The 144,179-nt window shown below is 37.4% G+C and overlaps 1 protein-coding gene across 5 annotated transcripts; it reads right to left on the reverse strand.

Annotated features, from left to right (window-relative positions):
- Positions 1-302: 302 nt before the first annotated feature.
- LOC117410651 (PR domain zinc finger protein 1-like) lies at positions 303-66,177 on the reverse strand. Of its 5 annotated transcripts, none has more exons than XM_059025648.1 (8): positions 66,050-66,177; positions 43,324-43,388; positions 14,401-14,646; positions 10,693-10,812; positions 7,505-7,757; positions 2,849-3,936; positions 2,490-2,618; positions 303-2,292 (listed from the first exon to the last, which is right to left on the reverse strand). In XM_059025648.1, exons 3-8 carry the CDS (start codon positions 14,581-14,583, stop codon positions 1,726-1,728), a joined length of 2,340 nt encoding a protein of 779 aa, XP_058881631.1. In that variant the 5' UTR covers positions 14,584-14,646; positions 43,324-43,388; positions 66,050-66,177; the 3' UTR covers positions 303-1,725. The 5 variants fall into 5 exon arrangements, with proteins under 5 accessions (XP_058881631.1, XP_058881630.1, XP_058881633.1 ...); XM_059025647.1 differs by lacking the exon at positions 66,050-66,177 and adding an exon at positions 65,792-66,042; XM_059025650.1 differs by lacking the exon at positions 43,324-43,388.
- Between the last annotated feature and the right edge of the window lie 78,002 nt (positions 66,178-144,179).

Genomic DNA, 144,179 nt, shown 5'->3' on the forward strand with positions numbered 1-144,179 from the left:
TTAAAACATTTTTTTTTTCTCTTACTCTACTTTTGTGTTTCTGCGTTCTACAATGTAATACAAAAAATGAATGTTTGGATTGTGCAGCAGTGTACTGCTATATACAGTAATTCTAGCTATTTTTAATTGACTAAGGGTTATAATATTTATATTATAATAATTAATAAAAGGGGGGAAAAAATGTGGGACCTTTTCATTTTAGGTTTTATAACAAACACAAAATATGTGTCACATGCACACACACCCATACTTGATAGAAGTGAAGAATGCATCTCACTGAAAAAAACACCAAGACAAAAGCATTGATAGGGCAATCAATATTTATATCATAATTTACATTTTTTGACAAGTTGCACATAAATAACAATGTAAACCGGTATGTAAACAAAATAAACAGTCTGTTTTTCCTCAATTGATTAAGCACAAGCCAGGGAACCTTTGGTCATAGATTAAGAAAAGTTTTTAACTGCTGCACTGCTGCATTCAGTGGTGCTCATAAATGTAGTCTACGGGGAGCGACAGTTTGCCTTAAAGTTATTGCATTAAAGTCTTTGTGAATTAATATCAAATTTTAAAAACACTACAGACATGTAGTGTGTCCTGTAATAGAGTAGTGATGTTTTGGTCTGCACTATACATGAAAGCAACAGGGAATTTAAATTAAAAACAAAAAGATGGCAATGCTACATTAGAGGTTACAACCAAGAACCTCACTCACACTTCATACATAGAATAGTATTGCCACCTTCTTTTTTGGTTTGTGAAAGAAAACTTTAGTTAGCTTTGAATCCTAATAAAACCCAAGTTCAAACATTTCTCATTTTGATACTGCTTTAGTTTCAAGGAATCAAAGAGCACATTGATTCTAAATGATAAATAATAGTTTCCAAGCTTTGCAGCCGACTTGCTACATCTAAAAGGATTGCTCCCATTCTTTCGGCCAAGCTGAAAGTGGGAATTCTGACTATTTGGTTTTCTTCAAGCAGCAAAGCAATACATATTACAGCCCCTCCACATCACCTCTGGACACACGCAATGAGGTAACTGTTGTTGAAACTTTACAAAATGCCCTTTTGCTTTCAATTAAATTAACCACAATTCTACACAAATACTGAGGAAAAGGAAAGTTTCACAAGGAAAATGTAAAACAGAACACTACACAATAATGTTTACATAAATTATCCCATGGTTCAACATTTCAAATGTCCACCTTTGGCAATACAAAATCTTTATTTTTCTTTCTTATTTTTTTTTGTTTTGCAAAACCCTGAATAAATGTTCTGTCTGTCACTTCTATATTTAATAGTCTTAGATTCTTCATAACGTGACAAAGAGCAAAAATCTACAAAGAATGGCCACTAAGAAAATAAAAAATAAAACATATAATATATTTGTTACAATGAATCATCCAATCATTGTAAACATTATTTCCAATTATTGCTTTAACTATAATAAATTGCATAATAAATTAAGGAAGCTATATATTTATATATAAATCGGACAAAAAAATTAAATAAATCATGGGTACAGGATTGTCTTTAACATAAGTGAAAAAGAGACTGTAAAACAGTTTGTGCCAAAGTCCTGAGAATAGAAGTCCCCTGACAGAGTAAGCCAAGTCTGCTATGCAGCAATGGAGAACATTATATACAACTGCTACAGACACCTTAGCTCTCAGAAAAGTCATAAATATCTTTCATATTTTCATTTTGTCTTCAGTCAGTCTCAATGGTCCATGGGTTCTATCGTTTCTTGTTTGACCTTTACAGGTGAAAGAGGCTGTGGGCTACTGTGAGGCAACTTTATGACTGACATCTCGTTGTTGGGTTCATAAAGGCCACTGCTGGAAGAGAGTCCATTCCCGATGCTCTTGTGGAAGGAGGCCTTGAGGTCCATCTCCCTCCAGAGCAAGTTAAGGATCTGCTTCTCGACCACACTCTCCATGTCCATGCTGTCCACTTCCTCCAGCTGGTCTGCGTTGTCACTGAGGTCGAACTTGTCGATCTCCTCGTTGACACGATTCAGCTCCTCCAGGGATCGCACGCCAGAGCCGGGAGCGGCCAGACAGTTGCCCTTCAGGTGGGCCTTGAGGCTGCATAGGTGGATGTAGGTCTTGTGGCAGTGCAGGCACTTGTGGGGGTGCTCACGGGTGTGCAGGCGCTTGTGCAGCTTCAGATGGACGAACTGGGTGAACTTTGCCGGACACAGCTTGCACTGGTAAGGCTTCTCCCCAGAGTGGAGCCGCAGGTGTGTCTTTAAGTTGCTGGTGCTGCTGAAACGCTTGTGACAAACCTGCCAAAAAAAGAAAATAAACAATATATCAAATTCACCACTCTGGTACATCAACAAGGAAACACTGCTGTGATGGCACTTGCAGGGATGGTACCTATATAAGAATACAAGCAAAACTTGTCCATTGTGTTTGCAAATAAATCTAAATGTTTGCATAACTGCTACTGCGGGTAAATGTCTTTTTTCAGTTTTCTTACCTGACATTCATGTGGTTTCTCTCCGGTGTGGACCAGGTAGTGCTTCTGTAGATGTGCTAACTGTGTGAATCCTTTGTTGCAGGTCTGGCACTTAAAGGGCCTTTCTCCACTGTGTACTCGAAGGTGGACCTGAGGAAGAGAAACAACAAGGTAAAATCGGAGGATAACAACAGGGTCTGAAGCATCAGAATCAATACATGCAGACAATCCTTAGTTTTACTACAGGGATAGCAAGCAATTGATTCCATTTTTATGTTAAGATTTAAGACACCGACATATTAATCCATGTCTTACTACTTTAATTTTATTAAAAGATCATTTGAAAAATGAAGCCAAGTAAACAGTTGATAAAGACTTACTTTTAGGTTTGACAGCTGCCCAAAGGATTTGCTGCAAACATTGCACTCATACTTGATCTTGCCATTCTGTTTCTTTAAGGGGTAGGACAGGGTCTTGTAGCCGGTCATGTTGCGCTTCGTCTTGCTCAGGTTCATGGCTTCTTCGCTCCTGCTTATGCCCAGCACGGCCGAGGTAGATTTGGTGGGCATGCAGTGTTCCAAGGAGGTGGCAGCCTTGCCTGCATTGGGCGAGCTGCTGCTGCTGCTTGGGCTGGATGGCTTCTCCTTGAGGCCAGTGGCGGAAAAGGCACTATTGGGCGCCGGGATGAGGAGATCCCTGTGAGGCTCAGAGGAGAGCAGGAGCCGGCGGCTGCCCTCGGGAGGGATCATACCAGGCAGGGCCGAGTGGTTCAACATGTGCTGTGAGAGATGGCCACCTGTCAGCAGGTTGTTATAGGTGTACATTCTTGGAAATAGGCTGAAACTGTTCAATCCGTTCACACCAGCGCCAGTGCCACCAACTGGATCGGCACCCAGTCCATTTAGGCTGTTGCAGCTGACCGGGTAGTGAGGTATCAGGAATCTGGAATAATGATGGGGGTTGTAGGAAGGCAAGAAAGCTGGGGATAGGTGGCTGGGAGGCGTGTAGCCATGGTAGCTGTCTCTGCTGTAGAGTCTGTTCATGTAAGGGAAGCCCTCTTCGTATTCCTGAGATGAAGGGTTGGGAGGGGAATGAATTCTTCCTGGACTGCTGCGAGGGCTGTTGTCTGAGCTGCTGCGGGCCGAGGGGCTGGGGGTGGCTGAAGACTGGATGGGGGAGTGGGTCATGTAGTTGGGGTGGTCCAAGCCATAAACAGCATTGGTGTTCAAGTACTCTTCGTTGATGTGGGGACGGAATGGGTACACCACCCGGGGAAAGAAGAGTCGCTCCGAACTGGGCTTCTTGGGGGAGTCTTCCAAACTCTTTGTGGGAATCATTTGGGGTTCACTGGCCTCCTTGCTGGTCATTCGGAGGATCTCCCTCACACTGTGCTCTTTCTTTCCTGTGCCTTTCTGACTGAATCCGTCTGTCTCTGTCACATGCTGCTTTGCGTCCATAAGGCTTTGCTCTACGTTACAGAAAAACAACAATCAATTAGTTAAATTCTTCTTTTAAAAACATTGTATCAGATACATCCCCAAAGCTCCCAATTGCTGTCAAACAGTCTTGAATGTAATAAACACAATTTTGTTTGCAAGGTTGTACCTTTCTTCAACCTCTATAATCCTTTTGGGTGCTTTTTAGGTCTCTTATCTTCATATATATTTTCTTTATTATTTTTTTTGCAAAAACAGAGAATTGTAGTTTTATCCTATTTTGAGACACTTTGGTAGTTACCTTTACATTATGAAATTAACCAGTTTCTGTTCATTACTTAAAAACCAAAGCTTACTTTCAGTTTTAAGACTCCCCTTGACTAAAAAATAAAAAAATATACATTCAAAATAGCCATGATATAGCAGTATTTCATCATTAACAGGAAGCAACCACAAACTAACAATAAATAAATAAAAATGCTTTTATTTTTATCCTTAACACTACTGCACTTGCAATGCTGAGTCCTCAAGTATACACTACAGTGGTTTCACTGGAAGAGATAGGCGTGGTGAGCCAGCCTGTGGCAAACCACAATGGTAGGTTCACTATCCAGTTCAACCACTTAGCAATGAAAACAAGAGACTGTGGAGAGCGAGAGAGCTGATCAGGAAGTCAGCTGGCATGGAGCACAGCCTGAGTGTACACTGCTTGGTTTCTACACAATAGACTTGGCAACGCTTTTATCTTTGTTTACATTAAAACGCTGCATAAGATGTTCCACCCCCCCTCCAATAATATTTGGTGACGCTGAGAATTGCATTCCATCAGCCTTGTAACCATCATTACCACTCTTCTACTAAAGCAAAGGTATTGATCTGCAGGGCATACTTGGCTGAAGTGGACTTAAAACCTGATTCCTCTGCCTCCCATACCTTGACACTGGCAAGGAACAGTGCATATTAGAATATTTAAAACTGAGTAAAAGACAGCAGGTTAAATTAGCATTTCTTCTTCACTTCAGTAATAGACCAAGCAATTACCTGGCTTAATTAGTGTGCCACTTTCACATATCATTTAAAAAACTATAATAAATAACAAATGGCTTTGCCAAAGGACAAAAAGGAAATGCAGCATTAGGTAGCAGTATGCTTGCATTTTATTTAGGGCTAAGGGTTTGCTGGCAGATAACATCAAGTCAAAGGCATGTACAGAAATTTCAATTTGAATGACCTTTTCTATCAAGTCTGACCAGGTTACCTTTCATACTTCACTCCTTTTTGTTTTGATAAACTCCTAGGCCAAGTGGCAACGCAGTGGCTTATCCTGGGGCATCTTTGTCTGGAGTTTATGGGCCATACCCTTAGTGTCATCAATAATTGATCCTGTCACCATTTTTTTTTTAATGGGTAGGTGGACTGAAGGATCACTCGAGAGCTGTCAGGTCAAAGTGCTTCAGGAAGAAGACCTCTGTACAAGAGCTTCAAGTTGCCAGATTTGTGGAGCACTTAATGAGAAGGCAGGCTTTATGGTGACATAAAAGAGCCCCGTCAGGCACTTAGCACAAGGCGGGGGGGAATTTAAAAAAAAAAAAAAACACAAGCCTCAATGCAGAACCTTTGCACTTTGAGATTTCAATTGTATTTAAAAAAGAGGGTAAACATGTAGGGATTTTCTTTAACCAAGGTGCCACACTTTAAACCAAGTTATAGACCTAAGAGATTATCTTATTAGTGTGAAAAATGATTAGAATCCTTTCCATTTCCATTAAATACCCATTCAAATTTAAAAAAAACAACAAGTAACACTCCCTCTTTCTTATTCCCCCCACCCCCTTTTTTAAAACTACCAAAGCTACATACGGTACGAACAGGACATTTAGTATTCTCATAACAAAAGCATGCTTTTTATCGGCATCGTCATAGATCTTCAGAGCCTCTTATTATTTTAACACTTCAAAATACTTTGCTAGTTCATGTATGGGCGAGTCCCACTCCGAGTCCTTAGCCAGCATGTTCTCCTGCTACACCCCCTCCGCCTCGCTATCAATGCCTCTCACTGAGCCAGCAGTAGTGAACAAACACAGTAAGTGCCACTATCAGGAAGGTACTGATCGGGGCAGTGATAGTGGGCTTGCAGCTCCTAAGAGAACTAGACAAAAAACAAACAGGGGCTTATCAGGGAGATCTCCATCTGTCAGTAGGGCTGGTCAGGCAGGAAGTTCAAGCAGTCATCAATGAACCTTTTTCTTCCTTTTAAAATACCAAATAAGAAAAGATAGCTGTGCCAAATAACTGTCACCACCTCCGCCACACATTTACACAGTTGTCTGAGTCAACGGCGAGAACTGAATGAGCTTTAAAAGAAAAAAAAAATAAAAGAGCTTGTGTGCTTATGGCAGTGCAATGCAACTTTAGCATCACTAGAGAGCTCCTAGTTTTTTTTCAGAGCAGTCTTGCAGTGCTATCAGATCTAACTGTTCTGCTGCTATCTAGCTTTCACAGTTTAAAAAAGATCTTACTTTACAGAAGGTTATTGAGCATATGTTATTTTATTGTATCATTCTCTACATATAGAATCGCTTTGTGGTGTAGAGTTAAAAAAAAAAATGTAGCACAATCCTCCCTCATGACAATTTCTATACAAATATGTTTTTTTTTTTTAACTCTTCTCTTACTAAGCACATTGTGGCCTGATTAGCATATTTGGGGTTTGGTTTTTAATCTTGAAAGATGTAGGTGTCAACAGTCATCTTGACCCTGTACTGGAGACACTTCTGTGAGTGTGCTTTTTTCTTTGCTGATTCACTTTGAGTATAAAATAAACTCCAGTACGAGTCTGCATTGAATCAAACATGTCTGAAAGCTGAACCAAAACACAATGCTGTGGGCGTCTCTCCTAGAGAATTTTCTACAAAATTTAATGTACAGCTCAAACAAAATGTAAAAAAACCTCCTTTCCAAGTGATATCCAGATTGAGATTTGACACCCTGATAAAAAGGCAAATGTAGAACATTTATATAGATTTATACGGTACAGTAAAATTCCATAACCCAATTTGGAAATGTAGTCATCACAAAGCATACAATAATTAGAGCTATTGTGGCAGATACTATGATGTTGACAAGGAGTTTGAGAGCCACACCACACCTAAATGATCTGACTTTACTGGTTACTGGTTAGGTAACAAGAGAAAGAATGTTTGGTAATCTATTTAGGACAAAACATTTTAACTGCCGACGACTATGGGATTACACACAATCGTGCTGTGTGTTTAAATACTACATCCACCCTAAATGGCTATTATAATTACATTCTTTTCAAGACTAAGAGGTTTGCTATAATTTATAAGGGCAAAAGCAGGAAAAAATGTAAACTGAAGTCAGCAGTTTTCCTAATTTCCTAGTAATCAGGCTAATAAAAACAAGTCTTTTAAACATTCTTGTGTGCTGCCAAGTAAGAAATTCCCTTTCAAAATACTACAGCAACATGATGAAAATGACCCCCCCAGACATCTGGTTATCTCAAATCAAGGCAGAGTTACTGAATTAGTTGTTCTTCTTCCACAAGTTCTTGATCATTAAAAGATAGAAAGTGCTTACTGAGTTTCATCATCATGAGTTCCCCAGACGGAGGGTAGTGTAGCCGTTCAGCGAATTCTGGGCAGTACCACACCAGCAGCTCCTGATTGGCTGGGATGGGCTTGACTGTGTAGAAGTAAATGTTCATTCCGTTCTGACAGGCAGCAAGGTTCTGCTCTTGCTGTGAGTGCGCAGGGTTCACGTAACGCATCCAGTTACTCTTCTCCTCGTTGAAGCCGTCAATGAAGTGGTGGAACTCCCCATTGGAATAGATCTGCAATTGAACAGAATTATTATTATTATTATTATTATTATTATTATTATAATACACACACACACACTGTATAATACAGTTGGTGATAAAACTGCTATATTCAATTTTAAAAACAAATTATATCACCAGTACATAAACACAACAAAAAACACTGTCAATACCAAAACAACAAGGGCTGCAGATTTAAAAGTTGTATCCACAGAACACAGGATGAAATTTGTGGTAGAGTAGAATAATGCTTATACTCTAAATTTAGTAAGAAATTACCTCTGCCACATGCCCTCTGATGGAAGTTAATCAGTGTATACTTATGATAGTGAAGTTTAAAAAATACACTTGTTTTACAATTTTTTTTTTAAAGTTCTGTTTTTCCAGTGTTATTCTCAACACCTTTTCCATTTTTAATAAACACTACTAGTTCTACAATTTCTGTCTGTTGTTTCCATGTTTTATAACAAATATACACCAAAACTGTACATAAGGCTGTAATTCTCTCAGGTTTCTGGATGACATTGATACATTTAGGTCACCAGAAACCCTTGGTAGAATTACAGCCTTATTATGCAGTGTGGTGTGTATTATTCCTTATAATATTATTATGCTACAGTATGATGAAAATATTTACATGTATACAGATCTCATCCCCTTTTATCCTTCCCTCTTTAAAAAAAATATTTATTTTAGATTTCTTTCTGTAGAAGGTTAAAACCAAAAAGTTAAAAATAACCCTGCTTTTAATTTAAAACAAAAACAAAACATTAACTATCATTGTCATTCTTGCAATACATAAATTATAAATATATAAATGCTTTTCCATTATTGTGGAAAAGCATTTATACATTTAAACTGATCAATTACCTTCTCCATCATTATAACTCAGTGTTGCATTGCGACGAGAAGCCCACGCTACGTACATACAGGGCGGGGATGTGCTGTTTTCAACGCTCCCTCTGCATCTCATTGCGTCCACACCGATTGACAAACTGGGTGTTACTACTACTTTAGTTCTGATTATACTTACAAAGATGTGAGTCAGCAGCGTAAAGCCAGCTTGACGTCATAAGACTCATAGCGAACCTACAGCTAGGCTCGTTTTCTGTTTCGGCAGCCTACTGACTAGCAGTTTCCTGTTGCACCCGCTAAGCAAAATAACTGTGCAGAGGAAGCACTGACTTGTTTTTTTTATCTAAATACTGGGAATGCTGAGCTCATGCGGTAAACTATCTGGCAAATAGAAGCTCACCTGCAAGAACTGCATGAATGATAAGGTGGCCCCATGTCTAAAATGATTTGTCATCCACAGAGCTTACCTAACTCTTGTTTCTGTAGCAATGAGCATGATTGTGCACTTCTCACAAGAAACCCATACAGAAAATAACTAAATAAAAAACTTTCCTTCCCTTTTTCATTTTATTGAGATAAAATGGTAATTAACTCTGTATGTACTTATTATTATTATTATAATAATAATAATAATAATAATAATAATAATAATAATAATAATAATAATAATAGCAGCTTTGGGAAAAAAATCCCATTGTATCAAGGTTATGTGGTGCCAATAAACTTCTGAATTACTTTCTTTTTTAAAAAAAAATTTTTTAGTTAACTTCCTGTAAACTGAGAAGGGGGGAAATATATGTGGCCGCTTCAAAGAGATCTGTTTGAGATTTTCTTCTGCAGTGTATGTTTTTGTTATGAGAAAATGGAACAGTAAGAAGTTAGTGTGATTGGGTTTTTAAGTGGGGAAGTGGGGGCTTGTTAAGATTTTATTATTTTTGTTTACTATGAGTCTTGTATTTCCAAGAACAGCAGTTCCATTACAGTACAGATTTTACCTAAGAGGAATATGCTTTCTAAAGTTACTTAGAAAGCCTCTGTTACCTTTCCACTGTACCATTTACTGTACTCTGAGTTATGTGCCACTATTACTGGACACGGCAGCATAGTGTGGGAAGGAAGATATGACGTCACACACACTTGCATTTCAATTACTTAAGATTAAAAGCAACCCATAAAAACCAGAGTTCATCTTACATAGGGTTTACATGCAAACTAAATTCTTCATACCAGAACTAGAGAGAGAGAGAGAGAGTTCTTAGTTTAAAAAGAACAGGTTTAAAAGAGAAGTGGAATCCCTTTTATTAATTGGAAAGATTATATACCGAGAAATTAGAAAAATCTGTTTAGTGGTCAATTCTAGCTGTGTCTTCAATAAGGGTTACACTCTCTCTACTGCACACAATGTCGATCATTATTAATATACTGTTATTATTCACAGTTTCTTCCACCACCTGGGCAGCATCTAGCCAGCCCCCACAGTACTCATTTTACATTGACTTCCATGCTGAGTCAACCTGAACTGGAGATATAACCTACAACCCCGCCACCGTAAAGCACCTATTGCCACTACTACGTCATTAGGATGCTGTAAAGGAAAATGGAGTCTACTGTTTTTCACCAGAATGCGGATATTTTTTAAGTCATGAAATGAAACAACTATATATTTTTTTGGCTAGGAGGAATAAGACTAAAAACACCTGCAAAAAGTCCTCAATGATTTCTAAGATTACATCTGCGTACAGCAAACAGCACACTTGCAATGAATTATCACTGCAATTCCTTTCCAGAAAAGCAAACCTACCTGCGAGAAAGACAGTAGGCAGTTTCCCTTTTGGTGGCTTCAAGACTTGTTTGCAAGAATCATGTGCCAGTTCCTAAAAGGGCTAGATGTTTACTCAGCTAATTTATCATGTTAACTCATAACCCTGAACTAGTGGTGTCTTTGAACTTATATCAATCTTTATGTGGTGTGTCACACAGGAAGCCCCCCATATTAGCTGATCTCAAAAAAAGGAAGTGGCCATTTTTTTTCTAAGCATCAACTCATCTGGAGAACCGGTCCCTGCATCAACAGGGAGCTTTTATTACTTACCCGCCAGAAGTACTTTCTGTTTGCATTCTTGGGAACTGTGTCAACTGTGTATGCCTCTCCTACCAGCGATCCGAAGCGAGTTCCCTTTGGGATGTATTCCCTACTTAAGATGCCAATAACCTAAAAGAAAAGAAATATCCCATTTAATACAATTCATTTTATTGTATAAAACAGTGCAAAATGCAACCACTGAGAGCACTGACTGCAAAATGACTATTATCATCAGTTTCAACTCATTTTAACACTACACTGTAAAACTAAAATAACTTCTCTCGGTCTCATTTGTTTACCTATTTTTTTTTTTTTTTTTAATTAATTTTTATGTAACACTTTCCAATTTCCTCCTACCTGACAGCAGGAATCTTAGCAAGAACCACAAAACAGGAAACAATTAATTATTATTGACAAGAACAGCCAACATGCCAAGTGTCTCAAACAGTCTGTGATAGAGAGGGACTTTTTATTATTCAACATAAAAACGGACAAGTGAAGAGGAAATGGTACCTCAGGCGCTTCGCTTAACAAGTTCAGGCCTAAGCAAATAAGATTTGATATATTACATTTTTGCTTAAACAAGCCAAACTTCCCAACATTTCACTATGTTTAATATACCTTTGTCAAGGGAAAGCGTTTTTGATGCAATGATAACTAAACTCACTTATTTCTATTTAAATCTATTAAATGTGCTTGTGATTTCACTTAGTACATAGTTAATGATGTAACAAGCTACTATTCCTTTCTATTTAAACTTTCAGGCATCATGGTAACAAGTATTAATCTATTTTCATTTATTCTTCTGTATTTTACATTCTCTAATTTTATGTCTTCTAAAAAGTATGTAATGTTAATTTTGTTTGTGTTGGTTCATTTACTTTACATCTAATGTTTGATTCTGTATACTTTTATAGAATGCTGTACCTGTCTGCTACATATTTTATTTTATAACATCTTTGCCAAAATGTACCACAAACAAGGTGGCTAATTTTCCACGACGGGTTTCTTAACCCTAAAAATGTATTCTCTCTATTTGCGATTTCCCCGTCATCTTTAGAAATATATTTGCATCTTGCTCTTACAGGTTTGAATGTGATCGGTTTATGTTTATATTAATATTATATATAAAATGTAACAAAACAACTAAACCTTGTAAAAAGGGTGACAAGTAATATGCAAGTGATAAGGTTTTCTAGAAATTGTTCTGAATTTAAACTAAACTATTCTGAAAATGCTCAGTTTTATTTTGGGCACTAAAACGGTCTATTTACGTCACAAACCTGAAAAAGACAGATGCATTTCAAATTTTCCCCCTCAGTCCCCATTTACATCTAATTATGCCCCAATAGGATTTCACATCAGTACAAAATACAGCTCTTGATACTAAATTTAGGTGCAGATATTGTAACTGGGTGCAACACCGTATTATATAAGTGCATTTTTAAACAGATTATTTGTGTGCATTAGTTGAAGTATCTAATTAATGATTTAAAGGTTATTTCCCCTTTACAGGGTGTGTTTCAGACAATGCTAAATCAACTTTGGATCTCAGGTATCTGGACGGGTCATTTACTTTGCCTAGTGGGTATCCAGGTTTCCAAACACCAAATGGAATTGGGTCTAAATAAAGACAAAAAGAACAGAACTCTGGGAGGCTTCTATCACAAATGCTTCGATATATAAAGAGCACTCTAAATGCAAATCTGAACGGCTAGTATTTGGGTCTGTTAAATGTAGCATATTTAAAACTACTTAAAATCTTACAACCTTTTGTATATAGAAAAGTGCAGCCACTGGGTCTGGTGTATTTACAAGTGGATTTTTCCCTGCCTCATGGTTTAAAGTGAGCTGACGTGCAACATTGAGCATGAGAGTCAAGAGAGAGCAGCGCTCACTGGCCAGGTAGCTAACGAATCACTGCTGACAGAATTTCTGTTCAGCTCTCTAGTGGAAACAAGTCTCTGTGCACAGGCAGAAGGCCGGTTCTCTCGGGTATCAGGCCCCTTTTACAGATTCTGGGAAGCCCTGACCTTTCAAAATCACCAAGGGGCATCTGTCTCTGTCAGTGGTCAAGACCCACACCCCCTCTCAAACCAAGTCCCGATCCACTTTGCCCTGTGCGTCTCTGTCTTTAGTCAAACTAAAGTATGTGTTACACAACCTGGCAATTTTAAGTAGGAATTCCAGTGTGTTTCCTGTTAATTCACATGCTAAACAAACCAAGTATGACAGAAGTGCCAGGAACAGGTTTTAAGCTTTAATACTGTAATTCAAATAAGGACACTTATTTCTCTTTTATTTTAATGTTTAATGAAGATTGTCTCAAAAAAAAAAACAAAAAAAAAAAAACACCCCAATCAACAAATAAAACCCATATGCTTGTGATTTAAAATGTATAAAAAGCGGGGATTACTGTCTGTCATTTGCTTAATCTCTTCAAAGTACACACCTCTCAATGGAACATCATCAAGACCTGAGCCAATCATTTCTTTGCTGTTTTGAACTTCTGAAAGTCCTTTTTTATTAGTAGTTCAACCCACGCTTAAAAGGGGAAGGGGGGGTGGGGTGGAGAATTTCCACTAACAATTAATATAACATATCAGTTAAAAGATAATTTTTATTAATTATTACTAACGTAAAGTCCTTTGGAAGAAAAACACACACACACACACACACACACACACACACACACACACACACACACACACACCACCAACGCAGGTCCATCAAGGCATTCTTTGATAATTTAGAATAATCATATTCCATAAAACTAATAGTATTCTTACCTTGACAAGACAAAAGAAATGATGACTCTGCTCCTGTATTATAAAATAACTAATAAAATAACCTACACTACTAACAGTGCTGTAACCCTAACAAACACCTTTCTAGTTTTTTTTGTTTGTTTGTTTCACCAAAGACATTATTCCCGCCACTAAATAGCATTAGAATTACAAAAAAAAACTAAAATAAAAAAAAAATCTATTTTTATTAATCTCAATGCTACCAGTATTGTTTCACTATTTCTGTATTTAATGAAAGTTTTTTTTTTTTTTTTTTTTGCAAAGGAGCAAAGCTCTGAATTTAGTACAATGGTTTGTAATTTTATCTCAAGCTTGGTAAAAACACTGTCAACAGCAGTGATAAAGAAGATTAATTGCAGATTTGTCATGTGGTGACATACACTCTCCGAAAACAATAGGTTCTTAGTATAAACTTGCCCCGTTATGCCAACAAGGAAAATGTAAAATAGGTGTCAAATTATATTCTTGTCACAAAACCCTACTGTTTTTAATGAAATGTTACCTTTTTCTTTTTTTTAAATCAGCTTTTGTATTAATGTGTTGTGCCTGGCAAAGATTGACGACACTATGCACTTACTGACCACACAGAGAGCAAAACTGTTTAGTTAAACTTTGAGAAATTTACTGCTCATCTTTTATCATAAATAACACAAGAAATGTGACTTTAAAAACAGCCCTTGTATGGTAACTTTAAATGCAGTACTGAATAAATAACAATTGTAAAATGTTATACAATTCTTATCTTCAAAAGAATAAAGCCATGATCACTGTCATTTTAAAAAAAGAAAAAATCTACACATTCATAATTTCATCGGTTTTAAAATATTAATCAGTAATAGTTGCTTCAACTTTTTGGATTTTTTTTTTTTTTTCACAAAAACAAATATAATGGAGTATGCAACATTCCTACCTCTTTGGAGTTTGGTGCGTGCTTGAACATCAAGTTTCTTGGAAGTGAGGCTTTAGCTTTAACACAGTTTCCACCATCTGTGCTGGGGTCCCAGGTATAGTCATTGACAATATATGTGCACTTCTCTTCAAATTCTGCCTCAGTCCACTTTGTCATGTCGGTACCCTCCATGTCCATTTTCATGGTGCTTTCTGTTTCCAGTGATCCGTCAATGCTTAAAATATCCAAGCTATGCTGTGAGGCAGCCTGAAAAAAAAAAAAAAAAGAGAATTCTTTAATCTGCATTGTCCCTCAGCCTGTGGTTTTCCTTCGAGACATGGTGACTAAGATTCCATTCTGTTGCACTTTGGGGTGCACAGAGAACAGACGGAGAAAGGGGGTAGTCCAAGCTTCCCTCATTTTGTCTGGAGAAATACCACAACTACATAGCCCCACTGAATGACCTCAGAAAAATAAATAATTATAAATTAAAAAAAAAAAAAAAAAATTGTATTGGTCCCTTACTTTACTTGCCGAATGAGATACCAGTACATGGACTTTAAAAACAACTGCTGGTATATTACATGAGACTAGGTGTTTTACTATCAGATTTAGCCTTCATCAGTACAATTCCAGATTGCCACAGTAAACCTTGGCTGTTTTTTTTTTAATTTTATTTTATTGTACTGTATACAATTAATTTGCAGTATTACTGCATTATCCAACTGCCTGAAACCCAGTCCCAGGAACTATTGGCACCTTTCAAAACTCTGTGTTTCCTCCTGTCTTGTTTCAAAAACACAATACAGGAAAATGCTTTTTATGTTGTTTTTTTTTTTTTTTTACTCATCCAATGGCACTGCAGGTCATGGTCACCGAGGGTCTCTTTAGACTGTGGAAAAGTTGCCTCAGAAAAAAAAAATAAAGTATCACAAACATGCGAAGGAAGAGGAAGGAAATGCAGTCTACGTCTGAATGGAGCTAAAATTGGAAGCAGCGTGCTGCAGAAGCGGAACCGGCGAGCCTTTCCAAAGAGAGAAGGGGGGGGGGGTACAGAAGCCTAAACTTTCCCACCAGCTGTAGAGGCACAAACAAGGCACAAAAACAACCTGCACCCTGACGTCCTCTCCAGAGTGGATGAGGCCGAGGACAGCAGCAGCAACAGTTCCTGCCTGCGTCACCAACTTTCAGAAGGAAATCTGTTATCCCAAAGTCTGTAAATCACAAAAACTTCCTTTGCACGGCTCTGGGCAATTTGTAATCATCGTTAAAAGAAATCTAAATACATACATGCCCAAATGTAAGACATGCTTTTCAAAGCCAAAATAAATGCATACTTTAGAATTTCATGGAACTTCATCCGATTTGAGAGGCATACAACTAAAATGAATTAATAAAAATAAAAAAAACTCCAAGGACCATTAAAAAGTACACTCAGCAATTATGAGAAAATACAAAGAATAAATTCAACCACCAAAACAGTAGTAAAAAAACCCTTAGAATTAAAAAAAAGCTTATATAGTAAGTACACTGCACAAATTAAATTTGTAATGATTTTTTTTTAACTTGATATATTTATTTTTGTACGTTTGATTAAAAAACAAAAATCACACACACACACACACACACACCAAATAGAGGATGTTTTGCAAAAGAATCACTACAATCTTGTTCTTTCTGCAGCCTGACTGGCACACTGGGTCTAGTAAGCAGTAGTACTGAAACTCAAACCAATATGAAGCACAGAAATCGTCAAACTGGCAACTTTAAGCTTAAGTATTTAATACCCAAAAATGAAAAAAAAAGAATTAGTTTTAATTAAATACACATTTCAGTCAAAAAATAATAAGTAAATAAAAATTAAAAGTACACTAAAGTCCTCAAAAAAACAAAAACAAACAAAAAAACACCCTTAAATGGTCTAAACCCGAATTTAAAACTTAAAAAATAAGCTTCTTTAGCAGTAGATACTTACTGGGAAACTCTGAGCTGAGCCACACATAGAGCTGAATAGTTTGTGTTCACTCCTGTGTTCTCTAGACAGGTGCTGTGCTCATGCCTCTCTCTTAACACTGGAGGGCTGCTGCTGTGTTGTGTGTCTTATTCCTTCCCTTGTTCTGACTGACTTCTGAACCTGAGCCTGTGTCTGAGCTAGTGCCTGCCTAGTAGGGGAGGAGCTACATACTGTATTCCCACTCCCTCAGGAAAATTATACTGTTGCTTTCACAGTAACTGAAGAGATACATTGTGAAACCTTTTCACATCTGATTTTGTCACACACACACGCCAAATAGAGGCATAACTTATTTTCTTAAATCACTCTGCTTTTTGTTTATTTTTTTTATTAAAACAATTCCATGACTTGTTTTCTATTCCATCCCTATAACTTGAACATTATAATAACTCAAATCTATTTAATAATAAATAATAAAATGACACTACATTAAAACCAAAAACAAACAAAAAAAAGCCACTTAAAGGGTAAAGGGTATAGTCCAAGGTTTGCTTACTGGGCTTGCTTCAATAAGCACTCCCCAAAACACCCTGTTTTCAGAGCGACTCATCTAGCTCCCCGTCCCATGTGATCCTTCGCTGACCAAGGAAGCACATCCTGTGATGAAGGGGACACAATACTCCCACTTGTTTACTGTTGGGAGCATGGATCTCCATTCCCTCTTATTACAAAACAAACCAAATGCCTCACTTCCTCTGCTGTCCTTACCTCTTCAGCACAGTGCCTGATCAAACCATAGAGGAACGTGGATTCACACCCCTTCACTACCCTTTGAGAAGACAGATACTGTGCATGCCAATCAGGAGTTTTTAACTAAAGCATGTGGGTGGGTGTTTGTCTTTGAAAAACCAAAAATAAACCAAGCTTAATCTTAAAGCAGTAAATCCCCAAAGTGAACTGGGTCAGGTGATCTGAACTTTTCACTCTACAGTAAAAACAAATTTTAAAGTTAAATCAAAAACTGCAAAAAGTCAGTGTTGTTTACAGTAACATCCTGCTTGCAAGCATTACAAAGCCAGCCTGAAAGAATAGGCTACATGTCCACACCAAAAGAACCAGCAACCTATCAATGAAACAACCTGTCCTGACTAATGCCTGCATCTGGAAAAAAGATGAAACGCATCACAATAGACACAGATAGAACTCAAAACCATTTGACATTGACAAGAGTTTGCATCCCACCTTCTATATAGGGGGTTGCCTCTTTCTGTGGTAAACATGGAGTTGAAAGGCAATATATTTAGAACTTTAGTCATTTTCCCCCTGTTTTTATTCTGAAAAAACCTCAATTACCTCATTAACATCAGCAGATTTTTTTTTCAGGCACATTCATTCACTCTGTTTCAGATGCACTATAAAGCACTTTATGAATGGCCTTGCCACTTTTTTATTTTTTCAGAAATCCCCACTGGCTTCCTCTGATGCTATCAGCTCTGCTCAAGCAACTGACAGATGCCACACAGATTCAGCTGTTGCAAGAGCTGTCCACAGAGCGTTGTGGGTAGTGAATAATAATAATAATAATAATAATAATAATAATAATAATAATAATAATAATAATAATAATAATTACTACTACTACAAGCACTGGAAGGAGGTAGATCCCTCTTCATACCACCCCCTCTCCTTCCCCTTGTTAGCGACAGATCTGTGACCACATCACTCATAAGCTCTCCAGCAGTCACTTCCTGGAAGCGGACAACTCGTCTTGTTAAAAACTGAAATACCGGCAGCATTTGGGCTCCAGTTGCAGTTTATTACACAATGACTGGGGTTAAAACAAAAGCTAAAAATTCTCTTTGAAACCAACATGTGGTTCATCTCAAAACCTCAGAAGTTTGTTGTGCCTCTCTTGATGCCTTATGGATTTATAACCCACCCTTTTTTTTTTTTTTTTGTAACCCACTTCAGCTGATCTTACCCCCTCGAGGGTTCACTTCAGAAGCTCACTCAATAAAAGAGTGGGGAGCAGGGGGTTAGCATTGAAGTGAAATTCAAATTGCCTTTTTGTTTATACAATAGTTTAATGTGGCTTTCCAGCCTAGAGGGAAACTCCTTAAAATAAAAGTGAATAAGCTATCCAGCCTTTTTTTTTTTTAAAGGATTTGATATCATTTGAAGGCTGCGCTTCTGTTCGAGAAAAGATTCCATAACACATGAACAGGTCAATATAAATCAGACACAAGGTAAACAAGATGATTGGGACTCAAACCAGAACATTTAATATAAAAGCACATTGTAATCAACTGCATCAGTATTAACCCTTAAATCTAGAAGCAGAACCGCAAACTTTACATTTGAATTTATTATTATTTTTTAAACAAATTATGCTTGAGGATCATATGTTGTCTTAGTGGTAAATACAATAGCCAGTATGCTTCTGGTCAAGCTTTTAAATAAAAATTTTCAAACTGCACAATTTGCATGTTTAATTGGATGTTGCACCTTTTTAGGGATTCCACACCCGCCCCACCCCCCCCCCTCCTCGCAGGAGTTTCATCATTCCGCCTCGTAAAAGTATTAAAATAGACAGCCACTATATTATGCAGCACCAAGCCTTTCTATTTGTTAATGTTACAACTTGCTATCCAAACTCAAATGCCTAAGAATGCTCTTTAAACAGCAGATTACATTTCTTTGGACTTTAGTCCTTCCTTATCTGCTTTTCGCCAAGTCCACTATAGTCCTTAAATGGTTTTCATTCAGGTGAGGTGAGAGTGAATGGTTACAACGTTCTATGCAGCAAAAGGAAAGCTATTTAAAAAGAAAGCAGGGCTTTTAAAAGGTTACACCAAAAGCTAAACAATGATATTAGCTGTAGCTATTTTCTACTGGGCAAGGCAAGTTGGGAAGAGAATGAAAACAGTTCCGAGTAGGGTAAACTCACAATGGGAAGGTCCATTAAAAGGTATTAAAGAGGTTAGCAGCAGCAATGACCCACAGCCTTAACAATAGACAATTACAAATCGATATAGCCTCATAACTTGTTGACGCTCTAATTGTGTGTAATTGTATGCACGCGGCATGCTGTTGCCTCCTGCCACACAATCAGAGCCAAGCTTTTCTAATCTTGTAAATCTGTCCTACTTCCTACAACAATCTTGGTGACCGAGTTTTCCTTTGCCATCTGGATTGCCTGCCAGGCAGCCAGTGAGAGGTGAAGTACACAGGGAGATCAATACCACACCCTAGACAGGGCCCTAATCTGCAGTAAGAGCTAAATCATGCTCAATTTAGCACACCAGTGATTAAATTGTACTTTTCATTAGGGCCAGCAAGTGAGGCAGACACACGCCACCAAAATCAATGGCCCCTGTCAACTGCCGATGGATACATATAGAATTAAAAGCAGCCCAAAGAAGCCGCTTGCACAGACTCGGGCTACAGCAAAGTTTTGCTGACCTTGCATAATTTTCATTTTACCAAACACTGTCAGAATCTTCAGCAGGTTATCATACTCTATATATCGAGCCAGAAATCAGGTTCTGTACAATCTGAAAGCTTTGGTGTTTAAAGAGAAAAGTCTTATTTGGTTGTTTCAATAAATATATAAATAATAATAAAAAAAAATCATCACAAAACAAAACCATATATAGTTTCCTATTGCCTATGAAAAAAAAGCACTCAAAACTGTTGCATTGATATTTTTCTACCATAGGTAGCAATTATGCTTTCAAGGTGACTGGATGCATGTCCCATTTCTATTTAAAGCCATTGTTCTTGTAAATAGCCTCCATTCAGCCGTGTGTTAGTCACTGCATGGTGGCTTCACTATTTAAATCATAAGCTTGTGTAAGTGTGGGGTGAAGTCACACCTCCGTTAATCACTTTGCACAAGAACCAAACAAAACCTCGTCATGAGTTTCCAACATGACCACGTACTGTATACTGTTCTGCGTTACTAAATCACACTGTGACATCATTTACTGTTGGAACACATGGTCATGTCTCACATTCATACATGAAAAACATGAAAACAAAGTTTCCAGTTATTCTGTAAATTGTTAATGTATTTAAGGTTCACAAAATAGATGAGAAAATCTCTACAACTGTTAGGTGAAATAATGTTTTTCTAGACAGTGAAGTTACTGCATATGTTGCACTACACACAAAAAAACTGCAAATAATGTTCTTGGACCGCAGAAGGTTAACCAGGCCAAAGCACAACAACTAGCTAAAGAGAACCCAGCAGGGGCCTAGCTGATAAAATGGTGTCAAACCGAAAGCTTTTGTCAAAGACAGAACAGGCTGGAAGATGGAACGAAAGTAGATTCATATCACACAGCATTAACTTAAATTGAGAGTGAGAAAAAGGCAAGGTCATCTTTCAGGCTACACTTGGAACCGTCCCCTTACCTAAATTGTATGGTATATGGTACTAATGACACATGATACAATACATATATTTCCCTGCTATGTTTCACAAGCCATGCAAAATATAATAATAATAATAATAATAATAATAATAATAATAATAATAACAACAGAAGATTTGACAGAACAATGATAATCCAACATTGCTGAGGAGTTAAAATAATTAATTAAATCCAACCCAATAAATAAATAAATCCTAAACACAATGTTTAAACCCACATATTTTAGAAAGACGTCTTTCTATTTAAAACATATTTATCAAGTTATATAATTTTGTTTAAAATACTACAAATGTTATGAAAAAGTTTTTTTTAAAAATCCCCCAAAATAGGTTTAAATATCAATGTATGAAAATGATGAAATCAGTCATTTGTACATGTCTTTTAAAACGGCACTCAGTGAAGTAAAGAGCAGGTCAGATTTACCTGTTGGTGTTTCCATGAAGAAATTCTCTACGACAGTAGTGCACTTGTTAATGTATCCCAAATGTTTAATTCCCGAGTAAGTGACTGCATTCGAGCTTGAATACAGGTGACTTGGTGATAGGATTTGAAAGTTGCCATATGCAAAGAGATCTCCCCCTCCCTGCATATGAACTCCACCCCGTTCAGTACTTACTATTAACATGATGAGTAATTAACAAAACAAACTTCTCTCAGAACTGGCAATTCTGATTGACTAGTAAATCGCTTAAAAGATGCGCAAGCTCCTCTGCTGCTTGGGTAACTATTTAAATGCAGTAAAAGTTACCCAAGTACCAGAGGAGTACATTAAAACATAAAAGAAGAATAAACACAATTTCTGACAGTTGTAACATTTCTGTAATTTAAAAACACCTCCTGTCCGTTTTTTTTGGTACCGTAAACTATTACATCTGTTCACAACAGTAGAATGTTAAAAATTATTATTTATTTTTATTATTTTTTTTATTATTATTATCATTAATATATTTACTGGTATTTATTTATTGTATATACATGTAAAGACTGGGAGTCGTTTGCATTGCTTATCACAATATAACATCTCGTGGGATAATCTTACATTGAATAACTAAACTAATAGCCTACACATTTTTCCGTCTACTATTTGTTTAATGTTAATAATGGGGTAGTCATGGCGCTCTCTCTATATATATATACACTTTTCAGTAATCAGAGGAGTCCCTTTCGAAATTAAGCCTATATTTAACACATCTGTTAAGCAAATTAGCAAATTCATTGCATAAGGAATGCTATATGCAGTGGCACCTACTGAGATGAGTATTGATTAGATATCAACGAAACGGTGCATTTGTTAACATGGTGCTACTAATGGAAAGATTGGCATTTCAACAGCAAACTAATGAAAACATTATACATGCAAATCAGTACTTAACTTGCCTTCTGTAACATTTTCCGTTTGCATTTGTACCGCACCTACAGCTATGACCAAAAGTTTTGCATCACCCTATATAATTAGCCTAACTAATTTTGCTTCATAAAGTCGAATGAAACCTGATGAATAATGTTAACATGTTGAATTACATGAAATACTGTACAATTATTATAGCTTCTGGTGTAACGTCAACTTTTAATACTTCATCAAAATTTGCTTGCCGGTGTTGTGTTATTTTACAGTTCGTGTTAAAACGTGTACTACTGCACCTGCCTGGGCATGAGCAAATGATTTTACCTCTAAAAACAAGGAAACGCCCATTTGGAAGGGTTGCGATGTTCTGAGTTTGGCCCTTAAAGTTTATTTATTTATTATTCTCTGCAAGAATCACACTGAGATCTGCTGAAAAGAAATGGAAGAGAACCAAACTCCCTGCTGCCCTAGACCTTTACCGCACTCTCCTCTCCTCCTTCTCCTCTACTCTCTCCTCTGCTAAATGTGCTTATTTCCAATCTGTAATCCAAGCCTCCACTAACAACCCACGTAAACTATTCTCTACCTTCTCCTCCCTCCTAAACCCTCCCCCCTCCTCTATCTCCCCTGATGACTTTGCCTCCTTCTTCTCTTCTAAAATCTTAGATATCCGCAAACTCTTTAACACCTCTCCCTCCCCCGCACCCCCTCCTGCTCCAATCCCTACACCCACTACATCCCCTACTAACTCGCCCTCCTTCTCCACCTTCTTGCCCCTCTCGGACTCTGACCTCTCCTCCCTGCTCCATGGTCACAAACCCACCACGTGTGCCTTGGACCCCCTCCCCACTCACCTCTTTCAAGCTGCTGCTCCTGCTCTACTCCCCTTCATCTCCTCCCTCCTCAACACCTCTCTACTTTCTGGTATCTTTCCCTCTGCCTTCAAAAAAGCCTCTATCACTCCCCTCCTCAAAAAACCTACCCTCGACCCCACCTCCCTCCAGAGCTACCGTCCTGTCTCCCTCCTACCCTTCCTCTCCAAAACCCTCGAGCGGACTGTACACCGCCAGCTCTCTGCTTTCCTGTCCAACCACTCTCTGCTTGACCCTCTCCAATCTGGCTTCCCACTCCACTGAAACCGCCCTCCTGTCTGTCACCAACTCACTTAAGTGTGCCCGAGCTGCCTCTCTCTCCTCTGTCCTAATTCTCCTCGACCTCTCTGCTGCCTTTATTATTATTATTATTATTATTATTTATTTCTTAGCAGACGCCCTTATCCAGGGCGACTTACAATCGTAAGCAAATACATTTCAAGTGTTACAATACAAGTAATACAATAAGATTGCCTTTGACACTGTTGATCACTCTATTCTACTATCATCTCTTGCTGACCTGGGGATCTCTAGCACTGCTCTGGCCTGGTTCTCCTCCTACCTCTCCAACCGCACTTACCAGGTAACCTGGCGCGGAGCAACCTCCACACCTCACCCTCTCTTAACTGGAGTCCCCCAAGGGTCAGTCTTGGGTCCTCTCCTGTTCTCTCTCTACACCCGCTCCCTGGGCCCCCTCATCGCATCCTATGGTTTCTCATACCATTTCTATGCTGATGATGCTCAGATTTTCCTCTCCTTCTCCACCTCTGACTCCACCATCTCCTCCCGTATCTCTACCTGTCTGTCTGCTATTTCCTCCTGGATGCACTCGCATCACCTCAAACTCAACCTCTCTAAATCTGACCTCCTTTTCTTTCCCTCCTCCTCCCCCTCCTCTGATCTCTCTATCTCTGTTCCTCTGGAATCTACCACACACTCTCCCTCTTCCTCAGCTAAGAACCTTGGAGTCACCCTGGACCCCTGCCTCTCTTATTCCCAGCACATCTCCACTCTGGCACACACTTGCCGATTCTTCCTGAGCAACATCCGAAAAATCCGACCCTTCCTCACCAACTATGCTACCCAGCTCCTGGTCCAGGCCCTGGTACTCTCCCGCCTAGACTACTGCAACTCCCTCCTGGCTGGCCTCCCTGTGTCCGCCACCCGTCCGCTCCAGCTCATCCAGAACTCTGCTGCCCACCTGGTGTTCTCTCTGCCTCGCTTCGCCCACGCTACTCCACTACTCCGCTCGCTCCACTGGCTCCCGATCACCGCTCGCATCCAGTTCAAGACTCTTGTACTAGCCTACAGATGCCTTGACCAGACTGCACCCAGCTACCTCCAGACCCTCATCTCTCCCTACACCCCCACTCGACCTCTCCGCTCCGCCTGCACTAGAAGACTAGCTCTACCTCCGCTACGCTCCCCTGCCTCCAGAGCCCGCTCCTTCTCCACCCTTGCTCCGCAGTGGTGGAATGACCTTCCTACAGATGTCAGGACTGCCCAGTCCCTGACCACATTCCGGCGCCTCCTTAAGACTCACCTCTTCAAACAGCACCTGTAGAACTCCTCTGTTTGTCTCCTGAGACACTATCACCCTTCATGTAAATGTGCTTTATTTTGCTCTTATCTGCCCCCTATTTTATTATTATTATTATTATTATTATTATTATTATTTATTATTTATTTCTTAGCAGACGCCCTTATCCAGGGCGACTTACAATCGTAAGCAAATACATTTCAAGTGTTACAATACAAGTAATACAATAAGAGCAAGAAATACAATAACTTTTGTTCAAGCAAAGTACAAGTGTGACAAACCACAATTCAATAATACAGCAGATAATAGTGATAGTTACATCAGGATATGATTAAATAGTGATAGTTACATCAGGATGTGATTAAATACAAAGTACTACAGTTTAAAAACTTGGCAGATTACAGTATTCTGAAGTACAGGATTAAATGCTGTAAAATAGGGGGCTGATAAGAGCAAAATAAAGCACATTTACATGATTTTACTGCATTTAATCCTGTACTTCAGAATACTGTAATCTGCCAAGTGTTTAACCTGTAGTACTTTGCTTGAACAAAAGTTATTGTATTTCTTGCTCTTATTGTATTACTTGTATTGTAACACTTGAAATGTATTTGCTTACGATTGTAAGTCGCCCTGGATGAGGGCGCCTGCTAAGAAATAAATAATAATAATAATAATAATAATAATAATAATAATAATAATAATAATAAAGTGATGTGATTGCAGTCGTCAATCACATCACTTGCTGATCATTGTGCACTTCGAGTCCTGCTTGTATGGCGGATTTGTAATTGTTACTTTAGCAACTCCTGTCTCCCTTGTTTACGCAACACAAAATAAACGCACTAGACTTCCCTGATGAAAAACGAACAACTGTTGCACTAAATGACATTCATACCATTACAGCCAGGGTCAACTTTACATATTAACATTGCTTACATTTACATGGTAAAATTCCAATATAGAGTGAAGAGGTATGAGACAAACACTATTTTATCTCCAATCTATTATCTAGCTATAGCCAACATAACACATCCACTGTTGAGTCATTGGTATACAGTACACAGAGGCAGTATGCATATACACTTCAGTTAATATCATATAGGCCTACAGACATGCTCAAATTTGTTGGTACCCCTCCACAAAAAACGAAGAATGCACAATTTTCTCTGAAATAACTTGAAACTGACAAAAGTAATTGGCATCCACCATTGTTTATTCCGTATTTAATAGAAATCAGACTTTGCTTTTGATTTTTTATTCAACATAATATTGTAAATAAGAAAACAAATGAAAATGGCATGGACAAAAATGATAGGACCGCTAACCTAATATTTTGTTGCACAACCTTTAGAGGCAATCACTGCAATCAAACGTTTTCTGTAGCTCTCAATGAGACTTCTGCACCTGTTAACAGGTAGTTTGGCCCACTCTTCCTGAGCAAACTGCTCCAGCTGTCTCAGGTTTGATGGGTGCCTTCTCCAGACTGCAAGTTTCAGCTCTTTCCATAGATGTTCGATAGGATTCAGATCAGGACTCATAGAAGGCCACTTCAGAATAGTCCAATGTTTTGTTCTTATCCATTCTTGGGTGCTTTCAGCTGTGTGTTTTGGGTCATTATCCTGTTGGAGGACCCATGACCTGCGACTGAGACAGAGCTTTCTGACACTGGGCAGTACGTTTCGCTCCAGAATGCCTTGATAGTCTTGAGATTTCATTGTGCCCTGCACAGATTCAAGGCACCCTGTGCCAGGCGCAGCAAAGCAGCCCCAAAACATAACCAAGCCTCCTCCATGTTTCACTGTAGGTATGGTGTTCTTTTCTTTGAAAGCTTCATTTTTTCATCAGTGAACATAGAGCTGATGTGACTTGCCAAAAAGCTCCAGTTTTGACTCATCTGTCCAAAGGACATTCTCCCAGAAGGATTGGGGCTTGTCAATATGCATTTTAGCAAATTCCAGTCTGGCTTTTTTATGTTTTTCTGTCAAAAGTGGAGTCCTCCTGGGTCTTCTTCCATGGAGCCCACTTTCGCTCAAAAAGCGACGGATGGTGCGATCAGAAACTGACATACCTTCACCTTGGAGTTCAGCTTGTATCTCTTTGGCAGTTATCCTTGGTTCATTTTCTACCATTCGCACTATCCTTCTGTTCAATCTGGGGTCAATTTTCCTCTTGCGGCCGCGCCCAGGGAGGTTGGCTACAGTTCCATGGACCTTAAACTTCTTAATAATATTTGCAACTGTTGTCACAGGAACATCAAGCTGCTTGGAGATGGTCTTGTAGCCTTTACCTTTACCATGCTTGTCTATTATTTTCTTTCTGATCTCCTCAGACAACTCTCTCCTTTGCTTTCTCTGTGTGGTGCACACAATGATACCAAACAGCACAGTGACTACTTTTCTCCATTTAAATAGGCTGAATGACTGATTACAAGATTGGAGACATGTGTGATACTAATTAAAGAAACTAATTAGTTTGAAATATCACTATAATCCAATTATTTATTATCTTTTCTAAGGGGTACCAACAAATGTGTCCAGGCCATTTTAGAATATCTTTGTAGAATAAGAAATAATTCATCTCTTTTCACAGCTTCTTTGCTTTATTCTATGACATACCAAAGGCATGCAAGTATCCATGATAAAATAGCTTTTAATTTCATCACTTTTCAGGAGGAATGAAGCATTATTTCAATGAGCTATAAGGGTACCAACAAATTTGAGCACGTCTGTATATATTCATCTGTTTAAATGAGGGAACACAATTGCATGTAAAAAAAAAGTAAAAAACGTAGATTCCACAAGCTTAAATCTGCATATTGTTGTAAGGCAACGTTAAATAGTAAGTAGAGGGGTTCTGAAAAATATAGCGCTACACGCCCCCACGTGTTGCTACAACTGTTTAAATAACGTACGTGTAACTTTTCTTTGACATCCTGACAACTTGTTACATGTATAACTTTAAAGTCCGTTTCAAAGTGGTTTTCAAAATACCCGCTTTAGTGCACTGATACTGTAAGGGTTATTGCCCACATTCTGGCCCTACACCGGAAGCAAAAATATGACATGTATAAGTATCAAAGTTAGCTAGCTACCTTGTCAAAATCTGATACCTGTACCAAAATTTCATCTGTAGCTATAAACCCTTTTTTTTTTTTTGGTCCAATTGAAACAATCCAACACTACTTCTAGGTTGTTATATAGAGAGTAGTTTGAAAAGATTCTAAATATAAATACATATATAAATACATATATATAAATACATAAATATATATATATATATATATATATATATATATATATATATATATATATATATATATATATATATATATATATATCAGAACTAAAATAACATAATTATAATTAACATGACTGATTTTTAAAGTAATATCAACAGGATTGGAATCCACACCAGGAAATCCCTAATAATAATAATAATAATAATAATAATAATAATAATAATAATAATAATAATACCATAATAAAACAATTTTGCAAAGGTGTACTTAAGGTTTACTTCTGTTGAAAAAAAAAAAAAAACACGCAACACACACTACGTTCAAAGTATGCAAAGTAGAAAAATGTGATAGGTACCAAAAGTTGACGTGACACCAGTAGACTTTTGTGATATCATTTTGTAATGCATTTGTATACACAATGTTAAATGAAAAATCTAAAATCAGTGTGTATATATTATGTCTCAGTCCTAGAATTCTAGGTGATGCTGTACACAGTCATATTTAACAAGTGATACAGTTTAGGAACTAAACTTATAAATTGAACACAGCACAATGCAAGCTGTATTAATGTCCATTAATAAGAACATCCTATTTGAATTTAGAATTTCCAGGTGGCAAATTTTAAATACAACTTCAGCCACCATTTAGGAGACTGACTGGTATAGTAGCCTACAGTTTAACTCCCTTTACAATTTTATAATAATGCATTTACAGCATGTATATTTGTTTATAAATGCACTCGTAATTACTTAACCCAATACTTTATTTTGGAGCATTTTTAACTGGCATCTACCTGGTATTTTAATTCTCTTTACCTTTATTGTTATGAGAACTTGCTCTTTTTGTTGACCGCAAACTTACATAAATGTTCTTATTTCTTCAAAGAAAAATTAATTTGGTACTTAATTGGGTTAATATTACTATTTGTGAGGCTTTCTAGAACTAACTCAATTTTACAATAAATTGTAAAAGGTTACTATTTAAACTGTTTATAAACATTACCTACGAAAACAATTTTTAAAAGTTTATTTTCTGTAATTGTAAAATAAAATGTGTGTAAATGGACTGGTAAGGGGAAAAAAATTGTATCATTGTATGTGTTTTATGTTGACATTTTGCATGTAGATTATACATTTATGGGGTCCATAAAATCCAGACATTTTGCTTTAACACACCAATACATTTTCTAAATCAAGAGGTACATTTCATTTGGTCTGGTTCATTAGGATTTATAGCAGCACCAGCACAGTTCAGGTATACAAACTGAACACATGCAGTGCTACATACTGCACTGCACATCCTCTCTGCAGCCATATCTGCCGCATGCACACAGCCTACAGCTCGCTGCCACAGTACTGTGGGCAGAGAATAAAAGGCAACTTCATTTTCCCCATAGTTGGCCACTTCCCTTCCACCCTTTGTTTCAGATCTTCACACAAAACAGACCAAGCCTTCCGGTGCCAATCAACCCCCATACGATCTAGGACTCCCCTCATCAAAGCCCTGGAAATCTGTCTGTGTGGGATTTGTATAGTGTTTAAACCACCGTGTCTGTAGACAAACTGTACCTTTCCTCCCCCCCCCCCCCCCCATATTCAGATCTTCTTCATGCCAGCTCGGTAAAGAAAAGAAAAATAATATTGAGGCTGTCCAACAAGAGACTTGATCCTTCACTTCTTAGTTTTCAGTCTTCCAAGGTTTTGTTGGCAGCTGGAATTGATCAGAGGTTTCCTAAAGTTTGGAGAAGGTGTGGGTAAGGGGCTTATCCATCAGTCAGCAAGCCAGCCCCCACAACAGCTTTCAAACTACAATGGCTTTCTTCTTTCAAATTTAAAACTACCTTACTATTTAATGTAATCTCAGTGAAACACACTCGCTTTACAGATAGTGTACTGTGTGTGACTTACAGGTCTGGTCTGAGCTTGCACTGCTGGTAACTAGAACAGGATTAATGAGATAGAATGCAGGACAGGGTTCAGGGTCAGACACCAAATACAGTTGCTTCAAATCTGTATCCTAAACACATTTGAAATAGGACAATAGTGTTTATCAACCTGAAGTAGCCATTAGAATATGATCAGTTTTTGAAAATGCTACTCTTACTACTAATATTTCACAGAAAAGACAGCATATAATAACCAGGTATGGCTGCAGAATTGACAGCAAGATATTTGTGAATATATTTCAACTGAATTATTTAAGAAACAAAAAGAAATTGTGAAATCAACAAGCACATTTCAAAGGCAATTTCTTGTACCTAAAATGTATTTTCAACAACGTATTTCAATAACCATATTTTTATTAAAATCAGTAATGGGATTGTTCCTTCTTGTTATGTTGTCTTTGTTTTATTACAAATCAAAAGGCCACAAGGAAAGGAAAAAAAAAAAAAAAAAAAAAAGATGCAAGTGAATGTCAGTCCGCATGACGAAATGCTTATTTTTAATGTCCAGTTCAGTGTAGGTAAAGCCAGGTTTCAAAGAAATTACTGAAAATAAATAATAGTAGCAGATCTGTATTGAGTATCTGGTGCCTAGCAGAAATGAAAACAATTCAATTCTAAGTCACAATAGCTTCGGGGCCACTTGTGGATACAAATCTAAGTTCTGTTTTTACATGCTTTACTAAATGTGACACTGATCAGGTAGTACTGTCATGTGTGTCTGAATAAATAAAGAACCACAAAATCCTACAAACATGCATAAATTGAGCAGCTCGCTTTGTATACATGACAGGTTAAGACCCTTCAAAAGAAGTCTAGGGATCCTGATGATCTACTCATGTGATGACAGGTCGGGCCCAGACAAATCATACTTAGTGCTTAGCTTCATCTAGCTTTGAAAGAACAGGAAAAAGACACCTGAAGACTGCAGAGTGTGAAAGAAGGAGCCCTTTCATAAATGTGGCATCTGCACTGCCCTTACGGAAATATTACTATGCGTTGTCATAAAAGCCTGTGGTGTGTATATGTCATGTATAAATTGTAATTGTATACACAATTGTGTATTGTAATTTTATTTAAAATTGTAAAACACTGCCTTAATACTGCAAGCCAAAATACAAACCATTTAATTTGTTAACCTTTCTCCACCAGCCAAAGAAAAACTGCCAAACACTTGTTTTTGATATTTTTATTTATTTTTACATTAATACTTGAGAAACTGTAACACTTCTATTAATTGCTTCAAGGCTAACCACAACTGCCACATGAAGAGCCCCTAGCATATGCTGTGGGGCGTACTACCAGAGCTCCAATTACCCAAATATTAAACCCTTTTTAATTGATTTTTCCAACGAGCAGCCAAAGACAGAAGCTGGCAGTATGCCAGGGAACACAAGAACGCGGGAGGATAGATGGCGGGGGATGGGGGGGGGGGGGGGGGTGCAAGAGTGAGGTGCTTTCTTCTGCCAAGTTTCATTGAGCTGCTCTAAATCATGGCTCTGTTCAAAAATAAAAAAATAAAATAAAAAAAAATATATATATATATATATATATATATATATATATATAGATTGTGCACTCAATGAGGAAACCCCTCTACAGAGTTGTAAAGGTCTGTCAACTAGAGAATGGAACATAGTACAAGTGTGTTTTCATCCAGAAGAAATATTTAGCTTGGCTGCTGGCCAATGAATTGGGAGGTGGGGGGGGGGGGGGGGGAGTTTATCTTCCACGTGTTTGGCACGAGTCACTGAGGGATAAGAGAAGCTTGGCTCCCTGCTCTACAGAAAGAGAAAAGAGGGACTACGAGTTAAAAGAAACAGCTGGCAACAGGGTGGGGAAGCCAGTGTTTACTCCCCCCCCCCCCCCCCCCATTTTTTTCTTTTGAAACCAGCTGATCAAGTCCAGTTAAGTCTTTTGTTCTGTTATTAAGAGTTTTCTTGTAAGCCATTGCAGCCCTCCCTTTAAAAGAACAGTATCTGCAAAAAAAGTTTTGGGGACTTTACAGTAGCTATTATCCAAAGTGAGCTTTGGTTCTATAATCCCTCAAGGTACTTCACACAGCCTTAAAGGAAAAGCTGTTTTTGACAATGAGACTGTCTTACTTTATGCCTTCTTATCATAGTGTAAAAAGAGGACACACACACACGGCAACATTTTAAAAAACAGTAAAACTAGCACAGGTTGCAAACATCTTAATAGTTCGGTCTCTCTCTCTTTAGAAAAAGTGAACTAGTGTCTACATGACACTAGCAGAGAAAACGTAAGTTGCCAGGTTACAAATGGATATTGTTGTAATACAGGATCACTTTCACATATTGCACATACCAAAGTGGCTAACAAAAATAGATTGCGTGCAGCTAATCCTGTATATCCATAAAAACACACTGATGCATATACAACATCAACTCTAAATCAGAATTATACACTATCTAGCGCTTAGTACAAAAAGTATTCAGGACATGTGCCTCAATTATACGACATATCCTGCATTCTTGCCAAAGCATTCAAAAGCTTTTATACAATAAATGTGGAAAATGTACCTCTACCTGAGCGCCAGTGTGTATCTGTTTGATGTAGGGCATGCAGTGACGTGTTATTTTATACTCCTGCAGGTTTATTACTGATGCCCAGTGGCATCTACCATGCAAAACAAAGCATCATAATCAAATAGGTATTAAACCAATTTAGTCTGGTCAAGAGGAGAAAAAATAAGAAGTAAATAAAAATGTTCCTTATTTGAATACGTCAGATTTTACATGCACATACACATGTACTAAACTTATTTAAACTAGTGTGTTTTTACTGAAACGCACACTATCTATCCATCTATATATATATATATATATATATATATATATATATATATATATATATATATATATATATATATTCCACAGTACTAGAATTGTTGATCTACAAAAAGCAGATAACACACTTCAAATTAAATTCCAATCAAACAAGACAGACTTTCTTCATTTAAATCTTTGCTAAGCTCCTTTGAAAGTGGCAAAGTTATAAGGAGGAGCTCCCGATACCATCAGTTTAGCCTCTGACCAGAGTGCATGATGAATTAACTATGACAGAAATGACAGGCGAGACTCTACTTGGACGAGACTTAAGCAGCAGGAACAAGACAAAGCTCCCATTTAAAAAGCAAGCCCCGATGTTCATTAATGACCATTCACAAAATGACTGTATTCAGCACTGCTGCATGAGGGGCAAGCAGCTACCTCAGACAAAGCTTTATTAAATGGACATATTTCTTTGATCCAGAAAAAGCAGCTTGCTTGCCACCTGCTAAGGGACTCTTATTAACTACTTTTTATCTGTGATATCACTACAGTGCCATGGTTATTCTTATACACAAAATAAAAAAAAATCAGTTAGAAGTTTTCTCTTGTGTTAGGTGTTAAGCTGCATGTGTTAAGTGCTGGATGAAATACTCCTATAGCTGTAGTTGGTTTTATTCAGCATCTTTAATAGAACTCTGTTCTGTATAACAAACACAGTTCTGTATCCCTTTAACCTCAACTTTAATTGAAACTGTATCATAATGGGAAGTCAGAAATTACACAGAACTGTAAAGGGGAGGATAGAACAGCTCTCTATCTCAGATAACACCACCTACTACTGGACTGTCAGAGGAAAAAAGGCTAAACTCAGAGAAAGAGAACAAATCACTTACTTTCTTGAACACTTACAGTAAAAATTGTAACTACTAAAAAGCACAATCAGTTACTGTATCATCTGGCCCTGCTTTTGTTAAGAAGTGGTTTATTATCTGGATCTCTCAACAGCTGCAAGGACATCATGTAGCAGTAAAACTAAAGAACTACAGCAGAGTACAGATTCAGATTTTGTGCTTTAAAAGTAGTTGTGATTACATTGTATAAACGGAGACTCGGAGACCGCAGCTTAATGGAGTACGAGAGCCTTTAAATTGAGAAGTACATGCATTAGGATTGTCCTTTTATTTTAAATTTATTTTGAGTCAGGTCCTGAATAGGCTCACAGTAATCTACTTGCTATGCTTGAATTCAGGCACAGCAAGAAGACTGCCATATATCCATTAGCTTGTGTCACCCTGTGTATCATTTTACTTTATGACAAGGAAACACATTACTAAGCTTACTTGGAATTCACTTGTAGAAGGATTGCATAACATTGCCTATATTATTTTAGATTAAGGTCTATGAATGTGGACAAAAAAATGCTGGGAAGATCAAATATGGCTGAAAGCAGTTGTTAGGGAGATAGACTGAATAAAGTGAAGATAAATAAGCCAGACAGCACACAGGTTTCTCAACAATAACATAACATAAGTGGACAACTAACATTCTTTACAAAGGGTTGTGGGAGTACTTGGGACAATATCTGACTTTCTGAAAAGCAATAATTGAAAGAGAGATGTTCCGTGAAAGGAAGAAAGGTGAAGGAAATCATTATATTGAGAGCTTTATTAAGGGTGACCTGTTTAACTGGCAGGCGAAAGGCCTGGTCCCCGAGGAGATATTGTAGCCACGTCTACCTTTCATGTTTCCAAGCTCTATTATTGATTTCTTCCCTTCACTTTTCAGTTAGTTTCATTCTGCTGGGAAAATGGCAACTATGTGTGCGCAACATTTTTATTTACAGTCCACAGCAACCAGTTAAAAGGTCCAACAGTTTGAGACATGCAGCCCCACTTTCCTCCCCCTACCCCCACAGTCACAGGCAGGTGGAGTTGTAATAACTGTAATACTTTCAATTTGTTGTCGTGTCAGAAGATCAAACCAAGGCAGTGCTAAAGCACAAGCAATCACTGTGAGGTTAGGAAATGTTAGGGGCCCCTGCACTTAAAAAAACAGACTTCCTTTGGTGGGATAAATTTCTGGATATAACTTATTAATTAGAATACACAGTTACCCTCAGTAATGACAGACGCAGGGCATTTCAGACAAGCTTGAAGCTCGCTAGACAAACACATGGCTAACCCTAAAAACAACCAGCACCTATTGAATTCTGTGCAACTAAGATCTAACGCAATATGATCTAAATACAATAAATGTACACAGTTTGTATTTAAGCAGCTACAGTATGTATATATCGAGAGATTATTAATAGCATTACTTTTCCTGTAATTAAAGTTTTCTATTTCCAAAAAAAGGATAAATTACAAAACAGAAAATTACAGAAGTAATTTAAAATGAGTTTCTAGTAGTTAAACTTGAAAAAGGTAATGAGAAGGGTGAAGCACTTTCTTTAAAAAAAGTCTGACTTGTTCCTTTGACACTTTGTTCTGCCCCACTTGCTATGTCAATGCAACAATAATTTTCTTCAAAATGTACTTTACACATCTGCAGCTATCATAAGGCCTCCTGTAGCTGTTACGGTCAACTATTACATTTTTTTTAATGAATGGGTGAATGAAGCTTTCCACAGGCACTGGAGGGGGGGGGGGGGGGGGGGAACTAGCATGGACAATGTCTGTCAACAGCTTTGGGCATTGTGGAGGAAAAAAAAAAAAGAGAAAAAAGAAAGATAACAAAGTTTGAAACTCAATAAAAAAAACTGTTTACTGTGCCTTATCAGAACGACACACCACTAAACTTTCACCTTACGAGAGGACCCAGCCACCATCCTTAATGATATTGTCTTCCTAAATCTGAGACAACCGCTGATCAATCATGGCTTCAACTGATGACAGCATATTAAAAAAAGAGGTAGAGAAGCTGGGGTCTGTGTGATTGGGATGCTAATAACCAATTCCAGATTACAAAAAACAAAACAAAACAAAAAAAAAAAAAACAGTAAAAAGTTTTTACTTCAGAAGTTGAGCCCTTTATACATGTTAGGTTTATAAGGACAACCCAACTCCCTTAATCTGTCATATACTACTTACAGTAATGCTCACCATTACTAATGACTTATTTTATACAGCACATGTTTCTAGACAAGTGATTGTGTCTTGAATAGCTGGTTCTAATTGGGAGGAAACAGATTCCTATTAAAGTTAGGACTTCCTCGTAAACTAGACTCATTGTAAACAAACAAAATGATCGACCCCTCTTTAAAAAAGTAACAATTATTCATCCATCGATAAGGCATATTTAGCTTTAGGGGGAAAAACGGAAGAACCTGCAGGAACAAAATTAAATTGTATTTATATTACTGTAATTTCATATGTCTCGTATGTTCTTATTTAAAAGACAAACATGTTATGGTGAGCGTGTATTGGATCCCCCTATTTATTTATTTATTTATTTTTTAACAGCTACCTGTATCAATCACTACCTTTCTGTGGTGCATACACAGAACAATGTGTTGATTTAGCGCTCAGCGGCCTTTGGCTGACCCACGGAGGGGGGCTCAGTAGCGAGAGCACTGTGGTCACAGGCAGGAAGTACTCAAGAACTAGCCCTTTGAATTCGCTCAAACTGCCCTCCCCCATCTCTTTTTGGTAAGCAATGGCTGAGGGGAGCCAGGAGTCAGCCAACAATCCAGGGTGCTCCCGATGTCATCTCTTGCCTTCTCTCTTCAGGGAACCATCTATCTTCATTTCTCCTGTCCAGACTAATACTTCCCTTTTTCCTGAGGTTCGGACTGACCTGCTCTGCATTGGGGACAGCTATCCTTTTAATAGCTGAACCCATGCTGCCCGGCTCATGCAAGGCCTCAAACTTTTAGTGACTCCCCTCTAGTGAAAGAATACTCTTATTGGGGGGGGGGGGGGGGGTCACAGGATGAGAAAAGGTAATTTTCTCTTTTAGCTAGTTACGAACCACCATTAAAAATGAAAATAAACAATACATGCTTAACTGTTAAAGAAAGTCTCCTTACAAATGACAGTGAAAGGCACTTTCCAATTATGACCATTAATGACAATTCTATAACTTATCTTCTGGTGTTGAAAAGATTTAAACTAAATAAATAAATAAATAAATAAATAAATAAAATAAAATAAAATACCTTTGTATGACTAAAATGCATGACATGCCTGTCTGTCACAGTAGTAATCATCCATATACCTTGATTATAGGTTTCCAAAAATGTAGACGTATTATTAGAAGAACATATTGCACAAGTAAAAAAAACCAACATCAAAATGCCTTTACCTTCACTGGTAAAATCTTGAACTCAGTATGTAAAAGAGCCTGAAGTGCAATTCTAGAATCAAGAAAATTCATTCACACACACACACCACATTTCCTTTAGCAAGGTTTATCTTAAATATTTTTGTCAAATCACCAACTGCATTTTCAAAAATGTATACAAAAAAGTGTGTCCACTGAATCTTGAGTAGAAATTGCATTTGAAATAAAAAAAAAAAATAAGTTCTAAACCTTTGTTGAGAACCACATTTCAGACTAGGAGCTGGCTGTTATAATAGCTGTCTGGTACATAAAAGCTTTACTCCACAAAATTACATTGTTGAAGAAAAAAAAAAAAAAAAAGTCATTTAACCTGTTTTAAGATGTGATCTTTTGATCTCTCCTGAAATTCATGCCTTGTCTTTTAGAAGATGTACTTGCAACACATCCAGGCTCTATGTTTAAAAGTAATTATTAAAAGATGTTGAACACCTGGGAGGTGTTTGTGTGCAATTATATAGATTGTTGTTAGAATCAAAACAACTTTTTTTGAAGAAACTGAACCCAGAATCTGGCCCTTCAAGTAACATTTACACTTTAATAAACATTTTTTAAAAAGCAAAAAAAAAAAAAAGTGAAATTGCAAAATCTGACTTCTTCCATTAGTGTGGTGGTCATATAGAACTTAAAACCTGCATGGCCAGCTTCCACTGCTACAGTAAGTCTGCAATGAAATAGTGTTTGAGCGTTTATTTTAATTGTGGTTTCATCTTTTGTCATAGCTTGTGTTGTCTGTTGCAATATACTTAAAGATACACCCTTTCAAATTATTGTCATCACCTGCTTAAGTTATAGTGAAGGCGCACATCTGTGTGTTCGTCTCACTTTAGACTTTTAAAAGAATCATTTCTTTTAATGATGAAACATCTTTTATTAAGAGCACCAGAATCTGTGGCTACACAGATGTCTGAATGCTCTAAAAAAATTAATTTATATAGTTAAATGTGCTACCCCAGAGGAAATTGACTCAAAAAAATAGCCTACCCCATGTCCTACCACAAAGCAAACTAACTAAAGTTACAAGTAAGCAGTGAAAAGGTAACCATGAGAGATTTGAACTGGAATATACAGATATTAAATATATGGATTTAAAAATAAGGGAGTTAATCTTTAGATGTGTTTTCCCTCACAATGAATCTGGGCCATTGTACAAGAACAACCCTGTCCATTAATATCATGGTTTGTCTAATTTTAAAACATGAAACATACAACTGTTTGGCCAATGCATGGAAAAAATGAAATAATCTTCTGACACCAAAAGAAAAACATGTGCTGGGTCACAATGAACTGTTGATGGTGACACACCACTGTCATGATGTTCTAGCCACATCTCCTGTGCCACAACTCAAATTGATGACATCTGTCACATGACTTTCAATTTATTGACCACTGTGCAGAAAAATGTAATGAATTTAGTGGTTAGGCCCTGAATTAATAACTGAAGCTCAGCCACGTTGATTAACTATGTGACCCCCTTCCCTCTCTTTGGTGCTAGCCAGATGAGACTTTATAAACCTGAGTGATCTAGTTTACGCTTCAGTTGAAACCTTGGGACAACATTAAATATAATTTTATACAGAACAGGGGTTTCCAGAATTTCACATGTGTAAATTGGTCTTTAAAGCTATATGCTATTTTTTATTTGTGTATTATTTATTACATTTAGTATGAAGTGGTTTACAGAGGTTATTTTTTTCAATTCCATTTGCCGTTCAGAAATCTTTAAGAAATATATTATATATATATATATATATATATATATATATATATATATATGGACTTTATTTTTTTGTTTTATCTTTTAACTATCAATTAGGGCTTATTCCACAATTAATTCAAACAGTAACTACATAAAACAGGGGCACAAAGAAAAAGAAAAGGAAAAGCTTTTTGATGGTAGAAATCCTCAATTTTGGATTCATGGCATTTAACTAGGAGAACACTTTTTTCCTTTCTAATTTGTAAAAATGTTTAAAATTACCATAGAATAAATTACAGTTGTCCTTTAGAATTGCAAGACTTCCTACGGGCTTGGTAAGACAAAAGACTGATCCCATGCCTGACAGAGGCAGATTAAACTCTTGTAACTGTACTTCAGAGGCAGTCAATTAGTTCTGGTAAATGGAAAATTGTTCATTGTGTACAGCATGTTAATTACATTGGAGCTCATAACGTCATAATAAATAATTCAGTAATGAGAACCAGATAAAAATCAGTTCTACCATTCCAAGTGAAAGGCGTCTTCCAGCAATGACTGCAACCCTGGATGGTTTATATACATGTCAAAATTGCATTTCCTTTTTTTTTTCTTTTTTAAATTGTGGTTTTTGCATAAACTTGTAAAATTACTCAGGCATGTTCCCCTTATTATCAAGAACAAAGAGGTTAAGTCCTCTATAAGCAGTGATGGAATTGGGAGGGAAAATGTGATCCTGACGGCGTTCCGGAAAGAATCAACGACAAGCATCCCGAGATCTACTGTATAGTGGATTTTTATTTCTTAGCAGGGTTTTTTTTGTCACTATCCTTCTCTTTTGTCTTCTGACTGAACTGTCTTGGCCATGCCTCCACAGCCAGCCAGAAGCCCCACACACGTACTGCTTGCATCTGACAACAATTAAAATAATGGTTTGAGGAGCAGTAGAGAAAGTTTTAGAGCAAAGCAGGATAAGTAAATTAAGTATACATTTAGCGACCTTTCATGTCCATATAGTGTTAATAATAATAAAACCAACATTTTGATTTACTGTGATAAAAAAAGTGCTTGACTTGGATGTATTGTTACAGGTACAGTGGTGCGATGGCAACTCTAGTTGTATTAACGCTCTAAAATTGACCATGATTTGGTTCTATCTTGTGCAGAATCAGAAACTTATTCTGAGCCCATCACTCGCAAACAAAATGCATGTTTAAATTATTTCTTGGGCAAGATTGTTCATAGGGTAGTGTACGGTGGTCTGAAACACCCCAGAAACACTTTATAGTAATGTATTCAGCTACAGTGCATTAAAACAAACACACACATGGATTTTGTGGTGTGAATCATTACATTTATAAAACATTTAGATTGATGATCAATGCTTAAGAAACTCACAAGCAATACATCACTAATAAGCAGCTACAGATAACTTATTGTGCAACTAAAATAAAACAGGATTTCAACATATTCCTTTCTTTGAAGAAATAGAAAGTTTGGGGCCAAGGGTCGGTCCCATAACTCTTAGAAGGTCAGTTAATGAACATAAGCAGACCCCCAATTAGAGCAATAAAATTGTTCAACAGGCTAAATGTCTTAGGCTCCCTCTCCAATCACACACAATCTGTTTAATTAGCAAACTGTTGCATCACTCAGCAAATACTTGTTGGCAACCATTTAGAGACAAGACCTAAGGGCAAGTCATAATATATATGTAAGGATTACAGAGCTCTTACTTTCCTATTATGAAGGAAATACTACAAGGTACAGATTCATTTGGAGTTTCAAACAGCACAGTGCAGTCTCACTCTTATATTGCACTCACTTTTTTGATTTTGTTTAAAAAAAAAAACAGTAACTGGGCTTGGTTTTCCTAAACACAAGCTAGCTCTCAGTTCTTTCTCTGTGTGTGTCTTTCTCCATATATTTTACAGAGCATATGTCCTTCAGCTCACAACCTTTGATCTGTGGTGTTTTACTACTCTTTCAGTGCTTTAGTGAATGTAGACTTTCAATGAACTTTTTACCTTAAATATAGACCTATAAATGCCCAGGTCATATCAGCCACTGATAAGAAGTGCAATAAAAAAGGACATTAACAGAGAAGCTTATAACTTTTATAGAACTTTTTCATGATACCTGCTGGTCATGGAAAGGTCACCAGATTAGTTTATGTGGACTTACAAATCTTTAAAAATCCCTACCTACTGGCTTAATGCATGCCCTTTTCGAACTATACACTAACAAAGATATATAATAATCACACCTATTAAAATGGAGACACAATTTTAAGATGGAATACTGGAGCACATGTTAAACTTCTAAATATAAAAAGAGCCTGGGACTAAACCTGTATCAATTTTAATGTTGGACAGCATGTACAGATAGGCAATGGGTCAGGATTCAGCCTGCATCTATTATACTACCCAGATTACTTGATTAAAATCAGGGTTAATTTATAAAGTATATATTTTTTTTAACTTGCTTCATTAAATACAAAAAAAAAAAAAAATCTATGAAAAATTGTGAGCAGCTTCAGAAGAGTGTATGTATTCAGTACTGTTGTTACATTCTAATCTGCTGCCATCACTTCATAAGCAGTGCGATGTAGTATTTGTTGTATAGGTGCCAACATTATAGTATATAACCTACTTCAGTTCCAGCTATCACTTGATCAGTCACCCATGCAGTCGGGTTCATATTCGATGTGGAGCAAAGGCTTTTGCCTTTAACAGCACCAATTTAAGACATCACTCCATTGCAGATACTCTGGAAAAACATGCTTTTAAGTGCTTGTAAAACAAAGCATGTCCTTGCTTTTCCTATCTACCTCTCAAGTGTGAAATGAAAGTTATGCCAGCTATCTCAAGCGTTTCTCATAATACCGAGCACCTGTCTGGACCACAGTTAGTAAAATAAGCGCAACAGCTGAGTGGGTCTGGTCATACACGTGGCAGACGACCACTTGTCAGATACCGTTTTAAAAGCCCCCCCCCCACACACACTTATTTTCTTTCTAAACTCTTGCGCTGTCAGTCAGTGAAAGCCGTCTGCCTCCCTGTCATGTTCTGCTCCTGCTAAGCCGGCAGTTCACGCTTCATGTCAGTGGTGACCAAAACTATCCTTAAGTCATCTGCACAGAGAGGAAACAGGTTCACTCGAGCTTTTGTTAACCATGGTGTCGGATTAAGTTTGTCTGGTACACTTGTTAGCACTTTTCCAACTTCGTGTCCTGCACAGTGGCCACCCACTTCTATTTTTAATTAGGCCTCAAATTTAATTCTTTGGAGTAAACCATGCCGAGGCTGGTAGAAATACTTGGGTAAGAATGTAGAAGTACATATAGATGTAGAATGAGAAAGTCACTATTCACTATCCAGGGTTTTAACTCTCTCAGTATCTTCCAGCATTTTGGCATGCAATTTAAACATTTACAATTTTATCCACTTGGAAGACTTCTCCTCATACACTCGATGCGCCCTGTAGTACCAGCTTTACTGTAGTATTTTTTTCAAATGAGGTAAAAACATTCCCTGACCGACACTTGTATGGAGTTTAAATGATAAATGAAAACATTACATGAAACTGCCATACTGTACAATGCTTAGAATTACAGTAACTTAAGGAAGACTATTACAACTCTGTCTATAAAGCATGTATCACTATCTGAATGGGTTTCACAGCCCTGGAGTATTTCTTCATAGATGCTCAGGGTCCTAATCATATAAATGGACCTTCTTAGCCCTTACATCCCTGGGAGGCAGCTTAGATCCTCTAACTGGATTGTTAAAATGCATAGTTCCAAAACATTACACTCCGAGGGCATAGTTTGGGTTGTTTTTCTCATTTTCTTTGGAACTCACTACCAACTTTTATTATAGAATCCACAACAGTAGCCAAATTTAAAAGTACCCTTAAGACACAGTTATTCTCCACTGTATTTTCTTAACTCTGATTTTACTAGAGTCTGCACTGTTTATTATATATTGTACTTTTATGATGATCGATTCTCTATATTTACCTATTTTATTTATGTGTTTATATAATTTAACGGATTCATTGTTATTCATTGTTTTCTGTAATGTTTATTCGTGTTTTGTACAGCGCCTTGAGACACCTCGGTGTGAAAGGCGCTATAATAATTTCAAGTTATTATAATTATGTAAACAGTGTAATTCAGCAATTGCCATTTCAAAAAGTCATCCTATTGTACGTGTATGTGTTTGATTATACCTTGTCTGGTCATGGGGTATGAAGCTGAACTGGTCTTGTTACCAGAGGATTATCGCAAAAGGTTGCATGACCCTGAACTGTTTAAATAGCCCTTGTTTTATTACTGTCACTATCTGTTGAACCAATACCAGCTATTTAAACAATTTCAAATAATGATGCTGTTGTGGCAGCAGGAGTTACCAAAAATAGGTAACATTTTCACTTAGCAACTCAGAGCAGAGCCAATGAGATCTTCAGTATTAGAATTGCATTTTGTACACCCTCTCCCCCTGTGTGCAGCAGAAAAGTTCCATTATTTTTTGGTAAAAATAAAACAAAAACATATTGCTGTAAATACGTCATAGATTTACTATACATAATAAATAATATGCCGCCATGTCATGTTTATTCCATTCCTTTTCTGTTCTCCCCCTCTATGTTTGTATTCCTAATTTGAACCACACGGTCAGCCGAATAACATTTAAAAGATTCATTAAAATAATAAAGAATGTCGATATATAATTTTGCATGCCAAAATGCTGGAAGACATTGAGAAAGTTAAAACGCACTTACCGGCCGTCGACTTTTTTATTTAAGGGGTTTCCTCTGAATCGTTCAGTACCTCTGTCCTCTCTGCCCTAGAGAAAAAGAAAGGTCAATACACTGGTCACACTTTGCTCTGTCACCCAAAAATGCCAACTGCAAAAAACGCATTTTGTGTCAACAACAACAACAATAATAGGGGAGGTTGTGGGGAAAGCAGGGAGGGTGGGGGGCTGGGGTCACATGACGTGCTTGGATCACCCCCTTTCTCCTCCTCCTCTTCTTCTGCCGAGGCAGCAATAGTCATAACCTGATGATGAGGGCCGAGGGACGATCGGATGAAAAATGTTTAATCTGTATCCCAGCTGTCAAAAGAGGGAGGAGGGGGAGGTCAGCTCCTCTTCTCGCCTCAGGACTAATCAAGAGTCCACTACCTGCTGCTACCTGTGCCACTGGGACCACACAGAATCATGCAATATTTGCCATACAGACACACACAACCGTAAATCAGGCCTCATACACATGAAAATGATTCCAGTGGTAATGAAAGCCTTGGAGACCATCTATCTCTCTGCTGATAGCTCATCCCGCCTTGACAGCTGCAACTTCCCTTCAGACCTGCACGTCAGGCTAATCAGTTTCATCCGACAGATTCTAATTACAGCAAATTAATAAGGCCTGGTTTTGAATGGAGTTGATTAGCAGGCTACAGAGGGTGCCCTGATAAACAAAACTCCCGACAAGGACTGCCCCACTGTAAAACATCTGAATGGGACAACTGCTGCTTTCTTTCACAGAATCCCAGGAGGGTATCAAAGTAAACATTGAAGTGTGCCACTGCCACCCCAGTTCTTTGTTTTACTTTTAGTAATCTGCAATATACCTAACTAAAATGAGTTAGTGCCCCTATTCAAATTTGTATTGTAAAAACAAACCTACATTACTCAAATAAAGCACCACATACTTTATTACAGCGAACATTTTGTCAAATCATAGGGCCTGGTTACACAAACCTAAGAATGTTTGCACAGAGCTTGAGACATATTGAAAGCATACATTAGTTTACCATATGACACTTTCCAAATGTGTTTAGTTTTTAGCCCATAAATGGGGTAAGCTGTATGTATTGCCATCAAATCCCAGATATGGTATTACAATGTTAAAACACACCCTGTCATTTGTTATTTTACATTATAAAAACGGTTTACTGTAACTTAAGCCAAGTGGGGAATGTGACGCTTCTCTTTAATTTAGTGTTTACAGAAATCTCTGTGTTACCCAGCTCTGAGAGGGATGTACATTATTGATGCACTAAAGAAGGGAACGTGAATGTAAATTGTGTAATAGGGTTTGTAATATCAGTGTATCATCATTTTGTGAACGTTTATACATGGATGAATCTTAAGTATATAATATAGTACATGAACCCTGGACCAGTATGCAGTAAGAAGTGTAAGTTAGTGATAGGGCTTCAATTGGACTGACCTTCAAGCTCAATTCATCCTTTCCTTGTGTCCACTAAGGAGTTCCTGGTTATAAAGAAGACAATTCAAGGCCCGTCACAGAATTACAAGATGAATTAGGGTTCTGTGCCACAAATTTGTCCAGTACAAGGCCTTCCTTGATTAAATTCTCTCCACACGAAAGTAATCTTGGCAGCAACATTCGTAACTCAACCTACTGTAACTTCATCTTCACATCAACCCATTTGCCTTCCTTCCTTTTCAAATGTCATTTTTGCTGAGCTTTTATGTCACATTTAATAATTTTTACCCAGGTAATCACAATCCTTTATATCAATTGTTTCTTCCCCAGTTAGATTTATAATATAGTTTCTTAAAAATCAGTTCTAACTTTAAGCTATAGGTCAAGCTATAACCAGCTTGATGTTACTGGATAGCTAAACAAACGAAACTGCTCAACACTGTTGTTCTGGATAAGTGTTAATCCCTGAATATTAACAAAATATATATGGTGTTATCCACACTTGTTTGTATTTAATTAAATTGGTTATGCAAGAGCACAAACAGTATCTACAGTCTTGCATGGGATGGGGGTTACTTGCACTACCTATATTTATCAGGATTTAAAAAAAAAAAAAAAAAAAAAAAAAAAAAAAAAAAAAAAAAGTGAACAAGGAGTTAACCCACAGTATCCTAAAGTGAAAAGTTAGACAGGAAAAAAAGGGATTAGGCTAACCTTTCCTGAAACACCGCATTCAAATATTAAAACTAAATTGTAAATTATAAGCCTCGGGTCAAGAACACCTGTTTTGAATATAACGTGTAGAAACCGACATTTAGGAAATTCTCCTGATGACTGGTTTTAATGCATCCCTTGCTCACATCATAATGCTTTACATTTGTACCTGTGTTTACCATCTATTAAATTATTAGGGAAATTGGACCATTTGCACTGCACCTAGGGTACTGAACACACAATTAAGCCATGAAAACATGCCAACCAAAGATGAAACCTGCAAGTGAACTAGTTCAGAGGATTGGATAGCTTTGAAACTGTGCAGGCCACTTTTACTGCCACCTAATGACATCATCTCCACTGTTCCAATTCCCTCATTAATACCTTGGTGTTGACAACAATTGGGCTGCCGTTAAGACGCCACACAGTTACAGATAAGAAAGCCTTAAGCAGATAAGAAGAAAGTTTACAAATGAGAGGAGGCCATTCGGCCCATCTTGCTCGTTTGGTTGTTAGTAGCTTATTGTCTGTATTTAGGTGGATTTTAACACAGCTTCTTAAAGGGTACATAAGGACCTTTTTATTTTATTGTGTTACATGTTTCCATGTGTTGCTACAACTGTTTACGTAAGGTGTGTGTATTGTTTTATTTATTTTTTTACATTTTGACCACTTTTTTAAACTTTTAAATTGCATTCTCTGCCTCAAGATGGCTTCCCATGTACCCGCATGGACCTCTACATTTCCTGCCATCTGCTCACTGGTAAATCCATCTCAGTTACATATGTGAGCAGGAGGATGATGGGAAATGTAGTTCTGAGAGGTCCATGCAGGTACATAGGAAGCCATCTTGAGGCAGGGAATGCAATTTAAATGTTTAAAAAAGTTGTCAAAATGTAAAAAAAAAATTAAAACAATACACACACACACCTTACGTAAACAGTTGTAGCAACACATGGAAACATGTAACATAATAAAATAAAAAGGTCCTTATGTACCCTTTAAATCATTTCTTCCTCGCCCGTTCCTGGGCCAACTGAAGACATAGGTAATGTCCACCCCAAGACAGTGCCCCCCACCCCCCACCCCAATGCAGTCTAGGGATTTTCGCAACCCCCTCATTTGGAAATTAAAATATTTAAGGCCCATTAGAGAAATTGGTTAAACACAGACTCACTAAGCAGCTAAGGACAGAGAAGCGGATTATAGAAAGGATAACAGTTGCAGACTGTGCCTTTCTGTTAGGGTAAAATAAAATTTGAAGCTGTCAAATGTCTTTCTCCTTAAGAAGTCCAGCTACACATTAAAAAGAAATGAAATGTATGATTTGGATGTGTATTTTATGTATTGTGTGGAATTGTATCCATAACTATTAAATACTCAGTATTCCTAAATGTAGAAATACTAAAAGAAACTTTAGTCAATGACCAATATTTCGACTATCAATGTCTTCAAACTTTTAGTATTTCTAGTATTTCATTTTTTTTTTAAATGTATTTTTAGTATAACACAATGTTTCAAATTTACAGATTTGTGAGTCTGCAATTTCATTAAGGTCTGGATAGCCACTGTAAAGATAGTATGGTGCTTTCATTGGTGGCACTAAAAACTTTTTCTTGCAGCAGTGTTGACACAAGGATCCTTGTCAACCAAAAGCATTTCAAAGAAGCTTCACTTCAGTATCAGGGTCTTGGTAAAGGAGCCAGCTAGCTCATAAAACTGCATTGCACAATTCTTCAAATAAAATTACCAAAGAAAGTAATTCCTGTGTTCATTCTGCAGCATGTGAAAGCCTGCCAAGATGATAAGTATCACTCTGTCTGTGGCTATAATAATATTTGACATTTTACAAAACGACAGCGCCGGTCGAATTAAGCCAATGTATGTATTGTATTTCATTTATAACTAATTTCAATAAATCAGCAGTCACTTTGTTTGCGCAAGCCAGGGTTAGCAAGGCCTTTTCCTCTATGGGGGTATTTCGCCACAGTGAACTCAAGTGGTTATTTACCCCTGTAAATCAGTTTTAATGGAGCACCGAGTCAGATCCTTAAGCAACACTTTGAGAAGGGGGTGGGGGGGGGTGGGGGGTTCCTCTCTGCAGCTGATAGCAGATCTGACGCATGCCTGGCACAGATGAAGCATTTATTGATTTAACATTCATTGGCACTCACCGCAGTGACTCGTTGTTTAGACTCGGCAGCTTAGCTTCCTGTTTTGGGATTTTTCTCTGCAGCATTTTCCCACACTTGCTTACAGCTCTGATTGCTTTCATCTCCTTTTTCCTCCCTGGATTTACCCCAGTTCCCTTGCTTCTGTGTTTGAATACTAAAATTGTAGAACTTAAGTCTGTTCTTGAAGTGGAGTCTCAACACGTAGAGTACAGTGTGGTTACAACCACAATGCTGTGGTCTCCGTGGAAACAATATCCATAACATGCTGCATGGAAAGATTATTATTATTATTTACTTCTTAGCAGACGCCCTTATCCAGGGCGACTTACAATTGTTACAAGATATCACATTATTTTTACATACAATTACATTTTTTTTTACACATCATTTTTACATACAATTGCCCATTTATACAGTTGGGTTTTTACTGGAGCAATCTAGGTAAAGTACTTGCTCAAGGGTACAGCAGCAGTGTCCCCAACCAAGGATTGAACCCACCACCCTACGGTCAAGAGTCCAGGGCCCTAACCACTACTCCACACTAGAATAAAACAACCTTTGCAATCCATCCTACTTCAGAATCATGTTAAATTGTAATACTTAAGCTTAGCTATATAAAGACCATCTGGAAAAAAATAACTAGTGCAGAACAGAGTTAACATACTAATGAAGGTAATGATGCAAAAATGTGCTGGAACAAGTTATATTGGTTAAAGCACTCAAGTGGATGGTAAAACCTCACATGAAAAATATTTCATTTAAAAATGTATAGATCAACCAATTCCAAAATAATTGGAAGGTCACAGGTTAAGTTGATAGTCAACATAGTTTTGAAGTTTTATTTAGAAAAAAAAAAAAAAAAAAACCCTGCTCAAATTCATTAAGTCATTCACCTTAACTTAAATCAAGGGAAGTAAAGTTAAAACTTTACAATGCATTAGTAAGACCTCACCTAGAATATTGTGTTCAGTTCTGGTCACCTCGTTACAAGAAGGATATTGCTGCTCTAGAAAGAGTGCAAAGAAGAGCAACCAGAATTATCCCGGGTTTAAAAAGAATTGAATCTATTCAGTCTTGAACAAAGAAGACTACGCAGTGAACATTCAAAATCCTAAAAGGGCTAGACAATGTCGACCCAGGGGACTTTTTCGACCTGAAAAAAGAAACAAGGACCAGCACAAATGGAGATTAGATAAAGGGGCATTCAGAACAGAAAATAGGAGGCACTTTTTTACACAGAGAATTGTAAGGGTACGGAACCAACTCCCTAGTAATGTTGTTGAAGCTGACGCCCTGGGATCCATCAAGAAGCTGCTTGATGAGACTCTGGGATCAATAAGCTACTAACAACCAAACGAGCAAGATGGGCTGAATGGCCGCCTCTTGTTTGTAAACGTTATGTTCTTAATCCTCACACCAAATTAGTGACAAGCAATTGGTAGCCTGAAAACAAGGTGCCTCTGGGCCCCGGCCAAGCTGTCGCCTCTATGGGACATGCACTGATAAAACTAGGCTGACCTCGATGCCCTAGCATGGAGGCCTGAGACAGTTCCACTGGGACCGACTTACTGAGGAAATATGCACCATCACTTAATTTAGAAAACAAAAAGTATGTACAGCAGAGAATGCCAGATACACAAACAGCTGTGGAAAAGAAACAAGACTGTCTCCCAAGTAGGTACAAAGTGTCTCCACTAAAAAATTCCTGAAGCCCGTCAGAGTGCCACTTATCCAGAGAGACCCGGCTTACAAGTGTCCAAGTAAAAAAAATAAATAAATAAAATAAAAATAAAAAGACAAAAGGTTGCTCAAAGTGCAGAACTTTCTCAAAATAGATAAAATAAATAAATAAATAAAATAAATAAATAAATAAATGGCAAAATCCTAAATTTATTGATGTATCTTAAAAGGCTTAAAAAATTCATTTAAAATTATCATTTATCTTCCTAGTTCATCACAACAATACACATTTTGTATTTTATTTAATTTTGTTTTACACAGACATTTTTTGGACACGAAGAAAAATGGCTTCCCTTTTCGACTCATCTTATTTTAACGATCGGGACCAAACATCCTACAGAAATAAAAGGTTGCACTTGCATTCTTCAGGAAGTAATGCAGGTTATAGTTCCATTGCACATCCATTCTCATTACCACATTTTTTTGCAGGGTTATCATTACTTTTATGTGAAAGTATTAATGGGTTTGTAGAATTTACAACTGTCTTTGGAAACAGAGACTAGGAGAAATGTTTAGATCATGCCCTTGTCCCTGCTTTGATCTCTTTATTTATTTATTTTTTTTACTAGCGTTGGCCAGGAATAGGCAACCTGTTTCAGTTTGTCTGGCAATTGTCTAGCAACAGGAGAACACATGAAAAAGAAAGGGTTGTCCTTCGTTTAAAAATTCAGAGGAAAGTTTTATTAATGGAAAGTAAGAGATTTCTGAAGGGTTTTTTCTTTTAGTTTTTTTTTTAAATTTTTTATTTAGTAGTCGCCAATTAGTTTTTTTTTATTGTTTTCTCCCCAATTTAGAAATGTCCAATTATTTTTAGGCTCAACTCTACCTCTACCACCCCTGTGCTGACTTGGGAGGGGCGAAGATGAACACACGTTGTCCTCAGAAGCGTGTGCCATTAGCCGCCCGCTTCTTAACACACTGCAGACTCACCATGCAGCCACCCAGAGCTACAGCGTCGGAGGACAACGCAGCCCTGGGCAGATTACAGGCAAGCCCGCAGGCGCCCAGCCAGACCACAGGGGTCGCTGGTGCACAGTAACCCTCCCTCCCCCCGGGCGGCGCTCGGCCAATTGTGCGCCACCCCCTGGGAGCTCACATCCTTGGTCGGCAAAGGAATAGCCTGGACTCGAACTGGCGATGTCCAGGCTATAGGGTGCATCCTACACTCCACGCGAAGCGCCTTTACTGGATGTGCCACTCAGGAGCCCCATTAGATTACATCGGTTTTTAACTGAATTTTCAAAATTCCTCTTTAAAATTGAAAATGAAGGTTATGCATTAAATAAATTAAGGGGTTACCAGTCTGTACTGGCACATTTTTAAGATGACCAATTTAAATCAAGGGGTGATTTTTATTTTCAGTGACAAATTAATGGATTAGATTAAGGGATTTTCTTGTATTCCTCGTAAACTAAACACAGCAGGAAAAAACCAAAGGCAACCTAGTTAATCTGCCATGGCATGGCTTACTGTTTGTTAATCAATAAGATGTTTTCTTGAAATACTGCACTACAATCTACAAATATATTTCTATGACCACATATTCTTCATTTTCAATCCTGTATTCGACATCTTAAATGTAATTTAAATAAACAACTTTTCCTTTCAATCGTTTTCTCTATAAACATTCCAGCATGTTCCATATTGGTACTAAAGAAAGCTGACCTTTTTGTAATTATATTACAAACAATGTATACCAATAATTGAAACCAGGGATTTACATTCAAGGTCAGTTGACATTTTTTTTTAAACCTATTCAGAATAGGAGTCATTAAAATGTACCTATAAGCTGGTGTTGGTTAAGCGAATCTTATACCGAGATTGCTAAATGAAACAGTGTCTTTTCAGAATGCCCTCAGACTCCTATCCACATACAACAAATTTTGGTTTCTTTTTGTTATTTTTTTTATTTTGTGGGAAATGGTCTATCATTTTAGGGTGAAATGTTTGCTTTTGAGGAATCCATTCTGACTAAGCACAAAGGGCTTGTTTGTTAGTTTTACAGTTGAACGGTAGAGTATACCGGACCACACAATCAAGGTGTTTAGAATAAACATGATTTATTACCAAACAGCATTAAAATAAAGGTAAGTAGGAGAGTCTCCTCTAGCTTTTGCCGTGTGAGTCTCCAGAGGAAAGTAAAGAATTAAAAAAATAAAAATAAAACAACAACTACCTGGGTCTCCTCTGGAGACATCTTTTACCTCCAATTGTTCCGACAGCAAAAAGGTAATACACAGCATGCATGGGATCACCACAGTGTGTATTACCTTGGGGAGACTTTAAAAAGCCATGAATAGTTCCCTGGCTGTACCTTGATCATGTATGTCTGTTGTACTAATTTTATATTCTTCCATGCTAAAAGGAAACAATGTTGTGTGACCCTTCCCTGATCTTCTGTATCTGTCAGAAAGCCAACATCCCTGACAGCATTCCCAAAATAACTAAATAAGAAAAAGAAAAGTCAGCTTCCGCTGCTGACCTTTGGAGTTTGAAAGCCATGCAGTGTTAATCTGTTTGACTATCCATCACTGAACCGAAGGGGGATAGTTATGTGGCTCAGGGCTCCAGCAATGTGTCTTTGTTTAGGAGCAGCAGCCATAGATATAAATACTTTTAACAAACAGTGCAATTGGCAACAAGCAGTGGGCTGGAGAGATCAGGGTATTAGCAGGTCATGCCCTGTAGGGAGCCCACCACACAAGCACTGGCACAACAGGAGTGGGGGGCTTTTTTTGGTGGTCTACAAATAAAACAAACATCCACCTCAAATATTACGTGGACTGTTCAAACGAGCTCCTGCTCTAAAATAACAGTAACTTGCAATTCATTAATTAACAAGCTTTGGCCACATCTTAACGGCCATCTGTACCAATCTTCAATTGCTTTTATTAGTTACAAGTCTACATTTATAACCATACATTACTGATGGGTTCACAGAGATGGTGTTTTGAGTGTAATAATTTCCTCTGCACATTTAACCTCAAGAGGTTTTTTGCTCATATAAACAAAGCTCTGCATTAGGACCATATTTTGAAACCTTTCTGAAAAAAGTGGCATATCTCTTAACAGCCAGTCTAATTCTTTACTTTATTGTGGTATGTGTAATATGCACAAAATCTCAATAGACCACTTTTCTTCATTGTGTATGAATTATCGAATTTATAGGGCAACTAAAGATCTTCAGTTTTGCTAGTTGTGTGTTGGTTAGTTTTGGATCAAACGCTAAGCCATACAGAATAAAACAAATCATAGCCCAGAGCAGTTCCTTGGTCAGGACATCAAAGCAGGTTTTAAAAAGAAAAAAAAGAAACAAAACAAAAAAAAAACAAACACACACAACACCACTGCAGTACCCTGGATAGAAAATCGAACAGATACTTGTCATTATTATCTGAACATGGATTAAACTCCATCTTTCTGAAAGGAAAGACACTAAATAAAAGAAAAAATGCCAAGGGCTGAAAAAAAAAAAAGTAATTTTTACCAGTGGACAGGGAAACAATTCATAATAATAAAAAATACAACAATATTAAAATAAATAAATAAAAGTATATACTTTTTTTTTTTTTTTTAAATGACAAATGGGCACCTCCTGGGTCTCAACATGTTTTGTTCTATTTCAGATTAGGAATTTCTACAGTCCGAGTTCATGAAAGTGACTAAACCACAGCACACCCCACCTGCTCATAGTGGCCCCTTGACAAGGACAAGAAGTCAAGCATTGTGTGCACACATTCTAACCTTCCTGTTACTCTCACTCTGATAGGAGAAAAAGGATCCTGTAAGCACATCGCTAAGGAGAGGGACTCTGACCTCAGGGGAAGCACCAGGTCACTTTAAATAAAGTGACTACTCCAACTCCACCATCTGAAAACAAATTGCTCCGACCTTTGCAATGCAACAGTAATGAAATGGTGTTACATAAAACGCCACGCCCTAGCCTTAACCCCCCTCCCTTAAAATCCACAGCTCTGTCGAAAAAACAATATGCTAAGGAAACCTGAAAAGGATCTGTCAACTGTCGGCTGAATTTTACAAATCAGTTCTTTCTTTTTGCCTCTAGACACTTGTTATTGAACTGACAGGAAAGAGAATGCCTTTAAAATTAGCATTATGGCCACCACAGGAGTGACATATGTTTGTGTCTAGGGGGTGGGCTAAAATCCCTTTAAAATCTGGTCATCCGTTTTTGATTTAGGATTTAATCTAGGGGTTTAACGCCATAACTTGCATATGGTTAGATTACTAAATTAAGTTAATCAAAGTGTTTGAGAACGTTCAATTTGTGATTGTCCCCATGTTGACTTTTTGCTAAGCCTGTAGGATTAACAGCCCTTCGAACAAGCCGTCACCCTGCCCAAAAAACAGTTTAGACTTACCTTACTTTAACTCTGGATAGGGATGCAAGCCACTACCCAATAATCAAAACAGCATTCGTACTAACCACAAAACCATTTTGGCTGATCCAGTAGCTACTACTGATCTTCTAAAATAGTAGGTTTGTCTTTTTTCGGTTCATTCTACGAAGCCATCATAGGATGCCTTTTGTTGCAAAAAAGTCAGTGTGCATCTGTCCTCCTGAATGGCTACTTTGATCTAGAGATTGAACTGTAACCATTTGAGAGCTCTGTGTTTGCTCAATCACAAGCTTCCGTTACAAACTGCCTGACCTCACAGAAATGTAACTGAGGTGCGAGAGCCTTCTTATATGTCAAAGTCTAAAACAGTGAATAGAAAAAGGGATTTCCATTTAGGGAACATGCTTCCAAGTGCTTAAGCTACTGGAATTAAAGACTTCCAAATACGAGTCAGTCTGTTTAGCGAGGCAGTCTCCACATTACTTTATAACTTCCACAGCCATACGGGGCAATCATCCACATTATGCAGACCCATACAAGCAAAGCTGTTTTTTGGCTGTAGAGTCCATGCCAATTTTCTGCTGGGCACCAAGTAAAAAAACAAAACAAAAACTGAAATTCCCCTCTCCTTCCAACAGGCAGCAAATAAAAAGGGGGGGGGGGGGGGGGGGGAAGAGTGCCAGAATAGCAGTCCAAGCCAAACAGGTTTGATGGGCCTGCTAATTACAGGGAAGCACAGTCCCCTGCTGGGACACCGAAGCCAAGGCCTGCTGTCAGAAGACAGATTAGCCCCGCTACCATTGAGACCACCACTTGAGTGTAGACAGAGCCATGCAGTGCTGAAAAAGGCACAAAAGGACCCCTGCATAATCAAGGAGCCGTGCTCGGTGAAAAGAGCCTCCGTCCCAAAAGCCACATTCATTAACATGTGAAAATAGGATAATTGAGCCATTCACAACTTCCCCTTAAGGAAAGCAAACACCTTATTGAAGAGGATTCAGTTTGGATAAGGTCAAACGCATGCATAAAAACATAAAGAAGAAATAGTTATTACATTTTTATTTAGGTTTTGTTAAAGCAATTATCAAACTACATTAAAAACACTCACTTTTGTATGCAAAGCAGCTCTAAACTTGGTCTAGCTCAACTGTATTCTATAAATATTTATATTTATTTACCTTTTTACAACAAAGTATTATTTAGAAGGGGTAATATCTATTTACTATAACGTACAGAATATGTTACATTTCATTGTTACTGGTTTCTTAATCACCATTAATATAAATTAACATTCATAATAGTCGGTTTCACTTTGTTTTACCTCAGCACACTGAAAAAAAATGATAAAAAACACAGGTTCAAAGTGTATGCTAAAACAAATTATTTTTTTATATACTTAGGAGATATACATAATGAGGGAAAATTAATGGTTAACAGCAGTGCCCATTTATTACTGAATGACTACTTAGTGGTGCAGGGAAGGATTCATTGTTTTTTCTCACTTTCTATTTTTCACATGCAAACAGTTTTTATATTTATTTATTTTTTTTTATTGCATATTTGGACAGCACCACCTCAGGGTATATAAAAAAACACCCACAAACACAAGACCAAATTATTAGGTGAGGTAATTGTTACAGCACAGAAATAGCTAAAAACAGAGCATGTACCAAGTTAACATTAGACAAACACCTCACCTATTAAAACAGGGACTTTTAAAACAGAAGATATAAAGAAGTGTAATTGGAAGTAAAGATCTAGATGTATATTTGCCTACTTTAACTGGCAGTCAAAAACACATATCATTTGCAAGGTGCACTTTTAATAAAATAAATACCCCCCTCCCCTTAAAGAATGTGATCATTTAAAAAGGAAATATTTTGACTATCAGAATGGTTCATAGACTCACTGAACACAATGACCTAGATTCTCAAAGCTGTGTACTCCAAATTGTCATTAGAAATTTGTGGGGGAAAAAGAAAAAAAAAAAAAAAAAAAGTAAAAAATGAGAAAAGAAAATGACAACTTACTATACCCAAAATTAAATGTCTGTTTCTTGTTAGTAAACTTGTATTTTGTGTGCTCCCCCCCACCACCACCGCCATTCTGAAAAAAATGGTTTTGCTAATGATGATAATGAGTAAATAGTTTGAGAATCTAAATAACTTTGCTTGAAAACATTTGCTTTTCAGACAAGGAGCCTCTTCCCCCCCCCCCCCCCCCCCCCCAATCAACTTCCAGCACTGTCACAGAGCTGAACACCACGAATCATTTCAAAGTGAAAGGGTAAATGTCTGCAGTATCGAAGACACTGTATAGAAAACTGACAAACCAAAAAACAAAGTGCACCAGAAACAGAGTCAAACTGTTTGGGGAAAGCTACAAAAATAAATACAAAAAAGCTCATTTTTCCTTAGTTCTCCCTATGCAAATAAATATTTCTCACACAAATAAAGGATTACAATCACATTGAACAACTTCAGTCTCCTGGTTATATTCATCAGCCCAGAACAATGGGCTTTTAAACCCTCAACACAATAACACCTAGTGAAAGATTAAGCCTTAGTTTCAATATTTGTCTGCTCATGTTGCTTTTTTTTGTTAATCTACCTGCACACAAATCCATTGCATCCTGCACATGCATATATACACAGATACAGTGTCACAACAAAGCAGCTTTGGGAAAGCCAGCCTTTCCACCCCCAGAGAAGACAGTAACAAGGATCTCAGGTGAGAACTTGCTTACATCCAGAGAGTTGCGCAGTCAGGGTGCATCATGTACCATGGGCCCTTTCCCTTTCTCAGTGCTCACTGTCGTGGTTCAGCTTTCAGAAGATAAACTGAAAAATGCAAACACTTCCAGGTCCTGCATTCCCTACGGGTGTACATTTTAAATAGAAATGGAATTTCATCTTTAAAAAAGCTTTTCTTGGCACCTTGTAGACTTGGAAACAAATTGTAAACCTTCTGCCCTTTATTTATACCTTGCTTGTTTCGTAAGTGCTTTTCAAAAACATTCAGGCATTCTTGAATGCAAAAATACTAAAAACTTTTAAATCAAACCTATTTTTATTCTGTATTTCCATAATATTCAAGTACATGCACAAATATGCATAGAAGGAGAATGGCCTTGAGATCAACCAGCTTCAAAACAGAGAACCCAATAAAAGAACTAATTGAGCAAGTTGAGGGTTTATTTTCAGCAATCAACTTTATTTATTTGTTTATTTAGCAGATGTATGACGCGAACTAGTTGGATGAAGTGAGTCATTTATTCTACCAGGAACATCCTCACATGTATTAGCAGAATTGCTGCTTAAATAAATATTTCATTATTTTATATAAACAATTTATGAATGATCTCAAAAGGCAACAGATTACCATATTTGAACTATAATTATGACAGCGACTCACCATGTACAAGTAAAAACACTAAGAGGCAGATGTACTAAAGCGTTGCGGCTGTCACAATAGTTGCAAACGAGTCGGAAGTCTAAGGTGAAACGTACTAAACATTCGCAATGACTTTTTAGGGAATGCTTTGCGGCAGCAGTTTCTTTGCGGTTCAGCCTTAGATGAATATGCAATTATGGGTGTTCCTCCATAAATTCGCAAAAAGGGGGTGCAGATAGTACAATTGAGGGTTCTGAAATATTATAATGAGATGTACTAAAGCTGCCAGCAATTGCGACACTTACAATTGCATCAATTTCTTAAGAACTTTTGAAAGCAATTGTTGCTGGCATTTCCCAGTGTGCTTTTTCTCAGGCATTGCCAGTTGTGCTCAATGCATTTGAGGTGAACACCCAAATACCTATTTTTTCCCTAAAAGTAGGGTCTACGTACAAGCCTTAAAACTAGTTCCTATGACATTTCTTGCTTCCCCCAACATGTTGGGATCAATAGACTGCACACATGTGGCACTAGCCCCTCCAGCTCATTCTGAGCACCTGTATAGGAATAGGAAACACACCTATTCTATTAATGTGCAGGTGGTTTGTAATTGTGCACAATTTACCACTGCACCACTTACTAACTTAAATAAAAACTGACATTTGGCTAATAGGCTACTCATGATAATACATATTAGTGGTATAATGCAAAATTTGTTGCTAGTCCCTTGAAATCTGTATTAACAAGAATTGACTGTCCTGCAAATATCATAACTTGTCAATGGAACCATGATCTATTTTGGGTTAATTGTCTAGGCTACTAAGTACACCAAGCTAATAATAGTAATAATAAAAACAACACTAAAATCATTTAGTTTCAATTTAAAATAATCTTTTATTCTCACTGTACACCAATGTGTACAATGTAGCAGCATCATTTATTTTGTGTTACCGGTAGCCTACAGGCTAAAGTAAAAAGAAATTGCGCTAGGTATTCATTTGATTTTACTACTGTACAGGTGTAATATACAGATTTATATTTTTTTCATAATGTAATGTGTAGCCTACACAAAACACACTGTTATTTCAATGCAATGATTTACACATTTAAAATACATTGAGCAGGATTTTTGCTAAATTGGGATAGCCTAATATGATTTTTCTACACATCTCAATTCTCTCTCATAATGTAAGCCAGAAACATAATCTGAAACAGAAAACTTTAAGCAATACCAAACACACTCAGACTTAACTACAGCCTTGTGTTTATAATTTCAAGCCACTCCACTATACTACACTGTATCAACAGAAACCCCAAGATACGAACAAGCTGAACTCTCCATTTCACAAAAGCTTCTACAAAACCCTCCTTGGATTTCTTCTCCTCTATCCCCAATAATACCCCCCCCCCCCCCCAAATTATGATTTGATAATGCAGCAAGAACTGTCAACATCAGAAGCCCACTGAGGCCAGGTGACCCAGGAATCCAATTTGAAGGGCCAGCCATGGACGTGTTGACAGGCTCCTCAGAAAGGCAGCTCTTAAGTTCCACTTAACAGAATGCCACTGTAACCATATGCTGACTTGCAGGCGTTCTGTGCTCAGCAGTTTACAAGGGCAGCAACTCACACTAAACAGTAACTATTGTCTCTCCTACTTCTAAATGAGAGAGAGAGAGAGAGAGAGAGAGAGAGAGAGAGAAGGCAGCCGTTACCTGAACTATCCACCATAAAACTGACATTGAAATATACCTCCTTTACAACTAGTTGCCTCCTCCCAATCCAAGTGCCTGATGTACTCTTCTTTTGTCTACCTTATTGTCTCCATTAAAGAATAAAATAACTAAGTATCGATTACCTGCATGTAAATTGATGGTAAATGTGCTCACATTCATTCTTCAATATTGTGTAATATCACATATAAAGGGTAAGGTTAGAAGCAAATTTAAAGCACCATGTTTATGTGAAACTAGCGATGAGTAATTCTAATTGTTTTCTGCGCTCGGATGTAAAAAAATAAATTTAAATTTTAAAAAAACACCACATTGGTAGTATTTAAAAAAAAAAAAAATAGTTAAAGCCTTTAAACTTTTGCTGTGCTCCTAATAGTAATAAAATGAAAACAAAATAGAAAGAAATGTGATGCAAAATAGATCTAGTGGATCAGGCAGAGACCAGTTTTCTTGGAACAGCCTGTTCTCTTCAAAAATGAAAAAATATCAGGCTGGTCCTTCAGAACACAAGAAAGATTTTTAATACAAAATGATGTTGCTGTTAACAGGTTTTAAACATTAACATTAGACAAGGTTCAAGATCTGAAGCAATGTGTTATTAGAAAGACAAAACATTCAGTAAAGAAGACACTTTATCATTAAGTGCACTCAATAGTACAATTTAATTAATGATTAACATCAATTATAATTTGCACCCCCCCCCCCCCCTTCTCTGCCTGTTCCCAGTCAGATTCTGTATAAAACAGTGCCTAGGTGAGGAAGGTGAAATAATAGGATACAAAATATACATCTTTGGAAAAAAACAGAATGCTACATTACATCGTTGTAATTTGAAGAAAAAAAAAAAACACATACGGTGGTTTTTAAAACTAACATATCTATTTCATTGAAGGATAGCAAGAGACATTTGAAGCAGATGTTTGCGTTAAAACACTTGTTTTCAGTTTATTTTGTAGACCATAAAAATAGAGGGTTAGGTAAACAGTACTGCAGGGAGGCTGTTAAACCTGCACACAAAGTCGCTGGGCACCCTCTGCTAAGCTAGATGTGTTAATGATCCACAAATCACCTCCTTATCAGCAGTGATATACAACACATCACTGTTTGGTGGTTTAAAAAAAATCTGTAATTTAGCTATTTCACTGTGTTCTAGAGATATGTATATTGCTGAAGGCACAACAACTGCTATTCACATGGTTAAACAGTAATAAGAGCCCAAACCTTGACAATAAGTAAGAACATTTTACTAGCTTTATCAGAATAAAAAAATTAATTACTTTCTTTTTAAATTAACTTTGTAAATACAATTGTAAAAAGTGTAAAACTGAATTGATACCTATATATTTGAATATTTAAAGTAAGGTTTTTTTGGATAGCCTGCTTCTGTGTATATGGCAAGATTTTATACCAGATATCCAGTATGGCTTACACAACTGTACAAATATGACATTGTTTATTCACACCACCATCCTCAAGAATAGCAAATAGCATAATTTAAGACCCACCACAAACAGATACTTAAAAAAAATAATAATAATCTTTGCATGTGATAAACCACCTACTGTTTATTCACTTGAGATGACTGCTCTGACATTTGGCAGCCAGTTTCTAGATATGCCTAAATCTCGGAATCGTTCAGTGTGCAACAGACAGAGGAGGGAAAGTAAGTGGCTTAGCCCTGCCACACTGCTGTCATCCTGATCTTCTGTAACAGTTGCACAAAAATATATAGAAAGACAGCCATAACTTATCGTACCCTCAGCAATCGAATACTAAAGTTGCAACATTAACAAAGCTTCAATAAAGCATGTTTACACTGATTAAGTGTTGACACTATTTTACACTTTTGTCAATTAACTGTTAACCAGCTAACTAACAAGTTAATAAATGTGTTTTCATAATGTATTACTGGATAGATAGGCCTGGCATGACTTGTTTTGTCATTTTAGGTTAAAGAGAAATAGGGGGAAGAGACACTTAGGGGCAGATGTAAAGATAGGCGTAGTGCAAACAATTGTGGCTGCAAAATCCAAATTGCCTAGCGGCCAGGCAAGTATTTTGCACTATGGCCTATGTAAGCTTAAGAGCAATGCAAATTACTCCACACGCACAAATAATGAGCTGCAATCATAATAGCGAGGGTCACAATTAGCATCGTCTGTGCATCAGGCTATTTAGCGGCCGCACTTACAGCCCAGAGGTGAGGGGAGTTAGGAGTACAGAGAGCAGTAGGCACTGTATGAGACTTAATAAAACCAAACAATATGTCAGAGGATGGGCAACAAAGTCATCTTAGCACACAACAGAAAATAAAGTTTTCTGAGGAGGAGTTGAGCGTCCTTATGGCTGAAGTCATGCAGCATGAAATTGAGTTATTTGGAAAAGCCTCAGCCAGCATCAGTTATGGTACCAAAGATACCATATAGTGGAGAAAGTCTATGCTGTTGGTGTTACCAGGGGGGCAGTCAAAATCCATTTAAATGGATAAATGATGGCAAAGTTCTAATTTGAAAACAGGAGCATTTTTAGTGGCCGCTAAAGTTCCACTTTACAGCCACTAAACAGCAGCAAATCACTTTGCATGTATCCTTACATCAGCCCCAACTGTGTTTTAAATTGGTTTAAAGCCATTTTTAAAAGTGACAATAGTTGTGAATAGTTTATAAATAGATTAGTATATATTACTGTGACAGAAATCCTTCATTAACAGTTTTTAAAACAAAGTGGTCATTAAATGGTAACTAGCACTTGGGGACATCTACAGAGGTACCTCTCATTTAGCACTGCCCTACATTGATAAGAAAAAAATACTGCAACTTGCAGGATGTGCCTTATTAATTTAATTAGCCTAAAAATTGTTAATTATCATTTTTTTGACAATAGTCAGTAAATATTGATGACTTTAATCTTAAAATATAGATTAATTCACTAATCTGAGAAATGTCTACATCAAGTATTTCAGAGTGCAGTCAAGGAAACTACAATACAAGTTGTAACCTGACAGTCTCCTGTTACCGGAGATCCAAATTAAAAACTATCAAGAACCTGAAATGTAACCAGCAATTAGGAGAGTGAAACAAGGGGAACACCTATAGTACTAGGATTAGAATTCAATGAAACCTTCAGACCCCTCCTCCTTCCCCTCCCCAACAATGAAAGAAAGGCCTTAGAACAACTGACACAACAAGAAGCAGGTCAAAGCTTATTCAGAGCTCAATGTACTCAAATTCCTGGCATTTTCAGATCTAGCTACTTCAGCCACTGTAAAAACACAAGAAAATGCAGTCCCCCGGCAACCACCTGGATCACCATGGAGCTTCTCTCCTTATAGAGACATGCTTAAGAACTACCAAAAATAACTCTTCACAGGCTGACCCTGAAACAGGGACAGAGGGAGAAATCCTGGCGTGTGTCCTTGTCAGCCAGACCTCATGTACCTAATCCCAGAATGGCCATTAGGAGCAAAGGCTACAAGGACAGCATGAGCCTTAAATAATTACTGAAGCAAATGTTTGTGCAATCTCAGTAGCAGAAAAGGGGCAGGTTGGAGGCGAGTTGCCAATTGACAAACAGCTGCCAGCGAGGGTATCGTTTTCTCCTTCACAATGGCAAAGGCCGGTGATCAGTGACACCTAGACACATAAATATTTTAACACACAGTTTACTTTGGCAGCTCAGAGGCTACACTCACATTTATACAATGTTACAGCAACTGGTTTGTTTTGAAGATTTGTTTAAGCTTAGTTCAAACTTTTTTCACTAAAAAGGGCAGTTGTGTAACAAATAACAAATTTGAATTCTGGGAGTTACTTTAATTCTTTAATGACTAATTTAAGATAAACCATGTAACATTTTAACACAGGACCTGAAAATAACATTAGATAAACAAGAGAGATTCTACAGATAAATTATGGAGAACAAAAAATAAAAAAAAACTTACGGTTACACTACTGCTTTCTTCTCCCCTTACTTTTATAGTTAATCAGTGTTTATGGCAATGCATTCTTTATTTGTATAATTAAAATGTGTTTTCTGTCTTAGAAGTCACAAGTGACTAAAGCTTCCCAGTGTCGCCATTTGTTCATTAGTCATAGTTCTCTTGTGTTTCACACAAAATACATTGCTTAAAAGGAAGCCTAGAAGTAATATTTGACCAAAATTAGTCAGCGTGCATTTTTAAACAAGTAATGGCAGCAAATCGGTTACGTATATGTGTTTGTGAGGCGCATGTTTTTCAAGCCCTTTGGGGTCAAAATGTCTACACAAAGATAGCTGCTGTTGAAAAAGCCAGGGACATTCTTAACTGTATAAATGGTTTCATAGAAATTGTTCATTAAGAATCATCCAAACTTAAATAAAACTCAATCTCACATAGTAAAGGGAAAACCTGTCTGTGTTTGAATCACATTTATAATAAAACATTCACACATTGAATTCATACATTATGGTGTAATAATAATAATAGGAGTAAATATAATGTGTGAGAAGTAACTGACAGACCCAAGATAGTATTTAAGAAAGTCTTTCTGCGAAATGTAATCACAGTAATCAGAAATACACAATTAATATAATGTATTTATTTCTTTTAAAACGCACAAGCAAACAATTCTTACCTGTTTTTTTTTTTGTTTTGTTTTTTTCTATTGCAATTCATAATTACTAGATCAAATATTTAACAGTATATATATATATATATATATATATATATATATATATATATATATATATATATATATATAATTTGTATTTATTCTTGGTCCAGAAAAAGTAAGGTCTATTTAAATCAACAGCAATTACCTGGTACGTCACTCTCATCAATTCCAACATGATAAGGACTAGATTACTGCAGTTGGCATTGCTGAGTTTTGGCTAGGAGCCAAGGTTCTCAGTTGATTCAACCATACAACCTTAGAGAGCACAAAAAGCAATGAAATAAACGTGCAATCCCTAAATAAATAAGAATCGCTTTCACTTTGGTAACCTACCAGGTTAGTAGTATAATACATAACGTTAATCTTTTTAGATTTTACACGAATTCCATACATTTTGTAAAATATGTTCGTTGTACTTTGCTGTTATGCGGTCTAAAAAAAATAGTAGATACTGTATGTGTAATTTATTCATTTCAGTTATTAATATTTCATTTTGTGTGCGACTACAGGTTTGAAATCTCTTACCTTTACTTGATGACCCCTTGGTAGTTCCCAATAAATGTTTAATATAAATACATAAACATTTTAGGCCTAATATTAATCCAAACAAACATTGCACATTTGTAATTTACAAATATTAAACCACGTATATTGACCGTGTCTAAAATATAACTAATTATTCCTTTATTTAAAACGTTTGGCCTGTTGTGTACTATAGCGTACTGTTTCACAATTTTAAAAATGTAAAGTTTCTCATTGTTTTTGTAACTTTTTGTTGTAAATTTGGATTTACATTTAAAAAACGTTCAAACTTTCAACTGGATAAAGAAGATTTGTCAATGAACTGATTACGTTTCTAATCTAAAATGGTCTTACAAAAACAATTGCAGCGCGTTATCAACCACAAGAACGATAGCTTAAAAATCGAACTAATAGGGTTATACAGGCACAAAACAGAATGATCAAGTACTCTCTCCTTCCATAGGCACACATCACTGTCTTTGGTAAATTCAGTATGTAAATATTTGTGGCGAGATTGCACCAAAATGTTTTTTACTAATAGGCCAATACGTGAATGTGTTTTAAAATTTGACTAAATGCTTCACACAAACTGTCATAATGTTTCTACTCGTTTAATGTGTTTAAGTAATTTGGTTCTTAATACAAGGTATAGTTAAACGCTGTATATAGAAAACGTGAAAATATGGAATAGGCTCATCAAAGATCGCTATTGGCACAAGAACGTTCCACTTTGTAGATGATTAGTGCTATGAACAGAGCTGGAATTAGATACAGGTTGTTTTTCTCTCTCGAGAATAAAAAAAAAACACCACCATACCCAACACAGACCAATGGTTTTAAAGGCAAATTGAAATGTGAAAACTTCTGTCGCATTGTTCTTTTCCGATGAAAGCGGTTTCACCGAATTTTCATTTAAGTAGCCTACATATTTGCATTGAAAACGACCTCGTTACATAGTAAAATATACAAACCGGAGCGCATGGAAATCTACAGCCGGAGGTAACTGCACCGCAGATATTAAAACAAAAAAATACAAATCCAACACCAAGCTTTTTGAATGTTAAATTATACTGACTGTTTGCAGCCGATTAACTTATATATATATATATATATATATATATATATATATATATATATATATATATACACACACACACACAATTCTTCTATATAAACTAAAATGCAAAGGCAACGCCAGTTGTACATTAGTAAATAGAAAATAAATCAAATAAACTAAAATTGTAAGGTTTTTTTTTTTTTTTTGCCGTTTTGTTTGTAAGCATCTTGATGGTGTTGAAGTAATTCTCCACTTCTCTTAAATAAGGGAACGTTTGGTTTACATTTTAACCTTTTAAACTTTAGGTTGGCTAGTATTGTCAAGGTGTTTTCAAATTAGCCCCCCTCCCCCGCGAATCATTCATTCTTGGTATTCCATCATTTTCAAGCACATTAAATTCTCCGTTTAACTTTGCAAAACAAACAAATAATATTTGCGTAAAATAGCACAGGTCACTTTACTATTGAATAGCTATAAAACGCCAATGACACATCTTATATAATGCCTTTCGACTTTCATTAAATGCTTTCCCTTTTTCAATTAAATTTCCTTTTCAAAAGAAAGTATTCTGCTTTAGAAAAAAAAAAAAAAAAAAAAAAAAACAATTACCGTGTCTATGCCGTGCCATAAATAAATAATTATACATCCTGATACATTTTCTATCTTACCTGTTACACTGGATGATACGGGTTACTGTGTAAATAAAAACAAAACTAGTAGGCCGTACGTGCCCTTGTATCTATCATGTAAATCAAAACCTAAACGAACAACAATATCTGTAAGGATGTTTACATGCTCCCCACACGGACCCGGTAGGCTGAATACTGGGGGAAAGGTTTTAATCAGGTAAATTACTGCATTAACCCGGCTGTCATTACAGCTGGCATATTGACAAGAAAGCTGCAGTTAATTCAGAAAAGCCCAACCTGGTTTCTTCACAAGAGCTTCGCTTCGCATCTCCTTCACGTGATAAGTGACTTACGTCTTCACTTATACACCTGTTATTTATTTATTTTAATAAAGATAATAGAGGCTAAAATTTGGGGATTGTATAGGCTAACCTGTAGAACTGTCTGTGACTAATGAACGGCTTTGGTTAAGGCAGTCAGGTGACCACAATTCTCGAATGTTCACTAATTTACATCTTTAATTATTTAATTCATTATTTACTAAGGATCTCTTTAAAAATCAATAGTACCTGTAAATTATTCTAACTTTTCCATATCTGAAGTTGTACCTACTCGACCCCCCCCCCCCCCCCCCCCCCCATTAACAAATAAATAAATCGTTTACATTTGTTCTATACATTTACATAGGCCTAACGTAGAAGACCATGCAAGCATTATTCTGATTAGATAGTGTAGTGACACCTATCGACACCCTATTCTAAATAAGGAGCCTTTTTTGACGGTTAAGGTAGGCTACTGTGAACATGATTTAAATGTTTATTCGTTTTCATTGCATTGGTAACAATATTTAATGTCACTGATTGAAAGAAAATGTTTGTAATTAGATAACGGGAGTCATAAAAACAGACAGCAATCGGTATACAAAAAAGGTATTATAGATATTTATGAACTGCAGAAGTGGAAGTTCGTTTTGAGCATATAGGTCTACTTGTAAACGTCAGTGGTGGCGATGGATTCCTACACCTACCAAAATTAGGCGTTCTGTTTTCTTAGGATATTAATAGTTTTTGTGTAATCAGTCTGTACAGAAACACAACAAAACAAAAGTAACAGCGTAGTGTATCCAGTTAGGGCGAGGAAAGTGGAAAAACTGTATTACAAATGGATGTGTTAAAGGGATCGGTGGGAACAGCCTGCATATTGGGGATTGTTTGAGAAAGGTGTATTTATATATCTATTTATTTGTGTATTTACTTATCTATTTGTTTCCGTATCTTCTATTCAGTTTATGCATACATGTTCTGTGAGAAGGTTCTGTGTCTATTGTGTATGTGTATAGATATATTGTAGAGTTTCCATTAACGTGTCCAGTAAAATGTCACAACACTGTATATTTTACTGTAATCGATGACCCAACGTCATGGCCATTTCAAAACCTTTGCTTTGATTACAAACTATAGCCTATCACCTCCCCAATATTACTAACTTTAAAAAGCTTTTTAGTTTACGCTGTGAAATAAATACACTTTCGTAGTAGCAACACATTCATCGTAATTTTTATATATATATATATATATATATATATATATATATATATATATATATATATACTGTATATATACTGTATATACTTCGTACTGTAATGCTTATTTTGGTAACACTTGTGCGTCTAAAACGATTTAAAAAAAAAAAAGCCCCAAAATGTTTTTACTCCATTATCTCACCAAAAGGTTTTCAGCATCTCGAAAATAAGGGGTTTCCTTTTAATTAATCAATATGTATGTGTGTGTGTTTCATATTAACTTCTGGCCTACATTTCACGATTACCTGTGTTGTAAAAAAAACATTTAGTTACATAGTCTTTTTTGTGTAGCATAATGATAGAAAAAAACATCTCGGCTGGTTCCAGTCCAAGACCCTATCCAAATTTAGAACAGCTCAAATCCATGCTTAAACCTTGTGTTCAGTATTAATCCTTTCCACCCCCTTTTTTTAAATGGTAACATCAACTTACACATATATACATGAATGTGTACATGGTCTTAGGACCATAACCGGTATGGTATATTACTTCTCAAGGATGGACAAGCTCCTAATAAAACAATCGTGAATGATAATAATGGCCAAAGGCGCTTGCCTATTTGAAAATAGGCGTGTGATTCCTTGCAGGCATCACGATAGAAATCTACAGAGCTTTCCGATTGTCATTTAATTGTGTTACACATAGTAAATTCGAATTACACTTGCGGTGGTGGGGTTCTATTGACAAGTCAACTATATTAAATTTGATGGGCGTCTAAAGATTAAACATTATTTTTTTTAATGAATTATTAAGCTGCAGTACTTTTCACTTATGAAGGTAAAACTGTGCACAGCCCTCCTGTCCATGTTCCTGTCTCACGGTTTCAGTAGTCTAAAGCAGGATGTGTAATTGTATTGTAAATTGTTGGTGTCTCTTCAGCATATAAAAAATGGGAGTCATAGATGTGGGCCATCTTGGATGAGACAAGTGCCCTATGGTATACATATACATATTTATTCAAAATAAAAATACATACACACACACACACATATATATATATATATATATATATATATATATATATATATATATATATATATATATATATATATATATATTAATTACCGATTTTGGTTCCCGCAGGCAGGCGCATAACTCAGGTCGAGATATTACATACCTAGGCAGAGGGCGGGCGCCAACCCGGGACCTCTCGCACTAAAGTATAGCGCCGATACCGCTGTACAAAAGAGTGTATATGGGGCTTATGTCTCGTGTGTGATTACGTCACCTACCAGCCCTACTGCTGCCTTCCCCTGTGCACGCTGCAATATATATATATATATATATATATATATATATATATATATATATATATATATATATATATATATATATAATGTCAGAAAGTGGTATGCTGTCTGTCAGATTTGGGTAGATATGTAATCAATTGGGTGTTTTCCTATTGTCAAACAGTGTTATGTTTACCATTAATTGTACAGTATTTTTTTTTTGCAAACTTAAAATGGAAACAGATAATCAATTTCTCTCAAAAGAAAAAAAAAATAATGAGGAACAAGACAAAATGAGAAGTACACTGCAAAGTTGCAGAAGTAAAAAAAATGTACAAGACCCAATGAATTGCACATGATAAATATTGACATACTATTTTCTTAATGGCGGAAAAATATGATCAATTACATTAAAAACGATGTGAAAGAATGAAAACAGCATAACGTACCAGATTTCAATGGGCGCGTCCCTGCTTTCTTAGCGGAAGTTGTTTAGGCATGGATACTTGTGTATTTAATACAAAACCAATAGCTAGCAGCGAGTTTGAAACTGGTTGACCCAAAGGCCGAAAGCTAACAACTTCCTTACTGCTCAATCTAAAATGTAGGGGCATGGTCATCTCTGCCTAGTTTCCCAAAAGAAGTGGTGGTGTTTACAGATGGGCTTGCGCTATGTGTTTTTGCCCTTCATTTCAACTGAATACATTATATTTTTACCGTAGCCCAGGTTGTAACATAATTACGCGCAAATTAAATACAACTATATGGAAATAGCAAGAATATATAAACAAATACATATTTACATCAAAAAAACTGTCAAACGTTTTTTTTTTCTTCCTTTTAATCTATAGTCCATATGTTAAATTACACCTTAAAACAATAACCTTAGTTGATTAGCTCGGACAGATATTGATAATTGACCTTTCATTCCATTACTTTCGGTTGATATGTTTTTTGTTGTTGTTTTGTTTTTAAGTTTAAAAGCTATTTTCTGGGTTTGTAGGATAAATTCGTTTTTAAATAGATTATTTTTCCAAAACATTCCAAATACTTATGATTAACAAGCTATCTCTGTTTGCTCGACATAATGTATAAAGGAATGTGGTCATGGAAAATAATACAAATAAAAAGTGTACTTTCAATTGCTAAGGTTTGTTCTATATTGCTAACAAGGAGAAAGACAATAGACAAAACTCTTAAAAAACCATGTAACATTACAATTGTATTATTTATTTATTTATTTTTTTACAGCGTATGGTTACCACCAAATGTGAGAGTTTATAATTTAAAATGAGTAGGGCCTACGCAAAGTGTGTGATGAGGGGTGTAATTTTTAACAAGATAAGTCATACATAACAAGAAAGCTATTTCACACTCATTATTTTTATTGGATCGTTGGATGAAAGGCTGGTTTTTAATTTTTCATGAGCACAGGTCGTGTCAGAAGCTGGCACTGGAAGCTATGCTATTGAGTTTCAACGACAGGGTGTTGCACGGATAGATCAAGTGACTCTGGTTTCAGCGGGGACATGACGTTTTAAAGGTGAAAAAGTATAAAATCGCGTTTCGGCATATTTTCAACAACTAACATATAGGTAGATTATGGATATCAATTTTTCTTAATATGTACAATACATAGGTTTATTTATAATTTGATTTGTGAACATCGCCCCAAATGAGCTATTTTTTCATGTAAAATTAACCACGGCTATGGACCACTGCAGCTTCAAAGAAAATTAACGAATTTCCAACGCCACATAACGTTTTGTAATTGGAATAGGCTACGTACAAGAACATCATATTTAAATGGTGTAAATCTGGGAAAGGGGTTGTGTTTAACTCATCTATTACTGATAGTGTATAGTCACTTGCTATTCAAGCAGATACTAATTAAAGAGAACAGAACTATGTGAAGCAGACAGCTACTGAAGCTTTTAGTTCACTCCTCCATTACTAGCTGTCTTGGATCGGATGTTGAGCCGATTAGGGGATTTTAATTAAACTCTTATTTCACAAGCAACCCTCAAGAGAAAATAAATAAAACCCACCCGCAAAAAAAAAAAAAAAAAAAAAAAAAAAAAAAAGATGCGCTTTCATATTTTGATGAGCTTCAATTGGTGTGCCTTTAGTGCAAATGAAAATATATCATTTACTATCTAGAATCATGGTGCACATTTTCTAAAAATATTTTAATGAATGAATAATATGCCTTTTGTTTTTGCATGAGGGTCTTTTTTCACAGGATAACTAAAATGATTGTTTTACACGCAACAAAATCGATTAGACTGTAGGGTCTGCTATACCCAACTGTATAAATGGGTAATTGTATGTGAAAATAATGTGATATCTTGTAACAATTGTAAGTTGCCCTGGATAAGGGCGTCTGCTAAGAAATAAATAAATAAATAAATAATAATAATAATAATAATAATAATATTAGGATAAGGTTAATGCAGAGAACCCACAATCTGTTAACTATGGTATATTTGATAAGTGTTATGATGACGGCACAGAAATAATCTGATAGTGGCAATCCTAAGAGAAAACCTTCTAGCTGACGATTGAAGTTTTTAAAAAGCCATGCTTGTCATTACACCGACATAACATGCAATTCAATGTATCACTTTTGCGGGCATCCAGGTGAAGTGAAAACAACTCCTCTGTGATAATAATAAAAAAAAAAAAACGTGAAAATGTAGTTCACTTCCAAATACTTTTTTCTTAGCGTGTTTCAGACGATTAACTAGGGTAAGAATGTAAGAATACTGAGTGATACGGATTGGAAGTATAGTTAAAATCTTGGGTGGAGGTGTTCATTATAAATAGATAAGAATCAAGAAAAGGAAGTGAATGACAGTGGGGAATGAAGTTTGTTAGTGCTACCGTTTATTAAAAATGCAATAAAAGTTTTTAAAAGTGTAGCATTTATTTTTAAAATAAATAAACACAAATAAATAAATAAATAAATAAATAAATAAATAAACTAAGTTAATGTGTTTGACTTCAGGGAAGCTTTTCTCATCCTCTTTTTCTGTTGTAAAACAAACGGATCAGTATTAATTTGATTGAAGTATTGAAATACCTTTTTGTTACTGACAAAGAAAGTTATTATTTTACATGCACAGATTGTATATATATATATATATATATATATATATATATATATATATATATATATATATATATATATATATATATAATCTACACAATTACTCGTTTTAGATGCAGAACATTAATACTATGATTACTGGGTATAGTTTAGTTTCAAATATGTATTTGCTACACAAGGATCTGATAAAACACCAAATGGCAGAGTCAAATGAAAACTGCATTATTTGAAAGGCCTCGAGTCTAGAAGTCTAGTTGGTGTTTGCATACAGAAAGTTCCTGAGCCCTCTTGCTGTACGCCTCTCATTCCTCGCCTGAGGGTGTCATGACACAGTGAAAGCCATGCTGATGGGGCTATTAGCTTGAATGACAGCTTCCTTTTAAACAACTTAATTTGCAGGTAAGTTTTTCACACTGTCAGGAGATACATAAAGCCTCTGAAAATGTCCTGAAGCTGAACTGGAGCTTACCGAGTCCCCAAAAGAAAGAGTTTGTTTGTTTACATTGTTTGGCTATTTTGAAAGCTGTTAAACTTTGGAGTTCCCTGATTAATTGTATGAAGTGGATTCTCTCTCAAATCCAGGTCATGCATGCTTAAAGAATGCATACAAGAAACAATAATTAACACAAAGTATTAAAGGTCAGAAGGCATATTCACAATGCATTTACCATCATGTTAACACCTATTTTTTTCTAAAAAATAAAACAAAATGTGTATGTTACAAAGCTTAAAATCAATAACTCAATAAGTTAATATTGGAGCTCTGGGAATCGTTTGAGTTGTTTCTTGGTATTTTTGTAACATCAGCAGTTTGATTGTGTCTTCAATAAAAATGGTGCAAAGTTAGCAGTGGTAAATGCTTTGTGAATATCGCCCTAAGTATTTTCTATACAAAGTTCTTGGTATTTTCTAAGGGCACATTTTAAAAAACAAACAAACAACAACAACAGCAACCTGACCCAAAACAGGCCTATCATTCAAAAGGAAGCTGAAGCATTTCATTTGCTGAGATTGTTTCCTTGCTATCTTGTTTTTATACTTTTTTTTTATTATTCTTGAGGGGTTTACATATTGGATGAGAATCTGTAAAAATGGAATTCAAACATTTGAGAAAGCTAGACATTGTTTGGTACAAATCTAAAAAACTGATAAACAATTGGGGATAACCCTGTCAGTTCCTGTTTTACTGCAAGGCTGAACATATCAGAGTACAATAACATACAGTACATAAAAAAACACACTGAGATAAGAGAGCTAATTAAATAGCGTCATCTATTTATGTATATGGGAAACATAAAACATTTACAGCATGTAGCTGCAGTGCTTTTCTGTCATGCTTGATAAAGTGAGGGGTGAGCGCATCACCTTTGTACAATAGAGATTACCTTTCTTTACTACTGTAGCTGTACATACTGGTAGAGTTCACTGCACAGTAAATATTTGTGCTGAACATGGTATTAAAATGTACAGCGGATTATAAGCCCAAATTCACAACATAGTAACACACATATTAATTCAAGAAATACTTTATACCCTTTGAATTTGCATATTTTTAAAATCTGTTTATATATCTTTTTTCATTATCATTTATTACTGTTTCTGCATGCATAGATATTTGGAATATTTAACCTTTGCAGCAGTCTCTGAGCAAGCCTGAGCAAGGTGGATATTTTTCAATTGGAAATCTCTAACAAAACCACCATTTTAAGGTGGAAGAAATTATCGATGCACACCACTATTGCACCACAAGAGTCATTTTTATACTGGCTTCAATACAGAAATTTCACTTGCCCAAGTATGTTCAGTGACTGTCCTATAGGAATGTACTGGTGACTTTGACTAAAACATGCCATATATCCATTAGAGCAGAAATAGCAATACATAAAGACGAGGAGCACATACCATGGGATAGCAGTCAGATGAAAATGAAACATTATGCTAAGTCAGAGGGTATAATGTCTTCCTTTAAGACTTTCATCAAAAGTTAAGGAGGCTGAAGCATGATAATAAGTAACAGAGATGAACAGTAATCTATTAGTAATCAAAAAAGATGAGCCAAAAAAAGCAATGGTAATACCACAAACTTCACTTGTACGCTTTATATTTCATACTTCATACTTCATGTCTTGGGAGAATTCAGACTTTACAATAATATTTCTGGGGAAAATACATTCTTTGTCACGAAAACAGGAGTTACACATAAATAAAAAAAAAAAAAACATGCCCTGGACAGAAAATGTGGTACAAGGAGGCTCAGATGTTTTTTACCTTCCACGTTATAGGATTATGATATTGAATGAGCAGGTTTCCAGTGAGTACGTACTGTATGCTTTATTCCTTTCAATGTTGTAAATAGATATTTTAATATCAAGATGCTTGGTATATAGCCCAGACTTCAGTTCTGAGTTACTATTGAGCAGCTGAAACTGAGGCAAAAGACACACTGAGAGACCCTGTGCCCTGATCAAAGTCTTAGCACAGGGTGGCACAGACTTTGTTTGGCCTTCTAGCAGAGGGACCCAGGGTAAAGCAGGAAAACAAGTCCCACACCAGTCAGGTAGACTGGACTAATAAAATGGCGAGGCAGTGCGTATTGCCAAGTTAATAAAGTATTTATTTACATGAAACTGTAAATTCTGAAAATGTAATGATTGATTGAGTATCTAAACCTATGGGGTATCAATACTAATGTGCACGACTGTATACATGAAAAAAAATAATAAAATAAAGGTGTACATTTGAACCAAAAACGCAAAAACAGTACCACATTTGACAGTATATCAAATCCTCCACAATATCATGTATATGCGACTTAAAAAAACAACAACTTTATACTGGTATAATGCTATTTCTAATTTGATTATTGGATTATATACACAGACATTAATCATACATGGGCTGCTAAAATAATTGTGCAGGAAAACAATTTTGCTAGCAGCAGAACTTATAGATGATGGTTATTCAAACTATCCATATCTGTTGCATTTAATATCCTAATCTGTTATACAAAATATGCAAATAAAAAAGAGAAAAAAACAGGTCCACAGCAGAACTTGTTATCCAAGGAGCTTTGAAGAAAATGCTATTATTAGTAAACTTATTTGACAAACATTTCAACTAGATATTTATTTTATCAGTGTCTTCATTAAACAGTATCTTTGAAATCCAGACTCAAATCTTTTTGATTTAAAATTCCCCCACAAGCAGAACTTTCATTTTGTGAAAGAAAAACACTGGATTGTTGAATATGAAGCTTAAGGTTTATTTAAGGGGCTTTTTATGAACTGTAAAAAACAGGAGTTGTGTATTTTTTGTTAATAGTTAAGATACAGTTACATATTTCTAAATTTAAAAAAAAAAAAAAAAAGCCAGTTAAAAATGTTCAGCAAATATCAGATTTAGCAATATATTAAGTATCAACGCAACATTTGTTAATGTGTAAACAAGCTAGTTTTTAACAGTTCATAAATTTTAAAAAGTGACCCTTAAAATAAACATGACCTATTAACAGGGTTGTAGTGTCCCATATTTGGGAGGGCAAGAAGATATTTTGGGGGTCTGTGGCAGGCTGGCTCGCAGTGGTGAGGTGTGATGACGTCACAGACCAGGAAGTACAGAAACCAAACAATGGATGGGCGGGTGAAGCTGAGTGCAACGGCACTCAGCTGGATTTATTAATAATTAAACAAAAGATTTAAACAAAACACAAAACAAAAAGGCGCAAGGGCCAAACGAATAAACAGACAAACAAGTAAGTGACGTGCTGGCTAATCCAGCACGTTTTAGCAATTATTATCGTCTGCTCGCTCTCTGCTCTCTCCGCTCTCATTACTCTCCTCTGTACACACACCACCCCGCAGAACGGACAGCTGCAGGTTCTTATACTCTGGCCGAAGGGGTTAACTAGTTGTTAATTATCTTATTACCCCTTGGCCAGAGTCTGCATGCGTTTGGTAAGGATGCATGACTGTCAGCTAGTTAAATAATCAGTAGCTGATCAGTCATGCATCCTCACGGGGTTTTAAATATAAATAATAAAAGACGCGGCGCTTTTACCCGCGCCGCAAACAAAAATACAAATAATAATACATAGGTGCGGGACACTCCGCCACAGGGTCTAAATGATGTAGCAGGGAAGATCAAGAAACATAGATGAATATGAGTATGTTTAGTTGTTCATCTACAATAATAATAATAACAAATAAAAAATTGAAACGTATTTTGATAAACCTAAACTTTGAGAGTGGAAATTTTTTCAAACAGTTACTTTAATTGTTATGAGGTCTCTCAGTATGTGCAGTGGACCCCCTCAGCAGTAGTCTACAGTGCAAGATAATGCCCATTAAAAATAGTATGGGCCATATTCAGAAAGCTGGAGTAAAGATAATGCTATAGAATTGTCACATAACAACGAAGGCACGTGCAGTGGTCCCTTAATGAACCTCCTGTTCTTTACTTGAAACTTTTTAACATCATCGTCTTGTTTTCTTTTTAGAAAAATACAGGAGTTGACTTAGCATGGTAGTAGAGGCTATGTGTATATGGAGCCAATTGCATCCATCTGCTTTCTACTTTATACTCTGTCTTTTAAAGCATCTTACAGATTGCACTTGTTTAATATGCAGGAGACAAATACACCTTGACAACTTATAAGGTATATATATAAAACAGCTGATCTTAGTGTGGTCGTGCATTGTTAGCATGTGTCTCTGTTTAGCAATTGCACGTCCACTGCCAAGCTCTCCAGGCCTTACCGAAAATGACAGCTAGCATGGATTCATGTAGTCTGGCCCAGGGTTGTGCTGGATCATGTCATGAGACTGCATCTTTATTCCCAGATACCAATCTTAATACTATGTGAAAAATGGACACCACAAGAAATACCCCAAGCGATTGCCAGATGGTTACTTGCTACTCCACACAAGATGCATTTTACATCTAAGAAAGGATTACAGGAAATGTATGATCATTACCAACAGTTCTGAAACCACTATAACTGTGTTCAATCATTAATAAACTGGAAACATTCTCTCATTAATTGCTGTATCATGGTAAACACAGAGAGCACATAGTTGTGGTCAAACAGATTTATAGCCCAACAACTTTGACATGATTAAAGTGTTGTTTTTGTTCTTGTTAACAAAGCTTCGCAAAAACAAAACAAAACAAAATTAAAAACAGACAGTGTAGGCAGATTAAACAAAGTTAGTAGAAGATATGAAGAGGGCCCAGAGGAGGAATGTCAAATATGTTTGGTGGGAGTCCATGGCATGTTACTTACAGCTAGTTTTGGCCAACAGCACTGTGCTTTCTGCCCATGTGGTCACAACATATTGTTGTAGACACGTAAAAACAAGTGGTTTCAAGCCAGCTTTCACAGCCTTTCGAATTTACAGCTGGAATAACCAAAGAGTCACTAGTGCCTCCGGAATGGATGCTATAACTTGCGTGTACAGTATGTTTCTGTTATCAATCGTCTTTAAGTGCAAGTGAAATATTTCAAGGATTTTGTTTAAATGTTTAAACCAGAGCTGTCTAACCTAAAATAGTCTAAGAGTCTGTAGCAAAGAAAATGACTAAACCAGGCTACAGATTTCAGTATTTTATGCTCATAAAACATCTTTCAAACATAATACAAAATCAATTGTTTGAATTGTGACTGTACCTTCCATTTTACCATAGTAGAAGCATAGAAAGTGTAATAAAGCATAGTGAAAGCATTGTAAAGCATAGTATTAAAGCCCAGCTTTGGTAAATAATGAGCATAACCACGAGGAAACTGTAACATTACTGTGGAAATTTACTGTGGTGCACTTTTAGAAGATTCTGTAAAGAATAACCTGAAGTCTTTTTGGACCCATTAAGACTTACTTCACCTCTTAAAAAAACAACAACAAAAAAACATATTTTGTTTTTCAATGAACCAGGTAATTATAAAGTTGCAAGCAAAGTATTTTTCTAACAAGCAAGTCTTACAAGAAATATTTTGTGTCTTATTGTGGCAAGTTGCTGGAAACACACAGCACTGCAAGTGAAAAGTGAATGCGCTGCTTGCTCATTTTAATAAAGGAACAAAATGGTTTGAACAAACACAAACACTGATTCACAAAACAAACAGCACGTTGGCCAAAACAGACAGACACTAAACAAACACAGTGAGACAAACCCAAACAAGTATCGTGCAGCAATTGTTATTTTCTAGTTTAAAGTTTACTCCCTACTTTCTCTCCCGTTCTCTTCTCACCAAACACCCAACCCCGAATAAGATTCAATTACTAATTAATCATTCACTTGAATCCCAGCACGTGAACTAATTTGTAATCCCTGTGCCAACATATTAATACACATTTTATCTGCATGTGAAGTGATTGTGCAATCCCTGTGCCTAAATACACATATACATTTTTACAACACTCATGCTACATAGTCCAATGTATACCCCATGTGCCAATATATATACACCAACAATAACACACCACATACAACATATAACACAAACTACGAACAGGGGTGGGGCCACACAAAAAATATCATTGCTCCATAATAATTCTATTTTTGTGAATTACAACACAGTACAGCAGTTAAAAGTACCACGTCATGGGGGGCCCCGAGTGGCGCATCCAGTAAAGGCGCTTTGTGTGGAGTGCAGGATGTGCCGTATAATCTGGACGTCGCGAGTTCTAGGCCAGGCTATTCCTTTGCCGACCGAGGATGGGAGCTCCCAGGGGGCGGCGCTCAATTGGCCGAGTGCCGCCCGGGGGGATGGAGGGAGGGCTAGGTCGGCCAGGGTGTCCTCGGCTCACCGCGCACCAGCGACTCCTGTGGTCTGGCTGGGCTTGCCTGTAAGTTGCCCAGGGCTGCGTTATCCTCCGACGCTGGGTGGCTGCATGGTGAGTCCGCATTGTGTAAAAAAGCGGTCGGCTGACGGCACATGCTTCGGAGGACAGCATGTGTTCGTCTTTGCCCCTCCCGAGTCAGCGCACGGGTGGTAGCGGTGGACTGAGCCTAAAAATAATTGGACATTACTAAATTGGGGAGAAAATAATAAAAATACTGTGTACTGTGACTTGTATTACAGGTAAAATACCAAGCACAAAACAATAGAAACATTGATCTATGGGCCCTATTTTTCACTGCATTTTCAGCCTCTTCGTGGGCATTTTCAGGCAATCCAGCCCAATACACTCTTTTACAATACACATTAATTACTATAGGTGTTTCTCAGTCTTAAAAAATAAATACAAATAATGATACACACATTAACAACAGAGCTGGCTAATTGTAATATTATAATGTAGTTTTCTCTACTTAAATGACACTAAACCTTCCCCACAACTAAAACGGAACACTTACTTTGGCACTGCTTTCCATGCTATTTTGCATAGGAAATTGACACTGTTAGCCAGTTGCTGTTTGTGGTGGCTCATCTACTAAACAGAATATCACTATGAATGCCAAACCATACAGTACATGTCACTATACTCTGGTGATATTCTGGTGATAATATCATGGTTGATATTTGAAAAGTTGTTTTTATTGTAGCAGAACAATATACACCCTATTAAATCTATTAATTCTGCAAGTGTTTTTTCCTTGGACTTGAATTATTGATCCCCTTATTAATAAAAACTGAAATATAAAATTGGGAAGCAGTCCATCATTTTAGAAGAGATGGTTGGATTCATCAGGACAACACAACAGAATGTATAAATTAATAAAATAGGGACAGAAACTCTTTCCCTTATATGCACGTCTTTCTTTCTTTCTTTCTTTCTTTCTTTCTTTCTTTCTTTCTTTCTTTTTGCATTGCCTAATTAGAAATATCATGTTTCAATTATGTAAATGTATCTCCCCTGAAATAGTAGTGTTTTTTAAAAAAAAAAAAAAAACATTTTATGTGGTTTTGCATTTCTAACAAGCAAACTAGTTAATATACATATGTAGGGTATGCATTGCTATGTATTAGAAAAGGTTGCAGAGGTCAGGTTCAATTATATATCTTTTTTTCAATAATTACCATATCTAGTTCTTAGATCTACCAGAACAACAAGCTTAAGTTGTGACATTCTGTCTCATTAGTTAGTATAACAACAAGAAGCATTTCGAAAGCCACCACTGGTTTAACCCTTACACTGTTTGTATACATCATTATAACAACTGTTGGAGTTACAGATGGTCCTGCCCCCACCCATTGCTTGCCAAAGTAAGAAATATTTTGTGTCGTTGTACTTGCCACAGCCGGTTAGTTCGGTTGACTGCCTCCAATAATAATTGGCACTACTACAACACTGGCTTAATTCCTTACTTTTTGATTTCCATGATTTTTAAGGCTCCCCAGTAATGTTGTTGACTCCCCAGTAATGTTGTTGAAGCTGACATCCTGGGATCCTTCAAGAAGCTGCTTGATGAGATTCTGGGATCAATAAGCTACTAACAAATGTCACATGACCACATTCCGGCGCCTCCTTAAGACTCACCTCTTCAAACAGCACCTGTAGAACTCCTCTGTTGTATCCTGGGACACTATCACCCTTCATTTAAATATGCTTTATTTTGCTCTTATCTGCCCCCTATTTTACTGCATTTAATCCTGTACCTCAGAATATTGTAATCTCCCAAGTGTTTAATCTGTAGTATTTTGTACTTAATCATATCCTGATGTAACTATCACTACTTAATCATATCCTGATGTAACTTTCACTATTATCTGCTGTATTATTGAATTGTGGTTTGTCACACTTGAGAATTATTGTATTTCTTGTTCTTATTGTATGACTTATATTGTAACACTTGAATGTATTTGTATTTGCTTGCGATTGTAAGTCGCCCTGGATAAGGGCGTCTGCTAAGAAATAAATAATAATAATAATAATAACAACCAAACAAGCAAGATGGGCCGAATGGCCTCCTCTCGTTTGTAAACGTTCTTATGTACTGTAATTTACTGTAATATGCTCTTCATAGAAATGAAGACGTAATTATCAATTACTTTAGATTTCTCTAGAATTTTTTTTTTTTTTAGGCAGCTGTGGGCCAAAACCATGGTCCAATTTTTTTGACAGGGAGTTGCAAAACCAGTGAGAAACAACCCAGAACATTGTTTTTACTGCTTCTACCTCAACCAAAGTTGCTTACTGCCAGTGTTATAGAAGAACATTAAAACAGGCCTTAATGTCACTCATTCGTTGCTACAATAATCACAAACTACATATTTTTCTTAGTGCTTTGTACTGTATAGGTGGTACAATCCTAACTGTTTCTCTAAACTGAATGTTACGCTGCTCATGTTTTGTTAATCGATTTTCATCAACTTTTCTTTTATTTTCATTTGACGTAGATTGCCACACTGCCACAAACATTGTACATAGAGTTAATTTAATTACCACATAGTACAGTAGGTACAAACATAAGGCACCCTGCTGAAGAGTCCAGCAACTGCAAGTGAGCTGGAGCTAAGCAAAAATTGGACATTTAGAGCATACATTTAGTCTTTCCTAGATAGCCAAACTGCTTTACAGCAGTTATGGGCAGCAGTGTGGAGTAGTGGTTAGGGCTCTGGCCTCTTGACCGAAGGGTTGTGGGTTCAATCCCCAGTGGAGGACACTGCTGCTGTACCCTTGAGCAAGGTACTTTACCTAGATTGCTCCAGTAAAAACCCAACTGTATAAATGGGTAATTGTATGTAAAAATAATGTGATATCTTGTAACAATTGTAAGTCGCCCTGGATAAGGGTGTCTGCTAAGAAATAAATAATAATAATAATAATAATAATAATATAATAACTACACTCAAGGGTATAGACAACAATCATGCGATGTGACAATTTCACTGGAAAATGACTTTGTATTCACAACCAGCATTAGAGACTCTTGAAGAGGGCAAGGACAGTTAAAAAGCCATAACTCCCTCTCTGAACAGTATAAACCCATAATGGTCACCACGAAAGTGATGCTTGTCCTAATTGTTTTCTTTTTACATTTACCGGTAAATTATTTATAAAGTAGTTATTGATAGAATTAAAATATGTAGGTACAGTATGTATGAATTCTGAACAAAGAGTAAAATATAACAATAAATGGAATAGGTTAGAACTCAGCTGAAATGTTAACATAGAATGTCACATATTTTAATGTCTTTGCATCTGAAGCATGTCAAGCATGCAAATCTTTGTCTTATAAGTTGCTGGGGGTAAACACAAGCTTGCAGTTGAGGGTAACACGAGGCCTTCTGCCTGTTCATTATACTGCAGAACCTGCAGAGTCCAGAGCCACTCAACTCAGTTAACAAGGCATTGTGAATAATCATGACTGGACAGTCCTTCCTCTTCTGTTCTGCATGATGACATTATTCTTTCCTTGTGTCAGCATATTTAATTGTTTAGCCTTTTAAATTTTCTTCCTAATTCCTCATTCTTCAATTAGCCACTGAAGTTAACTTTCCTGTAAGGAACACACCAACAGAGATAAAACATTTTTAGTGTATGAAAATGTGTTTTTCCATTGACAGTGACCAAGTTGGATAAGTTGTATCGGGGGTGTTAATAAAATGTATTTTATATATTCACATTACTAGTTAAAATGTGGTGCTGGATGCCACACTCATTACCTATCTTTTGATATCTTAGTGGACAGGGTTCAAATCGGGTCACAACAACTTGACACAATTTGCAGTCTTTGCTTGAGAAGCTTAGGAATTAATGGCAGGGGATAGTTCCTACCATTGTACTTTAACTTTCATTACTACCACAGTCCCCTTCACTTCTCTCTGAAGTTCAAATGTATAAGTACAGACGTGCTCAAATTTGTTGGTACCCCTCCACAAAAAACGAAGAATGCACAATTTTCTCTGAAATAACTTGAAACTGACAAAAGTAATTGGCATCCACCATTGTTTATTCCATATTTAATAGAAATCAGACTTTGCTTTTGATTTTTTATTCAACATAATATTGTAAATAATAAAACAAATGAAAATGGCATGGACAAAAATGATGGGACCGCTAACCTAATATTTTGTTGCACAACCTTTAGAGGCAATCGCTGCAATCAAACGTTTTCTGTAGCTCTCAATGAGACTTCTGCACCTGTTAACAGGTAGTTTGGCCCACTCTTCCTGAGCAAACTGCTCCAGCTGTCTCAGGTTTGATGGGTGCCTTCTCCAGACTGCAAGTTTCAGCTCTTTCCATAGATGTTCAATAGGATTCAGATCAGGACTCATAGAAGGCCACTTCAGAATAGTCCAATGTTTTGTTCTTATCCATTCTTGGGTGCTTTTAGCTGTGTGTTTTGGGTCATTATCCTGTTGGAGGACCCATGACCTGCGACTGAGACAGAGCTTTCTGACACTGGGAAGTACGTTTCGCTCCAGAATGCCTTGATAGTCTTGAGATTTCATTGTGCTCTGCACAGATTCAAGGCACCCTGTGCCAGGCGCAGCAAAGCAGCCCCAAAACATAACCGAGCCTCCTCCATGTTTCACTGTAGGTATGGTGTTCTTTTCTTTGAAAGCTTCATTTTTTTGTCTGTGAACATAGAGCTGATGTGACTTGCCAAAAAGCTCCAGTTTTGACTCATCTGTCCAAAGGACATTCTCTCAGAAGGATTGTGGCTTGTCAATATGCATTTTAGCAAATTCCAGTCTGGCTTTTTTATGTTTTTCTTTCAAAAGTGGAGTCCTCCTGGGTCTTCTTCCATGTAGCCCACTTTCGCTCAAAAAGTGACGGATGGTGCGATCAGAAACTGACGTACCTTCACCTTGGAGTTCAGCTTGTATCTCTTTGGCAGTTATCCTTGGTTCATTTTCTACCATTCGCACTATCCTTCTGTTCAATCTGGGGTCGATTTTCCTCTTGCGGCCGCACCCAGGGAGGTTGGATACAGTTCCATGGACCTTAAACTTCTTAATAATATTTGCAACTGTTGTCACAGGAACATCAAGCTGCTTGGAGATGGTCGTAGCCTTTACCTTTACCATGCTTGTCTATTATTTTCTTTCTGATCTCCTCAGACAACTCTCTCCTTTGCTTTCTCTGGTCCATGTTCAGTGTGGTGCACACAATGTTACCAAACAGCACAGTGACTACTTTTCTCCATTTAAATAGGCTGAATGACTGATTACAAGATTGGAGACATGTGTGATACTAATTAAAGAAACTAATTAGTTTGAAATATCACTATAATCCAATTATTTATTATCTTTTTCTAAGGGGTACCAACAAATGTGTCCAGGCCATTTTAGAATATGTTTGTAGAATAAGCAATAATTCATTTATTTTCACAGCTTCTTTGCTTTATTCTATGACATACCAAAGGCATGCAAGTATACATGATAAAATAGCTTTTAATTTCATCACTTTTCAGGAGGAATGAAGCATTATTTCAATGAGCTGTAAGGGTACCAACAAATTTGAGCACGTCTGTATATAAATCTTTTGTTATTATTATTTTTCAATGTACCTGCTTCTACCAGACCACAGGTAGACCTTATACCTCAGATTTCACAGCCCTCCAATCCTGGACTACCTAATGTTGCCTCAGGTAAGGTAGTTCAAGATTAAAACCCATTAATAGCCTTACTTCACTTTTAAATAAAGAGCCTGTGACAGAGAGCGAATTAATCTGAGTCAACAATCTCCCTCCCGACCTGTGAGGGTGCTGTGTAACAGGAACAGTGTGTCCTGGACTGGATGGTTTGACAGTTCATTCCAGGGTCAGTTGGAAGCCAGCCATCCAGGAAGGGGCCAGAGCCACAATACCAAAAGTCATCTCCCTAACGCGGTAGGCGAGATGTCAGTCATGGATTAGAGGATACGTGATTGCACTCGCTACCGAAGGGGGTGGGACTGAAGCTATATCGGGATGTGGCCAAGCAATCTGTTCCTCTGTTATGGTTACGGAATGACCTGGAAGAGTAACTAGATACCGTGAGTGTTTAGTGTTGTATTGTATGTTTATTTAACTGCTCTTGTTTGTAGACGGCTAAATATCAGGGAGCTGTCGCTGATAAGCCAGCATCAAACCCGGACTGCACTGCACCACTCTAATCACTGTTTCCGTATTCACGACACCACTTGCACCTGGAGCACTCACTGTTGGACTGGTGATCGTGCAGGTGTTTTAAAGTGGGCGTTTGTTATTATTATTTTGGGACTGAACCCCGTGGTTTTGACTGGCTGTACACATCGTTGTGTATAGTCAGTCTTATTACAATAATCCATCGCATATCCACCTGCCGTGGGACCAGAGTAAGGGCAGATATGTAAAAAGGCGGTGTAGCAGGGCAGAGCCCTGCCTGTAAATATTGTTGTGTGGTGATTTGGTGGTGGTTGGCAGGGATGGGGTTAATTTCCTATCCCTGCCAAAATACATGTGAGAATGTGGCTGGAGCTAATTGAATAATTGATAATTAGGCTCCAGCCACATGCTATAAAAAAAGAAAATCCTTTGTTTGGTGGTGGGAGTTGCTGAGTGAATAGTTTGGTGGTGTGTTGCTGTATTTTTGTTAAAGGTGCAAGTTCAGTGAAGGCTCTGCCCAGCCTGAACAGTTTTGTGTTTGTTTTATTTTTGCTCTGTGAGCAGTGTTTTGATTTCCTTTTGTTATTAAACTGCGCAGCAGCGCTTTAACTGCAGTTTCCTTGTCTCTGAGTCTCTTTGCCTGCCCAATACCATCTGGGCCCACGACGCTACCCTGTCACATATGGTGTCAGAAGTGGGATAGCGCCCCCTAGAGACTCGGAGCGGGACTGCAGTTTAAAAAAAAAAAAAAAAAAAAAAAAAAGAAAGAAAAAAAAAAATGGGAAAGAAGCAGCGGCAGAAGCAGCAGCGTGGGGCTGGTCGCAAGCCCCACCGCGCATCGGGCAAGGTGGACGTCTGCATGACCTGCTTGAGGGGGGAGGAGTGGTGTTTTGAAGTTGGAGAGGTTGGGCACGTGTCGCCCGACTACTACCACTCCCCACCTCAGGAAGAAGAGGTGGAACCAGAGCCACAGCCACAGGAGGAGGATGGCTGGGAAGCCCTCCTCCACAGCATGGGCGTCAAGTATTGTTGCTGCATCTGTGGGGAGTGGGGCCATTTCCCAGCTAACTGCCCCCTCCCACCAGAAGAATGCCTGCTGCCTCTGCCTCCACCAGCAGAGGGAGAGAGCCTGCTGGTCCCGCCTCCGCCAGCAGAGGGAGCATGCCTGCTGGTCCCACTGCTGCAGCCAGAAGGGGAGGAGCCGCCTTCGCTGCCTGAAGGGGAGGAAGCCCTGCCGCCTTCGCTGCCTGAAGGGGAGGAAGCCCTGCCGCCTTCGCAGCCTGAAGGGGAGGAAGCCCTGCCGCCTTCGCAGCCAGAAGGGGAGGAGCCCCTGCCGCCTTCGCAGCCAGAAGGGGAGGAGCCCCTGCCGCCTTCGCAGCCAGAAGGGGAGGAGCCCCTGCCGCCTTCGCAGCCAGAAGGGGAGGAGCCCCTGCCGCCTTCGCAGCCAGAAGGGGAGGAGCCCCTGCCGCCTTCGCAGCCAGAAGGGGAGGAGCCCCTGCCGCCTTCGCAGCCAGAAGGGAAGGAGCCCCTGCCGCCTTCGCAGCCAGAAGGGGAGGAGCCCCTGCCGCCTTCGCAGCCAGAAGGGGAGGAGCCCCTGCCGCCTTCGCAGCCAGAAGGGGAGGAGCCCCTGCCGCCTTCGCAGCCAGAAGGGGAGGAGCCCCTGCCGCCTTCGCAGCCAGAAGGGGAGGAGCCCCTGCCGCCTTCGCAGCCAGAAGGGGAGGAGCCCCTGCCGCCTTTGCCATCAAGAGGAGAGGAGCAGGAGCTACCTCTACCTCCACAAACATCACCATTGGGAGAAGTGGAGCTCCTGCTGCCGCCTTCATGGCCAGGGGCTCCCCTCCCGCCATCGCCTGGGCCTGCCTGCTGCTCTGCATCGCCTGGGGTTGCTTGTGTCTCCCTTGCTTCTCCTAGGGTTGCTGCTGGTCCTGTGTCGCCTCCCGAGGGTCCGCTGCTGCTGCCGCCGTCGCCTCCCGAGGGTCCGCTGCTGCCGCCGTCGCCTCCCGAGGGTCCGCTGCTGCCGCCGTCGCCTCCCGAGGGTCCGCTGCTGCCGCCGTCGCCTCCCGAGGGTCCGCTGCTGCCGCCGTCGCCTCCCGAGGGTCCGCTGCTGCCGGCGTCGCCTCCCGAGGGTCCGCTGCTGCCGGCGTCGCCTCCCGAAGGTCCGCTGCTGCCGCCGTCGCCTCCCGAGGGTCCGCTGCTGCCGCCGTCACCTCCCGAGGGTCCGCTGCTGCCGCCGTCGCCTCCCAAGGGTCCGCTGCTGCCGCCGTCGCCTCCCGAGGGTCCGCTGCCGCTGTTGCCTGTGGTCACTACAGGCTTAGCTTTGCTTGGGGTCGCTGCCAGCCCTTCATGGCAGCAGGGAATACTGTGGCCGGAGCCGCACAAAGAGGAGCTACCGGCTACGAAGAAGGGGGGGGGGGTGAGGAGACCACATCCACCACAGCCCCGACCACCACCCCTGTGCCATAGCCCGGCACCTGGGGGTTGGTTCCCTCAACCTGGGCTCCCAGACACCCAGGCTGCATGTCTGGGCCTCTGGTCGCTGGGCCTGACTCCCAGGTCGCAGCACCACCAGGCACAGGAGGTCGCCTGGTCTCCTGCTCCGCTCCCCCTGGTTGCCCAGACGTCGCTCCACAGTCGCCTGGGCTCGCACCTCTGCCTGGGGCTGCAGCCGACTGCTCGCCTGCCTGCGCTCCTGACGCCCCATCCACTACGCCTGGGTCCCCTGTCGCCGGGTCTCGGTCCCGCCAGGAAGGCGCCGGACTATGGACTGACCCTCCCTCAAGGATGGGAGAGGAAGGACAATAGGGGACTTGAGGGAGGGTGGATGGCTTTCAAAGGGGGGGGGGAGGTGGCCGTGGGGCCATGTGTGCTGCGCACAAGGGGGGGGATATGTAGCAGGGCAGAGCCCTGCCTGTAAATATTGTTGTGTGGTGATTTGGTGGTGGTTGGCAGGGATGGGGTTAATTTCCTATCCCTGCCAAAATACATGTGAGAATGTGGCTGGAGCTAATTGAATAATTGATAATTGGGCTCCAGCCACATGCTATAAAAAAAGAAAATCCTTTGTTTGGTGGTGGGAGTTGCTGAGTGAATAGTTTGGTGGTGTGTTGCTGTATTTTTGTTAAAGGTGCAAGTTCAGTGAAGGCTCTGCCCAGCCTGAACAGTTTTGTGTTTGTTTTATTTTTGCTCTGTGAGCAGTGTTTTGATTTCCTTTTGTTATTAAACTGCGCAGCAGCGCTTTAACTGCAGTTTCCTTGTCTCTGAGTCTCTTTGCCTGCCCAATACCATCTGGGCCCACGACGCTACCCTGTCACAGGCGGATAAATTAATCCTGTTTTAAATACCATTATACACAGCTGTAACAATTACTATTGTAGCGACCCGGACAACTGGGGGCTCAGAAGACCTGCTGCTGTGGTTGTTATGTGTTGTACACGTTGCGTGTATTGTTAAACTGGTATACATGCGAGTGTGTATGCGCAGCCGGGAATGAATGGGGTTAGATTGCACGGCTCCGTGTGTGAATGGTGGAGGAGGAGCCGTTAAAGTGTGTGACAGTTTTTTGAGTGAGAAACAGTACCTGCCAACAGTGTGAGACTGGAAACCAGCTACAGTTGTTTGTGGTTAATAAATAAAAGACACTCACCTTGTCAGCGACTTTATTGCTGGCACTGCAAAGAAAAGGGATGGCGGTACATTATATTCACACAATTATTGTTTTGAGATTCAGCTTTTATAAAGGAACTCCCCTAAATCCCTTGTTTAGAAAGATGCAGGGTATTAATGCTTGTGACAGAGTAGCCATCTGCAGTGTGGGTGCGTGCATTCGCTGCTGAGTGACAGGCAGGAGAGCGAGACGGAGGTTGAAGTTGATAGCCCCCCGCAGGAGAACAGGATTTATTTACATATCAAGTCAACACACTGAACAGCTCACGTGACACTTCCAGGCAATTAAATTTATTAAAAGGAAAGTTTTCCTTATGTTTTTTTTTATGTTGTTGTTTAACATTTTCTTGCCTCAATATTGTATTTTTGTAATTAAAAGGTGTATTCCATTAAACACATAGGACCCAGTTCAATAATTGAGAAGAATGTGTACGATAGTAAGCATTTGTTACTATGAGAAATGTACTAGTGAAGTTAGGAATCTTTTTATTCATTACTGAATTTAACCCACACTGTATTGGTTTAAATCTCTATCCACCTTTGGGATGTATTGTTATCTTGGAAAAAGTTTTTACTTATCTTGTTCCACTTTGCCTCCTACTCAATTTAAGGTTTGTTTTCTCATTCTTTTATCATCAGACGTCTCTGTATAACATGGAACAACGCCAAAGCAACATAGTTCCATATTTCCTGATTTAACTGTCTTGCAAAGTTACATAACTGTAATGTGTTTATTTAGCAATGTTCAAAATAAGGCCTTATGTTTTAGATAATAGGGGAAAAAAATTCTAAACGTAATTTATAGCTTTTACTGCAACCTTGTCTGTTGAAGAGTATTGAGCTGTGTTTCTACACATTAGATTCATCAAACAAGCAACCTGTCATGTGTCTGACCTGACACTTTATATTCAAAAACATTTGGCACTCCTGCTAGGTGTAATATGGATGTTACTGGTCATTAGTACTGAAAATGTATTTGTATTGCATCAAAGCTCTTTAAGTAATTCATTAGGTTTATCAAAACAATGCTACCGGTAGTAGTTTTGTCCACTTATGAATACCTCAACATTGTTTAATAAGATATTTGTAAATAACTAATTCATGAATTTAAAAAAAAATTGCATTATTGAACTGAAGCTGTAACGGCATGAATATGTTTTTGTCTTCCCTTTGAAATATTTTTCTGTAATAAAACTACCAGGTTCTACTGGGGCCAGGTCTTTTCAAAAACATTTTGTTTCCAAAAATAGAATGAAACTATTTACAAGTGATAGTGTTGAAAACATGAACCAATAAAAATGTAAAAGACAGACTGCTTGGACAAAATGGTCGGGGAATGGTTTTAATTATTTTTTATGAAGCAGTGGAATGAAAAACATTGCAATATAATGACAACCTGCAAACACAGTTCATCTTACAGCATCAGATAAAGAAATAGAGTTAGAGTTAGTAAAGCAATTCCAGTAAATTAAACCAGAACTATTTTGTAAGCTCTGTGTCCTGAGTGAGTGATCCAGAAGCATTTATGTTCAGTGTAATTTCAGTCTTCACATGATACAGAGTGAACTCCAATTAAAGAACACAAATAATGAGTAATGTACACTTTAAACCTTAACGTCACTGTTTATGATTCTTTTATGATACAACGTGCAATTTGTGCTGCTGCTTGAAGAGATTCCAACATATACAATATCAATGTGCTGACATCACAGGCCTATCAAAAAGTCTCGTTTGAGCATTGTAAATGCCTGAACAGTTAACACAGGAAAAGGGCTCTTGATCTATGGAGCCACAGAGTTTATGGTCTTACCCATTGAGTTGTCTGTGACGTCTGGGTTGTGTAAAAGCATTCCACATCATTTGTTTAATGGCATATTAGAATGAGAACTCTTGACAAAGCAGTACAATTTCCTTAATAAATATGTGCTATGTTGTAACTTCGAATTCAGGGATGTGCCTTAAGGTATAATAATTAGGGGAAGATTGGTTTTATTTGGCGCAAGCAATAAGTGGCAGGCATTAATGTAATCCTAAATCAGGCTAAATTACCTTACAAGGAATTAATAAAAACAGGAAGACATGTTGTGGTTACAGTTTCTCATCGTTTTTATCTCAGAATGTACAATTTAAGTAATTTCCTGAAACCCCTTGAATGCCAATTGTTGAATCTGCACAATTGCATCACTAGTATGCTGGTTAGTGGAGTTCAATATTTAATCTGAGGACACTCTGTCTTCAGACTAACATGGAGGAGAGCATTTTAAATCCAGTACAAACTGAGAAGAATAGTATTATACATACAGAAGAAAAAATTAAACCAAAAATCCTCTTGACTAACTAATTGTTTTGTAGCAGTTAAATAGTAACCTTTTTCCTTTAGCTCTTACAAATTCCCTAACCTGCATTTCACTAGAAATGTTCAACAATTCAAATGCAATCACAGTCCGGTTCACAAATAAACAAAGAGCAATTGAAATATTGACAAAAAATGGGGAATTCTGGAAATGTTGTTGAACAGATGAACCTAGCTCGCTAGCTGCACCCAACTCCTTTATAGCATGGCAAGTCAGGAACCAATTTACTCTAACTGAGTGAAAAAAACAGATATTTTAAAAACATTTTCACAATATCGGAATTACAAAAGAGCAGTGAAATCATTTTTTTTTTACTTACAACATTTAAACATTTTAAATAAAAACTGGAATTAAATGGGTATGTATTAGTTTAATGGAGCTCATCTGTTCTTATTTTAGAGTACCATATATTGTTTCAGAATTTAGTACATACACATTGAGTTCTTTGCTTACCCATCTGAAGAGTAGAAGAGTTACAAGAAGAGTCATTAGCTGCTGGTGGTAGCGGACCACAGATTCGCCACTACTCATGTGATAAATGAACAGTGCCTTCTATGCATAAACAACAAATCAGAGAAAAGTTAAATAGTAAGTAGCTTCAAAAGTAATTTTAATAGTTTTATTTTTTGCATTTCCCTGTTTGCAGTGTGCCATGGATGAGCTTGGTGGGTGACGTCAGACCAGGATATACAGGCAACACAAGTACTGCGGGGTGAGACGCCAATGCGCTCTTTCTTTATTAAATAATAGAAACAAAACAAAACAGAAACAAAACAGCACGGTGGCCAAAGATAAACAAACACAATACTCAACACATATCATGCTGGTCCAAATCCAGCAAGTTCAGCAGTTGTTGTCAGAAATTTCTTCTCCTTCGCTCTCTCTTGTTCTTTCTCCCTTCAACCCTCTACAACTGAGAGGTTCCTGCCTCTTTTATGCAGCTGTGCCTGAGCTTGATTGCTTGTCAATCATTCAGTTGCGCTCAGGCACATTCTACACATGGATTTCTTTGGCAGAGGAGGCAAATCTGTCTTTACCTTGCTTTGAACTTGCCTTCCTCACTCCATTTAAATAACATGACAGTGACTTTTCAACTCTGCTAGCAGCACCTACTCTTCATATTTATAGACAGAGAGAGTAGGTGTGGCTGGGTTTAAAGGTTGCATTGTCACATCATTTGAATGGAATTAAGTTGTTTGTCCTTTACTCAACAACAGATCGGCAGCTAAGATATACCTGACAATCAAAGGGAGAAGAAAGCAGTGGAGAGCCCCCACGTTAAGGAACAAATCCCAAATGACATCTAATGAAACTTAAAAGGAGCTGCAGAGAGCTGACAGGGGGACATAGAGGTGTCCATTTATGTCTGGTCATTGAAGAATCCAAATCCAAATCTTCTATATAGGATTATGGTTTATATAAGGTTAGGTATTGGTGATGTATTGATTATTATGTCCTTGGAATTTTTAGCAAAATAATATTACCTTCTAAAGTCCGATATTGAGATAAAGTAAGCATACATTGTATTTCTGACATGCATTCACTATGAACAGGCACTGTATATACAGTATTCAAATTAGAATTATAAAAAGCCTAAAGGAACATTCAAATCTCAGTAGAATAATATTAATAATGTATAAGCTGTATATAATTATTTTAATTTATGAAGATTTTTTTCTTTATTTTGAATACATTTTTTCATAATCATAATTCAGAATAATTAGAAATTCGGACAGAATTTTTGATCTGCTGATTGTTGCCATCTGTTCTGAGACAAAGTCAATGAAGACAATAGAAACTACAAGTGGAGTAGTGAAATACGGGTGAGGGAATCTGCTGCAAAAGACTGGGAGAGACACCTGAGGGTTTGTGGATGACATGCTGGCACAGCTGGCCAGGTTTCATTTATTTACAGTTATTTTACACAATGTTCCAATTGCAGTGTCAGGTACCAGCAATGGCTGTCCTAGTGTGAGGTGTAATAAACACAAAACATCCAAAACAAAAACAACTCGAAAATAAAAGTTGACCAAACAGTTGTCGTGCAAGCACCACAATTGAAAGGAGGCCCGCTCCAGGAAGTCTCCCTGACACTTCCTATCTATACTGAGGGGGATCAAAATAAACAAAAAGCTTTTCCCCTATTCTTTTCAGGGCTAGCAAAATAACATGTTTTTCCTATCGTGTTTTTATCACCCTGGTTATCACACAGAGCCGTGAGGATCTTACAGCCACACACGCCTTGTCCAAACACTTTGTATCTCTGCTTGTAAAACAAAGGAACTGGCTTTCCAGCTCATTTTTTAGCATATGGCCAGGGCTAATTGATAATCAATAAACCATTTAACACCTGGCCACATTCCACATCTGTCTTATCAGGGAGGGGATGCTAACCTCAGCCTTGCCATATTTACACAAACTTTTACATTTCAACTAACTTTATTTACAAAACCCAAACAAAATTCAAAACACTTTCCATGTACACAGATTGCGTTACAACAGCAAAAAGGCTTTAACAAGGCTGTAAACTTCTAGTATGACTACTGCTACTGCTAATAATACTATTATCAATAATAATAATAATAATAATAATAATAATAATAATAATAATAATAATAATAATAATAATAATAACTAGAACTGCCAGGCAGTTTTACGGCTTCCAAGCTCAGTACCAGTTGGAAATTTTGGCAAGCTGTAGCATTGCAGCACAAGTGTCAGCAACAGATCACTTTTATGGAGCAGTTTCAATTCAAAATACTGCATTAGTTCATTATCTCATGATGCTTTATAACTTTAAACACCATAGTAACCATGACCCTATCTACACACTGTAAGGAGTTATAAGCTAATTTTACATTTAACCTTATGGAGAGGTCAAAGATCATGATCAAGGTCATTTTTGAATAGAGCATATATGGGTTCCTAAATGTGTTCTATAATAACCATTAACCTATATACACTCTGTAAGGAGTTATAAGCTAGTTTTATATTTTAACTTAAGAAGAGGTCAAAGGTCACAGGTAAGGTCATTTTGTGATAGAGTACATATGGTTTCCTATTATTATTATTATTTTCTTAGCAGACGCCCTTATCCAGGGCAACTTACAATTGTTACAAGATATCACATTATTTTGTATTTTTACATACAATTACCCATTTATACAGTTGGGCTTTTACTGGCGCAATCTAGGTAAAGTTCCTTGCTCAAGGGTACAGCAGCAGTGTCCCCCACCGGGGATTGAACCCACGACCCTCGGGTCAAGAGTCCAGAGCCCTAACCACTACTCCACTGTAATCTATATGTTCCATAGTAACCATTAACCTATCTGCACTGTGTAATGAATTATAAGCTAGTTTTACATTTGACCGAAGATTTTGAAAGGTTTTTAAAGAAAAGCATCATGTGGCCATATTGGCTTACGCACAAACACCATTTTTGAAAAAGTCAACGGTATTGACACAGGGATGATGCTTGTCAACTTTGGAGTTAATCAAATAAATCATTTTTCAACTGAAGCAGTTTTAAATTTAAGAAGAAAATGTAGGTCTGGCGGCCATCTTGTTTTACAAAAGAACAATTTTTTCCTATTTTAATTCCATTGATGCCTACCAAATTCAGAGTTAGTTGGTTAAACAGTTTTCAAACAGAAGCAGTTTGATGTTTAGGGTGTGTTTCAGTGCATTTGCTGGCAGCCATTTTGTATTAAAATGTATCGCTGCAACTTGAAGCAGGTTTGGTTGTTGATGACATATGCAATGTTTCAGATCAATCGGTTCTCCGGTTCCCAAGAAGAAGTTTTTGAAAGTTTTTTTCCGAAAAATGTGTCAGCCCGCCATCTTGGTTGATGCAATTTTTTTCTTCTGAACTGTAATCTACACGGGATGATACCTACCCAGCTTCATGTTGATTGGTTACACCGCGTGCGAAAAGGAGCAGTTTAAAGTTTTGGGAGGAAAAACGACAATAATAATAATAATAATAATAATAATAATAATAATAATAATAATAATAATAATAATAATAATAAATCTTTACAACAACAAGAGGCTTCCCAAGCCAGCTTGGAAGCCTAATAATACAGTCTCATAATACCCTCATTATTTCATGATTTAGTAATTGATAAATGATGTTAATTCACAGATTTATGGTTAGGTAAATTCAAGAGACGAGAAAAGTCTGATCAATATCTGTAGCTTCTGTGTTTGTCAACAAATAAACCTGTTCCACTCCTTTTTAAAGTGCACTCACTAATCCAATTAGTCAATAAGCAAAATTAAGTTATGTACCTACGATCTCTATATTCCATCATGGACTAATAAAATAACCTTCTAAAATAAATACACATGAATGAATTACTACTGTGCAGGTCATATACATGGGTTGAAAATATGTGTGTTTTCTCCCACAACAATATCTTCCTTTCTTCATTTTTTCTCATCTTTATTTAATTGGACAAACTGCTTATTTGCCTTACCTTACAGCTGAGCAATACCACTAACAAGTATCTGAAGCCATTTCAGAGAGCACTACTTCCAGCAAGGAATGAACACAGGCTAAAAAAGAAATATAAAAAAGAACCTACCTGTGTAGAGAACACCCAGAACCCTGGTATTAGTGTTTAAAGCATTTTGATTTGAAGTGGAAGTGCCTCTTTTTCCTGCTTTGTGCTAAGCTGTGTGCAGTGGGAGAACAGATGTCTCTGAGTGTGGCTTGGTTCATTGTGTTGTTGGTGTGGAGGCCCTCTGCAGAATCTCCATCTACTCATAAGATCACGAAACGCTGCAGGGCAGAAGCTCTGAAAATTTCTCTAACTGCTTAGCTAGAGGGTAACATTAGGAAACACAGTTTAGCTAATTCCCATACTTAATAAAAGATGATTTTAGAAATGTATACTGTGACAGAAATACAATGATTCTTTGATGTAAATCTTCCTCCCGACCTGTGAGGACGCTAAGCAGTGAGAACAGAGTTCTCTGGACGGGCTGGTCTGGTTTTTTCCCAGGGTTCAAGGGAAGTCTGTCAGCCTGGAAGGGGGCGAGACTCCGTTGCAATAACGCATTGACCCGGAAGGGAAACGACATGGCAGCTGCAGATTGGAGAGGCGGTTGCACTCGTTTACCAAGGGGTAATGTGTGATGGCATAAAAAGGGGACAGAGAATTGTAATCTGTTCCTTCACTTTTGGTTTGTGTAAAAAAACTGAGAAGGACTGTGAGAGACCCCGTTCCTAATCATAAAAGTACCATGAGTGTTTTGTTTGTTTTGTCTTGTAATTGTCTTGTCTTGTCTTGCACATTACCAGACAGTTAACACAGTTCCGGAGCTGTAGCCTTGGGCCAGCACTAAACTGGAACGGCACTTCACCAACAGTCACTAACTAACCTGTATAACCCACCACGAACACTACTGCACACACCCAGGACTGGTGACCGTGTATGTATTATTGTGGGCCAGATATTGTGTTTATTAGCTGGGACTGCAGTCCCGTTATTGTTTACCCCATGCAGTACACATTGTTGTGTATTGCCGGCGGATTATTGTTTAGGTCACCAGACCTGGAATAAAAATAAAGTTCACTGTTCCAAATTGGATTACAAGGCTCTGTCTGTTTAATTACTGCACTGCATCACTCCTGCACCTGTTCTCATGTTCAGCCATTTTGTCACAATACTGTTGTTTAATCTCTATTGCAATAGTTTATTCTAGAACAGGGCAGCCGGCAAGTGGTCTTTTTGGACTTTCCTATTACCAGTACAATTTCTACTGCCCAAAAGACTACTGGCAGTAGTATAACATCAGGACTGAAGAAAGAGAAATAATATTTTATTGACTAAGTTTAGAGAAAGTGAAATGGGTGGTTATATTAAGAATTTATTTTGTGCAGCTGCTGGTTATATTAAGAATTTGTTTTGAATCAGCTGCCATGGTGACAGTAAAAATCCTAGTACTGGAAGTAACATCTGCAGAAAAAAGTAAAAAAAAAAAAAAATAACACACACTATTGTCTTATTAACTCACTCTTTCTTTATATTTTGATTAACTTGACGTAAGTTTCTCAGAAGAAAATAAATTTAAATTGCTACAAACTTTTAAAAACACACGTTTCTCCGGCTGCACTTGATTTTATAAAGAGTACACCACCATAGACGACACACTGAGGTCAAGAGGTATCTTCAGTGCCAACAAAGGTAAATCCAATTTCCAAGTAACTTTTTTCATATTCCTGAACTTTTGGTTTTTAGACAATAATGAAAATCGTCCAGCACTGGGTCTCTGTATTATTAAGCGCTGTTTTCCAGACTATCGTAGGTAAACTTAAAACACATTTAAAAAACAAAACATTTGCGAGTTTGTAAAATTCACATTAAGACTTATTTGTACAATTAATTTTTTTTAAATTTTTTTTTATTATTGCTATAATTACTGTAACGCTCACCACACCACCCTAGAAAGTTTGACACACACCCCAGGTGTGAGACCTGCTCTTCTAGAATTGCAAAATCATATTTGTTTTACTAAAACCAAGACCTTTCCTTATAGACTAGACCCTTAGTTTTATTATTATTATTATTATTATTATTATTATTATTATTATTATTATTATTATTATTATTATTATTTCCTTAGGATGTATCACTGTTCCTAATACAAATAATAATAATAATAATAATAATAATAATAATAAAATGTTTTGTAAAACTAACTCGCATCTCAAAGGATTCAGAGCCTTTTACTTGTCTTTTTCCTTTAAGAGATGCAGGACTGTACCAGAATGCACTGTGAGGTAAGTTAAAATAAAATAAAATAAATAAGTAAACAGTCCCAGTGAGCAATAGGATCACCCTATCCCTGAAATAGGTCACATACAGGAATGTCAGCCACCTTAACTCAATATACAACAGTGGATCAAACCCTGGTCTTCAGAGACCAATTCACACTGTCTACTATGTCAAAAGAGTCAGGCTTCATTTGCAGAGCTGGCAGATTGGACTTTGTATCACTTGAGTCAGTCAGCCCAGGGAGAGAGTTTACTACAATGCATTACATACCTGAAGTGTGCTTCCACATGCCATTCTAAAAAGAACATTGAGATGGAGTACCACCATGCAATGTGATCTGACTAGCCTTATAAGTGATACAAATATAGTAGCGTATATGAATGACGTGGAAATCCTTAACTGGCAGATAATGTGACTTATAGGGCAGTTGGGCACAAAGCCAAAATGGCTGAGGACCCTTAAAAACTGGCTGATCATTAAATGGCTGTGTCCACCGTTTTATTAGGTTTATAGTATTTATTATCCAATTGGTGCATGTTGTTGAAAGGAAAAACGCATTACCGGATGATCCTCCAACATTGAAAGTAGTAAAAAACGAGACATATTGATCTTATATCTATGTATACCTATCTTTTATTCTTTCTTTTTTATCGTTGTTTAACATTTTAGTGTTTTTTTCTGTAGGCTATTAACATATTGTTATCAGTTAGATTTTGCATAACTATCTGGCATATGTCCCTCAGTATTTGCATGAAATTCAGCCAAATAAGTTATCATTTGTCAAGCTTACATAAAAAGATCAAATAAAGCAGCAATTTAATTTTTCAAATTAACAGTTTATTTTTTTATTTTTTATTTTACGCACTGTACAACACTATTTGAGCCTTGACTTATTCTCAACATAAAGTCACATCAACACAAGGACCCTTTTAGCAATACAATCGACACAGATTTTTTTACAAAGTGACATTTTTTTATGTGAAAAGTAAAAGAAAAATCAGGGGTTAAATGAAGTTTGGAGATTAAGTGGAGACAGACTTAGTTCTCTTCAAAGAAAGTGCTGAGGGTATGGAATGGGTAACCTAGCCATGTTGTTGCTGAATCATTGGGCTTCCTTAAGACCCAACTTGACAAAGTTTTGAGAAATCATTGATGGGCCGAATGGTCATTTGTACATTTTCTGATGTTCTTAAGATCCTATGTTTTTATAAAATGATCGTGATAAAATGATCGTACTTTTATAGTTTAGTTGTTTTATAAGCAAGGTTATAAAAAAAGTACTGAAACTACTACAAAGTAAAACAAATGCAGCACTTTGCAATAAATAAATAAATAAATAAACTGTTTGCAAAGCACAGAAATATATTTGTTTTCGTCCTTTACACTTTTGCTATCTTCATGTTCGGTCATCGGACAGCTGATTGTTTCAAGCCTCGACTTTCCTGTCCCTTAGCAATAAGATGCAATTCATTGTAGACTAGCCTTAAGTAGCATCTATCATGGGTACCTACCAAAGACAAAAAAGTCATGTTTTTACTTTAAAATGTATAGCATAACTGGGAATTCATGCCAGTGGTCTATTGTATTATTGCTGCACCAGCGATCACCTATAGAGTTGAAGTAAAATCTCTTAAACCTAATTTAATGGAAAGATTTGTTTTAGAAGAACAAATAAAATGAAAAATGAAATAAAAACCTGTTGGTTCCACAATCTCGTTAAAAAAGACAAATAAGGAGCTTAACATCAGCTTGCTGCAAGATATACAGAACAAAGTTCCAGAAAGTTACAAAAATGCCTGGATGGATTAGCAGAAGTTCAAGCAACATTTTGACTGCATAATATTTACACGATTAAGTGCAGGAGTCTAGTTCTGTTCATAGGCTATCATAAGGATCACAGTTGCTGAAGCTACCGTTCCGTAGGAAAACTTGTATATATTACAGTATGTTGTATATGTAGGTGTATAATAAGTTTATAATAAATATATATGCAGTGAAAAAAATGTTTAGCAAATAAGACATGGATAGTACACAGCGCTTTCTTATAGACTGTTGGTTTATTTATTTATTTATTTTGAATTTCTGTAATGCTCTGTCTGGGTTTTTGTTTTGTTTTCCTTGCTTTTCTATTATATTTTTTTGGTGGCCAAATGAGGCAGTTCTTCAACACATCCTAAAAACATCTTGTAAGCCCAGTTTAAGAAAGCTGCACGATATCAGTTGTCGTGCAAGGCCAAATTGGAACGCCGACAGAAACATTTAAATATACCCTTTTAAATAGTAATTAGGTAATTTGCATTTGGAAAACTACATGGAAGGTACTAAGCAAATAGCTTGAAAAAAAGGAAAGACTTGTTTTTATTTTTCAATGGAAACACCGCCACTGTCATTTTAATACTATTTGAGCTTTGTTGTATAAGGGTTTAGAGGATCTCTTCTTCAAGGCATAATGTCAGTATTGAGGGAGGAGACCAGGGGATTTAAGAGTGACAATCTCCTGTTCAAGGGAACAGAAATAAAAAGGTCTGTCAGTAGTCATTGACCTGAGAAGTCAGGAAAGAAATAATATTTCAAATGTCCATCTTAATCAGATACAATAGAAAGGCATTTTCACCAATTTAAAATTGCATTTATTGTACAGATGGAACAAGAAATAACAAGAAATAACAAAATGATATTATTAAATATTGTCTTCTACTTTTTAGTAAAGGGAGAAACAGCCATTTTGATTGAGTTTCCATTAAATCATTTTAAAAGTCTGTTTCAGAGTATCAGCATGGTATAGTATATTGAAAGTAAATGCAATTAGTCATTTTATTTTGACTTTATATGGTTAAGGATTTCATTGAGTCTCCAACATTTAACATTGAGGGCTCAAATCCTTCCTATAGCAATTGTAGAAGACCACCACAGTATGGTCTGAACCCCCACCCACCATGGGCCTCAATCTTGCCCTTGAGGGACCACCCCCTTGGGTTAAATGAATGGTTCAGTGTCCTTGCTTAGCCAGTCTTTGATGCTAGTTAGTGTCAACAGAGAGAGTGACTTTGTAATATACACCTGCCCATTGTCTACCTCAATTCTCTTCTAAAGGGTCCACATTGAAACCTTCACATATAAACTACTCTCAATCTCAAAGGCCAGCTTAATCTCCACCAAGATACTGTCCTACAGGCGTACTGTGCTTTGGTTACTTTATCAGTTGTATGTTTTTGTTTTTAAACTCATAAGTAATTATTATCCTACTTGGTCTAAACCAATTTTTGGTTTTTTTTTCGTTTTATCATCTTTTGTGTGTGTGTGTGTGTGTGTGTTTGTGTAGTGTGTGTGTAAATCTATAATATTTCCATAGTCTGAGAGTATAGCTGCAGAAAATATTTCAGGCAACTTCTCCATTGACAATTCCCCCCACAAACCTGAGCCCACAGTGAGCGCCCCTGGGTGGCTAATACTCATTTTATCAATGAGATTAGTGAAGAAAAAATGTCAAAAGAATGCTACTTCTACAGGCTCCAACCAGAGCACATGCCCACTGGAAACAGAGTCTCCATTCACAGTGTGTTTTACATAAGTAATTAGTTAGTATTACCCGTATTATTCACAACTATCAAACACTCAACAGTGCAACATTTAGATGTACTAAAAGAAACATAATACATTCAGTGATGTAGCAATTTCTAAATAGACCACCTAAAAATGACAAATTCTTTGATTGCTTTTGAAAAATTGCAGGAGTATATGTTTATTTGCTGGAGACAGGGGTTTTAAGCAACACATGTAGAGTATCTGTCATAAGTGTCAATGTATCTATATTTGTTAGTTGACATCAGCATAAAGTCTCAACCAATCGCAGAGCACAGGATAAAAGGTTGGGACCAAACTCCCTAGAAATGTGTGGCGAGAGAAATTGACTAGTTGTGTTGTTAATGTTGGAAGCAGTATTTATTTGAAAACTGTTTCCTAATAGGAACGACAGAGATTCAGTTAACTGGATAAATAACTTTATTGAATAGCTTCATTGAGCAGGGAAATATTTATTACAAAATAAGAAGAGATGTTAGTAGTGGTGTGGTGGGGTGGGGTAGGCATTAGCTGTGACTGGGTCATACTGTCACTAAGATTGTAGCAGCATTTTCTACTGATTAGGAACCTGTCTAATCAAATTTATCTCATGGCCATTGTGGAAAGTTGAGTGCAGGGTTGGAAAGTCCCAGAGAGTCCTCACAGTCTCACCTTCAGGGTCTAAAGGCTCTCTTGTTACTTTGCTCTGCTGGCTCATTTCTGTATGTGGGCAGTGAGTCAGCCAGCCATTTGTGGGAATTCCATCAGGTGACCACTGCCCCCGGGCTCACAATTACATTGTGTTCCCAGGTCCAGCAAAGCAGCAGTTTTACATCAGACTTTTCAAACTGATTTAGAGGAACAAGCTGCACACAAGTAGTGTAAATGACTTTTGCGAAACATACCATGTCATCTCTTTTATTAAATACTCCTGTCCTTAAAGAAACATCAAACAGATAGAATGATGGTTATGGATGGTCTAATAATCCTCTGTAATTCTCTGTTGTAAGATTAGGTAGGGTGTCTACCCTGGTGAGTTGAAAAAAAAGGGTGTTAAGTCAGAAGAGCTCCTCACAAAGAATTCATGAGTGGTTGGTGATAGGTAATAAAAGGAGTTCAAGTCTGGTGTGATCGCGAGTGTTAAGTGGTTTATATGGAAATCCTTTTGTAAAACTTTCATGGAGATTGATCCACAACAGCACCGTCACCGCTTTAGTGGGTCTTGTAAATAACATAATACCCAGAGGATCTATAGTCAAGCAAGTTTGTGCAGAATATATTCAGCGGATTAAAAAAATTCAGAATCAGATTATGATCCACGTTTTTTACACAATTACGCTATTGAATCAAACGTGTGCTAACAGTAAATGAGAAGTCAAATTAAAAACCTAAAATAATGTAAATTGCCATGAGAAGTCAAATTAAAAACCTAAAATAATGTAAATTGCCTCTGGAAAAAAAGTGAGTTAATGTAGCTGGAGGACAGGGAAATATGTTTTGATTGAATCTGTCCGTAAGTGAGGATGGTTGTGTTGTGTCATCAAGAGAATTAGTGAAGAAGTATTATGTAAAGCAACATAAACTATATGACCTAGAAACAGACACAATCAGAATAAAATAACAGTGAGTGTTGTGATTTAAAGGACAGGTTTACGGATTGAAGGCTGCAGAGCAAACATCTGAAGTGTTAATATGTCTTAATAGCTGCCAGGGGAAGATAAAACGGGCCTAGCAGTTTTTTTAGCCTTTTTATTTTGATGCCACTGTGTCAATATACTGTCCCAATACAGTACTAGTTGGATGTACAAGTAATACTGTACTGATAAGGCTATTATAAAGATAAAGACACATTTTGATATTTGAGTTACTGAGTTATTTTTAAGCATTACTTTTTTTGTCAGAGGTCAATCAGTCATATTACATTTATATATACACTGTCTGAGAAAATCCATAAAGAAGGAAGGTTATGTGATTGCTAAATTCTGTGGATGACTCATTTATTAAAATGTGCTTTTTTATTATTATTTCTGTATCTATAGTTATGAAGTTCTCAATTTTTGCTGAAACCTCAAAGATGAAGAAGTATTACATTTAGGAAGTGAAACAATGTGGTATTTAATGTGGGAATGACGTTTTTTTTTTTTTACTGTCTGTTTTAGTTTTTTTAGTCTGAATACATATTTTGAACAACAAAAATTAACTATTTTTTATTGACCACATATAAACCTTTACATTTCACAGCTGTACTGCAACCTACACAGACTGAAATAAGTAAATTCAATTCTTAGCATCATTGTTTGTGCATTGTGGGTGGTCAGTGGAGGAGAATGAAACTCTGATTAGCTTTTTTTTTAAAAAAAAAAAAGAAAGAAAGAAAAAGTTCTTAGAATCATGTTGGCTATTAAAATGTTCAAATTATTTATTAAGAGGTGCGTTTTCAAGACCTGTGACCACAGTCAAGAATAAAAGGATAAATATTGGCAAAATAAAATATAAAAGATAATGTCTAGTCTTCACATACACTAGTCAAAGCGACTAATAATAATAATAACAATGTTTTTTGTTTTATACATATGTATAAAACAAATGCAGTTCACAATGCCGAAAAAAGTACTGAAGGTTATGTTTAAGGTGTTCTGGAGAAGACAGAAAACACCACAGCAATGTTTAATACATCTTACAGGTATTGTTATAACTTATATGGATGTGATACTGGCCATTTAATATCTTAGAATGTGTGTTCTCTATCATTCTCTGTTACAAACTCGGTTTTGATAATGACTAAACATGCTTACTAAATAATGTTTTTTTCAGAAGAATTTTTGAATTTTTGAATTGAGGTAGTTTTAGAAATGGCAAAATTAAAATCAAAGGAAGTAATGTTAAAACTTTACAATGCATTAGCAAGACCTCACCTAGAATATTGTGTTTATTTTTGGTCACCTCGTTACAAAAAGGATATTGCTGCTCTAGAAAGAGTGCAAAGAAGAGCAACCAGAATTATCTCGGGTTTAAAAGGCATGTTGTATGCAGACAGGCTAAAAGAATTGGATCTATTCAGTCTTGAACAAAGAAGACTACGCGGTGATCTGATTCAAGCATTCAAAATCCTAAAAGGTATAGACAATGTTGACCCAGGGGACTTTTTTGACCTAAAAAAAGAAACAAGGACCAGGGGTCACAAATGGAGCTTAGATAAAGGGGCATTCAGAACAGAAAATAGGAGGCACATTTTTACACAGAGAATTGTGAGGGTCTGGAACCAACTCCTCAGTAATGTTGTTGAAACTGACACCCTGGGATCCTTCAAGAAGCTGCTTGATGAGATTCTTGGATCAGTAAGCTACTAACAACCAAATGAGCAAGATGGGCCGAATGGCCTCCTCTCGTTTGTAAACTTTCTTATGTTCTTATGTTCATTATACTTTTGGGATATGCCTGCCACAGGTCAGGTATTTACTGAGCATTTTATGTCAGACCTGCCTATAGGCCCCTCTGGGGAGTTACGTTCTCAGTCCCGCCTACCGAGGGAATAAGCAGTCAATCTGCGGAGATCGTGTTCTCTTTTGCATCAAATCCATGAATGCGAGTGATGAGACCTCGCAAGGTTTGTTGGTCGTCTTCTCTTTCAGGGAACCAGGGTTACATCCATAACGTTCCCTTTCAATTCGAAGACGACCAACAACAATACTTCTGGGACAGTATATCAAAGCCGTCGTGAGGGAGCGTGAGCGGAGACAGCAGATGAGGGATGTCTCGCTACCACCTAATCTTTGTGGTGTGAGCGTGCAACCTCAAGGACCCTTGTACCTAATGAAGGCACTGAGGAATTTACCATGTTAAGTTAGTAGAACCTGTTGAATGTATTTGGAGTTGCCCAGCTAGCTGCAGTACAAATACCAGTCAACAAAGCTCCTCTAAAGAGGGCCCATGATGTAGCCACTCCTCTGGTAGAGTGCGAGGCCACCCTCCCAGGTGTAGGTAGACCGGCATTGGTATATGCAGTCGAGACTGTATCCACAATCCAGCGGGACAGTCGCTGCTTTGAGAGGGCTTGACCCAGGGTCCTTTCACCATGACAGACGAAGAGCTGGACAGACTGACGCAGCGCTCTCGTCCTATCCACATAACCTCTCAAAGCCCGAACCGGGCAGAGGGAGTTCAATCTCCAAGTGCTAGTACCGTGTATCTGTTTCATTTTTTTTTTTTAAGTTTACCATTCTGAAAAGACTTTTTTGGGTGACCACTTTACTGGAATTCATTATCCAGCAGCACCATGGCTGTGAAATATTAAGGTCTGAGGAAATGTGTGACCTGGCGAGGATGTGGTTGTCTCAATACCCGACCACCACAAGGGTAACTGCAACACAGATTTCCATGTACTGGTTTAGACACTACAAGACCTCCACTTAGCACAGCTTTGATCACTTACCTGGACGGGTGTTGATGGCTTCAAAGAGGAACTGTGGTTACACTTAAAGACCTGTATTAAACACAGGATAACTGCTCAAATTAGTAGGTAGACCATGTCTGGGTCCTAGACATAGCATAGCATAGTAGAACCAAAGATAAATTTAGTTATTTTTGAAGGGATTTGAGCTGATAACATAGTCCCAAAACAACAAATAGAAGAGACAAACCTGTTAACTTAATAAATAGCACCTAAAAAATTAATTATTTTTGATACAGCCAAACATCAACTAGGGCTCACCTGGTTTTGAAGCAAATGCATAGCTTGCCCCTATTTTACAATATGTTCTTTACTAAGCCTTTACCATAATTACTTTGCTATACAGCACATAATACCTATAGTATACATTATGCATCGTAGTTTATTGTAGTTTTTCGTTTGTTTGCTTTCTTTATTCCTGTACCTATGAGGAAGTACAGTTAGAGTCTTATAATATTGTGTAATCAATGTTCAAGATCCATTATGTCCTTTCACACAGGTCAGAACCTGACCTGTTTTTCTTGTCTTTGGCAACATGTTTTTAATTCAGTATGCCTTTTAATAACGATTAAACCATTAGTCTGTCAACCCAACCATTTATGAATGCCGCCTTTAGCAGTGAGTAACTGAACACAAGTACAGTGCTCTCCCATTAATACTGCAGTCAGGAGCCATAGCTGAGAGGCTGTTCTAACAATGGCCAGGTTTCCATGCAGCTTAGAAAGTCATCACTCTCTTTCCACAGTCATTATTTATGACGTAGAACGCACATACCACATAGGAAGTGAGCGTCTAAAACATTGTACGACTTTAAGGGGCAGGTAAATCGTCTTCTCACGTTAAAAGGCTGTACAATTGAACAAACTTATTATTATTATTATTATTATTATTATTATTATTATTATTATTATTATTATTAGCATGAAAACATGTCCAGAAGTCATAATTTATGCTTACGAGATTTCAGCACTGAAAATACCGTTTGTGACATAACCTTGTGCAACTTTCTATTAAATACGTAAAGGCCGTGACAAGCAACCCTTTATTTGCAAGTTTCTGTGACCAAATAGGGGGAAAAATACAGTACGAGGGTTTTAGTGTTGTTGTTTTTTTTTGTTTGTTTGTTTTTTGTTTTTTTTTACATGACACCACTTATTCAACGTTTCAGATTATTGCCATTTGACCCTTAAGAAGTGCTTTATAGTTAAAGTGTTTTATAAACAAGGTTATGAAAAACACTGAAGCTACCGGTACTACAGATTAAAAAAAAAAAAAAAAAAAATTGCAATAAATACAAGCCCTTCTTTACCCTTAGTTTTGTTATCTTTAAGATTGGTCATCAGATAGCTGATTGCTTTAACCTAGACTGTTCTGTCCCTTATAAGATGCAATTAATTGTACACTAGCTTCTAAGTAGCATCTATCATGGGTACCTACGAAAGAAAAAAAAAACATCTGTACCAAAAATATGTTAAAATGAGTGTAGCTGTATTGTTGCTGCCGTCTAACGACAACTCTAGGCTTGAGCAAATCATTGAGCAAGATTTGTTTTAAAAGTACAAAAACATGAAAAACAAACTTGTTTTTAACATCAGCTTGCTGCAAAACTTATAAAACGAAGTCCCGTGGACAGCACATATACATTAGTTGAACTCATACGGACTAATAACAACAAGGCCAAATTGAAACTCGGACATAAACATTTAAATTTACCCTCCTGCATTTTAATATTAATTAGGTTATTTGCATTTGGAACGTAAATTTCTCTGGCTTAAAGAAAACTACATGGAAACGCACACATCCCGAAAGTACTAACAAAATAGTGTGAGACAAATGTGAGATTTATCATTTTCCATGGAAATTTCCCCAGTGTTCCATCTTTAAAATGTGAATGTATTCACTGTGTGTGGCCATATTAGAACATGTGAATTTCTAAGGTAAAAATGATTTAGTACTGGAAAATGCCTGTAACAGTGTCTTTGCAAAACACTTTATATACGATATTGGATTGTCTGGTTAGATCACTACAGGTCTTTCTCAATCATTTTGAGCCTATAACAAAGCCAAGGGTGTTAGCTGTGACTGGCATCCTTTCACTGTGTTACCTTTGCCCTGGCCACACTCAATCAGGCATCTCCAGCTGTATAAAATAAATAAAATGTCTTTAGCAAATCGGTGGTTCAGGCAGGGAACTCACTCAAGACAGATTCAAATCGTAAACACCAAGCATGTTAGGCACCCTCAGTTCCATAACATTTGTCAATTAAATGGCTAGTATTTAATTTGTTATTCGTCAGCTAGAAAGGGCTTTATATCTTACCTCAATCAATTTGTCCCCGTGCACATCAAACTTTGCCTCCTCCTCCCCAGCCTCCACCTATTTTTTTTGGCCCCCCTGCCTATGGCTTCTCTATAGGAGGCTGTGTGGTCCAGTGGTTAAAGAAATGGGCTTGTAACCAGGAGGTCCCTGGTTCAAATCCCAGCTCAACCACTAACTCATTGTGTGACCCTGCACAAGTCACTTAACCTCCTTGTGCTCCGTCTTTTGGGTGAGACGTTGTTGTAAGTGACTCTGCAGCTGATGTATAGTTCACATAGGTCACCCTAGTCTTGTATCTTGTAAAGTGCTTTGTGATGGTGGCCCACTATGAAAGACGCTATATAAATTATAGTCAGCCTCTCCACTATCAGCAAACTAAATTATGGGCAGGGCTACCTAGAAGGGTGAGGCCAAAAATGTAATGAAAATATGTATAATGTCGTATTTGTTGTATAAGCTTTCATAAATATTGTTCTTTAGAGCATGAGTTTTCCTGACTGAACTTTAAATAGGAAAGCTGCACAGTGTTCAACAATTACCAGGTTTTACTGATGTTTCAAAGAAGCCATGTTGACTCAAAATGAATATGTTTCTTTGAAAGGTGAGTGATGTATTGCATTACTTTGTGCTCTCCTTTCACTTGCTAACCTGTAGTACAATAACTGTAGTCGACTGACCCCTGTGGTGTAAAGGAAACTGCTTGTGCAGGTGAGCCTGGCTATTTTGTAAAGTGCTTTATATCTGGTGTTGGAAAACATGAGGTACCACATTCTCCCCCAGCCTTCATCTGTACATTGGGTTGCCTTGTCTCGCCCAGTCCATCTTTCCTCAAGAGTAGAAACCAAAACCAGCTACACTCACACAATGTATAATAGAAGACAATAAGCTCTGGAAAACAACATTTCAAACTACTATTGAGTCCTGTTACCATGAAAAAGCACCGAATAACTAAATTGTTCAAATGCTTGTTTATTTAATTTACAAGCAAAAGATTTTTTGAAAAATAATTTTTGGGTTGAGCCAAATGTTTAAACATGTAGATTTAGCATGCTGTTTCAGATGACTTGAAGTTGTTTTTATTATGGATTACAAATGAGTAATTTTACTCGTCTCTTTCAGAACTTTAAACAATAAAGTGTTTTGAATGTTAAAAAGTGTAGCCACAGAAGGGAATAGGTATAGAAAATGATTAGAACACTGCTATCCAAAAATGCCCTCTCTTGTTTTTTCCACAAAGGACCAGCCACATGTGTTGTCCCTACAGTTTTTTTAAGATTATACATACATTATGCGCTGTACCCAGGTGCTTATTAAAATGCAAAGAGAACACAGCACCTCCTCGGCCCATGAGTAAACAGATCCTTTCAGGGGGAATTGGGTAAGATAGACCTGGGGGCTTATAGTAAACATTAGACCCTAGGTAGTCAATCGTTTCAATGCTTTCTTTGTTTAGGGACTAAATCTCTTAACTCACTACCATTTAGATACTATATTCAGAAACACACCCTTCCATTGTGATACTGTGCATAAAGTAATCTGTTTACCTTTCTTGCTAAGTCACAGCAACCTCACACAGTATCATCAAGCCTGTTCTCTGTCGCTTTCCTTTTCAGAGGCCACCTTCAAAAATGGCAAGGGATTAACATTTTCAGCATTGCAGTTTTCATAATGTTATCTGCCAGTAATTTACTAAACTAAACTGATAGCACGTGGACGGCATGTGAATTTAATGATCATCCATAATGTGTTTCTTTTTCTAATTAATTTTTATCCTGTAATTTATTTTGTTGCATTCCACCAGTTTTGTGTATTCTTCTGTTGAGTAAATAATTGTGTAGCATGATTGTGTAGCACCTCCACAATGTGCAATTTACCATTTTGTATTAACACTTACAAGTTGTAAACTGCACTAGTTACAAGTCATAAACTGTACTAACAACATTAAATAATATTTATTCCCAATCGAGTGAATATACTGTGGAGTTCATTTTTTACAGAATTCGCAATTCCACCCTGAATGCCTGGTTAATAAACTTTTGACAGGTATTCCTGACACTGGAAAGCGATTACAAGGAAAATATTACCGTGGTATTTTATTGTTGGCCTCAAAATAAGGACAATATCATTAAATGCATTGATTAAACTGTCAGATGTGAAGAATGCAGGGATTTTATGAGCACTTTTTTTTTTTTTTTTTTTTTAAATGTTGCTTATATGGCTCCTTCTAGCAAAACACATGGACAAAAGGGAACAAACACAAATATTGTTGTTTGTAAATGGGAATAAAGATACTTCAATCTTTGGAAGCCTGTTAGGGGTTTAATTCCCAATGCTAAGTATCTGACTTGAAGATAATGTTACAAGGTGGCAGGTAGAACACATGCTGGTTTCTTAAGAGGCTTTGCTGAATCACAGTGCTTTGATTGGTTGGAAGGGGACTCAAGGATAGGGCATCAATACACCTCTCCTGGTCTCGGAAAGTTCTATTTGATTAGAAATGAACAAAGTAAACAAAAACTTTGTTTTAGGGCAAAACAAACAAACAAACAAACAAACAACAACACTTTCCTATGTTTTCTATTGTTATTTTATTTAATTCGTTTTGTTAATTTATTAGGGCTGTTTTTTCAATCTTTTTACTTCAAAGTGTAAATTACAAATAAAAATTCAAAAGGTAAAAAAAAAAAAAAACTTTCAATTTACAAAATCAGAAATAAACAACCCAACTTACTTCAACTGCCTCAAATTGACTAATTTTAGAACTTTAACAGATGTTTTTGTCTTTTTGAAAATAATTTGGATTAAAAGGCTTTGTGTATCAACTATTATGTTTGGGAGTAATACAGTTTAGCCCTGTAATAAACTAAGATATAGATAAAGCAGAAATTATATATGAAACTTAATAAAATGGAGGGGGGGGGGGGGCTAGAAATGAAGGAGGAGGTCTGTGCCAAATATTCCTCCTTGGTTTGTACTGTATGGCTCAAAACAGACACTTTCATAGCAGTTCAGTGTGCGACTGCCAAAGCACAGGTTGAAGCTTTTTCCCAAGCAGTCTTAGCAAAAAAAAATAAGATAAAACTGGCCACAGATGTTGTTCAAAATTCAATATTGGGCTTTCTACTGTGTTACACTTTTATTATTGGGCAGACCTGAAACAATAAACTCAAGAGACACTCTCAGGGTCACGTGGCATTGTGGATGTTCAGTTCCAAAACTGCAGCTAAACCAATAATTAGGGGTGTGCAAAAAGTCAAACTTGTATCGGAATTGCCTTTAAGAAGTATTTAATCGGCAGGTTTTCAATAAATCCATTCATTAATAGGTTGATTTCAAAATAAGACAAGCTGTCCTCCCACACGTTTATAATTGAGTACCAATCAATGGTAATTAACTTCTGCATTGAGTGTTTTAAAAGCCGATTGGAAGAATATTTTCCTCTCTTCTGAGGCGCTGACATTTTTACTGCCGAACTGGTGTATCAAGGCCATAAACTGACAATGAAAAGTCAGTTTATGGCCTTGCTATGCCAGTAGACAACACAAATGTGCCCAAATACAGAACATATTTAGAAGGAAGCAGCTTATGTGGCATCCCATGGTGCAGTATACTATTTCTCATATAGGAATACATTGTCTGTACTGTAAATTCAATTTTTGTACGTTCTGTGTTACATGGGCTTGGTTAACCCTTGGGACCCAAGTTCAGTGACAACCTGGATTTACATAGGAGATGGATTGACTCTTTCCAGTAACAGAACGAGCTATCAAGAAGAATGTATCACAAAAGTACAGACAGCAGGCCAGAGGCTTAGAAAATATATACAGAAAAGACAAGCATTGTACTAGACAGTTCTTACCCCTTTATTAAAACCACTAAATAATGAGCAGGTTTACAGGTCCTAGGTTGATGTTATTAAGATATGTCAATTTCAAACGTGTTGTTTATTATGGCTTTTCTATGGTTTGTCTAGCAGCTTTACAGGCAGCCATGTCAAGAAGGTTTTGGGATGGTCTTGTCATTTATACTGTGTTGGGAATGTTGAGTTGCTTGTGGCAGGTCTCGAGTACACTTTGTGTATTGGGTTGCGTTTAGAAATATGGAGTGATACCTACTTTGATTCATGGTGTTGTATATTAAACTAACGGATATAAAATCAACTACAACTGCTGTCAAATCCATAGCAATAGGAATTTTAGATAACTTTCAGTTTGGCTGCTAAACTACAAAGACTGCAAACCTAGGGGACCGGTTTGTTTCTTTTTTTGTTGTTGCTAGTTACTGTGCTGGAGTGTTTTTCTAATTTAATGCATTATTTCAGGCGTTTCTTTGTAAAAATTGTTAATGTCACTTATGTTTTTTTTTTACGACATTGAGTCAGAGGCAACAGTGAAATGACTCAGTTTTTTGTTTAATCTGTGTTTGAAAATATATATATATATATTTATAAAACCATTGTGTAAGGAAAAAAACTTTAATAACAGTCAAATTCGGCCAGAAACCACAAAATCATATATATAATTTCTTAGCATTTATATATACAGTATATATATATATATATATATATATATATATATATATATATATATATATATATATATATATATATATATAAATAAAACTGGAACTCCCATATACAGTGCAAGTGATAATGAGAGGGAAACCATGTTAAATCATGCGTTCCGCATAGTCTGGGTGTGTGGGCTGTCCTTAACTGACACCTACCTATTATGTAACATGGAGTGCATGGATGGATGAAACCAAAACTGTATTTTATGTTTCTGCATGTCTGAACATAAGCTCTAATTATTATTATTATTATATTTGCCTTGCTGTTGAGCAACCATTTATCCAACCACAAGGGCCAGTAATTATGTGAGTAATACTATTGGAAGGTAAGAAAATGACATTTCACCTTTTTGTATAATCATATTTCATAAGAAATAAGATACTGTAACAGACAAGCTGAATCCATATTTTACAGCTGTATTAACTCAAATTTTCATGAATAGATCTGGCATGCTAAAAACAACTTATTTTTTACCAACTGAAGTTAACATGGTTGGTTTCAATTTTACACCCTCAAGCCAAATTATCATTTAGAGATGATATCTCAAATTAATTTAGAGACATCGAAAAATGATTTCCAGATATCTTTACATGGCGCTTTAAATGAAATATCTAAAATACATTTCCAGATATTTAAATCATTTCAAGGTAATTATTTTTTTTTTTTAGTACCATAATGTACAAGTTTAAAGTGTCACCCAGTTTAATTACACCTTTTTCAAAACTTTGGGTAACTCTTCAAGGAAACAGACATTTCCTGAATCAGTGTTGACTGTCCCAAGTTATGTGTTATGATTAGTATTTAAAAAATGCAAAGAATGACTGATACCTGCTGTGGAGTGCATTCACATTACTGAGGAATGCTAATTGTGGTTTTGTAAGTGAAACTTTTCTCAATCTCAGCTAGCAACCATACAGACCAAATAATAATATTTGACTTGGGGTACAAGAGAGTTCTAGACAAATTACTTGAATGTTAGGGTGAGCAGAGATATTAATTACATGACTCACTGGCCATTGTGGATTCACTATTTCCCAGGAACAGCTCAGTGTCTTGTAGGAATTTGCCTAAGGTAAGACTTAAGATTTATCAGGATCTTTATCAGGATCAGGATCTAAAATGGAATTTGCATATTTTTTATTTATAAAAGTAAAATGGTTATCTCAAACATATTAAGACTCAAACATATTCCAGAGTGGTTTGTTATTTATCTTTTAACAAAAAAGTTTTCCTTCTCACTCACTGCATTTTGGTGTAAAAACCTTGATAAATCTAGCCCAAATTGTCAATAGTCTCTTTGGAAGATTATTATTCACACACAATTCAGTATTTAGTCCTTCAATGTTGGCACCTTATCTTGTGGGTGGGCACTGACTGAACATAAACAAAAATTAAAAATCAATCAAGAACTGGACTTTGGATAGCTAATAAACATTAACTGAAAAGCATTAAAACACTAATGGAGGTGTGTTACAACTACAGCTATGGACAAAAGTTTTGCATCATCCTATAGAATTAACACATTTTGCATTGAATGAAACCTGCTGGATAATGTTACCTTAACATATTGAATTACATACCGCTTTGTAGTTTTCCATATACTTAACGAAAAACTGACAGCAATTGAAAAATGTTTACATTTCAAAATCTAACATGAAATACTGTACTACTATATGGCTTCTGGTAGACTTTTGTTTTGCAGTTTCTTTGATTACATGATGTTAAATAAAAGATCTAAAATATGGTCATATCTTTTTTTTCTTTTTTTTTGTTGTGTCTCAATCCTAAAATTCTAAGAGATGTAGAATTGAACCCAATACAGTCTATTTGTGTATTATTAACCCTAACATTTCCTAGATATCCCCAAATCGCAGTAGTTTGTCAGCTGCCTGACTGTAAACCACTGTTAATGTTTGTGGAGCCCATATATAAATAAACACAGTGAGGTCTGAAAACTGGGGTGTAATAAACTGTGGTTAATCTACACAGTGTGATGAATCTCCTCCTAGTGGCTGAAATTTTTGTTCCGTCAACCCAACAAGAAATAGATTTGCAATAATCCGGTTAAACCGTAACTTTTGGAGACACATCCCAAAAAGCCATTGTGTGCTACTTTAGACCAATTGCTACACAGGAACTACCCAAAATTAGTTCAACAAAAGTTTGTGATTAACATTGGAAACCAATTGTATCAACAGCTTTTTCTACTTACAGTAGTGGCCTTTCTCAGGCAGCTGACTGTAATAAACTATTATGGTTAAAGTGTCGTTCATATGCAGGACGCATGTATGCGACCAGTGACAGGGATAGACGAGATACTGTACTGTCAACAACGTATGCTATGTCTAGCTGCTCAGTTATATGATTATTACATTTAGATGTTAAGCAAAGATTTCTAAAATACTAAATAGCCTCTGTCAGTTATTATTATTATTATTATTTATTTCTTAGCAGACGCCCTTATCCAGGGCGACTTACAATCGTAAGCAAATACATTTCAAGTGTTACAATACAAGTAATACAATAAGAGCAAGAAATACAATAACTTTTGTTCAAGTGTGACAAACCACAATTCAATAATACAGCAGATAATAGTGATGGTTACATCAGGATATGATTAAATAGTGATAGTTACATCAGGATATGATTAAATACAAAATACTACAGGTTAAACACTTGGCAGATTACAGTATTCTGAAGTACAGGATTAAATGCAGTAAAATAGGGGGCAGATAAGAGCAAAATAAAGCACATTTAAAGGAAGGGTGATAGTGTCCCAGTTATCGGTAAACTAATGAATATTCTACTGTGGTCTTCACTAAAAGGGTTTCTCTCCAAGATACTGGTGAGGCCCTCACCATCAAAACTCTGGCAATATAAAGTTGCATCTGTCTGATGTTTTAGATCAATCAGCTACTAGGAACCAGGTGAGCATACAGTAGATGGGCCAAATGGCCTCTTCTTGTTTGTAAATGTTTTTATGTTTTTGTGATTATTAACGTAGTAATTTTTGAAATACCTCATACTTTTTTTTTTTGTTTTTTTTTTTTACAAATATTTGTATCTCTGGGAAAGAGCTATCCAGTCACAATAGAATTAAGAAAAACCTGCTGTTGTGTTAGGGTAGTAGTAGGCTCAAGTTGACTTTAAAAAAAAAAAATACATTTTAACCAGTATAATTATTTGTCAGATTTCCAGTCGTAGAGATAAAATAGACAAACAACAAAACATCATGACAAGCCTTGATATATCTGTAGTACACAATTTAAACAGTTAAGAGGATCACTAAGTTACTTATTTGTACAGAAACTTTAGAATCACACATTTGCCACATCTGCCATCATGCAGTTATTTTTATGGATACAGTATCAAAAGGCAGTAACAAAAACTACCTATGCTTACAGCAACTAAAATAAAGTTAAAATGCACTCATGACAAGCACTTGCATTGTTGCACATAACCTCATTGATAACTACAGTGTGTAACACTAAATGGAACATAATACAACATACATATTTTACCAGCTTAATCTGCTATGAATATTTCCACACTGTAGCAGTTCAAGTCTCCTATCAGTGTGTGTATATATATATATATATATATATATATATATATATATATATATATATATATAATGTAGGCTGTTCGCATTATGCTTGCATTTGCATTTTCTCTGACACTTCAGTGCTGTTTTCACCAGCTATCTCTATTGCCTGCATTTGTCTGGTTCAGACTATGTCTTCACATTTTACACTTGCATTTCCCATTGTGACAGGATAGTGTTGTGGGCCCAGGTGTTATTGGCAGGGACAGAGACTCAGAGGCAAGGAAGGCTGCAGTTTAAGCGCCAACTTGCACTTTTAATCAACAAAAATAACTCCAAATACAAACAAAAAAGGCACAAGCACCAAAATAAAAGTTAAAACACTACTGATAAAACCCCCAAAACAGTCCAAACTCACCAAAATTCTCTCTAATGGACCCCTGTGCTCCCCATTTATAGGATGTGGCTGGTTAGCTGACATTATTATTATTATTATTATTATTATTATTATTTATTTCTTAGCAGACGCCCTTATCCAGGGCGACTTACAATCGTACAATACAAGTAATACAATACAAGTAATACATTAACATTAAGACACATATTGAAACTTTTAGCAAGAAATCATTTTTGTTGTTTTGTATTCAGTACGAATACATATTGGATGTTGTATACCTTTAATTAGCTGTTTCTTTTGTACAATTTAATTTGTATTACCTAATATTTTATCAAATTTAATATCAATAATTTCGATTAAATGACCAGGTTGTATTACAACAGTAATACAAACATATATTTTTTCTGTCCATAATGAAACATTCTCTTGACATTTCATTGTACTCTAGTTCATAAAGGAATCCTACCACCAGTTTGGTCTCTTTCTATAATTACCAGATGGTAAAGCCCTCTTCTTTGAGTTCTATTGCTTAATTAGAAAATTTGGTACTGCATATTGACCAATCAGGTTAAAGGAAATCTCAGATCTTTTTTCTTTTTTTTTTTTTTTATAAATTTAGTCATTGCCAATTATTTTTTTATTATTTTCTCCCAATTTGGAAATGGTCAATTATTTTTAGTCTCAGCTCACCGCTACCACCCCTGCACTGACTCGGGAGGGCGAAGACGAACACACGCTGTCCTCCGAAGCATGTGCCGTCAGCCGACCGCTTTTTTCACACTGCGGACTCACCACCCAAGAGCCACCCAAGAGCCACAGCGTCAGAGGACAACGCAGCACTCGGGCAGCTTACAGGCAAGCCCACAGGCGCCCAGCCAGACTACAGGGGTCGCTGAGCCGAGGACACCCTGGCCGACCTAACCCTCCCTCCCCCCGGGCGGCGCTCGGCCAATTGAGCGCCGTCCCCTGGAAGCTCCCGTCCACGGTCGGCTGTGGAATAGCCTGGATTCGAACTCGCGACGTCCAGGCTATACAGCGCATCCTGCACTCCACGAAGAGCGCCTTTACTGGATGCGCCACTCGGGAGCCCAGATTTTTTTTTTCTAATACATGATAAACAGACGCTGGTAATAACAGTACGCTAACCAACTAAAGAAAACAAAATTGTGCAAGTAGTTTATTGTTTTCAAAATAAGTCCTTTAAATTATCTTTAAAACCAGTGTCCTTTACAGTTGATTTTATAGGGTGGAACTGCACCTAATTTTAGAAAGCTAATTAGCAGCTATATTCAAACTATGAAAATTAGTTAATATGAATCGCTTTGGAGCAGACCTTTCATTTTAAGATTTGATCTTTGATATGGTTCCCACCAGACCTGTGGGAGGACACTAGACATCTTGGTTCAAGTGACATGTAGCTTGCTTCTTTTAGATGGCGCCAAAGTATGTCCAACCATATCCCTGTACATTCATAGCATCACATGGCTATTAGTGATGCTGCTGACGAAAGCAATAAGGAATTAAGCCTGGAGAATCTGGATGATGTGCAACAATATGTTTACTCATAAAAGGTTTACTTCATATAGAGGATCCAGTGTAACCTCTGCAATTACAAACTGTACAATAATAAAACACCATAATAATAACACCATACCCAAAACATATTTTCAAAATAAAACATACAAATTGAACAATCTGTCAACCATCACAGTGGTAAAAAAAAACAACACAATCAACCGTGTCAAAGAGGTACTAAATCAAAAGCAGTTATATTGTACTTGGATATATACAATATGGACATTAAAATATATCCAGTGGAAATGCAGATTCCCTATGCCTGCTAGGATGATTTTCTCTGTATTTAAATGTAGGATATAAATGATAAATAAAGATCCTATTAATTAATTAATTAAAACATTTTCATATAATGTTACTTTTGAGTTTGTATGGTTTCAGGGAAGGTAGTCCAAGATTAGTGCTAATCTGTGTCTGTGAAACCAGCCAATAAAGTTAGTGTACTTTAGGTTATCCAAGATTAGACGAAAAGAAGGCCACACCTCAAAACAAAGGGAAAGATGATACTTTCAAGTCAATGTGATTAGTTTCTTCATGGGCCTGAAACATAAGCTCCTGATGAGACATGGATGTTCTGTTGTTGTTGCCATTTCTGATTAAGCACATTGAAGAGCACTTCCCTTAGTTTCACACGGCAATGGGTCATGTGATCTTTCACACACAAAGTGATTAGATACCAGGAGGAAACAGATTTATTTTATTTACAACATTGAACTTGCAAAATCTGTATATCCCAAAAAGGGGACATAATTTTGCTCATACGAGGCAACTCCTTGTCAGCCATCCATTGTTAATAAGGTCTAAAATGTAATTCAGTTATTTTACATCATAATTTATTTTTGGTTAACACCTAAAGTGACTATAATTGTATATGATTCACCTGTGCATAGGGTATCATAAAGTTAATCAGCATCATTATCTCCTGTCAGTTCAAGTCATGCTTCCGAGAAATCAATGGAAAAGGAATTCACAAAACAAACAAAAATAGCTATAATACACATGGGTTTTTATTTACGGTGATAGTTGGTGGCATTATGTTATATATGATTATTACTCCATCCTATTCCCTCAAAAAAAAGTGAATCCCTTGAACAAGTTCAAGTTCAATAAAACAATTAAGGTTAATTGAAGGGAAATAATTACATTTTGAAGGAGAGTAGAAAATGATATATTTTTGTATTACTCAAGGAAGGCACACCTGGTATATTCAGTGGCAGCCAAATGGTTAAGCAACATTATAATTTGCATTTGAAGTAATTAAGTGTTATACGTGTTGACGTGCACATAAATACACATTATTGCATGTGCAAACATGTTTGTTTTACATTTTTAATTTTTTTTGTAATTGTGTAACTGATTCAGAAAAACACAAAACAACTTAACAGACAACAAAAATGAAAATAATTACTTTAACCATTACTCATTTCATATTACACACACACACACACACCATGGCACATGCACACACTCACAAGCTCACATATAGGTTACCCCCATGAACCTCACGTTTGATGGTTGTCCTCTCAGGTTTATTGTTGTGGTTGTAAACTGCACTCCTTGGCTACAAGGTGCTATCGGTCTGGTTTGTTGTGTCTTGTCTATCTCTTAAAGTCAAGTGTCTTATAAAAAGTCAATGCAGCCACCCCTCTTTCCTCCTTTAAGTGGCCTGTAAGTGCTGGCGTCTTTCCTAAATCCTACAGGCGCACCTGCTGTTTACTTTAATTGATAACTGCAGTGGGCTCTTTCTTTGGTATGCAACATTTCCTTTGACACTTCAAAGTGTGAAATTAAAAACAAACAAAACCCAACTGTTACAGGAAGTCAAAATACATGTTTCCCAGGTAACAACTAAGATAAATTTGTTGCTTTGAAAGCAGACGAGCAGCCACAAATCGATCAGTTTTGTTCTGAAAACGACAACGTTGAGGGTTTACTAAAATATTTATAAGGATGTTCCATCTGGCTGAGAGATAAGTAACATATGTGAATACACTATTTATATTATATGTCCTGTCAAGTCAGATATTTTACCAAATGACAAAAAAATCTAACTGTCTGAAAGTTACAGTCATTTGGTCAACATCTGGTTTAACAAAATGACTAACATATGCACATTGATCCAGTGTCCCTTCCCATTTACGCAAAATATATTGTAGCTTTTACTCTATCTGCGTTTCAATCCATAGGTCTTCCTCAGAGCACATGAGGAAGACCCACGGGTCGAAAAACGCGTAAGCCATTATTATGTTTACCGTGGTTTTAATTATGTTCAAATAAAGACTATTGCTTTTATTGAGAATTCCTTGGGTCTTTGGACTTAATTGAAACAGGAGAATACCATGGCCACAATTTTTCAACACAATGCACACTTGTACTCTCAGTCTAGTTAAAAGATGTAACACAGGGAGCACAGTCTTTTTATTACTATGTCTCCCGACTTCTGCATTATAAAATTAAGCTCTGTAACTAGGGTTTCTGCATTCAGTTTTTTTTTTTTTGCTTATAGGTTTTAACAGAGTGTTCACTGTGGTTTGCAGCTATGCTTCTAGGGTTTGCAAATGGTACAGTAGTACAAACCAACATACAGCTCAGTGTTGTTATTTTGGGATGAGATGAGATTAAAAGCTCTGAGCAAGAATGTAAGCGAGCCCGGCTCCTCTGCATCATGGTTAATACATTGGTTTGCGGTGTGTGTGTGTGTGTGTGGTCGATTGTATTCCACAGCCTTTACACTTTTACATGATATGATATACAAATGCAAACAATAACTAAACAAGCATGCAATTGCTCTTGCTTCTCAAGAATAAAAAGACATTCTCTGTATACACACACACTATTCAAAGCCTTTGGCACCCTGTGAATTGCTGTGAATTGTAGCTTAACTAAATTGATATGTGCAGCCGCCAAAGACATGCTTAACTGTCAGTTCAATGCAACCATGAACGCTTGGTTTTATTCACCTTTGCTAATAGCGTGCTTGCAATTGTACATCATCCATTTGCAATGACTAAGCACCCTTTTCTATGAGAGTCTTACAGTAGGTGCCACGGTGTCTGACTCAAAGAGTTGACACTGTTTTTGTCACTCGTCAGTTAGTCACAGGAACGCCACAGGGGTGTTATGATCTTGGTTTCATAACTTTATCTGTTTTAGAGCTGTACTTTTCCCTTCACCTGTCTCCATTAGTACCTGAGTCCGTTGTTACAATGCCCTTACTCCGAACTGTGACTACATATTTCGGAAGGAAATTATAGGCCCCCTGATTATAGAAATTTGTTGTCTGGGAACACTCCCAAGACTCCTTTATTCACGGAAGCATATAATATATACACAGATTTATTCTTCTTTCAAAAGGCAACATCCACCTCATGTGAAAGATAGTAATTGTCTGTTTTGAAAAAAACAAAGTGAGACTGTTCAAAGACAAAAGGGAAGCTAACAGTTGTTTTACTTTTAACTGTGGCTTTGTTTCATAGCAAACCGGTTTTGATAAGCATTTCTCAAAGAAATTTTGCAAATGATTCATATATTTTCTTTTCTGCTTTTGTTCCAGACTTGCCAAGTTAACTCCTTCTGTGACATCTCATCATATAAAGGGGCATTCAGAACAGAAAATAGGAGGCACTTTTTTACACAGAGAATTGTGAGGGTCTGGAACCAACTCCCCAGTAATGTTGTTGAAGCTGACACCCTGGGATCCTTCAAGAAGCTGCTCGATGAGATTCTGGGATCAACCAAACGAGCAAGATGGGCTGAATGGCCTCCTCTCATTTGTAAACTTTCTTATGTTCTTATGTTCTTATATCAGTGCTAATAAATTAAAAACAGGCCAACTTTGATCAAGGGGCGGTAATCTGACTTTGTAACACTGAGTAATACCAACAAACGTTGCTCAAAAAAGTAGAATGGAGAATTGCATTTAGACAAAGCACACACAAACAAATGAAATGAATAACCCTTGTAATGCTGTTTTTCACACAGAAAATGCTGTTTCAAACTGAAAGTTGGCAAAACTGCTAAGTTCCCTATACAATTATTCTGTGGCCATGCTAAAAATATTGTTAGAGGTCAAAGTTAGAAGTAGCTTTGCAATAAGTAGTCTGTTATGTAAAGGCATGGAAGTATTTGTAAAATCTGTAGCTTTTTGTAATCATTATTTCCAACACTCAATAACAAATAATAGGGTAAAACTATAACAAATTAAGTCAGGTAGGCGATCATTGTGGCCAATTACTTCCTCATTTGTAAAAAAATTCTCAGTTTCCAGTGACCTTATAGAGGCACGGTAGCTTTTGAACTGTTGTTAAAATGTATTTATTGTTGCACCTACAGCACAGCACAGTATATTTAAAAAAAATATAAACTTAACATGGAATTTTTCCATTTGCAAAATCAACGTTGGTAGAGGGGAGTAAGTGCTCGTGATTAGGCGTAATGCTCTTCAAATTACTTCATCCATCAGGCTGTAAATGACACTCATAATATGTCAGAAAGTTTTCACCCTGTTATTTACACACCCAACAAACTGAGTCATAGCCCCAAATCATTTGTCTGTCACAATAGTGGCGTGTGTTACATCTTTAATCAATTTTTGTCGGTTGTTTTTAAAACATACAGTAATTATTGTTGTCATCACAGTACACAGTAGAAAGTTTTGTTCTAGGGAATTGTTCAGGACTTTTCAGCATAAATTGACCTGCACACGAAGGGGACTGGTAAGCCTGAGTCACTGACAGGTCTGTTTCAAAGCAGTCACAGAGTGCAAGAGGCAACAGTTAAAAGCAGTTTGGATTGATTTGTACTTACTGTATCAGTGGCATCTTAAAAAAAAAATAATGAGCATAACTTTCTTTTTGCCCTTGTGAGACAAAAGCATAAATATCGTGGACATATACGAAATGGACAGGTTTTGCAGGTTGTGGGAAAAACCTGTGAATGCCAAGAACTATCTTCCACTTATAACTGCTGCTTTAAAAAAAAAAAAAAAAAAAAAAAGTGCCTATTATTGTGTTCAATTTAACAAGATTTATAAGCATAAATATCAGGAAATTCAGGTTTGCTCCCCTAGGCCTGTGTTTTGCTTGTGTATGCTTGTTTTTTTCTTTTTTGTCTCCAGCTGTATTTTATTGCAGCAGGCTGTAAGGCTTAGAAAGGAAACCTGTAATTTATTGTGACAGAACTTCATTTCACTACATCTGCACATATGCCTATCCTGCAGTTTAATTTCTCATGGAATATTCAAAGCGTTTTGCTAAAGTAACAGGTGAAAACATCACATTTTAGGCAGAGAAATGTTATGTACACTTACACTTTTTCTTGAGGGAAGACAAGCATTTCCAGATCATTAGTCATTATTATTATTATTATTTATTTCTTAGCAGACGCCCTTATCCAGGGCGACTTACAATTATTACAAGATATCACATTATACATTATTTCACATTATACAGATATCACATTATTTTTACATACAATTACCCATTTATACAGTTGGGTTTTTACTAAAGCAATCTAGGTAAAGTACCTTGCTCAAGGGTACAACAGCAGTGTCCCCCACTGGGGACTGAACCCATGACCCTCCAGTCAAGAGTCCAGAGCCCTAACCACTCACTACTCCACACTGCTGCCCATGTCAGAGTGAGGAATGTGCTTGCTTGGGTTAACAGCATTGACGTTATAAGATTTTTTGCTCCTCCATTCACTTTCATATTTATTGCTATGCTACACATGGCTTCCACCCGGGCTTGAAATAAAAAATTCACACCTCTTTAAAATAACAGCCCCCCATGTTTGTGTTCGTAATCTTATGTTATTGTCTCCAGTTGTTTTCCTTCCACTTCCCAGTTTACCAATTATTGTCAGATTTACATGGGCAATATAGTCAGCTAAAATGAATTTAAAGCATACATTCGCTGACACTTTATAATAGTACTAGTACTTTATCTGATACATTTTTGCTAACAGCTAGAAAGAAGCATATGCGTGTCAGTGGTTTATGGATACAATTTTCTATGTTTTTTGAAGTTATGGAGGATTTATATCCGACATCGAAAGATCTGCTCATGAACAATAATCAGTGGTTTATGGATAAAAATAAAAATATAACACCTGGGATGTTTTTACAAGATCTATACCATTTTCAAAAGCCTTTTTAAACTCCACTGATCAGTAGCTCCCATGCATCTCATTGTCTTACTGCACCTGCTGCTGAGGTCCAAGTTTCAGTCTGAAAAGAGGAGCAAAACTGTCAATTTAGCTCTGCACGTAATTCAGAGTGGCGTAAACCGAGGAGCAAACTATAAAAATGTGTTACCAATGTAAATCACTTTGGACTGCCCAGGCTGTTTTTCAATTCAATAGATAATTCACTAACTGCACTTTGTAAAGGCAGGAATTGAATTTCACCATTTCCGAAGTGAGTGACTATAGGATGGTAATGGGAAGCTGGGATGTTTTGTTAAAACATGGAAACCTCTCAACGTTTATCTAAAAAACAGCCTTATGAACATACCTAACACTTATTTTATAAGGTACTGCTGATTTATTTATTTATTTATTTATTTATTAATAATTTGTATACAATATACAAATACATTAACTGATACCTAGACATTTTGCTAAATTACAGATACTGTTACTCTCCAACAGTTTATATTGATATTTGTACAGTTTGTACAGCATGCTTTATTTAGTGTACAGTGTAAGCTTCAATACTTTAATATTTTTGCTTTTTACCCTATTTTTCAATAATATTGCTGTTTGCTCCTGTTTGGCAGAGCAAAGAGAATTCAAAAGGGTGTGACCACACAGCCTTCATTATCATAGGAATGCATACATGAATATCTAATAGCAGAGCAAAATCTTTGACAGTCAGCCTGTAAATTTTAATGTATAGTTATTATTATTATTATTTTATTATTTGTTTATTTAGCAGACACCTTTATCCAAGGCAACTTACAGAGACTAGGGTGTGTGAACTATGCATCAGCTGCAGAGTCACTTACAATTACGTCTCACCCGAAAGACGGAGCACAAGGAGGTTAAGTGACTTGCTCAGGGTCACAAAATGAGTCAGTGGCTGAGGTGGGATTTGAACCGGGGACCTCCTGGTTACAAGGCTTTTTCTTTAACCACTGGACCACACAGCCTCCTTGCGTGTATGTGTGTAACAAGGTATGTGACAGGCATTTGCCACGGTGCCTAATATCCATACAAATCTGCATTCTCTCCAGGGGAAGGAAAACCTGCTACAATAGCAATTTGAACAGGAAACCCCATATTATTGGAAGCACAGATGTTAGGTCATCTTGAGGACTCTGATGAGAAAGAAGGCTGTTAGGAGTTCACAATGGAGCACAATGTAACAGATGGCATATGGGTTCCTTAAACTGGTTTAATTCTTATATAAAAAAAAATAATGATAAATCTGATGATTAACAGTATTATTTTGGCCAGTATGCAAGGGTCTTGTACAGTACAACAGTATTAAGCTTTAGGATATCTAGAGGAAGCCATAAAAATAACAACTGTACAGTAAGTACATACATAAATACTGTGTGTGTGTGTGTATATATATATATATATATATATATATATATATATATATATATATATAACATGGCCACTCTCACTCACATTCGTTTACCCCTATAAAAACATCGACCCAACATAAACTTGAGCGCTTTTTACTCACACTTTAAATAATACAAAAAAATTAAAATAAATAAAAATAAACACCTATCTCTGCTACAGCACTAACTAAACATACAGGAACACACTAACTATAAACAGGACAGCTAAGCTGTTTACCTGTTAACAAACAAACACACTGTTTTACACACTGTAGCACGGTAACACACAGTACCTCTCGTTTGACTGCTCGGCAGCAGGGTACATCTTCCTGATCAGCAGTGCAGAACAGACTGGCTGTCTCCCATTTAAACTCTGCACCTGGCTTTAATTTACAACAACTGCCAGGTGCAGGTGATCATTCAACAATTAATAATAAAATTAAACAATTAACACACGCATCTGCACGTGTGTTTGGAAGGGAGGATTTTAACCCCCTCCCTGCCATTCTACAATTATATATATATATATATATATATATATATATATATATATATATATATATATATATATATATATGTTATTTAATATAAACATTCTGAGTAATTGTTCTGACAGACCCTGCTTTACTTGTACCTAGTGGAGATTTCAATAGTGTTTGGTTATGGATATACTTCATAAAAATAATATTATAATAGTCCAAATTAAGCTGCCATCCAGTGCTAAATATGCCTCTCTGTACAAAATATAAGATTCTTCAGTAATAAAAACACATACTGTAATACAAAGTGAAGACAGCATAAAACGTGAGAAACAGCAAGCAATCTATTATTGACAGCAATATCTGTTTATAAAGCTAAAGTGAACACACTGTTCGTGGCCAGCTTCACCATACTAGTACTTTCCAATAACTATGACATACTGCTTTGCTGTTACACACAGAATTAATCCCCAACCAACTTAAAGTTTTTTTGTTTTTTTTTAAATCATAACAAACTTGTATTTAGTCTGTGCGGCAGCAAAGGAAGTGAGCGTTCCTGTATGGTGGGAGGATCGCTCCCGCATGATCAGTGTTCTGTTTATGTTTTGGAGAGAGTTCCGTTGAAGGCAAATCTGTGATGTGGCAAAAGTGTAATGTTGTTTGTCACTGGTGTGTTTGTGTTGGGGAAATCAACCCGACAAGTATAAAGAAGTAGGTATGATGAAGACTAAATATTGTGTGTCTGAGGTCGATTGCTGATTGTCTGTCATGTTTCATAGCATACAACATTTAAAATATGTATTGCGCTTTATAGCTGTCTGTAATATATAATATTATGCTAAAGGAGAAGAATTAGTCTTTGTAAGCTTTTGTCTTGTTAGCATCTTCAGTTTCCAAATCTTTTTATTCAAATTGTTCTGTAAAATATTCCGTTAACACACAAATGTAGAGTAACAGATTTTATACCACATGTGGCTAAATTTCTAGGAGTTATTTTTATGTTATACTATAAAAAGTTTGACCCTTTTTTTTCTTCACTGTGACATATTGCAGTGCAAATACATTCTATAGTTAAGCATATTGTGTATCATTAACCAACACTGGGTGTCCCTGAGTGGTCAGGAGAGCATAGGCTCATGTCCCGGCTGTGCAAAGTCGCTGAACTTCGTGGGAGGTTCCGGAGGGAGCACCGCATTGGCTATATATAATGAAGAAGAAAAGTAATTGATAAACTGAAACTCACCATTTTAATAACGGTGGGGTTGTATTACAACCTTGATTCCCTAAAAATAAAAACATCCTTCCTTACGTGTGGGTATCAACCAAAACAGCCCTGAATCGTTATATACAAGTCTCTCGCTTAGAAGTGAGCCCCTGCGCTGACGTTGGGAGCCCCCTTACCTACAAGTACCGTCAGCGCAAGGCACTCCCCCTCTTACAGATTCTACACGTCACATGAACACAGCGACAAAGGGTGGAAGGAAGGATGTTTTTATTTTTAGGGAACCAAGGTTGTAATACAACCCCACCGTTCCCTGACAAATAAAACATCCTTCCTTACACGTGGGTAAGCTATACCCAAGAGGGAGCACGTTCATACATTTGTCTAGGCATCCTCAGAGAGATTGTGCAGCACCCTGTAGAATCCTGTTCCCAAGACTGGGTCATGTCAGGTCAGCAACATTCAGAATGTAGAACCTTGTGAAGGTGTGTGGAGTCGCCCATACAGCTGCATTACAGATGTCAGTCATAGATGCTCCATGGAACAGGGCCCATGAGGTAGCAAGGCTTCTGGTTGAGTGGCTGGTAACACCTGTAGGAAGATCCTGATTACTGAGTTAATAGGCAGTCTTGACAGTCTCAATAATCCATTTGGAAAGACACATTTTGGAAAGGGCCATGCCTTTTGATTTGGGCCCACAATAAACAAAAACCTGATCAGTTTTGAGGCAGACGGCGGAGCGTTCAATGTAACATGCTAATTCTCTAACCGGGCACAGTGTGTGCAACTGCCTATCCATCTCTGTGGCAAAAGGGGGGGGGATGGAAAGCTTCCAGCTCAATAGGCTGGTTAACATGGAATGAAGAAATGTGTTTAGGGAGAAAAGCTGGGTTGGTTCTAAGAGTAATTTTTGACCCAGATTCTCCAAAACAGATACAGGCCTGCAATGTGGATAGGGCCTGTAGTTCATACATAGGCATAGCTGAAGTTATAGCTACCAAGAATGCAGTCTTTAAAGACAGGAACTTGGGCTCTGTCAAATGATTGGGTTCAAATGGGGGCTTAGAAAGGACCTCCAGGACCATGTTCAATCTCCATGAGGCACCAATTCCTTCCTAGGTGGGCGGAGACTTCTAGTCGCTTTCAGTCAAGGGGTGAGCTCCTGGAGTTACTGCATCAATCTTGGTGTGTAAAACAGCCAGGTAAACTTTGAGAGTAGCTGGCTGCTTTCCTTCATCAAATAGGTCTTATAGGAACAAAAGAATGTCCGAGAGGGGACGAATAGCAGGATCAATGTCACGGCTGTAGTGAATTAGGTATACCATTTATTTAAATATAAATTGGTCTCTAGTCGCCCTGTTTAAGAACATAAAAATGTAAGAAATGAGACCATATTTAAGTTCTGGACCATGTAGAACTCGGATTCCCTTGGACAATAACTGACATTCACACAACGTGTCAGAAATATAAAATAATAGTTTATTTAAGAATAAACAGGGGTGCACAACTAATCTAATATTACAGAAAAGAAAGGCTATTGGTTAGATATATACATGAATAGTATACAGTTCATTGATTGCATAGTCAAAAGATTACAACGACCATAACATCATAAGCATACATGGTTAATATACTAATATTAAATATGGCTTATCACACAAAGTGTCTACTTTGCATAAGTATTTTCAATACCTGTTTCTCGTTGTAATCGATCACGTCAATGTGCACGAGAATTAATTCAACTTCCCATTCAGAACGGAATCCAACATTCCACTACCTAATTTAGCAAATTAGTTTTACCGTGTTATTTTAGACGTGATGTACCAAACTAATAATATGTTATCAACCTTAATTTATTATATATTCAAATTAACTCAGAAATGGGGCAATGATCAAATTCTCTGCATTTACGAGGCAACTCCTTTGAGATGCACATTTCAACAAGCAAAATACATTTCTTACACACTCTAAATCAGAAAGTTATATTCTATTCCTAGACCAGTTTATCTATTAACTTTTATTATTATTATTAATTTCTTAGCAGATGCCCTTATCCAGGGCGACTTACAATTGTTAAAAGATATCACAGTATACATTATTTCACATTATACAGATATCACATTATTTTACATACAATTACCCATTTATACATTTGGGTTTTTAGGCAATCTAGGTAAAGTACCTTGCTCAAGGGTACAACAGCAGTGTCCCCCACTGGGGATTGAACCCACAACCCTCCGGTCAAGAGTCCAGAACCCTAACCACTACTCCACACTGCTGCCCTGATAGCATTTACTACAGTTACTTTCTCCAGTCATAAAGTATTGAATATTAGATATGTTGAATAGTTATCGATTTCCATATAAAGAAGTCAATCTGTGTCGAGGAACACTGCAGCTCTCTGGATCTGAAGTTCCAATAAAAAGAGACGACACCCTGCCTGAAGTACGCATTGCATTACGTCGGCTCGCAATACACAAATAGTTATTTTCAAATGGAGATCAGCTGGTTGATTTCCAATCGTTTTGCAACATTATCTTTGTTGTTGGCAGTTTTCCAACTTTAAATAATTCAGTTGATCAGACAATTGAAAAGTTATGTAGTTTGTAGAAGTGTTCTCGTTGCAATTCTTTTGTACGGCTAGTAAATCACGTTAGGCCCAGCTGATGGCTACGCTACCATTACTGGTTCAGTCTCCTGTAGGACAGATGGCAGGGCCTTTCCTCAGAAGATGATTTTAGCCATTCAGAACATTGATTCTTTTTTGCCTTCCATGAATCCGAGCAATTATGCTCCTATGACTCAGATCCTTTCTTCAGAACAGTTTAGCTTCCATTCCAGGGCAGCAGTGTGGAGTAGTGGTTAGGGCTCTGGACTCTTGACCGGAGAGTCGTGGGTTCAATCCCAGGTGGGGGACATTGCTGCTGTACCCTTGAGCAAGGTACTTTACCTAGATTGTTCCAGTAAAAACCCAACTGTATAAATGGGTAATTGTATGTCAAATAATAATGTGATATCTGTATAATGTGATATCTTGTAACAATTGTAAGTCGCCCTGGATAAGGGCATCTGCTAAGAAATAAAAAATAATAATAATTCCATTCCTCCGAACTCTGAGCCACTTCTAGTGGGTGAAGCTCGCTTCTTTCTCTTGCCTGGAGCGCTGTTCCTTCTGCAGGGAACCCTTCTTAGTGTGGGACACGCATGGGCAGCTCGTACTTTGAAAGTCACACGGCTGCTTTAATGATTTCTCATAGGTTTCTCGTTCAGAGACAGCCCTTTGTTCTCAATTGGTCTGTGGTTTTGACCCCTGTCGGCTGTATTTATGAGGGGTACTGTTCTCTGTGTCAGAGCATACTCAAAACTCTTTGGCTTGCCTTTTGCAAGATACTGCCAGCACCTAAATGATTCATTCAATGATAGGGAAAGATAAAACACTTTAAAACACTTTAACAGTTAGTTTACAACTCTTTTTAAAAGCATTCTTTGTCAGTGGGGGAGTTTGTGACCAGAAACCAAGTAGACACAGAGAATGACTTACGACCCCCCTCTATATATTTCAATTCTGTTAATTTCATACACAGAATGATATTATGACCCACTCTGACACTACATGGCTCTGGCACCAAGACTCAAATAGTCTCTATTTTTGCACATACTGTGAGCAAGTAGAAAGAGCTCTAGCAGACTGCAACGTAGTGAGCACTTTGTGATGAAGACCAGGGTGTACTACATGCAGCTGTTGAGAGGCCACTGCGTAATTCTTTCTAAGCAGGGTCTCTGTAACTCTAGACTGCTTGTTAGGGCAAGCCGGGTCCTCAGTCATGGCCTGACCAGAGGAGAAAGCCAAGGCCACAAGCTTTTGTCCTACAGGTGGGAACCGGTTGAGCCCAAGTTTGTCAGCTTCATCCAGCAGGTAGAGCACTTCTATAGCACCTGAGACCGCCCTGGTGGGCAGGATGCTTCCATGAAGTCTGGAGCTCCTTCATCACACCTGGAATAAGAGATAGAGCCTTATGCTGAGCTTGCAACAGAATGCGGCTGAACACAGACTCCTGTACTACAGCTGGTGGAATGAGCAGTAAATCCTCAGCCGACCGTCTGGCAAGCTCCTTTATCTGATGAGATACAGATATATACGTTGGGATGCCTGCTGTGTCTCATCTTTGCCGGAACACAATGTTCCTTGCTCACCCCAGTCTGAAACCATCAAAGAGATGGCATCGTCATCAAAGATTTGGTCAACTGGGGTTGATGGAGTAGGAGGAGGGCCATCTCTTCTGACTGTATAGTCAAGCCGCTGTACGGCTGAGTAGCTATCGGTAGGACAGAACGAATAAGACTCTCAAGTTTGGCATGCCTCTCATCAGCCTCCTGTTGAAATTAATGGGCTGGAACTGCCACCATCCGGTGACCTGGAAGAGGGCCTTCTCATTATTATTATTTTTATTATTATTATTTTTATTTCTTAGCAGACGCCCTTATCCAGGGCGACTTACAATTGTTACAAGATATCACATTATTTTTACATACAATTACATTATTTTTTACATATTATTTTTTACATACAATTACCCATTTATACAGCTACCCATTTTACTGGAGCAATCTAGGTAAAGTACCTTGCTCAAGGGTACAGCAGCAATGTCCCCCACCTGGGATTGAACCCATGACCCTCCGGTCAAGAGTCCAGAGCCCTAACCACTACTCCACACTGCTGCCCTATCATAGGATAGGAGTGCCTCCTATCATAGGAAGGAGAGCGGCCTCTAGCCCAGCTCCTAGACCTACTAGATCGGTACCTTCGAAGTGGGAAGCGAGGTCGATACCCAGCAGGATGAGGCAGCGGTGGGGGAATGCTCGCATCAAGTGCACTGGAATGGGATTTAGAGTGATGCTGCTGAGCCGAGGTAATGGAACCTGTGGATGGAGACCTGACAGCCTCAGTATGCCTGGCATGCCTCCTCATGCACTAGGAATCTAAAGAATCACAAGCCTGACAAAAGGAGGAATCAAGCATAGCTCTCTGGACATGCTCAGAGCCCAAGCATGTAGTGCATCGATCGTGCATGTCCTTTTTGTTGTTGTTTTCTTTAAAAACTTACCACAGACAACACCAACAATTCTCCATGCTGCCTCTCTCACACATTTGTCATGTGACTCTACCAATGTAATTTCCAATCGAATCTTGGTGTACTTAAACTCCTCGGTTAACACTGACACTGGCAGCTGCAGTATACCTTTACCATACAGTCCCACTCTGCTGAGGTAGCGTGGAACTCCCAACCATTTCCTGACGTATGAACTGATTAACACTTCCAGCTTCTCTTACTGTTGTCAAGGAAACCTCATACACAGTGGTCAGAAGACCAAAACTGAAAGCACCAGTAAAGCGCTACTGTCTATGCTGTTCAACCCTTGCACTGCTTGTTGTCTCACTTCTCCCACACAAACTGTGTCCTTTAGGTCCCCATCATACCATCTCCCAAGACTTTTCACAGGCTTCTCTCTTATTTGGGAACAGACACATTCTCACATGTATTTGGCAGGGTAGGGATTTACCCCATCCCTGCCAACCACCACCAAAACACACATGAACACCACATTTACAGGCAGGGATCTGGTACTGCGTCACCCCGGAAGTTGCTTGCAGTCGTGGCGGCGTTCCGCCATTTGCGTCACTATCTATGTGGATTGCCCTTCCTCATCCACACAGATCAAGCTGCGTTGCAGTGGCTGCTGTCATTTCAGGAGCCGGGACTCACCACAACAACACAGGCGTGCTGTCCCGTCACCCCTGTACTGAGGAGGACTGCAGCCACTGCCACAAGCAGGAGATCTGGAAGAGCTGGTTGTGACTGAGCAGAGAGGGCGTAGGGACTGAGAATGGCACCAGGCAGTGCGGGAGAGCCGGGCTGCCACCGTGACTTGTAGTGAGCTGACCGTGGTCACAGCAGCAGAGTGGAGGTGGCAGGAGGACCAGGATGCTAATCTGCAGCCAGTGCTGCGCTGGCTGGAGGAACACCATGGCAGCTGTGCAACAGTATAGCCCTGCAGTCGCCAGCGACAAAGGCACTGTGGGCACAGTGGAGCAGTCTGGCCATCAGGGACGGGGTACTACAGTGGCGGTTGAAGGTGAGGTGGCAGGTTGTGGTGCCACACTCCCTACAGGTGACGGTGGAAGGAGCCAGCAGACCAGGAGGTGAGGTGGCAGGTCGTGGTGCCACACTCCCTACAGACGGCGGTACTACACGCTAATCGTGGCACACCTGGTTCAGGACACTTTGGGGCCACCAAAACACTGAACCGGCTTTGAAGGAATTCTACTGGGGCCTCCCTAATATGGTTATCTTCCGGTTTCCGTCTATCGTCAAGGCTTCCCATCTAGGAGGAAGCATACCACCAACCTTACACAGCGTCATTTCTGCTTAGGAGGAGATTTACAGTTCAAATTCTTCCTCTCTCTGTCACACAATCATATCAGTAAAAACTTTCAAGTAGGTTTTTAGAACTATGCAAAAGCAAATAGATCCACCTTCATGAGTAATGGCCAATCAGTGTCCACGCATTGTAAGATTGAAATCAGTGCTGAAACATAACTCCTACATTTCTTAGTTTCTGTGTATTTAAATGTAAACCTTGGCTTCACAGCATTAAACACAATTTTCATTAGCTGGGAAACAATAGATAATACCAAAGGTGCCTAAATGATACGGCACCAATTGATTTGGCATATTCCTTGAAAGCAGAAAAAAAGAAAAAATAAGACAGCCAAAACAATGCAAGTAGGCATTCAGAATTTAAAATACTTTCACCATCATTGTTTTTTGGGGAGTTTTGCAAAGCTTGTTCTCTATACCAGTGGTTCTCAATCTGTGGTCCACAGACCACTGGTGATCCACCAGCTCCTTTCAAGTGGTCCATGGAAAGGTTACATAATTATGTAAAGGAAGCACCAGCAGTTTATAGATCCTATTGCAAGACCTTAAAAACTCAACTACAGAAGCAGGAAGAAAATGCATACATGGAGAATATCTCCAAGTTAAAAAAAATATCTAAACTCTCAGTCATATAGTTTTGGAGTGTCTAAAATGTCGTCTTTACAAGGACGTTTCCGTGTATTGCGCTCATGTGCACTCAACACAGTAGCTTATAAAGTAAGGAGGCTGTGTGGTCCAGTGGTTAAGGAAAAGGGCTTGTGATCAGGAAGTCCCAGGTTCAAATCCTGGCTCAGAAACTGACTCATTGTGTGACCCTGAGCAAGTCACTTAAGCTCCTTGTGAGATGTTGCTGTAAATGACTCTGCAGCTGATGCATAGTTCACACACCCTAGTCTCTGTAAGTTGCCTTGGATAAAGACGTCTGTTAAATAAACAAATAATAATAACACATGACAGGGCCTGCATTGTGTTGCGTTAACATACAGCTGTATTTGGGTCGGAGGCACGAAGCAAAACTGAGTGCTTTCTACCAACAAAGGAGTGTTTTTTATGTTTAAAAAAAAAAAACAATTTTATTATATATCCTTCCACTTTGGAGAAAAAATAGTCCCTCAAACAAAGTTCTGTTTGTTGTAAACATTAAACTGGAGGTTTTCAACGTTTCAGTTTATTGTAATTAATTCAAATGAGTGAAGCCTCCATGCTGGTCTCAATCGCTCCATAAACAGAGTTGACATAACCCACAATGTTTGCCTTGTTAATGACCAACCATTTAAAAATGTGCTTATTTTTCAGTCAGCTATACTGTTTATTGTGTGGTCTTCCAAGATAAAAAAAAAAAAAAAATCAGGTGGTCCACGAACAAAAAAGTTTGAGAACCACTGCTCTAAAGCAAAGCTTCCTGTTTTTTTCTCTAAATTCTCTGTTAGTAGACTGCTGCCTACTGACTTGGTTTTGTAACTCCACCCAAACTTTGCCTCATTGTGAGATATGTGATGTTAATCATATCCAGTATATTAAAATGCAACTGTTTTAAAACCTTTCAGGTACTGTGTGATTATGAGGAACCTCTGAATGTGTCTGTACTGGTTGTGTTGTTGTTATTGCTGCTTATGAATTGTGTGCTCATTTGTTTCTAACTACAGTACAAGTTACAATTCAACAAAATGAAAAATATTCTCAGTTGCATGTAATTACATGTTGGTTACTTCGTAATTACAATATGTAATTACTAAGTAACCGACACATGTATTTACACTACTATTACAGTGGAGTTAGAGACACTTAAAAAGTCTTACATTTGTAATATTGGGCCCTATTCACATTATTTAAGATTAAACTGTTCTGTTGTTAACTGTTGTTGAAGAAGACAATACCAGCCTAGAACTGCTTTATAAATAACAAAGTGTATTTCTTTGAAAAAATTAAACATACAAAAATATATTTAATAACCTACAACCTAAAATGTAAGTTTTGCGAATAGGACTCATTGTCTGTTGCTGTGTCGTTCTATCCAGACTAATGAGCTATAATCCTACAACAATCATGACAAAGGGCACCACAATGTCAAAGAGGGGATTCTTATTCATAAAGCTAAGAGGGATAACATCAACTGTATTTTATTCCATGCCAGTGCCACATCAATGAATAGTATCCCCACCGCTGTTATTGAGTGTTAGATGTCTTTTCTGTCTAACATACAATTATCAAAATAATTTATTCAGCAGTTTTGGAACAATTGCAGCAACAAATTTTAATTATGTGTACTGAAATAAAACACTGTACCTATTTCATTCCCATTGAGACTGAATGCCTGTTTTCAAGGAAAGCCTGCTAAAGAGAAACCTGCTAATAGAGAAACTACAATAGTTACAGTACATTAGAGTGCAAACCATACATCAATGCTCTCTTTTTGAATATTTCTAAAACTCTCCAAATTCCAATCAGTCCTTTATTACAATGAATTGTAGATATATGGGTACATTAAGTACATGTACTGTGGTTGCAATTTGCTAATATTTATTGAATGCACTTATCTTAAAAATGATTTCCTGATCTGTTGTCTGCATTAAACATTATAAGTACAGTATAGCTAGAGTGTAGTTAATGTACCTGTATTTTGAAGTGTGTCTGGAATTGTTTATAAGTAATCTGTTTGGGGCACTATTTCCAAGTTGGCTGCCATAGTGGCCGCCAAGTCAAGGTCACCAAACATATTCAACAGAAAAGTCCTTATTTTGTGAGTATGTCTGTATTCCTCAGGTACAATATTTTCAAGCACAAGTGTCTCGTTTTGAACAGGACAGCTTTTATGTTAAGGGACCTTCTAGTAGGCGTAGACTCCCACTCCACCATCATGTTTATTTTATATGGCTCTGAAGTTTACATGATCAGTATGGTGCTGCTTGTTGATTTTCTCTGTTTGAGAAGAGCACTTAGATATGTAGGTGTAAAACTTCACTTCAAAGTTAGTCATGACCATTGCAGTTTACTTTGTCATTCTTTTTGTAAACTACGACCTATTTCTTTAAACAAAATGACAACAGGGAGACTTATAAAAGATAATTCTGTGTTTTGTTTTCCATTTTTAACAAAACTGGTTACAGACACTTCTGTACACAATTTCATAATTGATACTGTACACAGCAGTAAACAGAGTTCAAAAGTCATTTGACCATTCTCTGCTATAGGCATACCAAAAAAACAACTGGCTCAACTGATATAACATCAAATTAGTGGTATCCTATTGACACTGTTTCAGCAGGTGGGTGTGTTAATTCTTTTGTGCAGTCCCTGTATGAAATCTTACATTCAGTATGCTGGACAAGTTTAAATAACACAGCTGACTGCTGCTAGAGTAGATGAAAGAAACCCGACCTTGACCCTAACCCTGACCCAGACACTGCTACTTAACATCCTGAGAACTTTACGAAAAACGTTTAGTGTTGTCTACTTTCTATATTAAGTAGCAAGGACAAAAACAGAGAAGTAATTTAATTACCAGAATGTTTTTGTATCTGGGTAAGATCTGTTTACCAAACTATGAAGAGGGTAAGGGAGCATTAGTTGGAGCTACAGTCTGTCTATAGGATGGGCATGTTTCTCCTTAAGTAAGAAACTTTTTATATAATTTAACCTAATATATAAAACTATAGATTCGAATATTTAAACTTTTAGTTCCATGGAATGAACATTGACTAACATTTTATTGTATAATAAAATACAGTATGATGGCTTGTCTGGCTGCTGTGTTATTGTGCCTCAATAAAAAAGTTTTTTTTACAGTTTTAAAAAAATCGTTTAAATTGGAAGTTAGTAAGTGTAAATATCCACACTGTCTTCTAATTACAGTATGGAACAAGGTAATATTTACTACACTTAATATAGAGCATCATCCATAACTATTAAACACTCAATAGTGCTGAATTTAGAAATAATCAAAGAAAATTAAATTCAATGACAAACGTTTCGATTAGAAGAATTTCCCAATGTGTACAGCTATGCCAAAAGTATTGCATCACCCTATAGAATGGACTCATTTTGCTTCATCAAGTAAAATGAAACCTGCTGAATAATGTTACATTAACATATTGAATTACATACCACTTTGCAGTTTTCCATAAACTTATGGCTTCCGGTAGACTTTTGCGATATCATTTTGTAGTTTATTTGATTACATTATGTTAAATAAAATATCTAAATTATATTCATATAGATTTTTAATTTTTTTTTATGATGTCTCAGTACTAAAATTCTAGCTGAGACAAAACGTTTGTTTTTTCCCTGAACACTAGCCCACTGGGGTCTATTTTGTGATTTATCAGAGGCATATCCCAATACAACAGCACTAGAATGCAGATCACTTATATTTCACTGTGTTTTATAGTGATGCTAATAAGCACTTGTTCGGACAATAAACAAACAAACATTCTTTTAAAATCTCAACAGGTTGATTTGGGGGAATTGTTTGCAAATTAGGCAGCCCCTTCAACTGAAAAAAAAAACACTTTACGGTACAAAAAAACTATAGAACACTCAGGGCACAATATCTCTTGAAGCCTCTCATTTTCTGTGGTACACAACTTACCCAGGCAGGGTTCTAGGATAATAAAATCTTACAGCCTTGTAAGATCTGTTTTTGACAGGTACATTTTGTTTCATAAGAGTTCCAGTAAGCCCATTTGGCCATTTACAGTAAGAAATTGCTGGCTGTCATGTGGTTGGTTGATTTATAGTAAGTTAAATCTCACCTCTGAGTCATATTGAACTCGGCATTCCCCAGATCGGAGCTCTCTTCAGGTGTAATGGTTTTTTTTTTTTATGTGCATGACACCATGTAACCTTGTACCATGTAATCTCTGAGTATGAAGCTAAAAATGTCAAAAACAAAAGCACTGTGGCTTTGAGGATTCTTGTTTGTCTGTGTGGTGACACAGCTGATGAAATTAGGCAACTCCACAAGACTCATTACTCATACTTTGTCTACAGGCTTGTTTCTTTTTATGCCCCCCCCCCCCCCCCCCCCATGTAATCCAGCCCAAATTAACAGACATGTTTGTACATTTTTCAATTTGAAAAGTCAACTACATTTAAAAAAACATTTCTTCTGATGTCAATAGTAGTTGTAGGTAAGTCCAATGCCAAAAGAAGCTAATGACTTCAGAGCATTACCTCTGTTGACTTTAAAGAAGAGGTATGGAATCATATTATATGCAGTAGGGATTCAAGGAACTGCATGCACATGGATTAGGGAGTGGTTAACATGTAGAAAACAGAAAGTTCTGATTAGAGGAGAAACCTAAAAATGGAGCGAGGTAACCAGTGTACCACAGGGATCAGTATTAGGTCCTCTGCTCTTCCTAATGTACATTAATGACTTAGATTCTGGTATAGTAAGCTGACTTGTTAAATTTGCAGATGACACAAAAATAAAACACAGTGGCAAACACAGCAAAGGTCATTCAAAATGATCTAGAACTGGGCAGACACATGGCAAATGGCATTTAATAAAGAAAAGTATAAGGTACTGCATGCAGGCAATAAAAAGGTCAATTATAATACCATATGGGAGATACTGAAATTGAAGAAGGAATCTATGAAAAAGATCTAGGCATTTATGTTGACTCAGAAATGTCTTCATCTAGACAATGTGGGGAAGCTATAAAAAAGGCCAACAAGATGCTCGGATAAAAAAAGAAGAGTACGCGGTGATCTGATTCAATCATTCAAAATTCTAAAAGGTATTGACAATGTCGACCCAGGGGACTTTTTCGACCTGAAAAAAGAAACAAGGAGCAGGGGTCACAAATGGAGATTAGATAAAGGGGCATTCAGAACAGAAAATAGGAGGCACTTTTTTACACAGAGAATTGTGGGAGTCTGGAACCAACCCCCCAGTAATGTTGTTGAAGCTGACTCCCTGGAATCCTTCAAGAAGCTGCTTGATGAGATTCTTAGATCAATAAGCTACTAACAACCTGTGACGGAAATATAATGAGTTCTGGTCGTAAATCTCCCTCTCGACCTGTGAGGATACAAAGTAGCGAAAGGGAAAGGCTTTGGACAGGTTGTCCTGACAGTTCATTCCCTGGGTCGGGAAGTCAATCAGCCTGGAAAAAGACGAGACTCCAGTGCAAGAATGTATTGACCTGGAAGGTAAACGAGGTAGCAGCTGCAGGCAATAGAATCAGCTGCAATCGTTTACCAAGGGGTCATGCATAATCGCATAAAAGGGGCTGGAGTATTGTAAATCTTTTCCTTCGCTTGGTTTCAGAGACTCACGGAATTGGAAGGACCGGGAGAGTTCCCAAAAAGAAATAATAAATATTCGTGAGTGTTTTGTTTGTTTGTAGCACTGTTAGTAATTGTCTTTTGTTTTGTGAATTCACTAGACAGCTAACACGTCTCCGGAGCTGTCGCCTTGGGCCAGCACTACCCGGAACAACAATACCACAGTCACTGTCATTTGTTACCTTGAGCACTACTGCACGCACCCGGACCGGTGATTTGTGTTAGTAGTGTTGTGGGAGCGGATAACGTGTTATTATTCGTTTGTGTTTACAAATCGTTATTATTTTCCAGGGGTGTATTGCCGGAGGATTATTGTTTGGTCGTCAGACCAGGATTTCTGTTAAAATAAAAAGAACATTTTCCAAATTGGATTACAGTTTTCACGTGTGATTGTTTCTGCACTGCATCACCTCTGCATCTGGTCTTAATCAGCAGCCACTTTGCCACACAACCTCATGAGCAAGATGGGCCTCATTTGTAAACGTTGTTAAGATCTTCTTAAGATATCAGGCTTGAAATGGTTCCTGTTCATCAAATGAGACTATTATGAGATGCAGTGACTCGTCAGTTTGTAACAGCCTTGTTTTCATCAGCTTGATTTTAGAGCTTCTCTGAATAAAAAGATATTCAGTAAAATTTAAATAGTACAGAAAAGCATGTCTTGTTTGGAGAGCTCTGCATGTGAACATGCAAATTAAGAATACAAGGCAGACCAAATTCACCAGATATCTCACGTCTCATAGTATAGTGAGACACTTACATCTTGTCTCACATGCATATCTAAAACCTTGTAACCTACAGAGTATCTACATGTAATCCATTCCTACAAAAATGATAAGCACATTTTTTGTGACACATAGAAGAAGTATTCAGATTCCTTTACTAAAGATTACATACATATGAATGTGAATCTGTAGCGACTGGGAAGTTTATGACTGTGTGTGTTGCTTTCAAAACTCTATTTTTTATGCATAAAGTATATAAAAAAGAACATTGTAAGAAATGTGTTTTCTATACTGTAGTTATAATGGTTATTTTGGTTATACTTCCGATTTTAGATAGTCTTAATTAAATCAGAATTTGGTAATCCTAGATAAGCTATTTCTGAGATCAAAACAGGATCCAACATGACCAGATAGAGACAATGTGTATCTAAAGAAACCTTTGTTTTTTGTAGGTTGCAACCTTTATGTTTTTGATGATACCTCATGTCACAAGAAGTTAAAAGGTTGAGTTTGTCAGAATTTATAAGGTTGGTTTCACAGACCTTGGTTAGCACTAGTCTTGGACCACAAATTTGCTAATCAAGGTCTGTACACCAGCCTATAAAGTTCAGGGAATTCCAAACATGTCAGATAACAGAGAAAGCATAGAGTAGTACTGTGACAGAGAGCAAATGAACCCTAGTCAACAATCTCCCTACTGACCTGTGAAGGTGCTGTGTAGCAGGAACAGTGTGCCCCAGACTGGATGGTTTGGCAGTTCATTCCAGGGTCAGTAGGAAGCTGACCATCCAGGAAGGAGACGGAGTCACAATGCCAGAAGTCATCGCCCTAATGCGATATGCAAAGTGTCAGTCATGGATTGGAGGAGACGTGATTGAGCTAGCTATCGCAGGAGGCATGACTAAAGGTATAATAGGGGATGTGATGATGTAATCTGTTCCTTTGATGTGTTTACCGAAAGGACCCGTATAGGAGACAGAAGTAATTTATCATCGTGAGTGTTTTGTGTTTTGTTTGTATTGTTGTTCTAACTATTATGTAATTTCATTGTTAGACGGCTAAACACTAAATGCTACAAGCCAGCACCAAACCCGGACTACACTGCACTACTGTTTCACACACGTAACACAGAACACAAACACAGTGCATGAAACTAGTGCTCATGATGAAAAGACAGTACGTTGTGAAACAGGGAAGTGCTGGTGTCCGGGGTTGTTGCTGGCCTGTGGCTGCAGCTCCGGATAGTGTTTAGTAGTCTTTTGAAACAAACAAAAACAAACAGTTTACTTCAGACAATGAACAAAACACAACACTCGTGTTTCAATCCCAGGTTCTCCTTTCGGGTTGTCTTAACCATTTACAAAGGAACAGATCACTTACACTACGACCCCTATTTATAACCTCGCTCATGACCCCTAAGTTAACGAGCGCATCCGCTCCTCCAATCCTCGGATGTCACGCCGTTTCCCGTCCGAGTCATTGAGTTTGGGTACTGTAGCTCCACCCCCTTCCTAAATGACCAACTTCCACCTATCCCAGGGATTAAATTGTCATGCCATTTAGTTAAGGGTACTCTGTTCCTTTTACACAGTGCCCTCACAGATCGGGAGGGAGATCTAACACCAAGAATCATTTGATCTCTGTCACACCCATATATGAAACATGGAGTTTGGTCAAATATAGCAAAACAAGTTTCCTCTGATCCTATTTGACTGTATAGGTTTGTAGTAATGGAAAAGTACCATTTGCAGTTTGTGTCATATAATTACTTTTTTAATGTATTTTTCTCTTGTCATGTACTTTTTAACCACATCCAGAAGCTCAAATGTTAATGCATGTGGTGTAGTCTGGTGATGGTCTGGCTATAATCATCTTGGTTAAACACAGGCCACAGAGTCAGCTGGTTTCACTGCAGTTTTTTAATGTGATCCGTTACAAATTATCATAAGACTGGAATGAAAATGTTTGTTTCTTCAGATATCTTATTTATTAAACACAAAAAACTATGTTTTACTTGACAGTAAGAATTGACAATTCCGAAAAAGACAGGAAATTGTCAGGTAAGGCCACCACTGCTTAACTAGTATAGTAGGTGGGCTCACCTGACAGTCACCATTGGGCAGGTCAGGTCTAAAATCAGAACAACCATAGTTGTTTTCATTTTGTCATAGAATCATATGTGAATTGGAAAAGCTAATTAGAATAGTTGGAATATTAACACATCTGGATTGAGACAAGTTATGTACTTTTCCAAGTATACAAATATTTATAACTGTAAGAACCATTTCAGCTTTTTTCTTTCATTTTTTGGATTGCTGGAAAATAAATTTGATGTATGTGTGGCATAGTAATGTACGGAACCCCTAAAGGTACATGGTGTCAAAATTAAAATGGGAGGCTACTATCTAAATGCAGCTAGCCTAGTGTATTCACAACTACGCTGTATGTATCGTGTGTCACAGTTCACACAGAAGGAGGGTTCTGAACATAAAGAACATCAGTCAAATGCTGCAAATCCATAATTGTTTGTGAGCAATTTATTATGTGATTTTTGTGTTCGGAAACAAGCATTGAAACATTTGGTAATATTAATTATCATCCACATTATATTGTTTGTAATATGTTATCGTACACAATGTATTAGTACTACAAATATATTTATTTTATGCTTATGTTTTAAAGTGTATATAATGCATATAAACTAAATATATACTGACTAATATCTTGTAAATATTTAAAAGAGGTACAATTTTATTTTGTTACATCAACTTGTGGAGTCCCCATTGGGGACAATGCTGTCAATCATGGCACTACATCAGGGGTTCAGCTTCACAGTCTGAATTAAAGGTGGGGTGTAATGACATAAAAATAAAAATTTTAAAAAGTCATTGTTGAGTGCAGCTAAACTTTCTATACATGTCCTGAAAGTTTCATTCACATTCTTTACTTATAAAGTGGAAAAAAGGCAAATTTGTGGTTAGACCATTTTTAAAAAACTTCGAGACCTCTACCCAGAAGAGCGCGCATGCGTGACGTTACATCAGGACATTCACTGTTGTAAACAAATGCAGAATGGAGGACAGAAGTGAAAGCGATGTTACCGGTTCGGATGTTTTAGCATCTTAAATCAGACAGATCAGAAATGTTGGTCTTGTGCTTCATTATATTGACTTCACAATGTTGTAGTCTTTTGAAAGAGTAACACATTAGTTTTTTGTGTCAGTTTCAGGTTTTTTAATTTGAATGTGTTTCTTGGCAGTATTTTCATGCCTCCTTTAGTGGAAAGCCTGTGCCAAGCATCTTTATTCAGTAGGTGAATTTATTTTGAAGAATATCGCTTGATTGTTGCATCTATTCATCCCTGCTGTAGCACGTTACTGGAATTTAGTTATTAATAAAACAAGAGGTTAATGTATATTTCGACTACGCCACCCTCACTAAAGGTGAGTGGCCTTTAATTATCTCCCACACAGCTATTTAACTGGGCAGAACATCAGCGACTGATAGGAAGTATACAAAACAACAAGGAGGCAGATTGCAAAAAAAATG

The sequence above is a fragment of the Acipenser ruthenus genome, chromosome 6 (genome assembly GCF_902713425.1).
Source record: "Acipenser ruthenus chromosome 6, fAciRut3.2 maternal haplotype, whole genome shotgun sequence".
Taxonomy (NCBI): Eukaryota; Metazoa; Chordata; class Actinopteri; order Acipenseriformes; family Acipenseridae; genus Acipenser; species Acipenser ruthenus.

Excerpts from the sequence above, each read along its gene's own strand:
- LOC117410651 (XM_034017361.2), bottom strand. The coding sequence starts at position 16,381 with ATGTGTGGCTCAGCTCAGAGTTTCCCA. Across the intron at positions 7,758-10,692 it reads ACAGAAAGTACTTCTGGCGG|ATCTATTCCAATGGGGAGTT; the intron begins GTAAGTAATAAA and ends GTTCAATTGCAG. Across the intron at positions 3,937-7,504 it reads ACTCATGATGATGAAACTCA|AGCAAAGCCTTATGGACGCA; the intron begins GTAAGCACTTTC and ends TCTGTAACGTAG.